The following is a 132,598-nucleotide window of genomic DNA, read 5'->3' as shown; positions in this document are numbered from 1 at the left end:
ATGAAGAAGCATATTGCTGCAAGAAAAAATAGAATTTACACTGAGATATTTATAAAGCTTATTATGTTGCACAAGTCTGTAACAAGCTCACTCTCAGTTAAGGTTTTCGTAAACTGAGTTATTAAAATATGTCCATTGTATGTCTATATGTGCATCTGTCCCTCTCTGTATGTATGTATGTATGTATGTATGTATGTATGTATGTATGTATGTATGTATGTATGTATGTATGTATGTATGTATGTATGTATGTATGTATGTATGTATGTATGTATGTATGTATGTGTGTGTGTGTGTGTGTGTGTGATGTGTGTGTGTGTGTATGTATGTATGTATGTATGTATGTATGTATGTATGTATGTATGTATGTATGTCTGTGTATATGCGCTTGAGAGAGAGAGAGAGAGAGAAAAAGAGAGAGAGAGAGAGAGAGAGAGAGAGAGAGAGAGAGAGAGAGAGAGAGTAGTTTGATTGATGGATTGATGAATGAATGAGTGAATGGATGAAAAGATGAATGCTTACTTGTTGTTCGATTGTACTGAGGTAAATAATGCAAAACTTAGGTTCGTTGGAATATCCTATATATGGCATACTAACTACGAGTGCCCTCTTGAATGATTTCCTGTTCAGGAGAATGCTAAAATGAAATCTTTCAAATAGTGTTAATCAGAATATTAATAGTAATTAGGCTAAGTTGTAAAAGGCATTTACGGGCTTCATTGTCAACAATATGCACTGTTTATGGATTCATACAACGGATCTTTGTTTGAAGCTTTCGTATGAAATTTGTACGACATGTAACTACACTATAAAGTATATACAACAGTTTCGAGTAAAACGTTTGGTTCCCTTTATGTCGTCAAATGACTCTATTTAATTTCTTGTGTGTCGAGCATGCGTGAAAGGAACCATAAAGTTTACCTCCCGCGGTTGAGTTCGACCCCGCTTTATGTACGGTAGGGTATAATTACTTCATGCAGGATTTTTATGGTCGAAATATCAATATTCGAGTAAAAAGTCAGGTGTCACAGACGCATACAAATATACTTTATTTAATTTCCCCCTGGGATTTTCCTCAGAACTATGTAACCACACAAAAACTGATTTTTGGGGAAAATCAGCCAACAGGGATCTAAGTTGAAATTTTTTTACAACTCATTTTCTAGGTGTGTGCATCTGTCCCTCTGTCTTCTTGTCCGTCCATTCGTCCGCCCGTCCGTCAGTCAGTCAGTCAGTCAGTCTGTCTGTCTGTCTGTCTGTTTGTATGTCTATCTGTCTGTGTCTGTCTGTCTATCTGTCTGTCTGTCTGTCTGTCTGTCTGTCCGTCTGTCTCTCTGTATGCGCGTGTTTAACGCGTTTATGCGCGTTAACGTGTGTACTTGTTTAACAAGCAAAAGTCTAGGTGTACTGACTTGCTTATTACTATTATATCCCTACTATCATCACTAAATATTTTTGGGACAGGAGATTTTAATGATTTCCAATTCAAGAATATCGATTATCATTTTTTTGCAGAAATGAATTAAGAACAAAAATCATCTGTTTGTCGATCTCCTACAAGACCAAGCTCTGCAACTTCTCGCCCAGTTCGAGAAGAGTAAAAAGTTGCGAGATTTGGAAGAGTCATTAGTTAGTCTTTATCGGTGCTGGGTACGGAACTGGCTTTTGAACATCATGTCACAACATCATATACGTCACAAAGACAAATCCTATTGTCAAGTTGGTATGGACAGCATATATTATGACAACCTACCGTAGTTAGTGTACTAATTTAAAAGTGGCTAAGTACCTTGAATTCGTGCTATTTTCGTACAAAATTGGGAGTCCGGTTGACCTATGTATACGTAGCTCACAGCGTGCCATCACGAGTTTCAAATTCATCTAAACGCGACACTTCATTTTGTCGGCGCCTGTTATCCTCAATCACGGCCAAGGGCGGTACAATGTGTGACGTGAGCAAATTAAACACATGTGCGCATGCGCATTTGCTATATGACTTTCCGCCATTTTTTGGAGTTTGAGTTAGCTCCGTATTTACTTTTTTATCTGAGCAATCTATCATGGTCAGATGTCATCAGAGTTCAATCGATATGCAAATATCTTTGGTAAGGTGTTGAGCTTTTATCTGATATGATTTTGTCAGTTATTTCCAAGTTATTTCTGAGATAATTACAATTCTATGTACTGTACTATTTCCCTCAGTGAACTGCCATAGAAATACATAGCGTGTTCCGAACCATGTGACTTTGCATACATCGCTGCTACGAAACTTCTTCAAACTTTTCATTGTTTGAGGGTATTTCAGAATTCAGGTTTATCGATTCGAGAAGTTCTTATTGACTCAGAGTACTTGCCGATTCCAGTTTTTATCATGTTTGATGGATTTGAAGAGTTCTATGCAAACACTGTATAGTTTGCGTGTTATCGCTAGTGCCATAGCTTTACACTGCATTTACCATTTACTTTAGGGAAGACAGTCGATTGATTCAGACCACAGTTGTTGTCACTCAAAGCCTTACCTGTCACAGTCAGGGTGAGTGTTCGTGAAATGTATTTTTGTATTACAATTTTACGATTATTTAGCAGTGAAGTTTATTCGTCTGTACACCTATAGAGGTTATGCTATACATTTCCATATATGACGTGACTCGCCACTGAGGACGCACAGTCCTTTGCTTGTCCGTATAGTGCATCTACCTGGTGTTTGACTTGTATTGTAAATTTCCTATATGAGACTGATATCGCTGTTGTGCTAGTGTTTCAAAAGCTATATAATGTAATGAAGTGAAATTTATGCAGAGTTTCTTTCTGTTTTTTTCCTTCAGGTTTCTTTTTCTATTCTTATGTCATAAACTACCATGTTTGTAAACAAACCAATGCTTTGCCTTAGTTTCTGTGGCGTCGGAAATAAAAGAACGTGTTGGATTCAGTTATCGTGTCTGTGTCCAATAAATGGGCGTTACAACTGATTCAAGGCAAAGAACAACAATGATATCGCCATACCGTTCTATTCAGACTGGTAACTTTGAAAAGTTGCCTGCCAATGCAAATAGTGCCTTTCCCGTTTGAAGTTATCATTCGGACATTTTTATGCGGTTTATCTCACCGCTGATCTCAGCAATTGAAAATTACAAAAATAATTCCACCTGCCCATCGAGTAGGTCACAATCAAATCTCGCCAGCAGTGCTAACATATTCCTGACCTGGACACGTGGTTAGTTTCAACTTTTGTTAGAGTGGCCGCCACGTACGTCGTAGCGAGACTTTTCTTTCGTTTCATAATTATTTACAGCGGGTCAATGTTAATGGTCGTCGTTTGACTCGTTGTGTACACTCTAGAAATATATAAATTTCTGTAATACCCAAACATCTCTCAGGTAGTGTGTATCATGTTTGTATTTGTTTTGCGTCCTAACTGAACTTTGAGTGCAGTGCCAGAGATGACGACCTTACCCTTTAGTTATGAGGATTTCACATCAAAATGTTATAAGGTGCAATATCTTTCACATGTTTAGTGTAAATTTTAGGTAAAGATACAGTAATTATAACTCGTTAAATAAAAAATCTTCAGCTTTCTTTGCTGTCTTCTGACAGTTACATTACTTTTCATAAGGGATCGTCTGTGTCGTAATAATACTCAAAGATGTAATGGTGAATATTCTCGTGTTGTAGTGCAGTCACCTCAGCACCTGACAGAAGTTGTTTTCACTATACAGATCCGACACATTGTAGTAATCTACCGGAATCAACTCCTTTACGATGCTAAAATGCTAGTGTTACTGTTCAAGGGACTCCACCAAAAGTGTTCTCTATGGCAAAGTATGAGGCTAACAGAATATTTAATAGCCAGAAACACAGAGAAACATAGATAGAGTCGCAACGGGTATTGTTTAAGGCGTGAAGCGGTTACGTAACCAATCAATGTTCGCCTCGCCTCAGGTGCTCTCGCCTCTCTTTTCCGAAGAGTGCCGACGATGCATCTTCGGTAATTTTCGGATTTTCGCCAATTGTTAAGTGAAAGTATGTTCGGCAAAGTTTGTGTTGTTGTTGTCCTGTGGTGCTGAGCGGAATTGACGTGCTGGCGAAAGGGGGAGTGTTTTGAGCTTCAGGAAAGTGAGTTTTACCGTTTTAAAAATTCCTCTCATATTTTTATGAAAATATAATGAGTGTGTTTGAACCAAATTTGAAAGTCTTTTATCGATACTGTCTGGTTTTACTCAATGGTTTACGGTCAGTCATACCGCCTTTTACACGTTCGTCAAGGAAGGACATGTTTATGAAACTGCTGGCGTGTTATGTTTTGATTGGCGTGAAGCAGTGTTTCTGGCCTGAGAGCTCACAAAGTAACTATGGTTGCTACGCGACTGGCAGTACGATGCCATCTCGTCGTATTTTTCGCATAATCTCGTGCAATTATCAACCACAAACAAAGTCTCCAAAAAGTTTAACACCTTTGAAGGTCATTTTAATATGAAAAGCCAATAGTCTACCGAGACGACCATGGAACAAAAGGCATGCCGCGTTTCCAGTCTGTCTATATTTGTCTGTGCCAGAAACAAACAAGTCAAGAAGAAAGTCCTAAAGTAAATCCTGAAGTAAAGAAATATTCAAATTTTGCAAGAAACAGAGAAGTGGTGTGTAGAAATTAAATTCAATGAAATTCCACGTAAATTGCTCAGTCAGAAGACTGGAACATTTCCAGAGTCAATTCGTCTGGAAAAAAAAGAAATAAATGTCATAAATAAATGACAGAACAACAATAAAGTCCACCCAACGATATGTACGGTAAATTATAGTTACTCCGTGAAGGACATTTATGTGCGAAATGTCAACATTCGAGTAAAAAGTCAGGTGTCACAGACATGCATAGAAACACACTTTATTGAATTTTCCCCTGGGATTTTCCTCAGGACTCTGTAACCAAACAGGCACTTATTCAGGAAAAATCAGTCAATAGGGGTCTAAATTGTTGTGTTTTTTGCTACTCATGCACCATAAATATTATATCGTTATGGTAGCCGTATTTACATTTTGCTGAGAATATTTCTATGGAGTTGGAGGTTGATTGTAAGACATCACTTGGTATCAGTCACTCTATTGCTCTGACCTTTATGACATATGACCGAACACCATCAGATGTGAATAACAGCGGATGCGGAAAGGGAAGTGAATACAGATATATCTTAAACACTTATTCGTCTACCCTAAAAGTAACTACCTAAACTGTTCCACGCGCTTGGTAGTTACGACTCACACTACATCAGATTTCGTTCGAGGTCAACTTCACTTTTTATTAGAAGGGATAAGGGCTTTTCAGTTGTCAAATGGTTTTTCTTTATAGGTACTGGAGCGAATTTATTGTGCAACTGATTTTGGTAGCTCTGTATCTGCCAAGACAATTAGTGCATGTCATAATTATACTAATGGAGAAAGAGAAAGACGTCAGAGATATTTTCAGTTTGAATGTTACATGCCTATGTCACGTTCATCCAACTAAACCATTTTCATGCAAGGAAACTACTGAAATCCCGTACTTTACAACTTCTGTTCCTACGGAGAAAATATGTTGTATTTCGTTACGATTTGTTCTTTTTCAAGATATCAGAATCACTTAGAAAATATTTAAAGTGGTGTAGAACACCTGGAACAACGTCACAAACAGAATCATGCTCCTATTGTCTCTTAAATATGATAATGATATTCATGGCTTGACGACCTATTTGTTTTCTACCTTTTAGTGTTCAATGTAATTTTTTATCTCGCCTAAAGTCGTGAATTGGTCTGTTGCAGTTCCGTTTTTTACAGGCTGCCATGCTCACAATTAATTTCAATCAATAAAAGTTAGTAAAATGTGTGTATCCCGAGCCATTTCCATGAACATTGTTCTTAGAATGCTGTTGTAGGGGATTTCCCCAGACATTTTCAATGCTATGCAGACAAAAAATCCGTCAACACTAACAATTATAACTCGCAATGCATGTAATGTCGATTACTATTTCAGCAATTGTTCAGGCAAATTTTGTACAGAATACTGTTCGTCATGAATACGTATACTACTGTATAGAGAAATTAGATTAACAATGAGACATTTTAAAAAGCCTTTCCCCTACCCCGAAAGCTTATGAACTAAACATCTCTTCAAAATACTTGGTATTTATTTGGTCATCTCATCACCAGATTTCATTCATGGCCAACTACACTTGTTATAAACATAGATAAGGGCTTCTCAGACATCAATGGATATTGCTACGTATAATTCTGCTACGAGTGCCAATGCTACTGGAACAATGATACAGCTATCTCACGAAAACCATCATTTATGATGCATCCTACAATATTATCATATACTCATTATCCTGACATTATTACCACCTTTCGCGTGAAAATTTGCATGATATTCAAGCGCACAATAAAGCACTTGTATATACTGATTAGTATAGAGACATCCTTTGGTTTCCATTTTTACCTAAAAGGACAATAGTGACATCACTGCTTTTCTCTACGGTAGCCATATTTACTGTTTGCTTGCTTGCAATGATTTGACTGAATTTGTGTGTGTTTGTAAGACACGTATCGGTATCAGCCACTGTTTTGGTGACGCCATGGAATCTATGGTGTGTCGAGCATGCGTGAAAATAACCATAAAGTCTACCTCCAATAGCTGAGTTCCATTTCAAGATATATACAGCATGGTAATATTACTTCATGCAGGACATTTATGAGCGAAATGTCAATATTCGAGTAAAAAGTCAGATGTCACAGACATTCATACAAACATATTTTATTTGATTTCCCCCTGAAATTTACCTCAGAACTCTGTACTCAAACAAACACTTGTTCAGGGAAAAACTAGCCAACAGGGATCTAAACTGTAGTTTTTTTTGCTACTCATGTTCCAGAAATATTGTATCTTGATGGTAGTCGTATTTACGTTTAGTTGGAACGTTTTTGATTGCGTTGGAGTCTGGTGGTAAGACATCACTTGGTATCAGTCACTGTATTGCTCTGACCTTTATGGCGCGTGACTGAATACCGCCACACGGATGCGTAAAGGGAAGTGTTTACACAGATATCTTAAACGCTTATTCTCCTGCCCTAAAAGTAACTACCCTATCTGTTCTACGTGTTTGGTAGTTATGACTATCATTACCTCAGATTTTGTTGTGGGCAACTTCCACTTTTTTCTTAGAACGTATAAGGGCTTTCTGTTTTCAAATGGTTTTACCTTAGGTACTGGAGCGAACCTATGGTGCATCTGATTTTGGTAGTTCTGTATCTGCCGAGACACTTTGTGCATATTATAATTATTAGAACCTAATTGGAATAGTTCTGGTATATAACGTTCGCTTCCCCTGACATTTTTACGAGTAAAACGATCACAAATACTCAAGGTAATATCATAAATCACTTTTGTACCATCACCACAACTTTGTACAAAAACTGTCTTGTTGTATTCATTATAATTTTCTTACTTGAGAATGCCGGTTTCACTTAAAGCTTGCTCATTGCTGGAGAAGGCAGACGCGACAACATTAACCAATCAGATGTGTCTTTTATTGCTCAGCGTGGGGTGTCAGTGGGATGGAATTGTGTATTTTTCGATTCTAGTTCCGTCTTGTAAAGGCCGTGGCGCCCACTATTGAAATACAATAAAGGTTTAGTACATGTTTACGTTCAAAACAACATTCAGGAAAATTGTTCCTGTTCACGGAATATTGGCTCGAAGCTTTTTCAAACGCGTTGTTCATGCCGTACTGGCAAATGATACAGTTTTGAAATCGCTTCACTCGTAAAACCTTGATCACTGAATAGTCCATGCATGAAATTTTCATGTAATTTATGGAGACTGTTAAACACGTGTCAATTTTGAACTCGTCACTTATGTAATTTCATAAATCGATGAAATTTTTAATGATTTTCGATGTTTGTGTAGCAGAAATCAAGCAAGGACGTCGCAGACTCTCCAGAGATATTAAGTGGAGTTCCTGGAGCTTCATATCGTACAATATCCGGTGTCTTTGCGGAGACAGCAATCTGACAACTTTTTCAAGCTTTCGAAGTTTCTTAGAATACTATTGGATTGCACATTTTATAGTATCGATTACTTTGCAGAAAACGATTGGGTTCACTTACAGTATTTCTGTTTTGTACGATGGCACCTTGACCTTTGACTGGTTGGGGAACGTGTCTGGAGCAATAGGCTGTGCCTCTTTTAGTTGAAATCTATGCCAAAATATGTGCCAAGCTCAGTAGAACTACGTTATGATTGGACTTTATGGACATAATGTCAACATTGGAGGGAAAGGTCAAGTGTCCGGAATATGTGTGTAACACATGCTTCATATAATTTCGTCTTTTGCTTTTCCTGACAATCCAGGTCAGCTATGAAGATCGTTCACCAAGAAAAGCAACATGATTGATTGTATCCTTTTGATATTCACATTCAGAATATACTACATGTTTGCTGGTCGTATTTACTGTTAGCTGGAATTATTTGAATTGACGGAGGATCTGGCACTCTTTGGTATCAGCAACCGTATTGCCTCTGACTTTATGACACGTGATTCAACACTGTCTGATATGAATAAGCACATCGCCTGATGTGGAACTGGAGCTCACTACTGAGACATCATCGAAGCCCATTCTCACCACTCAAAGATGGTAACACCCAGAAGTCAACCCCTTGCACGGTTTGTTCTTCCGTTGCAACTGAATTTGCTGGCGGTCAACTGTACTAATACTACGATTTAAGGGGTTTAGCGGGTCATGTGGTCACATGTGTTCGGTGTTGATGTCTCTACAGCGCTGATCGCAAATGACGTCATTTTCTCTCTCATTAATATCCATAGATAAATATTTGTCCGCACTTTCCGCATAAACGACGAAAATAAAACCTACTAGTATTAAAATGGTTACTTAAAGTCGCACTAATCCATATGAATTTATGGCTTAGACTACAAGCTGCATCAACAGCCGCGCGTGCAACAACAAAATTTGTCCAAATTTTAGGCAGCGTAGTCCGATGTCGTGCGCGTGCAGCTCTATCTAGTAATTAACCTGAAATCGAGTTCAACGCTATTGTAGACAAGAGTAAAGTCAGGGAATAATATATATCGTTTCTCTCTGGTATCCCTCTTGTTATGCAAAATAAGATTGCAGTGAATATAAACTATTAGAACCAGCTCCGAATAGTTCCCGTATATAACGTTCGCTTCCCCTGACATTAGTAAGAATGAAACGATCACAGCAATATCATAAATCTTTTTTTGTACCATCACCGTAACTTTGTATTTCATTATGATTTTTCTTACTTGAGAATGCCGTTTCGCTTAAAACTTGCTGTTTGTGGCGAAAACAGACGCCACAACATCAACCAATCAGATATGTCCTTTTTGCTCAGCGTGGGGTGGTAATTTATGTCGGATAGAGTCGTGTATTTTTCGATTCTAGTTCCGTCTTGTACAGACCATGACGCTCACTATTGAAATCCAATAAAAGTTTCGTACATGTGTACGCTCAAAACAACATTCAGGAAGCTTTTTCCAACGCATTGTCCATGCTGTACCGGCAAATAATACATTTTTGGAATCTCTTTACACGTAAAACTTTCGATCACTAAACAGTTCATGCACGGCATTTAATTTATAGATACCGTTGAACAAATGTAAATTTTGAACTAATGTAAATTTTGAACTCTCCACTTATGTAATGTCATATACCGATGAATATTTAACTACTTTTCGCCCGATGAATTTCGATATTTCGAAGACTGGTATTCTTTATAAGTGAAGAGATATTGTTTCACCCTGTATAATTGTACTTTTGTACAACTGTTTTATCCACCCCATATTTCCTATGCAATAGAAACTTGGGGGAATACTTATTCATCTTTTTGGACACCAATATTACTTATGCAAAAAAGGATTGTACGTATACTGGCCGGATCAGACCGTCTGGCACATACCTCACCACTGTTTAGAAAATTGCATATTTTGAATGTCTATAAACAACGTGACTTGCAACTCTCTTTGTTTGTACATGATGCTTTAAATGGCAAGTTACCATCTGGAACTTCACAGTTTTTCTCTTCATTGCAGCATTCTTATCGTACCAGATCGAAAGAAAAGGGTAACCTTCTTATTCCAAAATACAATACAAATGCGGGGATTCCGAAGCATTCTTTAAGATATGCTGGAGTAAAGCTCTGGAACAATCTTCCTGAAAATATACGTGTTTTAAGTTCTAGAATTTCATTTAAAAAGCAAATGAAGTATTTTTTAGAGAATGATTGAATTGAGTTCTTATTGATTGGTAATAATAAGTGCCCAACTACTATAATGTAATTTTTCTCCAACTAGAGAAGGGGGTGGGACTTGACTAGTGTTTTTACACTATTTTCCAGCCTCCTATTCGCTTTGTCATTATATTTTCTGTTGTATTTTGTATTTTGTTTTCTAACAATTTAGTGTAAAGTGAATAAAGTAAGAATGAATGAATGAATATTTACTTTGCAGAAATCAAGAGTATATCTTTTCAGAACCTTTTATACCTGAATATAAGTGGTAATTCAATAAAAAATTGACCGACTAGCGGGAAATACAGTACTCGTTAAATTAAAGAGCAAAGTTAAAACAAATATAGTAAAATACTAACCGACCAGCGGAAATAAAACAATTGCAAAGCAGAGACTAAAATGCGCAGCGACGTAAAAAACCGGGAATGGATGAGCGAAAACAGACTGAGACCGTAGTGACGTGGATACTGAAGCACGAGACGAATAAAGCACACACAATCATGAAAGGTTAAAAGCGAAAGGTAACGGAAAGATAAAAAGCGAGACGCAGTGGCAATGAACTATAAAAATGAAGTGGTAATTGTCAGCCAACCTTTCAGGATGCATGCTCACGAAAAAAACGTATGAGATAACAAGTACGTTAAATAATGGTAGTCGATAGACAGTAGATTTAGACAGTAGATTTGATTAAAGTACAAAAAAACCTTCAAAATAAACATTATGAACATGTTGTCTGTGCAGGAAATTTGAGGCAAATTACAATCAGACGACCTGGCAGGTGACTTTGGAATCTTTCATGCTGAGCAAAACAGTGTCTGCCCTGATTATTATGTGATTCACGTACTTGATACATCAAACAGAATTCCGCAATTATTTCAAGCTACCCATTGACCCTGTCTCTTTGAAATTAGACCTTCCGTACTAACAATCGACCTGCACAAGGCAGGTGGTAATTTCCAACTCTGAAGTTGTTATAGCGGCCACCGCGCAAGCTGATATGCGACATTTCTTTCGTTTTACTGTTATTTTTAATACTTTGCAGGCTTTCAAATAGACTGAAAGATCCGTCGCTCGGGGGCGCTCTCTACACTCCCCCTCTAAGCGACGAATCTGGGTATCAATTTATTGTGCTGCCATTTAAACTATGATTATATACAACGCGAAACGCCTGTAACGCCAAAGCCTTTCTCACGTATTCCTAGACAGGCGTACATAACCATAAGATAACATGTCCTCGACGAGTTTAAGGGTATGTTCTTTCTGTGTCTTGGAAAAGATACGGTATTGATTCACAAGTTGAAATGGTTTACGGTACTGGCGTGTGACAGATATTGTTGTTACTATACATGTGCGCCATGCGCAATAAAGTAAATGAAACAAAACCGAAATAGCGTCCGATACAAAAATACCTCAGGCATAATCCAACTGCATGAATTCTGCTCATGGAAACCACTTGCAAAAAAGTTTCCTATTTTACGCAGTGTAAAAATATAGTGTATAGTCCGTTTTATTTTGCAGGTTATGCACACATAACGAAGAACATCCCACAGTACAACCAAACATAAATAAGCGTTCTATCTTAGAAAGGAAAAAAGGAAATCCAAAGGAAACATTGCGAGTAGTTTGTCGACATTAATGTCAATCAGATATGTGTACTGGTTAGTCAGACGATTAGAACCTTTGCCGGGTCAATTCATCTGAAACAAACAAACACAGAAACAATTATGATTATGATTATTAACAACAACAACAACAACAACAACAACAATAATAATAATAATAATAATAATAATAATAATAATAATAATAATAATAAAATAACACTTTTGATGTTCGAAAACTTAAGACCATGAAATGTTTTCGTACTCCAAAAGCTTTAAAATGAGCCCCCTTAAGAGGTAGATCAGAAAAGAATTGTAAAAGTTTGACAGCCCGAATATGTGTCCCCGGGGTGCATCTTTCTGTTTCTTTCAGTATGATTTGAATTAGAGCAACCAATAAACTCAGCATAAAATACAGCAAGATATTCCCTTTCGCTTTCTTCAAATGGAGCAACGACGCTCACATTTGTCCCTAGGGAATTTGCAAACGCCATCATACATTTGTAAAGATCACATCACAGTCAACACCTACAGACTTTGAAGATTTACCAGAAGTTTTACCTGAAGACTTTACTTTTTATTGTCATCCAAAAATGTTAAAATTTTAAGCAAATATGCATGAATATCAACAAATGCATGACACAGCGCAAAAATTGACTAACAGCAAAACAACGTCTCACTTCATAGCTTGACAGCAAAAATGTGAGAATAAGGAAATTATAATATTGAGATTGCGTCCTTACACTTATAAAAATAAAATTCGAATGAAACCCTAATCATTATAACAAGACAAGTAAATTAGCTGGACAATCAGAATCTCCTTAAATATTGTCTAATTTTTGGTCTCAGGGGTATGGATGTTTTCCAGAGTATAGAACAGTAGGAATAGTGTATTCAAGATTATTCAACAATGCTGTTTGTAGCTTTCAATCATCTTCGTTAACCTGTTCAGCATTAATTCTTTGTAATTTATATTCTTTACAAGATATGATGTTCATTTGATTATTTGTCACATTCTTTCAGATACTCAATTGCTCATCCATCCCCAAATCATGTATATAATTTGGTCGATCTCTTGTTATCCTGTGATCATATTGATAAACACAAATGACGGAATAAGGTCTACTTGCCTGATATATAAGGTTTTGGAGAGTGTAACCCTTATTTTACACAGATATACCCCATTTTGTTTTGGCAGTTCACATCATTCCCCAGACCATTGCTTTGTCTTGGTATTTCTACACAGTACTCATTGCGGTAATGGTTGTTAGGTTCCCCTGGTTTCCAGTTGTAGTAAACTACCTGGGATACAGTTGATAGATATCAATATGTGTTAATATACATAGCAACAGTTATAACAGATAAAATGCGAAATATAATATGAGGGTATTTTTATCACCAGATATTTAAATGGTCTAGCCCACGATGATTTTTTGTAACTACTAAAGCTGACATTGATCTAACTCCCGTCAACAGGGTTTGTTGCATTTAAAGTTGTAAAGTTACAATATTTATTTCAACTCTAGTTTGGTTGCCTACTTGAAATATATCACAGGTCATACGCAATATCGGGTCATATTGATAAGCAAAAGGATATCGATTTGGATATAATAGTATATTGCCATTGGAGCAAATATGAATGGAAAGATATTAGAGAAAATGTAACAAATTGCCTGCTGACGGCCATTTAGGAGAGCTGCTAAAACCTATCACGCATATGATATCTGACTTGATTTTAATAATCACTTGTTTTTGATATATGCACTCACACACACATACACACACTCACACACACTCACATTCGCACACAAACAGATACACTTCGCTATGCTGTGGGCTTCCTTTCTGAAAAGCGAAGAAGATGAAATACGTTTAGAGGGGCAAAATGTACAGTAGGTTTTGCAGCCTTCAAAATTGCAAAGAGACCTTGTCAGAAACAGGTTTTTCGGTCTAACGAATGTATAAAAATGATGTACATATTTGACGAGATGTTCTTTGTCGGTTTGGTGAAATCTTAAGCAGACGGATGAGTGAGTTTGACAAGTTGAACTTGTCAAATTTGGTAAGCCATTTAAAACGTATATCAAAACGATAGTTAAATAAAGTTTACTTTTATAATACAACACTAAAATGGAAGGACAGATGTTCAAAGGCTGGGGAAGGAAGATTATGTCTCGATGAAGAAAAAAATGAACTTCCTGTTAAAAGTTGTAAACACAGATTACCTTTTCACCGCTGTCCTATTGCCACACGCCTTTCTTCGGCCTATCATTTAAACCAATCCATATGTTTGACCCCTTTCGAACTGCAATATCTGGAATAGAATTCAAACAGAAGAGATTTGAGGCTAAGTGCTTGTAATCTAAATGACACTTTACATACAAAATTAGAATTGATTTAGATTTTAATGTCATAGGATATAAATAGTTAATGATATGGAACGATGGCAAAATTGACCTGGAGGAGAAAATCTGCCTATTTGCCGCCAATTCTGTTTTATGTTCACAAAAGTATGGCGTTTTTTATACGTTGCGGTCAGACGGAAACGTTCGTATCTGGCAAGTGTGGTTCAATGTAATTCTATGATTAGACTTCGGAACTTTCAGCGAAACATATAGGTAATCATTTGTGCAAAGCGTTCTCACTCAAAATAATTACATCAGCAACAATGAAGATAGTATGCTTCGAAAGTGAAACACTTAAACTGTTGCTCAAACGTCCCTCAATGTAACTTTCAATCATTCTCTTACAAACTCAATAATAAAAAGCAGGGGTCATCGTGCAAATTTTGGTACCAGAGAAACAAATACCTGACATTTACCGATATTTGAAATTAAAAGTGGCCGTCACCCTTGTGTTAATAAAATTTTCTTATTCGTATTTTGCGAGCTGTGAGGGGGAAAATTCTTCACAACTCAAAGAGCTTTAAAATGAGCTTTCACAAATCGTACATCAGGAGCCGATTGTAAAAATTTGAGAGTCGAATATCTGTCTCGAGGTGCATCCCACCTTAATATTCATTAATTACGCATCGTATGCAGTGATCATGCTCACACTTTTCTGGTAACACCTGGAGTTCTTGATTATCATTAGGAAACATATCCTCCTTTACCTCGAATAAATGCATCTTCCATAGCATCACTGATGATTGAGAGACTCCCGCCGTGTGCAAGACATTTGGCTCTAGCTTCTTCCCATGTGTAATGTGGCTTTTGTAGAAGAAGTAAAACGTCTCCTTACAACTGGAGTTTCCGTGGTTGAAGCAAAGCCATTCGGAACCTGTTAGTGCAATAGAGATAAAAACATGTTTCGTTCTTCAAAACACAAAGTCTGTTAGTAAGAATAAATTAAAAACAGGGAGTACATGCAATCTTAAATGTCCTTTGTCGCTAAATAAACTAGGGAAAAGTTGTAAAAATGAAAATCTTAGTGTTACATTTATTTTCATATTGATATCACAGAAGATCAAGATGTCGGTAAAGGATATTTGGGAAGCACAAGAACAGAAATTGGAACCAGCAAATACCATCGTATGAACTTGAGATTTTACTATAACTGTACCATATATTATGAATATCAACAGTTTTCTCCACACAACAATCACGTTTACTCTTACAGAGCAAGTGTATGAATCGTGATATGTTAACATATTTTGCTTGAGAGCGAGCACAGAGAGAATTACCACTGACAGGACTTGTTAGAGGTTCTGAAATACTACTAACTTTGCACGATGGTTAACTTTGCCGTAAGGAGAGTTTTGTAAATTGTATTGGTCAGTTTTTACATTGTCGATGCTTGTCTTTCAATTGCATTTTGAAGTAAATGTAAGCTATAGCAATTTGGAACACTTGATTGTCTTATACAATACACGATCGCTTGACTAATCCGAATACCGTTTAAGTTGTCCAGTGGTTTGACGTTCACGTCTGTATTAGAGTGATTGCTCATTAGGGCTCCAGAGCGGGCGTACAATGTACCAGTGTTTTTCTCTTATTTACTGCAAAGGAATGAGTGCAACGCTACTGTAAATAAACAGGTAGTTTTCAACCAAATCTGAAAAAATCCCAAAGCTCAATTAACCGATTTAAAATATCTCAAACTGCACGACTTACCGTCGACAGCATCCGGTGTATTAAACTTTGCTTCTTCTCCACCAAGTGCACCGACTCCGTCTACGTCCAGGGTTTCGTCGAAGACTTGTTCTCCATCGTCGTAGTAATCGTCTCCAGCTCGCGTGGATTCAGCTCCGCCGACAAGGCTGACAGGTAGACAGAAGAAAGTTAAAAGAATAACGAACATGCTTTTCTTTTCCCGTTGTCGTACCATCGTATATTTGAATCCCATTGATGTATAATGCTTTAAGATTAGGCTTATATACATTTAAGACAGCCAGTAATCTACACCAGAAGTTAATTAGAATTAATGACACGTTATTAATTTTGCTAAATTATTTTCCTTCGCTGTTATTTGTTTTTAATTTCTGAATCAGGAATTTTCATTAAATGCTAGAAATTACTGAAAAAGTAATCAGCATGACATTCATATCTATCTGTCTCTTAACTATTTATTAGTAGACGCATCAGCTAAGCCGAATGTGTGAAATATTAAATATTATTCGAATGTGTTTTGCTAATTTTTTATCGAATCATTGGTAGACTTGCTTTGCCCATGACAAGCTTCGAAACTGCATTCACGTCACTCTGTTGGTCCATTAAAATGTATGACCTCGCCTAAAATGTTTTTGCCATCTCGTTCTTGACCAAGTGTCGTTAGGAAACCAATAGGAAAGTGCGATAGGTTTACTTCATTTTCAAAAAGTGATCGTGTACTATGGTTGACACGTTCGGTGATGGATACGCAACAATTGTATTCCCTTCATAATTAACTATTTTAATGCCATGCGTATATCCATACTTTCTTGAGTGATGTGAAATGGCGTCCTTCACGGTTTGGTTTTTTCCAGATCTCCACAAAAACGGGAAGTTACAGGGCCGAGGGCGCACAATAGGGGGATTACTGATGACGCAGCCATTTGCATACACTGGGTGGGAGATTTTGATTTCTCATAGCATCGCTTTGACAGTGTGATAAAATTTGAATAATGATGGTGGGCACTTTTGTGACATATGCAAAGAAGGGTCTAATGGTCGAACAGGGTACATATTTGAAACATATGCGTTCTCCGACCGATAAAAGGGAACATTTCATTCTGATAATTTTTGACTCAAGTTTATTCACTATATATTCACAGACATATGCAAGATTTAATGACTATTAACGCCTGAAACATGGCAAAAATAATGAGATTCTCGGACTAAACACGGCGCGTCCGATCAGTGAGTGGCTTTTTTACATTTGCATAGATTTACGATTATCCGGCTTTTATAGGGGAATTTCCTGTTTATTAACCCATCTTGTGCCAAAACGTTTCCCAGGCATAATCATGTCAACGTGTAAATGAAGGGCATGTTAATCAGTGAATTTTCCATCAGTTACCTACATTCTTGCAATTTCTTGGCGTGCAATTGTTATCTTTCTCTGTAAAGTGTATCTGATATGGCTCTAAGTCAACACGAAAGGTTAGTAAATACCGACCTATCTGCTTACATCTGTACATATATACATCTATACTACCTACCTACCTACCTACCTACCTACCTACCTACAGACAGACAGACAGACAGACAGACAGACAGACATACAAAAACAGACACACAGACAGACGTACGAAGATTACTTTAAAGGTACATGCTGAGGACTAAATTAGTCAAATGACTCGTTACGAATTCGGCAATCGGAGTGTTTTTTACGGTCGAAAGATTTCATCAAAATTACTGTTTGTTCACAAGGCATGATCACATGCCTAGAGAAACCCATCACGGCAAGATTCCGTAAATTGATTTAATTGAATTTATAAATTTTATTAATCTTTATCAGATTTTTCTCATCATTATCATACGTGCTCAAAATACGGAACCAGAATGGAAAAATCCGAAACTCCACTGAAGACGAACAATGTTCACCAGACACAATACACAGTACAAACCATCTTGGTTCAAATCAGGAATTGACTGGAAAGTTCAGTGAGACTGAAGAAATTATCTTAAGTTATTAATTAAATTATCTTTTACCTTTCACTTGATATCTTCTTATTTCTTTAACCGAGGTATATTTTAATAGCAACGTATAAGCCTTGCAAACACAATTCAATGTGTACAATATACAATTTTACCTCATATAAGTTAACTCTAGTCTGATTTAAATTCAGTTGTTTACGATAACTTTGAACATTACGTATACACATGCATTCCTTACGAAGTTAATAATACTTCTTTATTCCTTGGAGAGCACCGAGTCCTGCTATTCGTACAAGTGTACTGCGGACACTTTTAACTAAAAAGACATTGACTCTGCACTTTTTCTGTTAATTTGAGTGTTCAAAAGGGAATATTTCGGACTAAAATATTTAAATTCTACATTTTGAACAAAAAGGGAAGTCAAAAGTATTTGAAAGTACTTCAAAAGTTACGGCTAATAGAGCCATAATAAGACACTTGTCCATCACAGATTTCACACGATACGGTACTAATGACTCTTTAGACGCAAAGAAAATGCGCTGTGAGTTTGAATTAGTGATAGCCTTGTCGACAGATAGATAGATAGATAGATAGATAGATAGATAGATAGATAGATAGATAGATAGATGGATAGATAGATAGATAGATAGATAGATAGATAGATAGATACAGAGAGAGAGAGAGAGAGAGAGAGAGAGAGAGAGAGAGAGAGAGAGAGAGAGAGAGAGAGAGAGAGAGAGAGAGATGGTCTTCCTTTAAACCAGAGTACACTTTTGATATATAATACCTTCGCTTCCTTCTTGTTGCAGCTAAAACGAATTTTCACTGGTCTTTAAATTCGTCCCAAATAAGCCTGATAATTAAATACAATTTTTCATGGAGTTTTCTGGTGTCTGTGCCAAATTTTATGTTTGATTTTTGTATATTTTACGAATGTCACTCCATGGTTGTCCCTGAGAAACTGTTTGTACAAACATGACTTTAATTTACTGATTGAATTTTAAAACGCGACGCTGATGACGATTTCTCCGTGCCGAGAGGAAGATGACACACGTTGTATACATGGTGTAATTAATACACGTCAATTATCTAATTTACAGAATATGTGGCTGATAGTGTCTGTTTACATAGCTCTGTGTATGACAGTACCATCTAACTAAACGGACTCCAGCAGACTCTGCAGATGAAATAAAAGAACAGCATCTTCCCATAGAATGCATATACCTGCACTTCTGTACCAATCTATCCGAGAAGCAACTCGCCCAGATTCGTTCACGACAATGCAGCGACTGACGGTCATCGCTCTACTGGGCCTAGCCCTGGCTGTTCCTTTTGGTAGGACGGTTGAAAGTTTATCGGGTGAGAAAGCTGAGGATCACGAATGGGTCGGCGCTGACAACTTCGGCATAGAGGCAAGTGTTGAAGATTTGGATGGAGAAGTTGATACCGAGCCCGGTTCTGATCAAGATATCGAAGAGGACGAAACACAAAGTAGTAAGAGGCTTTTACTGTCATTATTCTTCAGTATACATCATTGGCTAAACGCAAAAATTATAGTATTTTGAACTCCTTGGTATCCAATACTTGAGTTTCTGTCTCTGTATTAAGTTATGCCATTAGCTGAACTGGAAATATGAAAAACGTGGAAATTTCCTCGAAAACGATGTGCGTCCTAGTCGAGAAATAATCATTAGAAACTTGCCGTAATTGAAATAGTTTTTCATTCTTTACAATAATCAACACGCCTACATATATCAATGAAGATACAATTACAGTGGAATTTGATTGAGTGTCCGGTTTGCCTTGCAGAGCTCGACGAGTCTACATGTTGCTTATCATTAGAAAAGTAAACATTTGCAACAAAGTGAGTCTTCGTCTTTGGTTGGTTTTAGATTACAGCGCGCGGCAAACGTTTCCCATACACTGTCTCGTCGCGATCACTGCAGTCGTTTCAGCATGTCACTCACAACAAGCATAACACTGCACTACATGCACATCACCAGTTTTCTTTTAGGTGTTTACTTTTAAATTGGAACTTTATGAAGAAACAAGTAAATTCTTTTTAAAAAAAAAACTTTTCTTCTCCTCTCGATGTCAGCAATCACGACAACAGTTCATTCAGCATGCAGTCTGTAGCATTGCCAGTGCAGTCTACTCAATCAACAAGTTTGACACGATAAAACACTGAATATTGTCAACCAGAAAATGTTAAACACTCCTGCATGAAACTTTAATCCCGCTTTCTCTTTTGTCTCAGCTAAATGAAACTTTCTCAATTGACACTTCTCTGAGCTACAAAAAGACTTGAAGATAAATGTTGATTTTGCACATGCAAGTGCAATTCAATCAACACGGTACATTTTGTGCCATTGAATAACACACCCAGTGTTTCTGGAATAATTCACTGTATTTTGGCACTTAATTTTTCGGACGGCATCATGCACGGCAACGGGTTCGCATCATAGGGTCCTCGAGCTCCGATGATGATGATTAAACATTTAAAAATGAAGAAAAATAAAAATGTGTTTGGACATAGTAAAGTTGTTGGTGTTGTTGTTATTGTGTTGTTGTTGTAGTTGATAGTATTTGCAGAAAAGGACGAATTATGCGCTGCAAAATTCAATACAGCCTCACTGTACACATGGAGGTAACACATGGAGGTAAGCTACCTCCATGCTATACACATGCGCTGCAAAATTCAATACAGCGATATTGATGATGATGATGATTAAATATTTAAAAATGGAGAAAAATAAAAATATATTGGACTCTGTAAATTTGTTGTTGTTGTTTTTATTATTATTGTTGTTGTTGTTGATAGTATTTGCAGAAAAGAACAAAGTATGCGCTGCGAAATTCAATACAGCTTTACTATACTATGCGCTGCAAAATTCAATACAGCCTAACTATACATATCCCCACATGTGCGTTGCAGCCTAACTATACTATGCGTTGCAAATTCAATACAGCCTAACTATACATGTGCGTTGTAGCCTAACTATACATGTGCGTTGCAAATTCAATACAGCCTAACATTACCCAAGGGTTGTCACTTCATTGCCACACACTTTTTTTCAATCGCCAAAAATGCACCTAGCAAGCATCGAGAGTGGTGAAATTCGACGTAGGGTCAAAGCACATTAGTCCTTCTCAATCATACTCAAACATTTTTACCTCTTACCGATGAAAAGTCGACAAATCGGCAGGTTTTTCAATGCATCTTGCCGTCTCTTATATTCCAGATTTAAAAGGCCCGGCGGTTGTGTAAGTCACGTGGGCGCATTTCAATTCGAACCAATAGCAGAGCCTGTACTGAACGAATGGGCCCAACGTGACAGTGGAAGACCTTTCAAAAACTAGAATTGTTAAACTTACCAGAATTTAGTGTGCCGACGCACGCAGACAGCATCACTCATAGCGAGAGAAAGTTTTTTTCCAAAGACGTGAGAAACTTACGTTACTTCCGGGTTTTCCTGGGGAGTTTGAATTTCGTACCTGTTTCAGTAGCCTCTGTCGGTGTATAGCGGCAAGCGAAATTATCTTTATTAATCGCTAAATCACCAATTTTCAGGCCCCATTTGTAGCATGAAATATGTTAAGTAAGAGTTAGCTGTGATATCGCAGCGGTACTTGTGGTGTGCATCGAACGCGCTCGGGTCATTGAAGTCATCGCCATAGTCCCGCTGCTAGCCAAACCATAGGCTTCATTGGTAGTTTACGACGAGACCGACCAGTGTCGTAGATTTAGCTTGCAAAATAATGAACTATATTAGCCTTTGAATAAATAAACTTGTATCATCTTTATCATTGACTATCTGAGACTCATTCTGTACGCCTGCTAACTTCCTTGAAGATAAGAACACGTATTTTCGACCATTTTCCCGTGAGCCGTCGACGGTTTCTACGATGTTTGCTCGATCGCGCGTACAACGCACTGAAACGTTGGAGGTCAAAAGTTCAAATTCAAGCAGGAACCATCGACGACTCACCGAAAAACGGTCGAAAATACATGTTGTCACAGTCGGGTGTGTTCAATACACACCACAAGTACCGCTGCGATATCACAGCTAGGTAAGAGTATAATATTGGATGTAGAATGGTATTTTCCTTAAATATCGGCAGAAAATGTCGAAACAGTTTGCTGAAATACAGTTCCACACTTTGATTGTGGGGCGAGCCTGGCAAGTGTTTTTATAGATGTTTACGTCACGTTGGGCCCATTCATTCAGTACAGGCTCTGCTATTGGTTCGAATTGAAATGCGCCCACGTGACTTACACAACCGCCGGGCCTTTTAAATCTGGAATATAAGAGACGGCAAGATGCATTGAAAAACCTGCCGATTTGTGGACTTTTCATCGGTAAGAGGTAAAAATGTCTGAGTATGATTGAGAAGGACTAATGTGCTTTGACCCTACGTCGAATTTCACCACTCTCGATGCTTGCTAGGTGCATTTTTGACGATTGAAAAAAAGTGTGTGGCAATGAAGTGACACCCCTTGGGTAATGTTAGGCTGTATTGAATTTGCAACGCACATGTATAGTTAGGCTACAACGCACATGTATAGTTAGGCTGTAATGAATTTGCAACACATAGTATAGTTAGGCTGCAACGCACATGTATATTTAGGCTGTATTGAATTTTGCAGCGCATGTGTATAGTATACTATGAAGGCTGTATTGATTTTTGCAGTGCATGTGTAGTTTCGCTGTATTGAATTTGCAACCCACACTTTGTTCTTTTCATCAAATACTATCAACAACAACAATAATAACAACAACAACTTAACTGACTTCGATTATATTTTTATTTTCTTCATTTTTAATGTTTAATCATCATCATCGTCACCATCTGATCATCATCATCGGAGCCTGAATTCCCTATGGTTCGCATGGAGGGGACGGTGATATCTCTCTGCCTTCAAAATATTCTTTACCTTGCTGAAGAAATACAATGTCCTACTATAATAAAACGCCCAGAGTCAGTCCGGTTGATGTTGAGGACTTTCCTCGAGATATAGATCCGACACTCGAAAAATATGCCAGTGAGTTTTGTCTGAGTTGTATTTCCCAAATCAAAGTACACAAATAGCTGAAAGAAAACTTTGATGATGTGCTATATAGCTATAGTGCGGTGTCAAGCTTGTTGTGCATGAGTGGCATGCTGAAACGACTCTCATGATTGTAGACTAGACAGTGTATGGGAAACGTTCGCCGAGCGCCGTAAAATCCAACATCAAAGACTCAATTTGTTGCAAATGTTTATTTTTCTAATGATAAGCAACATGTAGACTTGTCGAGCTCTGCAAGGCAAAACGGACACTCGATCAAATTCCACTGTACTTTCAGCTAACAGATACCTGGCATTTTCGGCAAAGCAACTGGTGCAACGCGATTGTGCAATCATAAAAAAAACAAACAAATTCAAATTTTTCTTTAATTTCCCTCGGGTAAACATTAAACCATTCTCATTCACAATTAGGAACGAAATAGGTAGGGCTCATGTTGCAAAGCTATGAATCAAAGAAACGAATTACCTGGAATTTTCGAAGTTTGATGTTCAAAATGGCTGTTTAAGGTGAACTATCTATCATCTGCCATCAGGTTCAGATCATGGTTACAAATTTATCAACGGAGAGAAGTCAACGAAATTTTTCAGACAAGTTGTCAAATCAACATGGTATATATCTAAAAGAATTAATGCTATATTCTCGAATCTATAGTCCTTAAAAAAAATAACCTTAAAGAGGAAAATTACAAGAAACAATATATTGTAATTTTGGCGACCTATTTCAGCCAGCCGAACTTGTCTATAAAGACAAGCAATATTTACAACTGTCTATTTTGTCATGTATTATCGATGTTTTGAAGTACGTTTGCATTTAATTCGTAAATTTGCCGTACAATTTGTAATATGTGGCCAAATTTGGTCAAAAAATTATCAAGTTCCTCGCCTTTTGAATTACTTGTAACTTGAGAACGTAAAACTCTACAAGAAACGGAAGCCAAAGATTGCTAGCTCCGTCAATGGGAAATCCATATTGTTGATACTTGCATATCCGGGCCTTTGACATGTACGAGAAAAATAGGACAAGAACGAGACCTGATTGGCTATATATTAGTTTCTGGTCTCGTTTGCATATAGCTAGCTTTCACCATCTTCTTTTGTGAAAATCGAAAATTTAATATTTTCGTTATGCACAAAAAAGATAAATGAAAATATTTGCTTGCTCCATGCGCTTGAAAACAAGTCATCACAAACAGCGGACTACAGTGTTACAAGAATTTAAGAATCTACTAATCTGAATTCACAAATCTGTCCCGAAGGCATATTGTACCTGAAAGCCCAAATAGCTGCTAATTTTATGCATTTTTTATTTTCATGATTTTATTTTCAAACCAAAGTTGATTCGTGTAAATGTGCTAACAGAAGGACGTGTATTGAAGTATCACTGCTTGCTGATTTGGACCATGCCTACACGTTTTAACAGGCTTAATAATAAATGGGTGTCGCACCCATAAAATGGCGCCCCACGGGAAAATACAAAAAGGGTATTTCCAACACATACACATACACATCGTAATCATACCAGAAACAAGCATGATGCCATTTACTTGAATGCACAACACACGATGGCCAACATTTTGTTGTTTTAATCTTTATTTTCTCTGTCATACGATTAGTTTTTGAAAATGGCGGGAAATCTAAAATGACGTTAAAACATTTGAATTTACATGCCACTTTTGACACTCATGACAGCGTTATAATTTTTTTCGGTCTCTAATGGGTCTTATTCAAAGAAAACTCTGGAAAACAAAGGATATTTTGAGATCGGTTAATCAAATATTCGCAGCTATTCGGGCTTTAATGAACGTTATACCTCAGATGGAGAAGCTTTGTCAAGGTTATATCCATCAAAGATGTTGTTTCACATTTATGACACTGACACGTTTCCTGTCACTCTGTGTCCTTTATTTAACGTATAAGTAACAGCTGTTAAGGCAGCCAAATACTTAAAATTCCGTCACTCTGTGTCCTTTATTTAACGTATAAGTAACAGCTGTTAAGGCAGCCAAATACTTAAAATTCCCTGTCGAGTTTAAAAACAGTTGTATTAAACATTCCCTTGAAGTATCGAAATCAACAGTGGTGCGCTGACAAAAATACTTAAGATTTTTACCAATATCGTTGTTTTTTTATACAGATTTAATATTCATATGCGATCCAGGCACAGGAGGGAGTTGTTACTTTTATTACAAACGCCGCCATTATAAATGGAATGAAGCCAGACAACAGTGCCGACATTTCCATGCCACGCTTGCAACAATTGACGACATCCATGAAGATAAATTTTTGAGAGGTTGTAGTCGCTAATTTAAATCCTCTTTGCCCTATTGGCTGTCCGTCTGTCAGTATCTGTCTGTAAGCCTGTGTGCCTGCTTGTTTGTTTGTTTGTGCGTGCACATGCGTTTATGTGTGTGTATCTCTCTGTGTCTGTATGTCTGTATATGTGTCTGTGTGTCTGTGTGTCTGTGTGTCTGTAAATGTGTCTGTGTGTCTTTCTGTGTGTCTGTGTGTCCGTCTGTCGAGGATGTTTTGCATGTGACTTTTACATGTCCTCATCTCTCCTTACATCCGCCTCTGTCTCTGACCTCACGCAAAATAAAGTTCTATGTAAACTATATCGAGCATCTCACTTAAGGTTGCGTAAAATGAACTTTGTCAGTTGTTTTTTCAGTGCATTTTATACACATTATATCTACCTTTCTTTGTTATCCAAATACTTGATCTCTATTAAAAATGTTTAGAGAGCAAACGCTTATTTGATAAAATTTTCATCTCGACACAGACATAATCGATCGTGAAGGCGGACAGGTATGGATTGGACTAAATGACAAACGTATTGAAGGAATTTGGGAATGGGATGGAGGCGCTACGGTGAGTTGTACACCAGATCATAAACTATTTACTAATTAATGATACAATTTTTGAGCATTTACAAAATGCTCAATCTTCCCCGTATAGAACTGTACGGTAGTATATAGTTGAGCGGTATAATTATCCCAGTTTATAAAAAAACAAAAACAAACAAATTAAAGAAAGTAACAGTTTTGCTTATCAGAGCTTATAGTGCATCACAGCAAGAATTCGTATTATGTACATCGAAAATCATCAAATACAATGTCAAAATTTCTGTACTTGACAATCTTAATGTAATTTACTATATGAAAGAACACAACACTTTAAAACCTTTATCTTTCCTGATAGAGTCGGTATAGGAACTGGGATAACAATGAACCGAATGGTGGTACAAAGGAGAACTGTGTGGAAATGCGAGATCATCGTGATGGCAAATGGAATGATGAATCCTGCGAGAAGGATCGAGGATACATCTGTGAACAAAAGAGGTAATTGTTTAACAGGCTGGCATAGAGGGCGCTCAGTATATCATTTTAAAATCATGGTAGCAATATGACGCGAAGGACTGGTACAATAATCTTTCTAGATCATAAAATGTACAGTAGCCGATAACTTCATTTTTGTGAATGAAAGTTTTTCCACATTAATCTCACTCATTTCTTTCCAAATCTACCGAACAGAAAGAACAGAACAGAACCAAGCAAATCTGAAGGCATCCTTGCTTAATCGGACGACTTAAAATAGCTCTTTTTGACCTTTTTTGATATCAAAAATATAATGATGTCGACGCATAACTTTAAAAGTGTAAAAAATTGCCGCCGCTGAATGCAAAACGATGATTTTGATTGTGACCATTGAACAAAATGAACTACTCCCATTCCAGCTTAATTTTTGGATGACAGATAAGCATCGCCATAACAAGCCGTAGCTATATAAATGGCGCCGCCAATCAATATCTCATTTTGATGGGCTTATGATTGACGGGTCAAACTTTACGTAACATGTTTATTTCGCCATTTATGGTAGGAGACTTACACTGGACTCGATTTCAAGCTACCGGACCTAGAATATTTCACTAAATGTTTAATCTTGTCCGGCCACAAGCAGAAGAGAGGTTGTGTACAGCTGACCATAACTTCAGCATGTTTCATTGTTTAAAACAGTGAAGACCTTTTCTTGTCAAACAAAACTAAAGGAAAAAAAGCTAAAATTTTTTACCTTGATCCTCTTATTGTTGTATAAGTCATGGAACGCGTAAAAACATCACGAAGTTTTCTTTTCTTTCTATTTTATAAATTGAGACTATGTCAAGAACAATTTAATATTTTTTCACTTCCAGATCAACCGATGAATACTCAGAATCGTAGGCGAATGATGGCGATGGTACTTGAGAACGCTAACAGGACAGAGCAGCCGCAATGAATAAAAGAAAGACTATTCATAATACTGTCATTCATCTTTCAGTGAATAAATATATTTAAAATGTATCGCAATATTTTTTGTGTTGCTGTGTTAATTTCACATGTTTTTACATTTATCGATTGAGTTTGAGCCATACTTGAATGAGAGAAATTTTGAACGAAAGTGAAATTTTAATACACGCTACATTTTCTGATGTGGACACGGTGCAGTCACATGGCAATATTTGTAGGTAACTGATAGTAACGTTACTAGACCTTCCCCTGTCGCCTACACTAATCACTCATCCAATTGGTATCTCTAGTATCATCTGAAGTGAAACTTGATTTGATTTATGGAATATGACTTGATTTGATTCATAGACTAGTTCGAGTCAACAGTAAGTACAACACTTGAGTTCCAAAATCCAAAGTTTTCATCGCTTTCCAAGACGAAGGTTCCGCGATTTTGACGACATTTGCATATGATACTTTTCCTTGAAGTCTTGACCGAAGGCTAAGTTCGTATATTCTCGATAGAAGCGCATTAATTGCCACGACCACTAAACCTTTGATAGTTATACTTCTATTCGTGCAATCCAAACAATAAGGAAAAATATTAGAAGACTTACTTTAACTCTACAGGACCCAACCTGTTATACGCAAATTATATCCTTACAGCAGCAAAGGTATTGCCGGCTTGCATGCATTTTTTGTTAACTCTGTCTTCTGATGAGTCATCTGCTGAGCTTGATTTTTAACATAACCTGGCTTATTAGATATCTATAGAAAGGTAATTTCCGAGTCTTTAAAATGACATATTGTAATATGCAATATCTTGTTTAGGTTTCATGAAATAGGACCAAAGCTTACCCCTTACCCTAAGGTGTACACAGCATATTACAGCGAATCTGAAACTCTACCATTATTTACAATTTATTAACTTTTTATACAAGTGGCAATGCTTGTATGCAATCTATGAAATCTGTGTTTTTGTTACAAAAGTACGTCACACGTTATCTTATTTAATCCTAAGAGACAATCAAAGACAGTCGGGAAAATTACAACGTGAGAAACATAGTAGTTATATAAGTTTAGAGACGTATTTAAAGTTGTAGAGAATTTACACTAGAGACATTACAGATCAGAATTGAAGACCAAGCGTGTTTCGCTTGCCATCTTAAATAAAGATATAAAGTTGTGCTACGATCTATATTCTGGTGTGTCAGCTTCAGTTACTGAAAGCATTACGATCCAGACTGGTACCTCAACTCGTAATTCCCCTGACTACGAGCGCGACAGTCCTGTTTATTGAATCTCAGGACAATATTTCGCGTCGCAGTCTTTCTCACATGTGATCAGCATGTTGTTTCTCCGTCCAAGCTCTGTGTACAGTACTCTTCTTAAATGATTTAGACAAGCTGCAGGGTGTTTTGAACATAAAACAAAGTTGACATCATAATTACATGCTGACATCCATAAATATATCATACCAGTATATTGGTGGTGCAAATACAGCGATCTGATTGGTCAGGACGCGAAATTATATTGGCGATATACCACGGCTGGCATACGCGCGAGCTCTCAGCTTGAGCAAAAATTTGTTTTTGACATTCCACGCCAGAATTTTAATATACTTTTATGATATAATAGCAATAAATCACACCCAGTGAGGTTAAACCACACGATTTTGACCAGTTCACTTCATATATGCACTCGCTATCGCTCGTACATATATGTCACGGACTGGTCAAAATTTCCTGGTATACCATCAATGGGTGTGCTTTATTGCTTAAATATTGGATCTCTGAAGGAACTACTCGTCCAACACATTTTCTCGATAAAGCTTGCCGATGACAGTCATGGATAGAATTGGCAAACCATAAGTCATTCACGGTCAATTTTAATATTACAACAAAGGATGACCATAATAAGTTGCCTAGCTTATACTGGATACCAAAGCTCCACAAAACACCTTACAAAGCTAGGTTTATCACAGGATCTTCAAAAATGTTCAACAACAGAGTTATCGAAGATACTGACTTCTGTTCTTTGTACTGTTAAACGGGGACTTCAAGCATACTGTGATGTTGTCTTTTCTCGGAGTGGTATAAATCAAATGTGGATATTAAAAAAATCGAAGAAGGAACTCTTGGAATATTTGAAATCAAGATCTGTTCCAAAAATAGCATCTATTAAAACTTTCGATTTTTCCACATTGTATACCACAATACCACATGATAAATTGAAAGAACGCTTGAAAAACGTCATCAACCAAGCATTTTTCTAGAAAAACGGTTCACGCCGTTACAAATATGTAGTATTAGCGTATAATTCTACATATTTTGTTAAAAATGTTACTAACACTAAAGTGTTTTATACCGAGAAAGACATTATCAGTATGCTTGATTTTCTCATTGACAACATAATTGTAGAATTTGGAGGACACATTTTTCAACAGTGTATTGGAATTTCTATGGGCACTAACTATGCTCCCTTGCTTGCCGACTTATTTCTGTTCTCATACGAGGCAGAATTTATCCAGAACCTAATCAAACAGAAAAAGGTCTCTGTAGCTAGAACTTTCAATCTAACATATTGATACATAGACGATGTTATTTCAATGAATAACTCTGAATTCAGTAAATATATCTCGCTATAATTTATCCTCCAGAATTGGAAATTAAGGAAACTACAGAAATGACCTCTTCTGCTTCATATCTGGACATTTTTCTTGAATTTGACTCTGATGGTCACCTTTCTACTAGGCTATATGACAAGAGAGATGATTTCAACTTTAGTATAATCAATTTTCCACACCTCATAAGTAATATTTAAATCTCACCAGCTTATAATTATGGGGTATACATTTCCCAGCTTATTCGATGTGCTAGAGCATGCAGTTCATATGGTGATTTTGTAGAGAGACATGGCCATCTCTCTTACAAACTGTTACATCAGGGTTACACCAGAGCAAGACTTGTCTCTACATTCAAACGCTTTTTGGCAGGTATCGCAAGCTGGTAGAAAAATACAACATCTCTCTTCGACAAATGATTGCTGATGGCATCGGAGACATTGGGCCTTAGTTAGTGACCACTATCTATCTTACTTACAGATTGATATATGGCGGGTGCCACATGTGGGCAGGATGCGCTTACTACTTTCAAAACACCTGACATTACTTTTTGGTCTTCTGGCCAGAGGTCCGTATATCTTTCTTTCATGAATATGACTTTGTTTGTGTACCGTCTATTTACTGTCTGTTCTGTGCTGTTTTGTGTCTATGTTTACAACTATTGTCTTACGAATTCTGACCTAATGTCATTGGATTATGGATTGGTATGATTGCGATTATTGCACATACCAGACTCTTTTCATGAGCACAGCGCAGGTGCGTAAAGGAATCAAATATGTCTGCAGTGACAAAAATACAGCTAATAGTCGTCCGGTGTTTTATCGTGATACATGACTTGATCACAGTTCTATGCCACTGAGGGTGCTAAAGTTAGTGCTAACAAAGGGCAGTGTGCTTTATGTACAAGAAATGCTAACGTTGATTGGCATATTTTGCATAAAAACCACTTTAAAATCTTGTAGTCGCGACCTGCGAATCGTTGCAAACGTCAGAAAATGTGCCGTGGTATGAAGTCATCGGCTAAAAATATAATTCGACAATTAACATTTCCCGAGAAAAATTACCACAAATATATTCTTTTTATACAAAGAACGCAAAATTTAAGAAAACCCTTCCTTCTGCAGATTATACTATAGGCCCATTTCATTTCATCATACCACAGGGCTATTCACAAACTACGTACATGTATGGATGAGGATCTGAACAAGGCCGAGTTCTATGCTCACATAGAGCGAAGGGCAGTTCAGAGCGGAGTAAACATGTGCACAACATTCAATGACGTCACTGCACTATGCACCATGCAATGATGTGCAAGGATAGGAACTGTATATCTGCCCTGAGGACAGCTCAGATATATTGCTTCCTTAAGGGCAGATTGGCAGATAGGATAGGAAATGTATGTCTGCCCTAAGGGCAGCTCTGATTATTATACTGCCCTCAGGGCAGATTTGTAGATATACAATTATGCAATGATGTGTGAGCTTAGAAAATGTATGTCCGCCCTGAGGGCAGTTCACATACATTGGCTAGGAAGATTGGTCATGAATAAAACATGTTTCTGTGGACATATTCTATTCTCCTGAGTGACATTTTAATTTTAAATCTCTAAAAAGCCCTAAAACTAGTACAACTAGTAAAACCGGTACAACAAGAATGAAAATTCAACGGAAACGTGAATATAATTCAGGTTAATGAATACAGTCCTGAAGCATCTAATTATGTGACTTGTACACACATCTGTCTACGATGTTAAAATACGATGGCTTAAATGTCAAAAATTGTGTCTTTCTTCTTATGTCATTTGTTTTTGTACACGTTAAACTGAGTGAAGACAAATTTCGATGACAAAGCGGTATTTCGCAATTCTTTTTTTCGCCGCATCACCTAGTCACGCAGTAAACGTTTGCATACTGTGAAGTGCTATAATTCTTGAAATAAAAACTATTCAGCGATTGTTAATTACAGTTTACAATTCACGTGATCGAAATCGTTGGAGACGTTTGTTTTACAATCACACTGCTAAAATAAAGTCAACACCGACTGATATTTATGACTGTAAGAGAGGTTGAAAATGTTTTAGCATTGCTAATATTTAACTGTTCGTTAACCGTCCCTGAGGCGCACTCTGTGTTCTAAATAAAGCCGACCTCTTTGACAAATAGGTCAACATGCAGTTTAAATTAGAGGATGACTAAATAAGAATGTTGTCCTTTTCGCAAGAATTTTGTATTTTTTAGCAAATGGTGTGTGAAGAAGAAACAATTGTTTTACCATCATACTCTTTGTGGTAAAATCTCAAGGAAAAACAGCATACCCTGTGATTTTTGTGTAAGTCACATTGCTTTATGACAAATTTCAACCTTAAAAGATATTGATTAAGATCGTTTAGGCGTTCACGGAACTGTTTCTTCAAAAATCACTGGATGTATCACTGAAAGAAATAACAATAAAGATGAACGATGCTGCATTTATCACAGTCACTGAGAAAAGCTGCTTAGTAGTCATTTCTGCAGGCTCTTTAGCATTGAGAGAAATAATGTTGCTTGTTATCTTGGAATCTATCGTAATGACATCAGCTCCTGAATATTTTTTCTTAATGACTTCTTGTACCGAGTCATTTGTGAAATATTGAAAAAGCAATGACCTGATAGCTTGTGTTTCTACATCAAAGCCAAAGGAGTTGGGCGACACTGCACTAAACACACATAACAATATTCACAAACTTATTAGAAAATTGTTAAATTAAAATGCACAGTGTATGCATTTTAATATTCAAATAATAGTTAATCACCAACACGATGGAAAAGTTGACTCGATTGGTGTCGTATTTGTCACTTGTCACAAACCGCTGGCACCAAATATTAGGTAAACTATATAAACGACCAAACCATCTTTCCATTGCTAGGTAACTTCAAGATTTTTACTATGTCACAAATATGAGTAGAGTTTGGCTGAAATATCGCCACAATAAATATATACGAATTAAAGCTATCATGCCGATTTATGTCATTTTCATTCCATTTTCAAAGAATCTTACCCGCTGAAACAAACATTTACATGCACCTTAATTCAATTGCGAAATTAATTATGCTCCATTGGAGCGATTCAAACGGGAACATACGGTGACTTCTCACAATACATATAAGCCTACACGGCGTCAGTGTTGAAGCAGGAATATTACACCATTGAACAATCTATGTTCCTCCAGGTCTTCAAAATGGTGCAACGTCTGTTCTTAAATGTAAGAAAGTCTCTTGCTCTTGTAACTTTTTTCTGTGTCGTCAGCTGTCTTCTCGGCGGAGTAAAATCTTTCGCAGATGACAACGGCCATTCCGGCAATGGGGATCAAATCTACGTGAAAACCCCTGACAGAGAAGAGGTTGATGTACTTAGTGAGGGTAAAGCGGCTTTTGAGACGATGGCGTCTATGAAGAGTGAGTTTTATTCTGTCATATTTTAATGGAGGAAACTTAGGATCACTGTACGAAAATGCATATATAACAAAAGCTAAATTACTTTTAGAAATATTTGTTTGCTTGAAGAAAAGCTCCAACGGAAATTGGATGTATTTCATGATTGTCGGACGATTTTCACTGAAACATCGATTTTGTCGCATTTTCCCGTCATAAAACACAAACACATTATTTCTGGCTAAAACTCTCTTATTAACGAGAGGAATGAAGTAAAAGACGAACCTTCTTCTTGGTGTCCAACTCTTACTCAAGGTTCCCAGTGGCGATGCATCTACCATGGAACTTCCACTTGTCGGAGAAATTGTTACTTCTTCTACTCCAGCCACAGGTATACGTGGTATGAAGCTAGAACAAAATGCCGAACTCACGGAGGACAGCTCGCTACCATTAATGATGCCTTAGAAGACGCATTCGTTCGAGGTAAGGAGAACCCTAAGCTCATTTGGGTAATTGTAATTTTAAGTAAAATTCTATGCAAGTGATGCGTATAAGAGAAAAGTAGGGGAATTTTCGTTTTCGTGTTCGGCTTTTGACATGGAAAAATGTTGTGTACTGTATTTTAAGTGTTACTGTCATTATTGTTCTAATGAAACGTGGAAAAACATTAATTCAAATTTAGCCCTCGAACAATACATACAGATGTATCATCTTAGAGCCATCAATATATTAGCTTGTATTGTTCTTGATTAGTCGTGAGCGATGTTTGATAACAGTGTTATCTCTTAACTGTACCTCTATTGAGTTTCCCGTATCTCCCTACGTGTTGCTTGTGTTTTTTTACGATCTGTTGATTTGAGCTTTTTTCAGATGCCGTAGGTGAGCATTCGCGAATGTGGATTGGCTTAAATGACAGGACGACCGAAGGCATCTGGAAATGGGACAGCGGTGCAAAGGTAATGTGCTTTTATAAAAGAGAGACATCAGCTCATCGATTCGAGGGTTTGCCTCTTTACAACTTACCGTCTAACTATTATGTGTTGGAGGTCAAGTTTTGTAATGATAATGCGATGCTTTAAGTCGAAGTAGTATGTCTATGGTAACTATAATCATGCAGTAAAATGGCGTTTAACTAAATCGCGCATTCAATAGCTTGTGTCGTCTATCATGTTAAAAGTAGGAGAGAAATTTAAGTTTGGTTTGTGACATTCTATGACATATAATACTTCAATGCATAATACAGAAACAGCCACCGAACATTTTACAAATCAAAGGCAACGTTTCAAAAAGGAATCAATTTAACACTTGGATGACAATATCTTGAATGCATTGATGTAGTAGCTATTTGTGACGTCTACCGTAGCCGAAAATGACCCGATCCCTCTTCAAATTGCAATTTCAATGTTCAGATTTGAGCTACGCTCTGCAAATTTGACCGTCGCTCTCCAGAATTTCGGACCACCCACAAGCGTAAAGTAAAGGTCATCATCTTTATCTTTATCATCATCATCATCTTCATCCCCAGCTTCAGGAGTCAGGCGAAAATGATTCTGAGTTTGACGCTGCAGCGTTAGATTCACCACTTCAGATCCGACTATTCCCGACTGTGTCCGATGAAGTGATAAGTAAAAATGCGAATGTAAAAATGATATCACTTTAAATATTAATCAAACTATGGCTTTTGTATTTTATAATGTTTGATAACTTCTTACATGAATTCTGTTTACAGAACATTCTTAGCTATAGGTTCGACTGTCGCATTTTTGTTGTTAACCTTGAAATCCAAATTACATCGACTATTCAAGTCGTGAATAATAGTTATTCAGGTACATGGTTTCTTCATGGTTTCTGAAGTTGTCTAATGTATATAATTAGCGCTTGCATATCCCCTTTCATATGGTGGCGACTTTGACACATTTTTACTTTCTTATCGCATTAGGTACGCAGACACCAACAAACACTGCCACGGCTCATAAGCTAGAAATTACAAGCACTACCAAAAGTTAGGCTCTATGAGATATTATACTTATGTTACATAACTTGCAAACCTATTTCATAAATCAACAAGAAAATTCTGAAAGAAAGGTTTAGATGAATTTTATAATTCATCCCTCAACTTGTAGATTCTCATCGGCATTCTTAAAGTTTGGATACGACGCTGAAGCTGACGCTGAGTGGTTTCATTTTCATTGTCAGCTACAAGTTTACTTGAAGCTGGGAATGAGGATGAGCATGAACCAAGTTTACGCCCGTTCAAAACTGAAGATTATAGGTTTATTCTGCGGAGTGTAAGTCAAATAGAAGAGTGTAGCCCAAAAGCTTAAGAGCGTAGCTCAAATCTTGGGTGCGTAACTCCAAATCTTGAGAGCGTAGATTAAATATGGATAGCTTAGCTGAAATATGGAGAGCTTAGCTCAAATCTATAAGAAAAAAGCCATCTGTAGAGCATAGGTCAAATCTGAATGGCGTAGGTCAAACCTGGAGAGCGTAGGTCAGATCTGGAAAGTATAGGTCAAATCTGCCAAGTCTAGTTCAAATCTGCAGAGCGTAGCTGAAATCGGAAGAAGAAAATTACAATTTTGAAAGCGTAGGCCAAATCTTGAGAACAAAGCTCAAAGCTGGGGTGCTTTGGTCAAATTTGTTGGTCAAATCTAAAATCTGAAGAAGAAATTACAATCTGAAGAGGGACAGCGTCGTTTTCGGCAGCGGTAGATTTTTGTATGAATATCAAGTATATCACATCTCAGATTCCCATTTCGAACGTATCAGCCAAATCCTGAATACGCAATGCAGTTTAAAAAGAAAAGAATCAGATGATTGTCTCATAATTTGAACAAAAGATGATGTGTCAAAAAAATTCGTAAAGGGATTCTTACCGCTAACATGAATGCTGTTCAGGAAGATCTACTTTACAAATCCATATCAACCCTGAAGTCTTTACGAAAAAATTCTTCTAGATGCTCAAATCAAAGGGAAAATGAATTCAATTTGATAAACACTGCGCGCGATCTGCTCATTTTGCCTTACATTGGAAAAGACAATAGTGAGAAAATCCTTGCTAATCTACCAACCGAATTTCAAGACCAGCCAATGGCTCGTTGTTTGTAGTTGATCGGGCCAGCACGTTTAATATCATCCTTCCTTACTGTTGCAGGCATTTGATACTCATTGCCTGCAAAGGCAAAATGTCCTTTGTCCAACAGGATAAACTCTATTAATACCAGTCATATTTCTCTCAGGTGACGTACTACAACTGGATGCCCGGCGAACCTAACAACGAGGGCAACGAGGACTGTGTAGAGATGTGGGGTAAACATAGAGGGCAATGGAATGATGTCGGCTGCGGTGAAAGGTTCGGTTATGTCTGTAAAAAGTGAAATATATGACGACCATAGCGATGACTTGTCAGGTAAATAAATCTAGGTGGACCCTCTTTTAAATGATATAGATCAACGTAAATGCCCGTCTTTAAATTGTCCATCCAGCCAATCTTTGGTCGGTCCTGGACTTTTATACCAAAATTCGTTTATTTGAATGCCTCTCTGTACACAATGGAATGAAATTGCATCTTGCAGTATATGCAAGCGTTGTCTGTCTTGTAGCTAATGAAATTAATGTCTATTACTTCTAAACTGTCTACTATAGTCGAGTGAGCAGGTGATCATCAAAACTTAATTTTGAGCTATGAGTATTCGTACGTCTGCAATTTGTCCCGCAGGTGTGGCTCCAATCGAATATCGTCGTCTGTAGGTGTGAGCTTGTAATGATACCAGTCTTTCTCACAAAAAGGCACGACCTAAAATTGATCAATTCTTTACCGAAAATGGCAACCGCAAATATACGTTTAAGCGCCTAAATTTAATCGACCAAATCAATTTCCAGGGATTGGAATAACGACATTTTAATAGGCAGTTTAGTTTAAGAAAGGGATCCAAAACATCTCTGCGAAGATTGTAGTTGTTTTTAACATCTCTTCCTTTGTAAAGCGCCATTGAACACTACTGCGGTTTAAAGTTTGGCACTATAGAAATCCATATGATTAGTTGGTTTGTGAGAAAAATGCAAAAACACACATTACAGACCTGGAGTATCACTAATTGCCCATGCCTAGACTAGTAGTCGGGTTACAAATGATGAAAGTTATGACAAAGAAAGTTGATTGTTATACATTAAAAAGGTGTGAAGATACGACATTTATATAATGGCCACCGGAAAGTGTACACACTTCCTCTAACATGATGCAAGGATTCTGTAGCTACGATAGTCCCTTTGTGAGGGGCTTTGAAAATCGAAACATCCAAGGCTTTCTTTTAGGATTTGTCCACAGCTTGCAGTTTTAGAACATTAAGCTAGTGAATGTAGTTATACATGGCAGGATCCAGGTTCGTGTTAGTTATTTTGAAAACTATACACTTATTGTTGCCTTAACACTGAGCTTGAAAGCATCGATGCCATTATGATATATACCGGTATACAGAAGTAAAACTGTTAACTCTAATTTCACGAATTCAACACGATTTTTTCAGCAAACGTGTAGTCGAAATGATGAACTATGTATCTGAAAAAAATGTCTCATTTTCTCGAATTTGATTTGCTGTGTGTACCACTTCTTTGCTGTCTGTTCTGTGGTGTTTTGTTTCTATGTTTTAGGACCATTGACTATGTACTAGAAATTTTGACCCAGTGTTGATGGATAATGGATGGGTATGATTGTGATTATCAACGTCAGAACCAACAAGGAATTGAATGATTAGCCATGTCTACGGCGTTGTCATTAGAAGCATAAGATGTTGCAGTACCTAGGTTGTCTAATCCAATTGTATTGTCTCTCGTTGTGTGCATACGTGGCGGCCATTGAACCTATACAAACATCAGACATCCCAAATGGAGAGGGTTATTTCTGTCTACCAGTGACAGCTGTAGTCGATGACGCTCAGTAATTCGTTTACACATTGTCATGACTCAGTGCACAGTGTTCTTAGATGTTACTTACTTCTATGAGAGCCTAGGACAGGTTGGACTTCCTCGCTACAGGTGCATTGCCTGTGGGGATAAGTAAATGAATGCCAATTATTTTTGTTAGCACAGTTACCTGTTGAGGAAACTGTTCATCAAATAATGATGACCTTTGTAAAATGTTGGAGGCTGCTTTCCGGCGTGTCCGCATGGGGTACATTGCACCAAATGTCATTCTAATGTATCCATGACAGGCGTGGATGTCTACGTGTGACCTTAGAGGTGTGCAGTCGATCATAATCGACATTTGGCTTGTTGTACAAATTTGCATTCATTTGATATTGGTATATTCATTGCATCATGCACAGTGGTCCTGGAACTCACCAATGTGGCCTGTCTGTCCCCTTATTCTGCATTGCTGACAACGCTGTTATTTTTTCATCCAAAGATACTTTATTGTTAAGTTTTGTAAGCGATTTCAAATGTTTTGAATGCGATATATGGAGAACTCATATTTCAGCCCAAAATGTATTGCCATGGAAACGTGACGTGGGAGTTGGCATCAAATTTGTTCTTCTATCGAAACATATATTGTAGATAACCCAATGTGTTTAAATGGCACATGAGAAAACATGATATTTCAAACCCTCAAAAATAGAGACATGAGACATGACAACATATCAATTTTGTTCATTGCGAGCAAAACGCCTGCAGAGATCCAAGCTGTTTACATGGGATTTGGAAAAAAATAATAACTTCCAACCCCAAAATGGTTACCAAGGAAACTTCGGGCATCAAAACAGATACAATTTTTCTTAGCTTTAACAAAAACACGATTGGAACTAATTTGGGATAATTGGATCTTTATTTTTTCAAATTTCTCAAAAGTCTTAGGTGCCGTATAGCTGAAAATTGCGATATTACCAATTACTCATAAAAACAAGTGTGTAACTTAAAAAGAAAAGCAGATGAGGCTATATTTGCAGATTAAATCGACATTACTTCACCATCCAATTATCCCAAATTAGTTCCAATCGTGTTCAAAGAATACTATTATGCTGAAGCTGTGTATAAATCGAACAATAACAATTGGTATTTTGAGTATGACTGCTACACAATTCTCTAATTTATCATTATTATTATTCTTATTATTCTTATTCTCATTCTTCTTCTTATTATTATTACAGATAAATCTGGAAAATTCCTGCTCGACGAAAAATTGTCATCGTGGACATCGACGATCCAAAGTCCTCGCACATTATCCACAAATTAGACGTTGTATTCTTTTCTTCTTTTCTTGTAGCTGTAAAAGTATAGACAACTTCGTTAGTTTGGTATAGCCGTACTATTTTGTTCATTTCAAAATAATAAACGTGGTAATGCACTATGCCCTTTTCATGGTGTTGATATTTCTGGCCTGTAACTTAATTAGTTACTACAGAGACAATCTATCTGTTACAAAATCAACAACTTACATGGAACTATTAAAAGGGCTCCTTGAATAACCATACGCATATTATTCTAGCCTACAGTGACGGTAGCTTCTGCCGGCATGTTTTTTTTCTACCTCACCGTTTTAGGTATTTCTCGCATTGGTATCCGAATGTATTCTTTATAACATGGGGATCTGCGTACCTCAATATTTAAACACTCGACGAACAACAAATGTCAAACTTTGGTCAAAGTACAGATTAGACCATGGAGACGAACATTTCCTACTTAGTGCGCTTTGAGAAGCATAGTGAGAAGTAACAACCCCTTTTACTACTGCCTATGAAAAACTGGTTGGTTGTATGGAAAAAGCACAGTCCCTCAAAACTGTTTGAAATTTTACCCGTGGACTGAGATGTCTGCAGCCATCTGCAAAGCTGATTCACTTTCTGTAGTGTTTGTGGAAGCATCTGTGACTCCGTGACTTGGCTAAAAGAAAAACTCATGCAGATTCGGATAGGACACATTCTGCACACTTTTTGGACAGTTCCATATACCAGATGATCATCTCATATATGGCCCACAAATGCTCGTACAGTTACCAGGATAGTCGATCTAAAGCTAAAGTCCGAAGGCCGAACCTTGGAAGTAGTATAAAAAATGGAAGGTTTGACACCAAAAATCCATAAATTTGGCAAAAATCTTAAACAACAAAATATGCATCCATCCTCTAAAGGTAATATCGGACTAAAATAAAGGTTCATAACTTAACTCTCGTAACTGCATTTGACTGATAAATGCCGAATTTAGGTGAACATTCATAATCCCCCGCATTCACGTTGCCAGTCCGCCATTGGGGATCATTCAAGTGCAAGTATTATAGGAGTGAAAGTACACATCCAAATGGCCGACTGGCAATGTGAATGCGGAGAATTGCAAAACAGTGAATTCTCCCCTGAATTTTGCATGTACCCGTCAAATCAAGTTACCAGGGTAAAGATATCTTTTATTGGAGTAAATGTTTTATTTGATTGCTTTTTGACTTCTCACTGCTTTTTAGTCTTTCCTTTCCTCTCGATAAAGCAACGTAATCAAATGAATATAGACTCTGCCTGTATACATCACAGTCCTCGGAGGGACTGAATATGTATCTTTGAAATAAACAAGACCGAATCAAAGTTCCCCCACATTTGCCACAACGGAGGTAGTTCTAGGCTCATGGCGCTACTACCTAGGAAGGAGCTACATGTATTATTGTTCCATCACAAAACTTACGCTAGAAAGACAAGTATCGAGCATCCTACTTCAGAACGACCGTGTCTCTTTTACTCCCGGTGCTATTGTAGCGTAATGAATCTACATCCCTTGTTTTTCCCATACTTACTCTCTGTTTAAAGATAATTTATGGGAGCCAACGCTTATCTAATAACATTTCCATCTCGAGCTAGACATAATCAATCGCGCAGGCGGACAGGGATGCATTGGACTGAATGAAAATCGCATTGAAGGCATTTGGGAAATAAGATTTGGGTGCTACGGTGAGTTCTACAATAAATTATTAACTTATTAACTCATGAGTGATTCAGTTTTTGAATATTTACAAAATTTTAGCTCTTCCACATGCTTGAGTGGTATCAACTACCCAAAGTTTATAAAAAACACAGCCATTTAAATAACATGATTGTAATTATTCCCCATCTTAGCTTTTAGTGATCATAGCAAGGATATATAAAACATCATAGTGTCCAAATTCCTGCACTTGACAATTTAATGGTAATTTACTACATGAAAGAACAAAATAGTTTAAAAACTGCGTCTTTCCTTCTGGAGTTGGTATAGGAACTAGAATAACAATGAACCAAATGGTGGTACTGAGGAGAACTGTGTGGAAATGCGAGATCACCGCAATGGCAAATGGAATGATGAATCCTGCGATAAAGAACGAGGATACATCTGTGAACAAAAGGGGTAATGTTTTACAAGCTTCCATATGCGGCACTCTGTATACCCTTTTACAACAATGGAAGCATTATGATGCGCTTGTAAGCTAAAACCACTGTGACTTTCGGGGTAATAAAAACGCACAGTAGTCGATAGCTTCACATATGCCAACGAAAGACAGTTTAGCCACACTAATCTCACTGATTACTTTTCAAAGCCAGAAAAGAGAGCAGAATAAACCAGCAAATATGAATGTATTATTACTTAACTAAAAAACTAAAACTCCCTCTTTTGACCATGTTTTGATTGAAGAATACATGAGGTACCTGCATAACGGCACTCAGTATATAAAATGATGTCGACGCAATACCGCCGCTGAATGAAAACGATCATTTTACTTGTGACCCATAGGCACAAATGAACTACTCCCATTCCAACTTGGTTTACTATGACAGGTAAACACTGCCATAACATAAATGAAAACCGTTATACTTATTTATATGTATTGCACTGCCAATTGATATCTCATTTTGATGAGCTTTTGATTGGTGGTCCAAAACATTACGTAGCAATGTATATTCAGCCGTGTGGTAACAGGTGTACAGTACTGAACTCAATTTTACAACACCGAATCTAAACGTTTTAATCTTGTCTAGCTTCACGCATAGTAGGGCTTACCTTGACCAGAGTGTCAGAACGTTTCAAGTTGTAAAACAGCAGGAATAAATTTTCATATTTTCATGTTAAACAAACTTCAAGGATTAAGCTAAAATAAGATTTACTCTGTCCCTTTATTTGTTGTATGATATAGAGAATGCGTCAATACAGCACTTGTTTTTATTTTCTTTCGATTCTATTATTTTATAATATGTCGACAATAGTTTTGCACTTGTAGATCAACCGATGAAGACTTCTAAGCGTAGAAACTAGACGGTCAATGAAAATAGTACTAGAGAGCGATAGAGCAACCTCAATGAATAAAAAAGAGATAAATATACTTAGCAATTCGTCGCAATATTTTTGCGTCATTGTGTTAATTTTTAGCAGTTATCGATTGCGTTAGAACTATTAAATAAGCATTTTGAGTGAATGGCGGGAGATTTTAAAACACGCCATATTTCCTGATTTAGACGCGGTGCAATCATACAGAAACTTATATAGGCAGCTGATAGGAACGTTACGAGAACTTCACATGTCGCCTACAGTAGTCATTGATCAAATTGGTATCTCTAGTATCGCTTGAAGTGAAAATTCGATTTTGTTCATAAAATGTGGCGAAGCATATTTTTAGTCCCCAAAAGTGGTATAATGCTCATGTCCCACGTTCTGAAAATTGAATTTTTTATTGTTTGCCTGGAAGATGGTTCGGGACTTTGACAACGCCTTCATAAGAGACGCTTGCTTAAAGTAATTCGTACATTCGCAATGCAAGCACAAGATTTGCCAAGACCATTAAAACTTTGCCAGTTATAATTTTATTTCTGCAACCCATATGATACGAAAAATACTAGACGCCTTATTATTACTATACAGGACCTAACCAGCTTTATCATATCCTTTAAGGAACTTTGGAATACTTCAGGACCATCATGTATTAAAAGAGGAAATAAGTCTATGGTTGCCAAACTCCTGGAAAAGGAACATCTATTAAATGTCAGATCAATTGGCTAGTTAGTTGACCTGATGGTCGTTAGTACACTACTCATACATCTAGGCTCGACATAACTGGATGCACACTGGAGTAGTCGATGCTATCTTAGTGCATGCAGATGTTAAGACAAATGTTCATGATTAATATGCTACTGCGATTAACATTGGCGACTCTATCACGAATTAACATAAGAGTTTCGCCAAAAAATAGAATTCGAACCCCTCTCAACTTGTGAGTGTGTGAGTAGTTTACTGCAGTTATCATCCTTATCTGGCCTCATAATACAGACTTCTGATCATGTATCTCCTAATAAAATTTTGATCTTAACCCCTGTGACTCTCTCGGGATTTTTCACGTAAGTGTTTCGCCAAAAATTTAGAATTTCAAACCCCTCAATTTTAGAGTTTGTACGTAATTTAATTTGCCGTACTCGGAGCCCAGTGACACCTCGGGACTACCAATGGTCCTACAATTAAACCGATAAAAACACGATAAAACATTAAACAAACCTAAAATTACCATACTCTACCAAAGAACGAATGCAAAGTAAGAAACTTGCGTGTGATGATGAGGAGGATTATTCGGAAAATATTATTGATAAAGTACAACGTCGTAACTGTGCACACACCGGGAAGCCGTTGCTTGTTTATCCACAGGAAAACAAGCCTGGACCCATCTATCCTCCCCTGAAATGTGATGGGGCAAATTTAAAGAAACCCCTGCATGTTCGAATCTTACGCAAATTTAGGCAATAAAATATATACAAGTTTTCAAGGAAAAAATCGTTAAACGGGTCCAACGGACCAAGAATTGGCTGATTTAACTTTGTTTCTTCTTTCATTGTTTTTGTTCCAATCTCTGCGTATGCAATACGGCCAGATTTGTTTAACAATACAATTGACAACAGCAGTGCGCCGCCAAAGGTCAGGTGTACGTAAGCCTGATGTTCGCCTTCATTTGAAATTTACAATTAATCTATCTGGTCCCGTGCTCTATTTATTTCTGCTGTTCCCACGAAAAGGGTCCTGTATGTGGCAGCCATTTGCCAAGATTCCGACACTGTCTATATTGAATCACGGACAATATTTTCCATGCCTTGAAGACGTTCTCACGAGATCGGCATGGTACATCGCTTGTCTGATTCCCTGTCCCATCTATTTATACAGTACGATTCCTGGACAATTTTGAACGCACAACAAAGTTTACATCACCATTGAATGCTACCATCTATGATCTCTCAAGAAGCCACTGACCCATCAGATTGCTCAATTAAGTTGGAAAAATGACAGTAATGGATAGAATAGAGCATACCAGTCCCTTTTCGTGAGCACAGCGCAGCCAGCGGTAGTAATGGGGCCAGTGATCAAATTGGTCTGCAGTGCCAGAAATACGACTAACAGTCGTCAGGTGTTTACATGATACATGACTTGATCACAATTAAATGGAGGATACTAAATTTAGTCCTAACAAAGGGCACTGTGCTGTATAAACATGAATTATTGATTGCCATAGTCATGCATATAAAGCCCCCTCGAAGGATTCTTGTCGCCACCTGCGAATCATTTCAAATGTTAGAACATGGTATAGGGTCAATGGCGGAAATATGGTAAGATAAATTACCACGAGGGGCTGTACGTGAAGGGAAATAGCAAGTGTCTTGTTGGTAACACACGACCAAGAGATAATACAAAGAACGCTAAAGCCGAATGATAGACATGTAACTCTCCACATTTTGTCCAATCGTATTGTTTTTAATTTGACTAGCGACTGTATAGCACGGGAAGTGAACCAGAGGAGCTTACCAGTCACAGCGGTGTAATTTGTTCTCAACAAAATAGATGCAAAAATATCTATAGCATATTGTAAAGTGTCTGTCGGGGGGGGGGGGTAATCTAAAATCCAGACAAATCCAGACGTGCATATAGAATCATCAACTTCCCAAATTTTACTCGAGGTCCCTTCATGTCCCACCGTTAATAGCGCTCTTTCTTGTAGTTTCCTTCGACAACTCTCAAACCCACATTTGACGACATTTGAAGTTGCATTTTGATATTCTACCTTGCATTTTTTTGACAGAAATCACAGTCATGTTCCTCTTCACTCTTCCCCTATTTGTTATTTAGGCACCCCTAAGTTACCTCACCGTAGTCCACCTCTTCTAATCTGCTGACTCAGAGTCACTCTACGTCCGAATGCGTCATACGTACATCAAATGATTTCACAAAGTTGTTCTGTTTGGTCTAGCGTGTTGTTCTAGATTGTCCGCCTGAATATGAACCAGAAACGCGCGTGATGTGATGTGATTTTAGTTGTATCACGCGTGCAGATAACATGAACACACAGTGCCATAAGAGTAATTAATCAGGCGCAATCATGATTTGTGTAATTGAGGGTCGTTATGTCGTTATGTGAATTTTCCAAACAGTATAAAAGAAGACTGTTCATGATTAAACAGTTTACTGTGGACGATACTGTCTTCTCCTGAATGACAGTTTATTTTCAAATATTGAAAAAACAAAACAAAGAAAAAACAAAAAAAAACAAACCAAACCAAACAAACAAACAAACACATGACACAACATGTTAATGAATGCAGTCATGACGCATGAAAATATATGACGTGTACACACACCTGCTTACGATGTTAAACTCTCACAGATGTCATTATGTATTTTCTTTCTCGCATGAAATCGTATGTAAGGGAGAATATAAATACCTAACAAAGTGACGTGTGAATGAACGATTGTCTAACATCAGATTTGAAACTTTTCAAAATAATCTTTCTCCTCAAAGTTAAGGTTAAACTGAGGAAATCAATATGAACAACTATGGCACTATTGCCATGTAGGTTTTTGGCATAGCATTCTCACATTTTTCAGAAAGGATCTCCATAATCTGTAACGTCATGTCAAGTCACGTGACACGTTGTAGCAAATAGCGGTAAAGAATGAGCATGTGGCGTGTTATGACACTTAATATTTGCACCAGACGAGTGGGTCACGTCAAGGCTTGTCACTGACGAAGGTAATTTCAGTGAAAAAATATCTCCGACCTTTGAGTTTTGATTCATGACGATGCTAAGATTAAAACTCATCGCTTTATTGGGCCTAACCTTGGCTGTCCCTTTTGGCGGAACGGTTGAAAATGTTCCCGTCGAGAAAGCTGAAGATCACGAAAGGGTTGGTGCTGACGACTTCCGTATAGAGGCAGGTGTAGAAGATTTTGATGAAGAAGTTGATACCGAGCCGGGTTCTGATCAAGATAGCGAAGAAGATGAAACGCAAAGTAGTAAGGCTTTTGATTTTCCTCTGAATGATATCAACGTATAGCGTGTGTCTTGATTAACAGTATTCGGTTTAACAGCAAATTGACGGTATTTTTTAACCATTTCGTACATAACGTTTTGATTTCTGTCTCGGTATTAAGTCATGGTATTAGAGAATTTGAAAATGTGAAAATGTAGAGAATGATGTTCAAAGACGATGTTCAAACTAGTCAAGAAATACAGATCAGTAATTTGCTGTAATTGAAATACATTTCATCTTTTACAATATTCAACACGTCTACATGTATCAATAAAAGTACATTTACTTAAGCGAACAGATACCTAACATTTTCTGCAAAGTAACTGGTGCCAACGGAATGGTGCAATCGTCGAAAAATAGACGCACAATGAAACATTTTCCTGAAATAAACGTTAAACCTTTCTTTTTCACGACCAAGAATTAAATTTTAGGGATCAAGTTGCAAAACTTGGGATTAAAGAAAGATAATTATCTGAAAAAGATGAAGTTTGATATTCAAAATGGCCGCTTCATTAAAATTTCGGTTCTTTTTACAAAGCAGATGGGTAAATTTTCGTTTACTCCATATGCTTAACATGAATACTAACATCAGTAGATCAGGAAAGTATTGAAAGAATTTAGGAATCCGAAAATTTGTCTTGAAGGCCCATTTTATCGTAATGAATGTCATACCTCTGATGGAGAAGCTTTGTCATGGTAATAACTTTCATCGATGTTGTTTCACATCCATGGCACATGCATGTTTCCTGTCCATCTGTGTCCTTAATAAACGTGAAAGCAACAGACTAATTATGGCAACCAAATAACTCCGATTTCGGGTGTAGTTTAAAACTGTTGTATTAGACATTTCCCCGAAGTATCGAAATCAACAGTGCTTAAATGTAAGGATGCATAGACAACAATAGTCTAGATTTTTACCTATTTTGTTATTTTTAATGCAGATATCATATTCAGATGCGACCAAAACGTTGGAGGGAGTTGTTACTTTTATTATAAAGAACGCCACTATAGATGGAATGAAGCTAGAGAACAGTGTCAAAACTTCAATGCTACCCTGGCAGCAATTGACGACTACCAAGAGGATCAATTTTTGATAGGTACTTGCCGATGTAAATCCTCTTTGATAGTGTGGTTGTCCGTCTGTCTGTCAGTATCTGTTTGTGTGTCTGTGTCTATCTGTCAGTGTGTGTTGTATGTGCGAGTGTTTGTGTGTGTGAGTGTTTGTCCTTTCATAATAAGTAGCCAGAACATAGCGGATGATTTGCGTATGACTTTTTACATGTACTCGTACCTCGGTACACGTTCCTATGTCCCTTGCCTCATGCAAAATAAAGTTTATCTGCACTTGACAAACATCTTACTTCAGGATGTGTAAATGGTACAATCCATTTTTGTCACAGTGAAATTGATACGTGTGGCACGTACATTCCATTGTCTCCCAATACTTGATCTCAGTTAAAAGCTTGTTTACGAGAGCAAACCCTTATTTGATCAAAAGTTTCTGCTTCGAAACAGACATTATTGATCTCGAAGGTGGACAGGTGTGGATTGGACTGAATGACAATCGTATTGAAGGCTATTGGGAATGGGATGGAAATGCTACGGTGAGTTCTCATACACTATGTCATTAACTCATTGACCTAGTAATGTTACAACTTTTGAATATTTACAAAATTATACTCTTCCCTGTAAAGCTGTACAGTAATATGGAGATGAACTTGTATGGGTGGTGTCGATTACCCATAGTTAATGAAAACAAAGATAATTAAATAACATTGAAATCATTGCCCCCCCAAGGCTTATGATTGCGCTAGAAAAATGACATATTACCACAGAAAGGATTGTGTACACCAAGAATCAACATCGAATGTGTCAAACTACTGCACTTGTCAATGCAACGGTAATTTACTACAACAAAGAACTAAATAGCTTGAAACCTTCATCTTTCCTGATAGAGTCGGTACAGGAACTGGGATGACAATGAACCAAATGGTGGTACTGAGGAGAACTGTGTGGAAATGCGAGATCACCGCAATGGCAAATGGAATGATGAATCCTGCGATAAAGAACGAGGATACATCTGTGAACAAAAGGGGTAATGTTTTACAAGCTTCCATATGTGGCACTCTGTTTACCCGTTTACAACAATGGAAGCATTATGACGCGCTTGTATCGGACAATAATTATTTCCATCACGCTAAAACCTCTGTGACTATCGGGATCATAAAAACGCACAGTAGTCGATAACTTCATGTATGTCAACTGATGACAATTTAGCCACACTAATTTTACTAACTACTTTTTATAGTCACAAAAGAGAAACCAAACAAATCTGGATGTATTCTTGCTTGACGGGACAAGTTAAAGTCCCTCTTTTGACCATATTTCGCTTGAAGAATACATAAAATACTTGCATAACGTCACTCAGTGTACAAAATGATGTCGACGCATTACCGCCACTGAATGCAAAATGATCATGTAACTTGTGACCCACGGATACAAATTATCTACACCCATTCCAACTTGGCTTCCTATGACAGATAAACATTGCCAAAACAAAAATGAAAGCTGTTATACTTATCTATCTGAATTATGCCACCAATCAATTTGTCATTTTGACGAGCTTTTGATTGATGGTCCAAACTTTACTTAACAATGTATATTCAGTCATGTATGGTAGCAGATGTACAGTCCGGACCTCGATTTTAACGGCTGGGAATCTAAAGTGTTTTAATCTTGTCTGGCTGCACGAAGTTGGCCAGAAAGCTCAGCTCGTTTTGAGTTGTAAAGCAACTTGAATAACATTTAATGTGAAACAAAAGTCAAGGATGAAGCTGAAAAAGAAATACTTTATCCCTTTAATTGCTGTATACAAGTGAATACCGCACGGATTTTTAATTTTTCTTTGATTCCATAAATTGTGAATATGTCAACATTAATTTAATGTCTATATTTCCACTTCCAGGTCACCGATGAAAACACAGAATCGTAGAAATTAGGCGATCAACGAAAATAGTACCAGAGAACGTAGAGGAACCGTAATGAATAAAAAGACAGTCTATGTATGATGATATCATTCATATCACAGTGATAAATATACCTAAAAATTCATCGCAATACTTGTGTGTCATTTTTAATTTTTGGCAGTTATCGATTGCGTTAAAGAACATTTTGAGTGAATGCCGAGAGATTTAAATACACGCCATATCTTCTGGTTTGCATGGGAACATATGTTTGCAGCTGATAGGAACATTACGAGAACTTTACAAAAACCGAATTCGTATATTCGCAATACAAGCACAATATATACCAAGACCAAATTTCATTTTTCTGCATTGAGTGAACACAAGGAAGGAGGCCATTTTGAATTTCAAATATTGGTAAATGATAGTTAGCATGTTGAACATATGTTAGTATTTTTATGTTTAGCTACCCAACTTAAGAAACCCCCTCCAAGTGACTGTATGGCCATATCAGACTTGTCTAATATGTTTTACATATTTATTTGGGTAATCTTTGATGGTGGTTATTTAAGTTTGATATCGAATGCTCGCTAGGCATTGTCCAGGCCGTCACACTAAGATAACTTAACTCGGTATCTTATCAATTCTATAATTTTACCGTTTCTGAAACTTTGTATTCAGAAAATGACAGTTTGTGGAATACTCCGACGAGTGTGTAGCTTATGTTCTTCTACTGCCGGTTTAGTATTATAAGCGTGACGGCAACCCTACAATTGGATTTACGTTTGTAAATAATGGCAATATACATGCTAATCACTTTTCTAACTATGCGATGACAAACAAGCCTATCCTATTGTTAAGATCATCAGTTGTACGCTTTCGTCCTTCGGTTCATTCTCCTTGTCTTGGTTTCTATCCATCGATGAGCCGTGATCTTTACATCTGTTAGCTATCACTCCTCTGAGCAAAATAGGAAACAGAACCAGGCAAGCCCCAGCGATGGCACTACCCAAAGCAATTCCCACCACGGCGCCGACATGAAGACTCAGGTAATCGGCATTTTCCTGCTGGATGGTAACAGCGCCCGCAGTGATATTCGGAGACGATGCCACATCGACCACTGTCGTGATCACGGCGTCGGTTGGTTCGGCCGGACAGTCAATCGGTCCGATACCAGATTCACCAAAAGAAAGACACACTATGTTGTTGGTTTCGTCGGCATCAGGTACATTTCCAACTGCAATAATGACAAATTACGGGCTATAGTAACGTCAGTGCAAGTTTTGGTAATGTTACTTTGGAGATGATAAAGATCAACTCTGTCCGACCAATGGTTTACATTATTGTAATCATTCCTCCATGTGGATAAAAGTATAATTAAAAAATAATCCGCTAAATTCCGAGCTCCATTGGCGGTAATGTTTACTTATTTCCTAGTATCTTTGTTCTATTTGAAAAACACAATTGTTGTTTTAATCCGAAAATCATGTCAAAATTATCAGTGATCTATGTATAAAGTCTGAAGTGGTGGCCAGAAGCTGTCACTTTTGATGATTTGTGTCACTTTTTTTTTTGAACATGAATTGCAAGTTCTTGTTCTGCTCCCGTAAAATACACTGATGCTACTGTTAAAGTTTGAATTCTGGTCCGGACCAATCCATTTACAAACAATAACAATACAGGCTGAACCGACTACGTTGACGAGCTCATCACTACGCATCTCGTTATCCTTTGGGAAGTAGAATGAGAAAATTAAAGATAACATGGCAAACAAAACAGAGGTAAACTAATCAAAAGTTGCAACTTCTGGCCCTGTAAGTCTTGACTTTAATTAATTCATCTACACCAACGTTGCCTATTGCAAACAGTACCCTGTGTCTTCATGACAAACATTTTGTATTAATTACAGCCATTACATAGAGAATAATATCAAAATTAGTTGGTTTTCTGGAAAACTGATGAACTTTATCGAATTCTACAGCTACAGTTTTTTAACAGGTAATACCCGCCTCAGAAATAGATGTTTGAACTCTCATATTTACGTAGTATTATTCCAACTTGCTGCCTGTGTAGACTACAGTCCTGCACGTTGCAGAACAAATGAAGTTTGCACTATCTTATCTTTTGTGAACATCGACAACTTATTCTCTTCAATCATAGTTCACACAGAGTACGGCAGCTGTTTTGAATTTCTAATACCGGTCTAGTTTTTGATAATTTGCATCTCTTGTACCAAGATGTGCAAATTGAACTTTGATTTGACAATAGTTTGAAATTTACTGTGTAAAGTTTCAGTGAAAGTTTGACATCATATGCACCCTTTTGTTACTCTACTCAGCTATACCCACCGTTCTGGAATACCACACAGAAGTGTGTGTATGACTGACAATTTTTTTCAGGAATCTGGATGCTAACTTGGTGTCCAGAGTACGTTGTCAAGTCCCATTCATCAATGCCTGCGTCGAGATTCCCTAGCATTAGTGTGCCATCAAGGTCGAATTGAATGGTGGCAGACTCGCTGTCGGAGTTCCCAATAAACGCTGAGAATCCTATGTTAGATGCCCCACCAGGTACTTTGGTACCACCCATGTTCTTGAGATCGATGTCAAATGTGATGTTGACTGGACAGTTGGTGATGAATTTTGCATATGTTGGGATCAACACCAAATTAGACGTCTCCACCTCTGAAAGACACAATTAACCCAAGCTTGAATAAATTATTCGTTTATAATGTTTTCTATCATTATGTTTAAATGGATTCCTTTTGAATGTTCCCTTAATGTCAACCAGTATAATTCACCTGAAATTAACCACGATAATTTTTCGCAAACGTTCATATTTTTACATCTTTACGGCCACCAGAAGACTATACTTCCCTTTTCTCATGCTCGGTATATAACGATAAATTTAATCTAATAATACAACAGGATTTTGTGTGTCGGTGAATATATACAAGTCATTTTCTTAACTAGAATTTTTTCTTTCCAACTTTTCTTTCTGCAAAACCCTACACACTAAGTCGAACACGCAGAAACATATTGTATTACATCAATGATAAAAATCGAAAGTAATTTAGTATTTTAGGTTAGTTTGTATAAAGTAGACTGCTGACTCCGTGGTTCTCCAGGGGATAAAGACAATCAATGTCATCTTCCTCGAAAAGATCTTTGCAATCATAGAGAAATCGTAAGCGCATTCATGCACACTAACCTGATCGACAATCGGTCAAACCGGCATTTCCAAATCCTTGTATGAACTTTACACAATTAAAGTCATTCGTGGATTTGTTGTCAACATAGGTTGCTCCAAGGTCCTTCTCTATAACCATGCATAGATGACTGTGGGTAAGACACTTATCGCCAGGGTACGTTACACTGTAACCAAAAGTCAGATAATAATGTTCGTCGCCAGCAACAGAGTATATTTGCAATGAATCACTACGTCTATCTGTGCTGTCTTGGAGAAAGTATCCTATAACCTCAATGGGATCGTCCATATTTCCGTGGACATCAAGACCAGAAATGTACATCTTCACATCGTAATTCCTTGTCGGTGGCGTCACAGCTGTTAGGTCGTCTGGCCCATCGTTCCTCACGTACATCGCAGATGTATAGACCGCCTTTGGGATATCTCTTTCGAACACCAGGTTTGCGGATACTGGATCTGGATTTGTTATCGTGAAACTTTCAATTTTTAAATCTGAAAGGAACAAAAACTGAAGTTCGTAGGTAATTCTGTCTTTGACAGAATCGACGAGATACTAATCCTTTCCTCATAATTGTGAAATCATACTGCGAAGAAACGCAGAGGCATAACATTCATTTCTAGTGTATGAAATGTCTTTGAAAAAGTTTGTAACATATAGAAGTACATTCGAGACGATAATAGGTTTAATGGCATGTACAGAGAACTCACTTTCCGGGCTTAAATATGTCAGTCCACGACCAGCTAAATAAGAAAGAATGTGACAAATGCTACATGGTCCAAAAATGTAGTTAAATGTATTTGCAGGTGCGAAACTCAGAACAAACGCCCCTTTTAAAGGCCACCAAACACGACAGGAGAACTAACAACCATGATTTCGAAGTTTTTTTCTATTCCCCAGCCAAAGCAATAAGCAGCAAACAAAACACATGATAATCGGAATTGATGCTTGCCTGAATATGCCCGTGATTAAGAATTTGATCTAAAGGTGAAGATAGACGCTTACCAGGGCATCTAGGTGCTGAGGCGGAGATTTACCGTCGTTGCACATTTGGAAGGTCTGAATTTCAGTCCACAACAACGACAAGCCGCGACTTTGATAGAAATCAAAACTTTTATATTTAGGTAGAGAAATGTATTAAAGGTACGTTTTTAAACCAATTCAAGTCGCAGCTGCTTTTGACTGATTTAATATACAAGATAAAAATAATGGGTATTTCAGCGATAATAAAAAATAACATATGAGCTTCTGCCGATACTTACCACAATTCTGTGCCGAATATTGTGAAAGCAAACGAAGAACTAGCAATATACTTTGGATTGATTTTAACCGGCTCGGAGCCATCTGAAAGATCAACAAAAGGTCGTATTCTTACAACTTGAGAAGTACAGCATACTTTGATGTCTTTCTATCTGCCTTTCTGTCTTCTTGTCTTCGAATCCATGTTATAAGGCTTTGCGACAACACTTGTATCCGATTTGGGCGACGAGAAACATGAAAATTACTATTTGTTTCTTGTGCGTGTCATAATTTTAACACAAAAGCTCTTGCATTAAGGAAACTGCCTGGTTGATTCAAATTGTCGACTCAAAAAAGTAATTATCAAATTTGTTGTAAGGCACTCAAATACCATAAAATTCTCATGGCAATCTGTTATTTAACCCGTTGTATTTTAGCGATTTCCTCAAATGTTTGGGGTACCTGAGCGACTCCGTTGGTGACTGATATATATGCACGGAAACATCTTGACAATTACCATCACATATCTGGCATTGCCTAAGAGTCAGAAACCACATTTGGATTACAATCGACAGGTTTTATCTTCTTCAGTTTCACTATTACTATACAGCATCAACACTCGAAGAAGTATCCACAGCTATATTACTGCTCTCATTTTAAAAAGGTATCACGTTGTCGGGAGGTCAACTAAATCTTTAGTATTTGATTAAATTCTTAATTTGCCCTATCATGAAGTTCCATCCTTTCCTTAAGATATTTAATAATGAGTTTCTTATAACGTACAACATCGGGCTTTGCTCACGAGCTTCTTAGAATGCGATTGGCAGTACCTGAGAATTTACTTATATAACAAAAGCAAGACGTTCAAAGGACAATTGCAATTTTAGAGATGCCTTTCACGCCTTGTCATCTATTGATCACACAAAATCTCCCACCTTAAACCAAAGTTTGCTGCCAAGCAATCATATGGAACTTTCCTTCAGCATGCCTCTGTTGAAACTCAGAACGAGCATGCTTATGACTATTTCCTTCCCGAAACACAATCAGTCTCCTTCAGATTGTCCGGTTGTTCTGATGATAATGCTATATCAAACAGACTTGACTTCTTTTGTGTTTCCCACCGCAGAAGACCTACGGAATGATGGTATTGGGAGGCATCATGGCCCGATGGCTAGAGCAGTGGAAGCACGATCACAGGATGGTGAGTTCGGGCCCCGGCATAGCTATGGTGCAGTGTCCTTGAGTAAGGCACTTTATTCCTCATTGCTTCTCCAAACCCAGGAGTGATGTACTTGGTAGGACATTGGTTGTAAAATATGCCTTTAGCTCTGCTGCGCTTATTGGCTGCACATTTGAGCTGTTGTTTGCTCCCCAGAGAGTTGAGTGGTATCATATTATCTCCAGTGACCAGGGGTAATAATAATTGTAAAGCGCCTTGATCACATGTACTTGTGGATTTGCCGATATGTGCGCTATATAAGAACCCATGACGGTTCGTTGTTAAATTTAATTTCAAGGCCTAATCTGACTGGACTGCAAGTGCTGTGTCAAAATGTTGAACCTGTCCATCGTTCGGAGGAAATCAAACTGTGGTGTAAGTTGTGGATGTCAAAGGTTACATACCCCTGGGAAACCTTTTGTTTAAAGTGTCTGCCTAGTAATCGCCTTGACATTCAAGTTGCCTGCCAAAACAATTCAAAACATTGTCAAACAAAACCCCAGGGACAGTACAAGCCTATTCATTCGACTCAACGTAAGCTTCCATTAATTTTTGAGAAATAAACTCAACGATTAATCTCATATTTCCAGCAATTTATTCAGGAAACGGACTCAATACATCAATAGAAATTCTATCCATCGGAGAACCATTAAAAAAAAGAAATACGCCAGCAAGGGTGCACACATAAGCACACACATCAACAGAAATGCTAAACTAGTAATACCTTAACCATATTTTTCTCAGTGTACGACCAATTCCCGTATTTGCACAAACCGCAGAATCATAAAAATGCTGTATGATGAAAGCTACAGATATCCGTGGAGGTGAGAATAAACCTTCATGATAAGCCATAGGAAACGTAACATGCCACTAAACTATTTTATCATTTGTTGACGCCCATAACCTGTACGAAATACCAGTGTGAACATGCAACGGCCGATACATTGACCATTATAATTTCAACGTAGAACCAAACATGACGACACCTTGACACCTCAGACAACTATGGTTTATCTACTCGCCACACTTTTCAGAGCATAGCTTCCAATGTTCTCGTGGCTAACCTGCACGCTTATCTATCGATCATTCATGGGGTCTATTGACTAAACTTTCTTTATTGAGCAAGCGTATTTCATTGGAATATCCCGAATTAGCACTCCCTTTGGACACGGTCCTTTGTTGAATCAAAAGCCCTATTATCACCAAATGTCTCACCTTTGGTTGCTGACAGTCGACTGTCCTTATTGTCTGACAGAGTGCTGTCTTCAACCCCTTCACTTTCCGTATTCTAAGGGTGAACCATTTGATTTCTGGGGGGGGATGGAGGAAATGGGTGGGGCATCCATCATCAAATCATTTTTTCTGTATGCAGTGGCAAAGCAAATTTTTTTTTCTCGCTTGCCAATTTTTAATACAATATGCTATACATACACGTTATTTGTTCACAACCGGATGTTTTAATAACTTGTTGTGTTCATGGTTCTGCTATTAAATTTTATGTACAACAAATAACTAGTAAAAAACCAGACTTACAAACTTGACCAGCTGTACTCAAGCTGTGTAGCAGACGTGGAAAAACTCAACAAGAATCTGCGTCATACCAAGAAAGTATGGTTTACTACCACTCTCTACAAGCCAAGGTCAAGGCAGTTGTGCAAATGTCAAATGAGAAAATGGCCACCATATCAGCTGTGCATGAGAAATACAAAGAACTGTACGGAGCTAGCCAGCAGGCAGCAGCCAATAACAGGAGAGCTGCTAACGAAAAAGAAAGAAGAAGAAAAGAGCTGCGATATCAGCATCATTCAATACCAATCCACATGTCAAGGCAAAGTGCCGAAGAGAGATGGCAAAGGACATCCACTCAACTGACATTGTCACATTATTCAACAGACAAGAAAGGGGAGACAAAGGTAGTCATATCAGCATATTATTTGAGTGATGACTTTGTTTATGTTGGAGTAATATAAAAATGCATATAAAAATCACCAATATTAATGCTTTTGTCCCTTTCCAAAGTGAGAAACCTTTTAATCAAACACAAAACTACTGCAGACAATTTTAATAAAAATAACAATTTTCCTTTCTTTCAATTTTCCTTTCTTACAGGTGCTCAGCAGGTACCTGCATGTACCGAACCAAAAAGATATGGGATCTGCCTACTGTCATCCATGAAGCCACTGCCATAGTCTCCAGTAGAGTAATAGTAGCCTGGTTAAACCAGACGGCTGATCTGTTCCATCCACTGAACAGATCAGCCGTCTGGTTAAACCAGGCTGATAGTGACTAGGATAGAAGTGTAGTGATCATGCAGTTGTGAAAGTCAGTACTATAGCTGTGTTTTATATAAAATCAGTACTGTCAACTTCTCAGGAAAGAAGTCATGTTTTACAAAAGTTGTGTTTGTATTTCATTATTTGTTGTTGTATTTTCATTGCAAGGAAAGACATATATTTTGAGAATAATATATTGCTTTTAAAAGTAGTTCATTGAATCGTGTCGTTTGTTTTAAATTTTCAGTAGATACAGATCACAGCAAGTCCAACGGTTCCCCTTTTAATACTGACTGTGTCAATGCTTTATTGCAACATATTTAAAACACTGTCATCACAATGAAACTTTGAACATTGTGTAGTATTGAAGTTTATTTATATGCCACATTTTTTACATCAGGATTCACTCTAAAATATTGAAAATATTAGTGCCGCCGTAGGCGGCCGCCCTCCAGCGTTTTTTTTTTTAAATCAGTCCCAAACTTTGGTGATTTAGCACATGGCGTCAAATTTTTTTTTCTCTCCTGTCTGTTGGAACAATTTTTTTTCTCAAGCAATGTTGGATCAATTTTTTTTTTTCTGTCCTTCACCTGCCGACAATTTTTTTTCCCCAGATCCTCCATCCCCCCAGAAATCAAATGGTTCTCCCCTAAGCGTCGACCTTATTGAAAGACAAATATCACCATATCGTCCCCACATTGTTTTCATTGACGTCACGAACTAAATGCAACGTATCCGTGTTCACAAGTTTACGATGTATAACTCAGCATGCCCTTATTTACATGTTACTTATGTGACACCGGACATGTTTTCTTGTTTTTAAGGTAATATAGTTAGCGCCTCGAAAATGACAGATGTAAAGCTTTGCTCATACTTCCCTCAAGTAAATTTTCAACCTTTCTCTTTCATGGACGGTCACCGTGAAAAGTGTGGTACAAGAGAAACAAATTACCTAACATTTACAGACATTTCAAATTCAAAATGGCCGCCATCCATGTGTTTTCTCTATTGGGAAAATACAAATCCCGATTTTCACAAACCTAAGCAGAAGAAACTTTATTTACTCCATAAGTTTCAAAATAAACCCCAACAAGTGGTAGGCCAAAAGAAAATTGTAAAAGTTTGAGATTTTGAATGTCTGTCCCCGAGGCGCATCCTACCTTCACGTCTATGTTGAATGCACGGTGTAATGCCAGATGAGTCAGAAGTATTACATTCCCTCCGCGTGACACGTTTATGATCGACAGTTTTTGACGTCTTCGAGGGTCTAGCGCATTTCAACTGTTAAAACTGCAATATTTAAATGACTGAACTATCCCCATTTGTGAAATAACTCCCTGTTTGTATCGATATATCGATTCTGTTTGAGACGTCAGAAATATTTTTTGGAGGAAGATTCATGTATCAATCAATCTTTGTCGAAAGCTTAATACATCTAACTACTCGGACGCTTAAGGTAGTGTACACCTCGAAAGTGAAACATCCAAAATTTTGCATAAACTGTCCCATTCTCTCACCAAATGAATAAAAAAATCGGGGATCACCGTGCAGAGTTTGCTACTAGATAAACAAATTACCGATATTTGAAATTCAAAATTGCTGCCATCCCTTTTTAAACTTTAGTGGGAGAAATACAATTTTCGATTTTCGAAACACTAAGACGACTAAAAGTTTTCTCACTCCAAAGTAGATCAGAAAAGAATGGTAAAAATTTGAGAGTCCGAATATCTATACCCGACGTGCATTCTACCTCAAGTATGTCTGTTTCTTTCTGAAAGGTCTGATTGATGAGCCTAGCAAACAAAAGGAAATCACACGATTTCACAAAATTCAGTAAACGAACACATGGAACAAAGCCTGAAAGTGCGAGTCACAATTTGCAATGTACTAGTTTAACGGACCGGAACAAGCTTGCTCCTTCATGTAATATTTGTCTACACAATACAAGCTCGCCATTTACATTAAAATGAGAACCGAAAAAAACCAAAACACCGTGCCGCAAGTCCTCAATTCATTTGAAAATGTCAGACGTGCGTTGCATCGCATTGTCAAGCATATGTCTCATTCTCAACGAGCAATACAGCGTCTTTTGAGACGACATACAATCTGGTAGAAGTACACTATCCATATCTGGAGAAGTGGCCGTTTTTATCGGTGTTACTGAATTCAAAGTTTACTATCAATGTTTCTCCTTACAGCGACCACAATTAGATATCTGTCGGATTAGTATCTGCAGCAGATTTCATCATATTTGGTGCAGTTATATCGGAGTTATATGACTAATTACAAACCTTCATAAAATATGCAAATGAGCTATTCATTAACTTTACACTGCCAAATGCTTCTCTGTACAATTAGATATTTATTAAAACAATATCTGTACCCGATTTCACTGACTTGGGTGCCGTAATTTCCGAGTTATATACCTAATTACAAAGTTCATTAAATGTACAAATGAACCCTTAATTAATTTCACACTACTGAATGCTTTACACTACAGTTTTATATCAGTCTGATCAGTATCCGCAGCAGATTTCATCACATTTGGTGAAGTTATATCGGAGTTATATGACTAATTACAAACCTTCATAAATATGCAAATGAGCTATTTATTAACTTTACACTGCCTAATGCTTCTAATTATAATTAGATATATCAGATCAATATTTGTTGCAAGTATCATCAAGTTTGGTGCGGGAGTTGAGGGGTATTATATTATGCCCAGTGACCAAGGTTAATAATAATTGTAAAGCCCTTGATCACATGTACTTGTGGATTTGCCGATATGTGCGCTATATAAGAACCCATGACGGTTTGTTTTTGAACTTAAGTTCAAGGCCTAATCTGACTGGACTGCAAGTGTTGTGTCGAAGTATTCAACCTGTCCGTCGTTCGGAGGAAATCAAACTGTGGTGTAAGTTGTGGATGTCAAAGGTTACATACCCTCTGAGAAACCTTTTGTATAAAGTTTCTGCCTTAGTAATCGCCTTGACATTCGAGTTGCCTGTCAAAACATTCAAAACGTTGTCAAACAAAACCTCAGCAACAGTACAAGCGTATTCATTCGACTCAACGTAAGCTTCCATTAATTTTTGAGAAATAAACTCAACGATTAATCTCATATTTCCGGCAATTTATTCAGGAAACGGACTCAATACATCAATAGAAATTCTATCCATCGGAGAACCATTAAAAATAAATACGCCTGCAAGGGTGCACACATAAGCACACACATCAACAGAAATGCTAAACTAGTCATACCTAACCATATTTTTCTCAGTGTACGACCCATTCCCGTATTTGCACAAACTGTAGAATCATAAAAATGCTGTAAGATGAAAGCTACAGATACCCATGGAGGTGAGAATAAACCTTCATGATAAGCCATAGGAAACGTAACATGCCACTAAACTATTTTATCATTTGTTGACGCCCATAACCTGTACGAAATACCAGTGTGAACATGCAACGGCCGATACATTGACCATTATAATTTCAACGTAGAACCAAACATGACGACACCTTGACACCTCAGACAACTATGGTTTATCTACTCGCCACACTTTTCAGAGCATAGCTTCCAATGTTCTCGTGGCTAACCTGCACGCTTATCTATCGATCATTCATGGGGTCTATTGACTAAACTTTCTTTATTGAGCAAGCGTATTTCATTGGAATATCCCGAATTAGCACTCCTTTGGACACGGTCCTTTGTTGAATCAAAAGCCCTATTATCACCAAATGTCTCACCTTTGGTTGCTGACAGTCGACTGTCCTTATTGTCTGACAGAGTGCTGTCTTCAACCCCTTCACTTTCCGTATTCTAAGGGGTGAACCATTTGATTTCTGGGGGGGGGATGGAGGAAATGGGTGGGGCATCCATCATCAAATCATTTTTTCTGTATGCAGTGGCAAAGCAAATTTTTTTTTCTCGCTTGCCAATTTTAATACAATATGCTATACATACACGTTATTTGTTCACAACCGGATGTTTTAATAACTTGTTGTGTTCATGGTTCTGCTATTAAAATTTTATGTACAACAAATAACTAGTAAAAAACCAGACTTACAAACTTGACCAGCTGTACTCAAGCTGTGTAGCAGACGTGGAAAAACTCAACAAGAAATCTGCGTCATACCAAGAAAGTATGGTTTACTACCACTCTCTACAAGCCAAGGTCAAGGCAGTTGTGCAAATGTCAAATGAGAAAATGGCCACCATATCAGCTGTGCATGAGAAATACAAAGAACTGTACGGAGCTAGCCAGCAGGCAGCAGCCAATAACAGGAGAGCTGCTAACGAAAAAAGAAAGAAGAAGAAAAGAGCTGCGATATCAGCATCATTCAATACCAATCCACATGTCAAGGCAAAGTGCCGAAGAGAGATGGCAAAGGACATCCACTCAACTGACATTGTCACATTATTCAACAGACAAGAAAGGGGAGACAAAGGTAGTCATATCAGCATATTATTTTGAGTGATGACTTTGTTTATGTTGGAGTAATATAAAAATGCATATAAAAATCACCAATATTAACGCTTTTGTCCCTTTCCAAAGTGAGAAACCTTTTAATCAAACACAAAACTACTGCAGACAATTTTTAATAAAAATAACAATTTTCCTTTCTTTCAATTTTCCTTTCTTACAGGTGCTCAGCAGGTACCTGCATGTACCGAACCAAAAAGATATGGGATCTGCCTACTGTCATCCATGAAGCCACTGCCATAGTCTCCAGTAGAGTAATAGTAGCCTGGTTAAACCAGACGGCTGATCTGTTCCATCCACTGAACAGATCAGCCGTCTGGTTAAACCAGGCTGATAGTGACTAGGATAGAAGTGTAGTGATCATGCAGTTGTGAAAGTCAGTACTATAGCTGTGTTTTATATAAAATCAGTACTGTCAACTTCTCAGGAAAGAAGTCATGTTTACAAAAGTTGTGTTTGTATTTCATTATTTGTTGTTGTATTTTCATTGCAAGGAAAGACATATATTTTGAGAATAATATATTGCTTTTAAAAGTAGTTCATTGAATCGTGTCGTTTGTTTTAATTTTCAGTAGATACAGATCACAGCAAGTCCAACGGTTCCCTTTTAATACTGACTGTGTCAATGCTTTATTGCAACATATTTAAAACACTGTCATCACAATGAAACTTTGAACATTGTGTAGTATTGAAGTTTATTTATATGCCACATTTTTTACATCAGGATTCACTCTAAAATATTGAAAATATTAGTGCCGCCGTAGGCGGCCGCCCTCCAGCGTTTTTTTTTTTTAAATCAGTCCCAAACTTTGGTGATTTTAGCACATGGCGTCAAATTTTTTTTTCTCTCCTGTCTGTTGGAACAATTTTTTTCTCAAGCAATGTTGGATCAATTTTTTTTTTCTGTCCTTCACCTGCCGACAATTTTTTTCCCCAGATCCTCCATCCCCCCAGAAATCAAATGGTTCTCCCCTAAGCGTCGACCTTATTGAAAGACAAATATCACCATTTCGTCCCCAACATTGTTTTCATTGACGTCACGAACTAAATGCAACGTATCCGTGTTCACAAGTTTACGATGTATAACCTCAGCATGCCCTTATTTACATGTTACTTATGTGACACCGGACATGTTTTCGTTTTTTTTAAGGTAATATAGTTAGCGCCTCGAAAATGACAGATGTAAACCTTTGCTCAAACTTCCCTCAAGCAAATTTTCAACCATTCTTTTTCATGGGGGTCACCGTGAAAATTGGGGTACAAGAGAGACACATTACCCAACGTCTACAACCTCGGACATTTCAAATTCAAAATGGCCGCCATCCATGTGTTTTCTCTATTGGGAAAATACAAATCCCGATTTTCACAAACCTAAGCAGAAGAAACTTTATTTACTCCATAAGTTTCAAAATAAACCCCAACAAGTGGTAGGCCAAAAGAAAATTGTAAAAGTTTGAGATTTTGAATGTCTGTCCCCGAGGCGCATCCTACCTTCACGTCTATGTTGAATGCACGGTGTAATGCCAGATGAGTCAGAAGTATTACATTCCCTCCGCGTGACACGTTTATGATCGACAGTTTTTGACGTCTTCGAGGGTCTAGCGCATTTCAACTGTTAAAACGGCAATATTTAAATGACTGAACTATCCCCATTTGTGAAATAACTCCCTGTTTGTATCGATATATCGATTCTGTTTGAGACGTCAGAAATATTTTTTGGAGGAAGATTCATGTATCAATCAATCTTTGTCGAAAGCTTAATACATCTAACTACTCGGACGCTTAAGGTAGTGTACACCTCGAAAGTGAAACATCCAAAATTTTGCATAAACTGTCCCATTCTCTCACCAAATGAATAAAAAAATCGGGGATCACCGTGCAGAGTTTGCTACTAGATAAACAAATTACCGATATTTGAAATTCAAAATTGCTGCCATCCCTTTGTAAACTTTAGTGGGAGAAATACAATTTTCGATTTTCGAAACACTAAGACGACTAAAAGTTTTCTCACTCCAAAGTAGATCAGAAAAGAATGGTAAAAATTTGAGAGTCCGAATATCTATACCCGACGTGCATTCTACCTCAAGTATGTCTGTTTCTTTCTGAAAGGTCTGATCGATGAGCCTAGCAAACAAAAGGAAATCACACGATTTCACAAAATTCAGAAAACGAATACATGGAACAAAAGCCTGAAAGTGCGAGTCACACTCTGCACTGTACTAGTTTAACGGACCGGAACAAGCTTGCTCCTTCATGTAATATTTGTCTACACAATACAAGCTCGCCATTTACATTAAAATGAGAACCGAAAAAAACCAAAACACCGTGCCGCAAGTCCTCAATTCATTTGAAAATGTCAGACGTGCGTTGCATCGCATTGTCAAGCATATGTCTCATTCTCAACGAGCAATACAGCGTCTTTTGAGACGACATACAATCTGGTAGAAGTACACTATCCATATCTGGAGAAGTGGCCGTTTTTATCGGTGTTACTGAATTCCAAAGTTTACTATCAATGTTTCTCCTTACAGCGACCACAATTAGATATCTGTCGGATCAGTATCTGCAGCAGATTTCATCATATTTGGTGCAGTTATATCGGAGTTATATGACTAATTACAAACCTTCATAAAATATGCAAATGAGCTATTCATTAACTTTACACTGCCAAATGCTTCTCTGTACAATTAGATATTTATTAAAACAATATCTGTACCCGATTTCACTGACTTGGGTGCCGTAATTTCCGAGTTATATACCTAATTACAAAGTTCATTAAATGTACAAATGAACCCTTAATTAATTTCACACTACTGAATGCTTTACACTACAGTTTTATATCAGTCTGATCAGTATCCGCAGCAGATTTCATCACATTTGGTGAAGTTATATCGGAGTTATATGACTAATTACAAACCTTCATAAATATGCAAATGAGCTATTTATTAACTTTACACTGCCTAATGCTTCTAATTATAATTAGATATATATCAGATCAATATTTGTTGCAAGTATCATCAAGTTTGGTGCGGGAGTTGAGGGGTATTATATTATGCCCAGTGACCAAGGTTAATAATAATTGTAAAGCGCCTTGATCACATGTACTTGTGGATTTGCCGATATGTGCGCTATATAAGAACCCATGACGGTTTGTTTTTGAACTTAAGTTCAAGGCCTAATCTGACTGGACTGCAAGTGTTGTGTCGAAGTATTCAACCTGTCCGTCGTTCGGAGGAAATCAAACTGTGGTGTAAGTTGTGCATGTCAAAGGTTACATACCCTCTGAGCAACCTTTTGTTTAAAGTGTCTGCCTAGTAATCGCCTTGACATTCGAGTTGCCTGTCAAAACAATTCAAACGTTGTCAAACAAAACCTCAGCAACAGTACAAGCGTATTCATTCGACTCAACGTAAGCTTCCATTAATTTTTGAGAAATAAACTCAACGATTAATCTCATATTTCCGGCAATTTATTCAGGAAACGGACTCAATACATCAATAGCAATTCTATGCATCGGAGAACCATTAAAAATAAATACGCCTGCAAGGGTGCACACATAAGCACACACATCAACAGAAATGCTAAACTAGTCATACCTTAACCATATTTTTCTCAGTGTACGACCCATTCCCGTATTTGCACAAACTGTAGAATCATAAAAATGCTGTAAGATGAAAGCTACAGATACCCATGGAGGTGAGAATAAACCTTCATGATATGCCATAGGAAACGTAACATGCCACCAAACTATGTTATCATTTGTTGACGCACATACCTGTACGAAATACCAGTGTGAACATGCAACGGCCGATACATTGACCATTATAATTTCAACGTAGAACCAAACATGACGACACCTCGACACCTCAGACAACTATGGTTTATCTACTCGCCACACTTTTCAGAGCATAGCTTCCAATGTTCTCGTGGCTAACCTGCACGCTTATCTATCGATCATTCATGGGGTCTATTGACTAAACTTTCTTCATTGAGCAAGCGTATTTCATTGGAATATCCCGAATTAGCACTCCCTTGGACACGGTCCTTTGTTGAATCAAAAGCCCTATTATCACCAAATGTCTCACCTTTGGTTGCTGACAGTCGACTGTCCTTATTGTCTGACAGAGTGCTGTCTTCAACCCCTTCACTTTCCGTATTCTAAGGGGTGAACCATTTGATTTCTGGGGGGGGGGATGGAGAAATGGGTGGGGCAACAATTTTTTTTTCCCATGACTGTGACAGCAAATTTTTTTTTCTATTGTCAGTCCTGCATCAAATTATTTTTTCTGTATGCAGTGGCAAAGCAAATTTTTTTTTCTCGCTTGCCAATTTTTAATACAATATGCTATACATACACGTTATTGGTTCACAACCGGATGTTTTAATAACTTGTTGTGTTCATGGTTCTGCTATTAAAATTTTATGTACAACAAATAACTAGTAAAAAACCAGACTTACAAACTTGACCAGCTGTACTCAAGCTGTGTAGCAGACGTGGAAAACTCAACAAGAAATCTGCGTCATACCAAGAAAGTATGGTTTACTACCACTCTCTACAAGCCAAGGTCAAGGCAGTTGTGCAAATGGTAAATGAGAAAATGGTCACCATATCAGCTGTGCATGAGAAATACAAAGAACTGTACGGAGCTAGCCAGCAGGCAGCAGCCAATAACAGGAGAGCTTCTAACGAAAAAAGAAAGAAGAAGAAAAGAGCTGCGATATCAGCATCACTCAATACCAATCCACATGTCAAGGCAAAGTGCCGAAGAGAGATGGCAAAGGACATCCACTCAACTGACATTGTCATATTATTCAACAGACAAGAAAGGGGAGACAAAGGTAGTCATATCAGCATATTATTTTGAGTGATGACTTTGTTTATGTTGGAGTAATATAAAAATGCATATAAAAATCACCAATATTAACGCTTGTGTCCCTTTCCAAAGTGAGAAACCTTTTAATCAAACACAAAACTACTGCAGACAATTTTTAATAAAAATAACAATTTTTCTTTCTTTCAATTTTCCTTTCTTACAGGTGCTCAGCAGGTACCTGCATGTACCGAACCAAAAAGATATGGGATCTGCCTACTGTCATCCATGAAGCCACTGCCATAGTCTCCAGTAGAGTAATAGTAGCCTGGTTAAACCAGACGGCTGATCTGTTCCATCCACTGAACAGATCAGCCGTCTGGTTAAACCAGGCTGATAGTGACTAGGATAGAAGTGTAGTGATCATGCAGTTGTGAAAGTCAGTACTATAGCTGTGTTTTATATAAAATCAGTACTGTCAACTTCTCAGGAAAGAAGTCATGTTTTACAAAAGTTGTGTTTGTATTTCATTATTTGTTGTTGTATTTTCATTGCAAGGAAAGACATATATTTTGAGAATAATATATTGCTTTTAAAAGTAGTTCATTGAATCGTGTCGTTTGTTTAAATTTTCAGTAGATACAGATCACAGCAAGTCCAACGGTTCCCCTTTTAATACTGACTGTGTCAATGCTTTATTGCAACATATTTAAAACACTGTCATCACAATGAAACTTTGAACATTGTGTAGTATTGAAGTTTATTTATATGCCACATTTTTTACATCAGGATTCACTCTAAAATATTGAAAATATTAGTGCCGCCGTAGGCGGCTGCCCTCCAGCGTTTTTTTCTTTTTAAATCAGTCCCAAACTTTGGTGATTTTAGCACATGGCGTCAAATTTTTTTTTCTCTCCTGTCTGTTGGAACAATTTTTTTTCTCAAGCAATGTTGGATCAATTTTTTTTTTCTGTCCTTCACCTGCCGACAATTTTTTTCCCCAGATCCTCCATCCCCCCAGAAATCAAATGGTTCTCCCCTAAGCGTCGACCTTATTGAAAGACAAATATCACCATTTCGTCCCCAACATTGTTTTCATTGACGTCACGAACTAAATGCAACGTATCCGTGTTCACAAGTTTACGATGTATAACCTCAGCATGCCCTTATTTACATGTTACTTATGTGACACCGGACATGTTTTCGTTTTTTTTAAGGTAATATAGTTAGCGCCTCGAAAATGACAGATGTAAACCTTTGCTCAAACTTCCCTCAAGCAAATTTTCAACCTTTCTCTTTCATGGACGGTCACCGTGAAAAGTGTGGTACAAGAGAAACAAATTACCTAACATTTACAGACATTTCAAATTCAAAATGGCGCAATCCGTGTGTTTTCTCTTTCGGGAAAATACAAATCCCGATTTTCACAAACCTAAGCAGAAGAAACTTTATTTACTCCATAAGTTTCAAAATAAACCCCAACAAGTGGTAGGCCAAAAGAAAATTGTAAAAGTTCGAGATTTCGAATGTCTGTCCCCGAGGCGCATCCTACCTTCACGTCTATGTTGAATGCACGGTGTAATGCCAGATGAGTCAGAAGTATCACATTCCCTCCGCGTGACACATTTATGATCGACAGTTTTTGACGTCTTCGAGGGTCTAGCGCATTTCAACTGTTAAAACGGCAATATTTAAATGACTGAACTATCCCCATTTGTGAAATAACTCCCTGTTTGTATCGATATATCGATTCTGTTTGAGACGTCAGAAATATTTTTTGGAGGAAGATTCATGTATCAATCAATCTTTGTCGAAAGCTTAATACATCTAACTACTCGGACGCTTAAGGTAGTGTACACCTCGAAAGTGAAACATCCAAAATTTTGCATAAACTGTCCCATTCTCTCACCAAATGAATAAAAAAATCGGGGATCACCGTGCAGAGTTTGCTACTAGATAAACAAATTACCGATATTTGAAATTCAAAATTGCTGCCATCCCTTTGTAAACTTTAGTGGGAGAAATACAATTTTCGATTTTCGAAACACTAAGACGACTAAAAGTTTTCTCACTCCAAAGTAGATCAGAAAAGAATGGTAAAAATTTGAGAGTCCGAATATCTATACCCGACGTGCATTCTACCTCAAGTATGTCTGTTTCTTTCTGAAAGGTCTGATCGATGAGCCTGGCAAACAAAAGGAAATCACACGATTTCACAAAATTCAGTAAACGAACACATGGAACAAAAGCCTGAAAGTGCGAGTCACAATTTGCAATGTACTAGTTTAACGGACCGGAACAAGCTTGCTCCTTCATGTAATATTTGTCTACACAATACAAGCTCGCCATTTACATTAAAATGAGCTCCGAAAAAAACCAAAACACCGTACCGCAAGTCCTCAATTCACTTGAAAATGTCAGACGTGCGTTGCATCGCATTGTCAAGCATATGTCTCATTCTCAACGAGCAATACAGCGTCTTTTGAGACGACATACAATCTGGTAGAAGTACACTATCCATATCTGGAGAAGTGGCGTTTTTATCGGTGTTACTGAATTCCAAAGTTTACTATCAATGTTTCTCCTTACAGCGACCACAATTAGATATCTGTCGGATCAGTATCTGCAGCAGATTTCATCATATTTGGTGCAGTTATATCGGAGTTATATGACTAATTACAAACCTTCATAAAATATGCAAATGAGCTATTCATTAACTTTACACTGCCAAATGCTTCTCTGTACAATTAGATATTTATTAAAACAATATCTGTACCCGATTTCACTGACTTGGGTGCCGTAATTTCCGAGTTATATACCTAATTACAAAGTTCTTAAATGTACAAATGAACCCTTAATTAATTTCACACTACTGAATGCTTTACACTACAGTTTTATATCAGTCTGATCAGTATCCGCAGCAGATTTCATCACATTTGGTGAAGTTATATCGGAGTTATATGACTAATTACAAACCTTCATAAAATATGCAAATGAGCTATTTATTAACTTTACACTGCCTAATGCTTCTAATTATAATTAGATATATATCAGATCAATATTTGTTGCAAGTATCATCAAGTTTGGTGCGGGAGTTGAGGGGTATTATATTATGCCCAGTGACCAAGGTTAATAATAATTGTAAAGCGCCTTGATCACATGTACTTGTGGATTTGCCGATATGTGCGCTATATAAGAACCCATGACGGTTTGTTTTTGAACTTAAGTTCAAGGCCTAATCTGACTGGACTGCAAGTGTTGTGTCGAAGTATTCAACCTGTCCGTCGTTCGGAGGAAATCAAACTGTGGTGTAAGTTGTGGATGTCAAAGGTTACATACCCTCTGAGCAACCTTTTGTATAAAGTTTCTGCCTTAGTAATCGCCTTGACATTCGAGTTGCCTGTCAAAACAATTCAAAACGTTGTCAAACAAAACCTCAGCAACAGTACAAGCGTATTCATTCGACTCAACGTAAGCTTCCATTAATTTTTGAGAAATAAACTCAACGATTAATCTCATATTTCCGGCAATTTATTCAGGAAACGGACTCAATACATCAATAGCAATTCTATGCATCGGAGAACCATTAAAAATAAATACGCCTGCAAGGGTGCACACATAAGCACACACATCAACAGAAATGCTAAACTAGTCATACCTTAACCATATTTTTCTCAGTGTACGACCCATTCCCGTATTTGCACAAACTGTAGAATCATAAAAATGCTGTAAGATGAAAGCTACAGATACCCATGGAGGTGAGAATAAACCTTCATGATATGCCATAGGAAACGTAACATGCCACCAAACTATGTTATCATTTGTTGACGCACACCTGTACGAAATACCAGTGTGAACATGCAACGGCCGATACATTGACCATTATAATTTCAACGTAGAACCAAACATGACGACACCTCGACACCTCAGACAACTATGGTTTATCTACTCGCCACACTTTTCAGAGCATAGCTTCCAATGTTCTCGTGGCTAACCTGCACGCTTATCTATCGATCATTCATGGGGTCTATTGACTAAACTTTCTTTATTGAGCAAGCGTATTTCATTGGAATATCCCGAATTAGCACTCCCTTTGGACACGGTCCTTTGTTGAATCAAAAGCCCTATTATCACCAAATGTCTCACCTTTGGTTGCTGACAGTCGACTGTCCTTATTGTCTGACAGAGTGCTGTCTTCAACCCCTTCACTTTCCGTATTCTAAGGGGTGAACCATTTGATTTCTGGGGGGGGGATGGAGGAAATGGGTGGGGCAACAATTTTTTTTTCCCATGACTGTGACAGCAAATTTTTTTTTCTATTGTCAGTCCTGCATCAAATTATTTTTTCTGTATGCAGTGGCAAAGCAAATTTTTTTTTCTCGCTTGCCAATTTTTAATACAATATGCTATACATACACGTTATTTGTTCACAACCGGATGTTTTAATAACTTGTTGTGTTCATGGTTCTGCTATTAAAATTTTATGTACAACAAATAACTAGTAAAAAACCAGACTTACAAACTTGACCAGCTGTACTCAAGCTGTGTAGCAGACGTGGAAAAACTCAACAAGAAATCTGCGTCATACCAAGAAAGTATGGTTTTCTACCACTCTCTACAAGCCAAGGTCAAGGCAGTTGTGCAAATGGTAAATGAGAAAATGGCCACCATATCAGCTGTGCATGAGAAATACAAAGAACTGTACGGAGCTAGCCAGCAGGCAGCAGCCAATAACAGGAGAGCTGCTAACGAAAAAAGAAAGAGGAAGAAAAGAGCTGCGATATCAGCATCACTCAATACCAATCCACATGTCAAGGCAAAGTGCCGAAGAGAGATGGCAAAGGACATCCACTCAACTGACATTGTCACATTATTCAACAGACAAGAAAGGGGAGACAAAGGTAGTCATATCAGCATATTATTTTGAGTGATGACTTTGTTTATGTTGGAGTAATATAAAAATGCATATAAAAATCACCAATATTAACGCTTGTGTCCCTTTCCAAAGTGAGAAACCTTTTAATCAAACACAAACTACTGCAGACAATTTTTAATAAAAATAACAATTTTTCTTTCTTTCAATTTTCCTTTCTTACAGGTGCTCAGCAGGTACCTGCATGTACGAACCAAAAAGATATGGGATCTGCCTACTGTCATCCATGAAGCCACTGCCATAGTCTCCAGTAGAGTAATAGTAGCCTGGTTAAACCAGACGGCTGATCTGTTCCATCCACTGAACAGATCAGCCGTCTGGTTAAACCAGGCTGATAGTGACTAGGATAGAAGTGTAGTGATCATGCAGTTGTGAAAGTCAGTACTATAGCTGTGTTTTATATAAAATCAGTACTGTCAACTTCTCAGGAAGAAGTCATGTTTTACAAAAGTTGTGTTTGTATTTCATTATTTGTTGTTGTATTTTCATTGCAAGGAAAGACATATATTTTGAGAATAATATATTGCTTTTAAAAGTAGTTCATTGAATCGTGTCGTTTGTTTTAAATTTTCAGTAGATACAGATCACAGCAAGTCCAACGGTTCCCCTTTTAATACTGACTGTGTCAATGCTTTATTGCAACATATTTAAAACACTGTCATCACAATGAAACTTTGAACATTGTGTAGTATTGAAGTTTATTTATATGCCACATTTTTTACATCAGGATTCACTCTAAAATATTGAAAATATTAGTGCCGCCGTAGGCGGCCGCCCTCCAGCGTTTTTTTTTTTAAATCAGTCCCAAACTTTGGTGATTTTAGCACATGGCGTCAAATTTTTTTTCTCTCCTGTCTGTTGGAACAATTTTTTTTCTCAAGCAATGTTGGATCAAATTTTTTTTTCTGTCCTTCACCTGCCGACAATTTTTTTCCCCAGATCCTCCACCCCCCGAGAAATCAAATGGTTCTCCCTAAGCGTCGACCTTATTGTTAGACAAATATCACCATATCGTCCCCCACATTGTTTTCATTGACGTCACGAACTAAATGCAACGTATCCGTGTCACAAGTTTACGATGTATAACCTCAGCATGCCCTTATTTACATGTTACTTATGTGACACCGGACATGTTTTCTTGTTTTTAAGGTAATATAGTTAGCGCCTCGAAAATGACAGATGTAAAGCTTTGCTCATACTTCCCTCAAGTAAATTTTCAACCTTTCTCTTTCATGGACGGTCACCGTGAAAAGTGTGGTACAAGAGAAACAAATTACCTAACATTTACAGACATTTCAAATTCAAAATGGCCGCAATCCGTGTGTTTTCTCTTTCGGGAAAATACAAATCCCGATTTTCACAACCTTAGCAGAAGAAACTTTATTTACTCCATAAGTTTCAAAATAAAACCCAACAAGTGGTAGGCCAAAAGAAAATTGTAAAAGTTCGAGATTTCGAATGTCTGTCCCCGAGGCGCATCCTACCTTCACGTCTATGTTGAATGCACGGTGTAATGCCAGATGAGTCAGAAGTATCACATTCCCTCCGCGTGACACATTTATGATCGACAGTTTTTGACGTCTTCGAGGGTCTAGCGCATTTCAACTGTTAAAACGGCAATATTTAAATGACTGAACTATCCCCATTTGTGAAATAACTCCCTGTTTGTATCGATATATCGATTCTGTATGAGACGTCAGAAATATTTTTTGGAGGAAGATTCATGTATCAATCAATCTTTGTCGAAAGCTTAATACATCTAACTACTCGGACGCTTAAGGTAGTGTACACCTCGAAAGTGAAACATCCAAAATTTTGCATAAACTGTCCCATTCTCTCACCAAATGAATAAAAAAATCGGGGATCACCGTGCAGAGTTTGCTACTAGATAAACAAATTACCGATATTTGAAATTCAAAATTGCTGCCATCCCTTTTTAAACTTTAGTGGGAGAAATACAATTTTCGATTTTCGAAACACTAAGACGACTAAAAGTTTTCTCACTCCAAAGTAGATCAGAAAAGAATGGTAAAAATTTGAGAGTCCGAATATCTATACCCGACGTGCATTCTACCTCAAGTATGTCTGTTTCTTTCTGAAAGGTCTGAGCCTTGCAAACAAAAGGAAATCACAAGATTTCACAACATTCAGAAAACGAATACATGGAACAAAAGCCTGAAAGTGCGAGTCACACTCTGCACTGTACTAGTTTAACGGACCGGAACAAGCTTGCTCCTTCATGTAATATTGTCTACACAATACAAGCTCGCCGTTTACGTTAAAATGACAACCGATAAAAACCAAAACACCGTGCCGCAAGTCCTCAATTCACTTGAAAATGTCAGACGTGCGTTCCACGCATTGTCAAGCATATTTATCATTATCAACGAGCAATACAGCGTCTTTTGAGACGACATACAATCTGGTAGAAGTACACTATCCATATCTGGAGAAGTGGCCATTTTATCGGTGTTACTGAATTCCAAAGTTTACTATCAATGTTTCTCCTTACAGCGACCACAATTAGATATCTGTCGGATCAGTATCTGCAGCAGATTTCATCATATTTGGTGCAGTTATATCGGAGTTATATGACTAATTACAAACCTTCATAAAATATGCAAATGAGCTATTCATTAACTTTACACTGCCAATGCTTCTCTGTACAATTAGATATTTATTAAAACAATATCTGTACCCGATTTCACTGACTTGGGTGCCGTAATTTCCGAGTTATATACCTAATTACAAAGTTCATTAAATGTACAAATGAACCCTTAATTAATTTCACACTACTGAATGCTTTACACTACAGTTTTATATCAGTCTGATCAGTATCCGCAGCAGATTTCATCACATTTGGTGAAGTTATATCGGAGTTATATGACTAATTACAAACCTTCATAAAATATGCAAATGAGCTATTTATTAACTTTACACTGCCTAATGCTTCTAATTATAATTAGATATATATCAGATCAATATTTGTTGCAAGTATCATCAAGTTTGGTGCGGGAGTTGAGGGGTATTATATTATGCCCAGTGACCAAAGTTAATAATAATTGTAAAGCGCCTTGATCACATGTACTTGTGGATTTGCCGATATGTGCGCTATATAAGAACCCATGACGGTTTGTTTTTGAACTTAAGTTCAAGGCCTAATCTGACTGGACTGCAAGTGTTGTGTCGAAGTATTCAACCTGTCCGTCGTTCGGAGGAAATCAAACTGTGGTGTAAGTTGTGGATGTCAAAGGTTACATACCCTCTGAGAAACCTTTTGTATAAAGTTTCTGCCTTAGTAATCGCCTTGACATTCGAGTTGCCTGTCAAAACAATTCAAAACGTTGTCAAACAAAACCTCAGCAACAGTACAAGCGTATTCATTCGACTCAACGTAAGCTTCCATTAATTTTTGAGAAATAAACTCAACGATTAATCTCATATTTCCGGCAATTTATTCAGGAAACGGACTCAATACATCAATAGCAATTCTATGCATCGGAGAACCATTAAAAATAAATACGCCTGCAAGGGTGCACACATAAGCACACACATCAACAGAAATGCTAAACTAGTCATACCTTAACCATATTTTTCTCAGTGTACGACCCATTCCCGTATTTGCACAAACTGTAGAATCATAAAAATGCTGTAAGATGAAAGCTACAGATACCCATGGAGGTGAGAATAAACCTTCATGATATGCCATAGGAAACGTAACATGCCACTAAACTATTTTATCATTTGTTGACGCCCATAACCTGTACGAAATACCAGTGTGAACATGCAACGGCCGATACATTGACCATTATAATTTCAACGTAGAACCAAACATGACGACACCTTGACACCTCAGACAACTATGGTTTATCTACTCGCCACACTTTTCAGAGCATAGCTTCCAATGTTCTCGTGGCTAACCTGCACGCTAAGCCATCAATCATGGGCCTATTAACTAAACCTTCTTTATTGAGGCGCCCTCCGATCTCACAAGCGTATTTCATTGGAATATCCCGAATTAGCACTCCCTTTGGACACGGTCCTTTGTTGAATCAAAAGCCCTATTATCACCAAATGTCTCACCTTTGGTTGCTGACAGCCCACTGTCCTTATTGTCTGACAGAGTGCTGTCTTCAACCCCTTCACTTTCCGTATTCTAAGCGTCGACCTTATTGAAAGACAAATATCACCATTTCGTCCCCAACATTGTTTTCATTGACGTCACGAACTAAATGCAACGTATCCGTGTTCACAAGTTTACGATGTATAACCTCAGCATGCCCTTATTTACATGTTACTTATGTGACACCGGACATGTTTTCGTTTTTTTTAAGGTAATATAGTTAGCGCCTCGAAAATGACAGATGTAAACCTTTGCTCAAACTTCCCTCAAGCAAATTTTCAACCTTTCTCTTTCATGGACGGTCACCGTGAAAAGTGTGTTACAAGAGAAACAAATTACCCAACATTTACAGACAATTCAAATTCAAAATGGCCGCCATCCATGTGTTTTCTCTATTGGGAAAATACAAATCCCGATTTTCACAAACCTAAGCAGAAGAAACTTTATTTACTCCATAAGTTTCAAAATAAACCCAACAAGTGGTAGGCCAGAAAAAAATTGTAAAAGTTTGAGATTTCGAATGTCTGTCCCCGAGGCGCATCCTACCTTCACGTCTATGTTGAATGCACGGTGTAATGCCAGCTGAGTCAGAAGTATTACATTCCCTCCGCGTGAGACGGTGACACATTTATGATCGACAGTTTTTGACGTCTTCGAGGGTCTAGCGCATTTCAATTGTTAAAACTGCAATATTTAAATGACTGAACTATCCCCATTTGTGAAATAACTCCCTGTTTGTATCGATATATCGATTCTGTTTGAGACGTCAGAAATATTTTTGGGAGGAAGATTCATGTATCAACCAATCTTTGTCGAAAGCTGAATACAACTACTCGGACGTTCAAGGTAGTGTACACCTCGAAAGTGAAACATCTAAAATTTTGCATAAACTGTCCCATTCTCTCACCAAATGAATAAAAAATTCGGGGATTACCGTGCAGAGTTTTCTACTAGATAAACAAATTACCGATATTTGAAATTCAAAATTGCTGCCATCCTTCGTAAACTTTAGTGGGAGAAATACAATTTTCGATTTTCGAAACACTAAGACGACTGAAAGTTTTCTCACTCCAAAGTAGATCAGAAAAGAATGGTAAAAATTTGAGAGTCCGAATATCTATACCCGACGTGCATTCTACCTCAAGTATGTCTGTTTCTTTCTGAAAGGTCTGAGCCTGGCAAACAAAAGGAAATCACACGATTTCACAACATTCAGAAAACGAATACATGGAACAAAAGCCTGAAAGTGCGAGTCACACTCTGCACTGTACTAGTTTAACGGACCGGAACAAGCTTGCTCCTTCATGTAATATTGTCTACACAATACAAGCTCGCCGTTTACGTTAAAATGACAACCGATAAAAAACCAAACACCGTGCCGCAAGTCCTCAATTCACTTGAAAATGTCAGACGTGCGTTCCACGCATTGTCAAGCATATTTATCATTATCAACGAGCAATACAGCGTCTTTTGAGACGACATACAATCTGGTAGAAGTACACTATCCATATCTGGAGAAGTGGCCATTTTATCGGTGTTACTGAATTCCAAAGTTTACTATCAATGTTTCTCCTTACAGCGACTTTTGCCATGCGCCTCGACATTTTTACTTTGTTATATCTGTTCTCGGATGGCTAAGGAGTTATGTAGAATGTTATACAAGTACAAATATAGTGAAATCCTATTTGTTGTAAAATATTTAAAACATAATCGTCTAGAAATATACGGTTCTCAAGTATTTGGAAAGAATGTAACTCACCTTTTCATGTATGATCTCATTTGGCTTGAAGTGCTCTCTTTACAGACTGGTCATTGCAGAAGAAAGCCTGATAAAGATAAAATCCTGTAGGCGTCGACTTGTATGATCTGTTATCCTTAAACTTAAGACGAAGAATTGTCCGTTTGACCTGTTACCTGTAATAATCGCCCCAATTCAAAACTTCTTGCTCAAAACCACCACAGCATTTCTTCTGAAGGTAACACTATTGACTGCCATTATGAAACATTTCCAGTCCCCTCGTGTGACAAAGGAAAGATTGGCTGATCACCAACGGATTATTTGCCTGCCGTCAAATGTCAGATATGGTGAAGAAGCTGCACCCGAAAGGTTTGTTTTGCGACCTTTTGTGAGGTCACGGAAAGCCAAAAGTTCTGAAGAATTATAGAGGCACGCTGTAACTGTTAAAGCGACGACATGGTATGCTCTGTGTAGATAAATACCTTCTGTTCTGATAATCTGAAACAGGTCAAATGTCAACGACATTGTTGACCTTCGAGCTCTTGGAAACAAACAAAAACTATGACAAAGTGGAAAAATACCGAGACAAAACGCTGTTGGTAACAATACGGGCAGTTAAATATACATAAAAATTCTCGCAGCGCCCTCTAGGTTTTGCAATGTCTTCAATATATATTATAATTGTGTGAATGGCGTCAATATTTGAGTTTATTTTAGTCAGTGGAATACGCCGGAGTTGTCCGAAATGATGGAGAATTACGTCCAGGGTTAATATATGGGCATATAATTTCAAGTGGTAAGGTACGGTTTTTTCTTCTCTTGTAATGCGAGCGGCAAGAAAATTAGTGAAAATTGTTAAATAGAGTTTCCTTGTTTAGGCGAAATAAAAAAAATTGTGATTCCGGCTAACACGACCTATTTTCTACCCACCGACCATAAGCTTTTAAAAGCCCGAATTAAACACATATGTGGAAGAACCACGCGGACTTACGCGAGAAGTACAAATCCTCGTGAGCTTTAGTAAGATTGATTACACGAGCAACGCTGATTGCGGCCAGGGATATCCACGATAAACTTATACTTGATTTTCATTCAGCAAATGCCATCAAGGAGAAGAACTTTACAAAACCTAACCACAAGTAGACCTTTAAAAACTGTTCAAAGGAACATCATCCACATTTATATCATCGTAGAAACCACTCTGTTGGTGTTAAATGTGTTGGCGATGTTGCTAAGCCGAGCACTAAATGGGACGTGGGGATCACACTGTCCCAATATATTGCACTAACCAGTCGATTCACTGGTGCCCAAACAATCGAGTTGTGCATGAAAACTTTCATTGCAAAGTCTGAATGTGTGAAAAACAATTATTTCTTAGTAAATTACTACTCTTTTAAATGGATATTTATAGTTCAATCTTTTCAAAGTTGTTTTTATTGATGAGTTCATCGCTACTCAGTATTCTTTTTATGATCTCATTTTTTTGATAACTCATTAAGTGTAACTGTAACAGTTGTTTTTAGAAATCTTAATGTTTAATAGTCTGTCCTAGCTCTGACAGATCGTTAATACAAATGCAATAAGTATAATGGGTAATCAATATTGCCATTTTTCAGAGCCATATCTATAAGTACATTATAAACACATTATTAAGCACATTAAGCACATTATTTTGTCAGCTTTCAGCGGAAAAACTTTGTCCTGGGGTTTTGAATATATATAAAAAAGGCAAATACGAGCTACAATTAGTTGAAATTATACAGATTTGATATCCAGGTATTCATATGAATGTTTGAAGTGGCATACAATTTTATACCAGTTTGACATTCTTCCGGTCACAAATGTTCACCATTCGATTATTCGCCTTATCCACATCTATTAAACTGTCAATCATGTCCTTTGTAATAAAAAAGAGTTGCATGACAGCATCTGTACAGTTAATGGAAATCACGTGCACGTAAATACATTTTATTGATAGAGCGACACATGAGTACAAGGTTTATAGATTTTGTTTGACTTTTACATACTGTGAAATGTTGTTATGTAATTAACTTGATGAACATTACCCCTGAAATCGACGTTGTAATGAATGTCATACAGATAAATATGAAAGGTCAGGATGTAGTATTCTAAAAATAGGATTTCCTGAATATATTGTAAAACAAGTCTTTCTTGAAAGCAGTCCATTAAAGGTTATTTGATATTGTCGGTGGTTGCAGGCTGTAGGGGAATCATAATACCAACATATTAATTTGCATTTGATCGGATCTTTCGACCCATGCCTTCGTCACAGTCTTATTAATGGTATTGTCTATACAAACGATGGCTCTTCTTGCCACCTACAAGAAATTGGTCGATGTGTAACCAGGAAACGGCCTCTTTACTGATTATCGTAAGCTTTACTGTGGTTTTACGACTTATCCGGACACCAAACTTGCTAATTACCCAGCAACTTCGCTGATGATATTGAGACTTTGATCAGTAATTACCAAAGCACTTTGGTAATTCACCTCAAACTTGATACTTGATCTGGCTGCAGTAACTCCATGGGTGGCAAAGTGTAAACACAGACGCTGACAGCCACAGTGCATACAGTGATAGCATAAACCAATTTGAGACATGAGTTTGCACTCGAAGTATTCAACAGTGTACCCATACAAAAAATTGCTGAACAAAGTGATGAAAATGGCACAGGACAAATACAACTTGCAATGCAGTAAACCTGCCCACTGCACCAAAATATTTCTGTAACTTCAATGGACATCATATCTGATTGAACAGTCCTACTTAAATACTTTTTCTGCTCAATTCGTGCTGATTTAGGCACAATTATTGAACACCACTCAAACTTTCAATCACTTTCCTAAATCGACTTACACCTGAAGAAATTGTAAAGGAAGCTAGAATACAGAAAAGATTTTCAATCTCTCTATCTCCATGAACAGGCATACCTCGATCACATGTATGCTGATAGACAACCATTGCCAAGAGGCAGCAAAACTCCACAATGATTTCGAGCTAAACTGACACAGTATTTCATATCCCTGCATCAAATGAAATTGAAAACACAATCCCATCAGTGACATTTGGTAAAATTTTCACATGAATCATATCTTAAAATAAAAAAAGTGAAACAAAGACGTCTTGTACTTTGCCGATCAACAGCACAGTGTGAACTGTGAAGTGGCATCTGCATTGCCTGCACATAAAAGCAACTCAGCGTACCCAGTATCAAATGGTCTGCATCTTATGAAAACAACAACTGGCAGTGAAAGTTGTAATAGTCACCGGTAAAAACTCTTCACAGATGAAAGGATAATTGCTTCAAACGAATGAAACTGCAGGTTTTAGAGGAGGAAAACCAATGGGGGATGCGCGGAGTGGAATATTCTATTTAGGTGACGGAGACAGAGGGTCATACGATTATAAATAAACTGGATAACGTAGGATTTTCCTCACAATACTGAAATAGGAATTCCAATGTCCCCTTGTTTTAACATAGGTAATAGTTTTGCTGCTCTGAAAAGTAATTTAACAAACTCTAATGACCCATTATACTCTTCTAACCTCTCCATAGTTGAGTTTTACATGTAACACGGATGAACAGTACACATGCATGTACATATGTTGGTTTTACTGAGGAATGCTGTTCAGTGGAATGCCAACCCCTGGTCACAAATTAGTTTATGGCACTAGTATGATACTTATCAGTGACTTTGTATACACATTGTGTACCCCATGGAGCACTCATGCAGCCAGATCAAGTATCAAGTTTGAGGTGAATTACCAAAGTGCTTTGGTAATTACCGATCAAAGTCTCAATATCATCAGCGAAGTTGCTGGGTAATTAGCAAGTTTGGTGTCCGGATAAGTCGTAAAACCACAGTAGAACCTTTCCTGCAAAACATTTGATGAATCGGGTACAATTCAAGTTTCGCTTCGGCTTTATCCGTATAGAGCGATAGAGGGCGCAAATGGTATTACACAGTGACATTTGAAACCAAAGAGCGGTATACAGATAAGATCATGGCTCTTTTGACAAAATAAATGAGACCCTTGAAGCACCGACCGTTCACTTTCACTGATTCCTTGCCGATACTTATCAAATGACTTTTTCGCATAAAAACTTGTTATTGATAAGACCCTTGATGATTGATGACTTTTTCTGAAATCTAGGCTCGGCAGTTCTTGTGTAAATCTTTTGTTGTACAAAATAGTTTTTGGGGACTTGGCACTGAGCATAGACAGTCATTACGTCAGTCCCCAACAAAATAGCATTGGATGGCCATTGCCATCGAGACAACGGCAAATGGAATTGACATTTTGCAGGAAATGCCCTGAAGTATGGAAATGTATGAAACAAAAACACACTTATTCACTCATGGTTATGAAAAGATTTTTCATAAATAATTTTGCTGTAGCTTTTCAATCCACAACTGAGTTTGGAAACTTATTTTCATTACGTCTTGAGATACTGAGTTTTTGCCGTAAACATTGAGAGATATTTACAGGTAAAGCTACGAATACAAAAAGAAATTAGTATGAAGTGGTAATCTGAAAATGGAATAATTATTCCTTTAGTACCACATAACCTCCCAATGGAAGTATCATTCTATAATGTGGCTTAATTATCTTTTCTCATGGAGGCTTTCAGTTATGAAAAAGTCACAGAAAGACGAGACTATAGACTGTTGTTCTTAATGTTTAAGTTGCATGGTCATGTGATACCTTTCTTCCATCACTTTAATTTCACCAATCGTTTTAAACATAAATATAGCATAATATTCCGAACCAGAAGCTGCCTACGTAACACTGCAACAAGTATTTGCTCCGTCCAGGATGTCTCTGGAGTGTGTGAAAAGTGCACTTATAAAAAGAAATTATTGTAAGAGTACTGAATACGATTCTCATCTTGTGATCTTCAACCATAGGTTTTTTACAGCACCTGCAGGTTATTTGGATCCATCCTACCGATTGAGTGGTCAATATGAAAAGACGATGTTGATGTACTGAACTATAACTAGTGTACATGCATGTATCAAAATATATACTGCAAGAAAAATAACCACATTTATAGTATTCAACATCGATTTCTTTTCAGAAGAAGCTGTCTTGCGGTGACTGTCTCTTCCGCCAGCTGCAGAGTGAAGTTGGTCAAAGATCGTTCGCTATAATCTTAACGTAATCAGATTTATTTAATGATGAAGTAGCGAACATTACTTGACCTTTACATATTTAATAAAACGAACATTACTTGACCTTCACATATTTAATAAAAATTGCAGAAAGCCTTCGGATCCACTGTTAATTGTAACAAGACTATGCACTATTTTATTTCTTATTATTGAATATCGACATGGTAATTGTATCGTGCCATATTTGATACACTTTACTTGAAGCAATATGTTTGTAAAACCTACATTAAAGATGTCCGGTCTTTAAGATGGCGGGTAAAAGAAAATATAAATTATCATCATATTGTAAGGCAACAGAAGAGCGTGATTTTGTTCAGGCATTGAATCCTGCTTACACATACCTGCGAGTATATATAGCATTCATTTAATTAAAATAAACAATTACAAATATCCAGTATAAATATTTCGTAGATGAGCACACCTAGTTTTAAAAAGTAAAGGCCCTTTTAAAGTTTTCTCGGTATTTTTCACTGACCATTTTATACAACCAAGGATTTACGGCGGAATTAACGACAAGTAATGTAGATGATATCCTTTCAAATACAAACAACGCTTCATTTTCAGTATCTCGCAATATTCCCCACGGATAGAGAATTCTCAACGCCAGGAGGACAGATGTGGGCAGTGTGCAAACGTAGAAAACAATTGTATTCGCCATGGTAACTCTTACGACTTGGATGCTTTCTTTTCGAATAGTCTGGTCAATTGTTGCCGGGGAAACCGACTTGGCTCTTCTTGACATTTCTCTCATGAGTTTTGTATACATGATGGTAGTGATACCTAAACCGAAGGTTACTGGTATGTTGAACAATATGTAACACACAGTTTGTGTGATCAACGTCTTTGTAGGATGAAAAGGCATTGCAATACAAAATACTGCAGTTTGAGACGCAAAGCAAACACTTATAATCCACGATAGAAGGATCATTTTCAAACACCTAGTGGTCGTGTTGATTGCATGAGATTTCAATGGATGACATATTGCAAGGTAGCGTTCAATGCTAATGACAGTTATAGTGATGCCAGATTCAATCCCACTCAGGATCTCTGGAGTTAAGGTGAGAAAACACGTGAATGCGGCGACAGTGATACCTTTATATTCTAGCGTCGTGTTGACTATTCGCATGGACAGATACAGCGTATCAGCAATACAGAGGTTCATAAGATAATAGTTTGTGATCGTTCTCATTTCTGCCACCCGCACCATCACAAACATGAAGCTTGCATTGCCAAATAATCCCATCAGAGATATTGCAAGTATGACGGAGAGGTATAATTGGTCACCGAGCGATACCTTCACGCCCGTGACTCCGGTAACATGATCAGTAAAGGAGTCGTTGAAGTATGTCTCGCTCGAATCATTTGTAGTGTTAAGGTTCGGTATTGCGTCCATGTTTTCATTCACGCGGTCTGCAGAAATCGGCGTGAGCGCAATTCAGATCTGTAAAGCATAAACAAATTGATATAATGGCTGGTAAAACACCGAGTAAAAAAGAAAAAAAAATGAAAGAATGTGAAATTGCAAAAGAGTTTTTTTTCAATTGTTTATTCTAGTGTAATACAGTTGAAACAAATGGATGGCATTTCAGAATGTTCTGATACGACGGGTTTAATTTTTACCATTGGAAGAGCTTCATTCTATTCAATACGGTAGAAATTGCACTTTGAATATGTGTAACTCTTCATGTTTGTGCTATTTCAAATGCAGATTGGGACTTTCCAGTCAAAAACATATTCGAGAATATTGTTTAAAGTAGATTTCGGGAGTCCCTTCTCACTGAGCAAAGGTAAATCTTCCTACACACTACAGAAAATTTAATAGAAAAAAAAGGCTAACGATATTGCTAAATCATGAAACTTAAAAAAGATTGGCAGCTTAAACGTTTACATACCTTCAAGTTGACAGAACAGGTTAAAACGTAAGGGAAAGTGAGCTCAACGTAAGCCAGATATTGTAACACCCAAGCATTTTGGACAAGCTGCGTTTACTAACAGGTCCTGGAGACGGCGCTGGAGCCCGCGACATTTACAAGATTAATAATAAAATAATGTGGAACCATGACATGCCTATTTTATCGATCGATTCGTATCTAATATGAACCTTTATATTTGCATGCTGTTTCTTTCTGTATATTAGTCATTCGACCTTATATCGGACTTTTGACAAATTACACCTCCGATGGCAATATTGAGTCCCTGCATGTGTCCTGTGTAACTTCAAGCAAACAGAATTGTGGTTAATAGTTCAACCTCGAAGAATGAATTATTACATGTCTTGAAGGACGGAACACTTTGTAAAGGGTGTAGAAGTGATCAATAACACACATTTACTCAATCTCCGTTTAAGTCTGACATCATTTACAAGTGATATTTAGTTGACGTGAACACACAATATGCTTGTTTTATACACATAACTGTACTGCGAAGAGATATAAAAGCATTAAAACGAGAGTAAGGTTTTAATATAAACCAGTCATTTGTGTTACTTCTTTTACGTACTGCGTGTTATTGAGGATCTGATCGAAATATCATTTGACTCTATTGTGTGTGAGTTTAGCGTATACAAACCCATTCCACATACATCATAACAATTAAAGCATTATCGCCTCACCATTATATTAGAAAAACATGACAGTCAGTTCTTATAAAAATATGACATTCCAATTTTTCGAATTGAATTTAATCTCGCATTTTCGCCGACGGTGAGAGGTTAATATGTCAAAGCAAGTTGACAAATATATGAATCCAATTACACAATTTTAATAAACCTTTCGTGCCAGATGGACATCAAGCTCCAACTGAAATGAAGTGATATCTACAATAAGTATAACAAAATCAATGTGTCCTTTGTAAGTTGTGTCAATTCACCTTATGTATCATAGAACTTAGAGCTCAAGGGCAGGCACTGTAATCACGTGCTCTGCCAACTTTTTGTATATCTGTGTTTTCAGGCCTTATACGGAATATGACGCTCTGTTAAAAGGTGTACTATAACATAGACTCTAGAGAAAAACAAGGGTCCATGATTATAATATATAATTCAATTCTTGCAATAGATGTGCTAAAAATTGAACGAAAACATATTTCACTTTGTTGGTGAACAGCATTTAATCTTTACCGTAATAGTTTATACAATATTGGGCAAAACAGGCATCTACGTTTAAGTGACATGTGGTTTCCGATGATTGATGTGCAAGAACGTTAGCACCCTCTATCGCTCTATGTGAAGAAAGCTGAACTGAGATATGGCTTGAACCATTATCCTTTGCTTCACTCTAAATGTTCTCAAACTTTTTCTGGTAGGATAAGAATTCATCTAACACGACTGTTTGCATCTATGTGGCTAGAATTCCAAAGTTGGTTGAGAAATTCTCAAAACATCATTAAGAATACGTGTTGGGCATAAGTTAAAAGAATCATTTTAAAACCGCCTTAGTTTGCTGTGTGATTTAGTTGTAGCTTCAAAGAACTATGATATCAAAGAAAACTTTGATTGCACTGCCTTAATAAACGTTTTTTACCCGCAACTCGTACAGAAACCACTGTAAAATGTTGCAATACCACACCCCGTTCTTTCGCACGCTTGTCGATTAGTTATTTATAAGTCCCTGCAGACAGAGTCGGTGGACTTATGGATTGGTCTCCGTGCGTCCAATCTCAGACATGCCTTAGCCAATTCATTTCAAACTTTCTACAAGGATAATACACTATGGCATACATGTGCACGTCAATTGACATCCATAATTAGTGCTAATTCGCGTAATTAATGATTTGAAAGAGTTATATTTCCAAAGAGACTGTACTATATGTCGACGAAACGTTGTACAGATGTTGGTCACGCAGAGCTCTAAAAGCATGCAAAGACATATGGCAGTTTTGTGTCAATTAATTGATAATTTGCATATTGAATAAATTTTTGTAATTAAGGTGATGTCAAGAAATATTAGCTCAAGTTTTATTGAAACTTAGTACAAATGTTGATCTCTAGGTGATGTTAAGGTGTGCAAAGACATTCAGCAGTATCATATCAATTAATGACTAATTTGCATGTTTGATGAATTTTCGTATTTGGGGTGATATGTCCAGAAACACTGCATCAACTTCGATGAAGCTTGATATAGTTGTTAAGCTCACAGTCCTGACATGGTGTAAAAGGATGTTTATCAGTAGCATGTCAATTAATTGCCATTTGCCTATGTAATCAACTTTCATAATTAGTGTGCTAGGTCCAGAAATACTCCATCAATTTTGATGAAACGTGGTACAGATTTTGAAATATTTAGCATCATCCCATTAGTTAACTACTAATTGAAATATTTTATGACCTTTTGTAACTAGGTTGGCAGGCAAGATTTGCTTTACATTTTTATCACCATGGTTTGGTCCAATTCCATTTTTTCCGTAGTAAAGTTGGGCCTCTAGATAGTGTATGAATGTTTGTAATTAGCGATCTATATCCTGAATGACTGCACTAAATAAATCTAATGACACTTCCTGCAGATGTTGATTATACAAGGGTAGCACTATCAATAGCTAATTATAGTAAATCTATTCTGCAATGAACACAAACAGGAGCATTCTTGGTTTGTATCTGGCGTTCTGACTCTCTCATGTCAAGAGTAATTTCTCAGACATGCCTGGACCTGTTTCTTGCAGATTAGTTTTATTTTGAAATTTCAATTTCAAGATCCAGTACATGAAATACCTAATTTTGTCCCGTTTGGTGAAAGGACGTAACCCTTTGCCATTCATGCTAATGTCTACTACAGTCACAGACAGGTCTTGATACCATTAAATGTCTTCATGTGCATCATGCTGATTTCAATTTATTTACTTCCACTGACAAATTCCCAATTACAAGCGGGGACTATGTCAAAGTCAATGTCTTGTTTATGACAACGTGGACATGACAGATGCAATTCCTTCCAGTTGAGTACCTTCACATCATTAAAAAGTCTGTTAACAGTGAACGCCCTAAAAAATAATGACTTCCGTTGGTCCGTATTAGTAGATATACTTCTTTCTAACTATACAACCACTGTCATGAAAATTCTTTTACAGACTTTGTAATTGACATTTCTTGTCTGTCATAATATTTTTAAGGAATTCGGTTTTTTTCCAAATCATTAATGCAATATTGCATAACAAATTCACAATTGTTCTAGGTACTGTGACATTAACTTCTTCCGCTCTATAAATTAAAATGGCTGAATAAATACTTCAAGGATTATTGTCATTAACATGACAATTACTACACGTCAATGATACACAAACTGTCTTTGTGGTCAGCTGGATGAGTACTATCTCCACTTTGTAATTTTATTACCCCTGTTCAGTGAAACCCATTTACTTTAATCCAGACCGAAACACGCGCCTACATGTAGGTTAATACTGGTTCATGAATACACACCACCGCTTAATTGAGGTCAGAGTGAGATGTTGATTATACAAGGGTAACACTATCAATAGCTAATTATAGTAAATCTCTTCTGCAATGAACACAGACAGGGGCATTCTTAGTTTGTATCTGACGTTCTGATTCTCTCATGTCAGAGCAATTTCTCAGACATGGCTGGGAAAGAGGTACAAATTGAACAAACGGTAAAGCTCAAGAAATAAGAGGCTTAGTACTCACTAGCATGAATGGCAAAGGGTTACGTCCTTTTACCAAGTGGGACAGAATTAGGTATGTCATGTACTGGATCTTGAAATTTCAAGTTTATTGCATGAGAAACAGAAATGGCAAGGGAAAGTGGTGCAAAATTGAACAAAATGAAATCGGTAAAGGTCAAGAAATAAAAGGCTTAGTACTATCAAAGTACGATGGTAAAAAAATTGCACATTGTGATATCCGCAAGTCTCAAGCAATAAAAGGCTTAATTCTATCAAAGTTACTATACTTAAGCAATCCAAAATATAGTATAAAAAACTAATAACAAAAATATTAAGCTAATATATGGGAGGGGCCCCTTCGGTCAAGCAGCCAAGCAAGAGGTCGTTGTGACCAAGCAAAAGGTCGTTGTGGGATCGAGATCTGCAACGACCTTGAGGGTGAATCCATCCTGCGAGGCCAACATGTGAGCTAAGGAGTGGAATTCTCGAGAAATGGAGGTCAAGATGGAGTCAGTAGTAGTAGTAGTAGTAGTAGTAGTAGTAGTAGTAGTAGTAGTAGTAGTAGTAGTTTATTATAGTGACTAGTGATCAACACCTAGCGACAACGGGCTTATTAGTAACTTTAAAATAAAGTTTAATACATATGTGAAAGACTGTTCCTAGAAAATCTAAATGAAAACAGTTACACTTTCACAGTAAAAATCAGGTAAGTAATTTGAAAACCAAGATAAACGGCTGAAAATTAACGTGTTACACATGTTAGCGATTGTCGTCTTTTATTGCCTGTACAAATAAATTTTTAAAAATTCCGCAAAAGAATGACCATGTTAATTAACATATGTATCAATCACCTGTCTAGATAAAATGCCATCGTCAACGCCAGCTATTGTTTCTTGTAACGCGCCAATACGCGCATTAAAATCGCCACAGATAATTATCGTGTCAACGATAATTATATGTGAAAAAGGCCGATATGATTGAAAATTAGTTAAAATTATGCAGAGATTAACATTCAAATATTTGTGCGCGTGTTTGAAAGGGCATACAGTTTTACGTCATTTTTACGTTCTTCCGATCACAAATTTTGGCCCTATCCATATCTACATAAGCAGTCAATCATCCTTTGTCAGAAAGCAGCTGCTTGACACCGGTTGTAGAATTAATGGAAAATAAGTAAATGTATCTTACCGATGTTTACATGTTATGAAATGATATAATGTAAGTTAACTAACTTAAAGAACGTACCATATAATGTCTATATTGCCATGAATGTGATACCTATCAATACGAAAGGACGGGATGTAGTATTGTAAAGGTAGCATTTCCTGAATATTTTATTGAAAAAGTCGTTATTTAAATCATTGGAATAAAGGATATTTGATATCATCGGTAGTTGCAGGCTATAGGGAATTCATAATGCAAACTTATATGGATTTGATTGGTTCTTTCGACCCATGCCTTCGTAACAGTCTCATTGGTATTGTCTACACAAGCGATGCACTTCCTGCCATTAACAAGAAATTGGTCAAGGTGTTACCAGGAAACGGCTTCTTTACCGATTATCGTTAGCTTGAAAACCTTTCCTGCAAAACAGTTGATGAACAGGATGTAATTCAAGTTTCGCTTCGGCTTTCTCCGTATAGAGCGATAGAGGGCGCAAATGGTATAACACAGTGACCTTTGAAACCGAAGAGCTGTACACACGGCTCTTTTGACAAAATATGAAATGAGACCTTTTAAAGCATCGGCTGCTTTCCTGTAGTCAACACCGATTTCTGTTTAGAAGAAGCCTTCGTGCGGTGACTGTCTCTTCCGCCAGCTGCAGAGTGAAATTGGTCAAAGAGCGTTTGTTATAGTTTTAAACGCAATGAGATTTCTTAAATAATGAAATACGGAACATTACATGACCTTGCATATTTAATAAACAATGGCAAAACGACTACGGAACAACAATTAATTGAAACAAGAGTACGCACTATCTTTTTATTGAACATCAACATTGTAAATTGTACTGTGTCGTATTTGATACTTTTTACATGAAACAAAGAGACGATATATTTACAAAACTACACTATAATATCCTTTCTTAAAAATGGCAAGTAAACCTAGGTTAAAATTATCATCAATAAGTAAGATAACAGAAGAGTGTAATTTTGTTCAGGCATTGCATCTTGCCTATATTTGCCTGCAGGGCAAGGCTTCCAGTGTGATAATACATAACATTCGTTTCATTTTAAATAAACAGTTACAAATATCCCGTTCAAATCTTTCGTCAATCATCACACCTGGTTTTAAAAAGTAAAGGCCCTTTTAAAGTTTTCTCGGTATTTTTCACTGACCATTTTATACAACCAAGGGTTTACGGCAGAATTAACGACAATTAATGTAGATGATATTCTGTCAAATACAAACAACGCTTCATTTTCAGTATATCTTAATATTCCCCACAGATAGAGAATTCTCCAGGCCAAGAGGACAGATGTCGGCAGAATGCAGACGTAGAAAACAATTGTATTCGCAATGGTAACTCGTACGACTTGGATACTTTCTTTTCGGATTGTTTGGTCAATAGTTGCCGGGGAAACCGACTTGGCTCTCCTTGACATTTCTCTCATGATTTTTGTATACATAATAGCAGTGACACCTAAACCGAAGATTAGCGGTATGTTGAACAATATGTAACATACAGTTTGTATGACCAAGGTCTTTGTGTGATGAAGAGGCAGTCTAATGCAAAATACGACACTTTGAGACGCAAAGCAAATACTTATAATCCACGATAGAAGGATCGTTTTCAAACACCTACTGGTCGTGTTGATTGCATGAGATTTCAATGGATGACATATTGCAAGGTAGCGTTCAATGCTAATGACAGTTATCATTGTGCCAGATTCAACCTCACTCAGGATCTCTGGAGTTAAGGTGAGGAAACACGTGAATGCCGCGACGACAGTGATGCCTCCATATTCTATCGTCGTGTTGACTAGTCGCACGATAAGGTGCAGGGTATCAGCGATACAGAGGTTCATAAGATAATAGTTAGTGATCGTTCTCATTTCTGCCACTCGCACCATCACAAACATGAAGCTTGCGTTGCCAAATAAACCCATCAGAGATATTGTAACGATGACGGAGAGGTACAATTGGTCACCGACCGATAGCTTCACACCCGTGACTCCGGTAAGATGATCAGTAAAGGAATCGTTGAAGAATGTCTCGCTTGAATTATTTGTTGTGTGATGGTTCGGTACTGCGTCCATGTTTTCATTCATGTAGTCGGCAGAAATTGGACGGGAGTGCAATTCAGATCTGTAAAGCATAGACAAATTGCTATACCAACTGGTAAAACGCTATGTATGAAGAAATAAATTGAAAGAATGTGCAATTGCAAAGTAGCTATAACAATTGCTTATGTTAGTGTAATACAGTTGACACATCTGAATGACATTTCAGATTGTTCTAAAGAATACAGAGGGTTTAAAGAATACCCCTGGAAGATGTTCATTCCATTCATTACAGTAGACTTTGCACTTTGAATATATGTAACTCTTCATGTTTGTGCTATTTCAACCGCAGATTGGGACTTTCAAGTAAAAGACATATTCGAGAATATTGTTTAGAGTAGATTTCCGGAGTCTCTTCTCACTGAGCAAAGGTAAATCTTCCCACACACTAAAGAATTTTAATAGAAAACTAAAGGTTGACAGTACTGCTACATCATGAAACTAAAATAGATTGGCAGCTTAAATGTTTTACATACCTTGACGGAACTGGTTAATACGTTAGGGGAAAGTGAACTCAACGTAAGACAGATATTTTAACACTCGAGCACTTTGGACAAGCTGCGTTTACTAACAGGTCCTGCAGACGGCGCTCAAGATAAATCCCGGATTTAACTTTTAAGGCGAAATTTACATGACTAATAATAAAATGATGTTGAAGCATGATATGCCGATTCCAGTGGTCGATACGTATCTAATATGAACCTTAATATTGACATACTGTTTACTTCGTAATTCGACCTTTTATCAGATTTTTGAGTAAATACACCTCCTAGGGCAATATGGAATCCCCGCATGTTATCTTTGTAAACCTTCACGCAAACAGAGTTTTTGCAAACAATTCAACCTCAAAGAATGACATTATCATTGAATCATAAATTTATAGGGTTTAGAAATTATCAACGACAGCACCATTACCTGGTCTCGGTAAAGGGTCTGGCATCATTTACAAGTAGTTTTAATATAAATCAGTCATATGTATTATTTCATTTACGTATTGCGTATTATTGATCTGATCGAAATATCATTTGACGCTATTGTGAGTGTTTATGCATATAAACCTATTCCAGATATATCGCAACATTCAAAGCATTATTGCTTCAGCAATACATAAGGAAACATAACAGTCAGTTCCTATAAAAATATGATACTTAAATTTCGAATTAAATTTAAAAGCTCGCATTTTTCGCCGACGGTGAGAGGTTAATATTACAAAACAAGTTGATAAATCTATGAATCCAACTACAGAATTTTTATAAACCTTTTGTGTCAGATGGACATGAAGCTCCAACTGGAATGAAGTGATATCTACAATGAGTGTAACGAAATGAATGTGTCCTTTGTAAGTTGTGTAAATTCACCTTATATATCATAGAACTTAGAGCTCCAGGGCATGAACTGTAATCACGTACTTTGCCAACATTTTGTACACCAGTGTTACTAAATGGACACAAACGTTTGAATATGACACTCTGTTAAGGCCATCGTCTGGGCTAATGTCGGTCAAAATGCTCAAAAAATCTAATTTTATTTTTTTCCTTCATTGTCACCCTCGACATGTATACTTTCAAATAAGCTATATCATTCTTCAAAAAATATTAACTAAAATCGAGAAAAATCGCGTTTTTTTCCCACTGACCCCTGGTCAAATTTTATTTAGTCTAATTATATATTCAAAACAGGTAAATCGCTATTTTTGGTTGCCTAAAAACTTTGTTGAGTTATGGCATCATGTATGAAGTAGTGACCATTTGCTTGCTTATTGAAGCAGCTTTTTCAGAGGTAAAAATATGGCGTTGTGGAAATTGTGAATTTGAGACTAATTGCAGTCTTAAAAAGCCAGATCAATGAGTAATCGGGAAGAAATTTGCAACAAATGATTCTGTTTTATATTTTGTGTGGATATTACTGTAAGGCATATGAAGATTTTCATTCAGGTATAGCAATTAAACCAGAAAACAAACCATATTAGACGTTATGGTGTCCATATACATAACAAGTAAAGAATCTCACATGAATTTCATTATCATGCTGATTATAAAATCAATGTTTTTTTGATAATTAACAGTTCATTTTTCACTTAGAAAGCAATTACAATCAGGCTTTTGTAAATAGAATTCTAACTGACAATTTAAACTTGTCCAATACCCTATTTTGAGGTCGTAAACTTTGCATGAAGTATGAGTATCACCTTTATGTTGTAAACATTTCAATCCAATACTCCTAACAATTGTGTTTTGTACTGCATTCGTTTCTTGTGGCAGTAATAACTCTTGAAAGAATGGTTGGAATGCAATGAAAATCAGCCAACATATGTGAAATTAAATACTTTACAAAACAAACTTCAAAAAACAAGGTCATCCAATCATGTCATAGTAGAAACTTGACGGAGAGTTGTGAAATTTATTAATTTTTCAATCTTACCGAGATGACTATGATTTAATTTATATTGACATCTTATACAGTCATAGATTTAGGTTCATATTGTAATACATATACATCTGAATGCTACAGAAAAAATTCGGTTGTTGTATGACTTTTCGTTCAATAGATATCTTTGCCACAAATTTCCTCATATTTTTAACCCTGAAATTGTCGCCACGGCAACCGAATATCCGGTTTTCCCCCTGCACTGCATTTTACCATCTACTGCAACAAAAAGATGACAAACTCTGAAAACAAGGTACTACACGGTTAGTGTTTAAAAATAGCCCCTACAATAGCCTTAAAAGGTCGGATAAAAGGTGCCTTATAATAAATAATGCAATGATTGGGTCCCCCAAAATGAACGAAAATGTATATCACTTTGTTGGACAACAAAATTTAGTAAGATGAAACGAACAGAAGCATGAGTCTTTAGCGCGCGTAGTGTCTGCCGAATGTTTTATTCTGCAAAATCCTATCATTATGTCATGTAATTTCCTGCATGTATTATGTTAAGGTTTGGTGCGCCTTTTATTTCTCACCAATAGATTTCAATTAAAATTTCTGGAAGTACCAGGAACCCCATTCAGATTAATATTGTCAACAAAAAATTAAGGTGTCACCATGAAAATTTTTGAGATATCCAATGATTAAAATTTATGATTTTTCATGTTTATGCATAGGAAAAACAATGGACTGAATAATTAAGAAATAAACATGGCAGAATTTAGTATTTCCTGCCAATAGAATTTGATGAAACTTACTCAATCGAGGGATAAGTGACCAAAAAGTATATCAATAGAAAAAAATGGGGGTCACCACCTTAGTTCTTTAGATGTAGCCAAAAGTTCTAAACCCCGGAGACTTTGTTGTTGAAGTGCGCCCTCTGAGGGCAAAGATGAGAAATTATGTTTCATAATTTATGGCAATATTTACATGATATACCCTTACATTGTGAAATTCTTGACAACTCACAACGATAAAATATGTGACATAACAAGTAATTGCATCAATAATGCCTTTAAATGAAGTTTACTTCAGCTTTTGAATGTTACTATACCGTGACAATCATGCATACAATGTTTTTTTCTGTATCAGTGCTAGCGCTGTGAAATTGCTGTTAAATTATTTGGACTGAATAATGATGAGATGTAGGTATCACTTTGCTTGAATATGCTGAATGGAAACATGATTAAATACAATGGAACATTAGTAATAGTCAGGGTGTTTTCCTATCTTGAACTCAAAAACTCCTAGACAACATTGTAAGACTGAATTACCATCAGTGTATTGGTGAATGAATGAAATTTTATTCATTTTGAAAACAAAACTACCTGTAATGTTTAAGAAAAGCTCTCTTTATTCAAAATACACTGTTATCATATTAGGTACCACTGAAGTGATCAAACAATGAATCAATATTTTTATTTATTTTTTTTTTGGCAGGGCCATGGCTACTGACTGTTGCGAGCACGCAACGTCGTAGTTGTATTCGCGGTATATGTTTACATTTTTTCAAATGGATTAGAATTGGATAATGTTTCTTGAATACACGAAACAGGTCAGCTACGAGGCATATCGAACTTCTTAAATTCACTTACATTATTTGGGAATCAATATTATTCGTGGGATTTTAGATTGGGCATCAAATTTCTAGCCAGAAATATCAAATCACCTTCAAAATCATTTACTGATTTCCTGCAGAATCCCCAAGATAATTCCTTCTTCTTACAACCAACCTCTGTTTTTGAAGTTGCAAATTTATTGAGAAGTCTTGATATTAAGAAGGCATGTGGCTATGACAATCTACCGGCTAAACTTCTTGTACTTGGTGCTGATCACATTGCCAAGCCTTTAGCTTACATATTTAACCTGTCGTTTACACTGTTCAAATTTCCAAGTTCTTTAAAAATAGCAAGAGTTATTCCTATTTTTAAGAAAGGCTCAAAAGATATCCCTGGTAATTATCGTCCAATTTCGATCTTACCCCTTCTCAGCAAAATTCTTGAAAAATTGTAAATAATAGATTAATGAATTTTCTAAATAAGCATAATTTACTTTACATCACCAGTATGGTTTTTGGGAAAACTATAGTGCAAAGTTGTCTCTGATTAATTTAGTGAATAATTTATTGCAACAAATTGACCAGGGTAACTCAACTATTGGCATCTTCATTGATTTCACAAAAGCATTTGATACCATAAATCACAGTATTTTACTTTCAAAACTTCAACATTATGGTGTCAGAGGAGATCCACTCTCCTGGTTCTCAGACTATTTAAGCCACAGATCACAGTTCGTTGCTGCTGGCAACGCTAGATCCGATAAGAAGTCTGTCACTTGTGGGGTCCCCCAGGGGTCAACACTTGGTCCCACACTATTTTTACTTTATATTAATGATCTTCCGAACTCCTCAAAGTTTTTCGATTTTCGTCTATTTGCAGACGACTCGAACCTTTTTCATACTTTTCCTGACAAAAAGAGCAGTATAGATCTTTCTATTGTAAATAATCATTTCAAAAATGTAATTGATTGGTGTGATGCAAACAGATTAACCATTAATGTTAACAAGACCAATTACATTGTATTTCATGGCAAACGTAAGCCTATCTCTCTTTTTGGTTCTCTCTGTGTTAAAGATCATACAATGAATGTGGCTGATAAAGCGTCTTTTGTAGGAGTTTTGATTGACAAACACCTGACATGGAAAGATCAAATCAAAGATGTAAATAATTGTATTCGAAAAAAAGCAGGACTTTTATTTAAAGTAAGAAACTGTGTACCTCAACATATTCTAGTTTTATTGTACAAGGCATTTATCCAACCGATTATTACGTATGGTTTGGAAATATGGGGAAGCACATTCCCATCTTACTTAAATTCTATACTGATCACCCAGAAAATGTGTGTTCGTTGCATCACATTCTCTGATTTTCGAGAACCATCATATCATTTATTCATAGAGTTGGGTCTTCTTGACATTTACAAACTGTATAAATTAGGTGTCAGCAATTTTATTTTTGATTTGTACAATGGCAAGCTTCCTCACCATCTGAATGATTATTTCCAGACTGTGGATCACAGCCGAGATACTAGGTTCAAGCTTGGTCCAAATTCATCCATTCCTAAAATTTATACAGCAGCGGGACAGTTTTCTATTTCATTTGCCGGTGCTAAACTTTGGAACAGTTTACCAGCCGATACCAAGTATCTCACATCAAAACATATGTTTACCACGGCTATACGAAAATATCTCCTTGATTGTTAATGTCAACATTACAATTCATGAAACTGTAATACTTTCTCACAACAATTATTATGTTTGATGATTTTTTTTTTTTGCAAAGTTCATAAGAGCCCTTTTTTCGATTCTGTCTTATGTACTCTGAGCTGGAGTCGAACTCGATTAGCGAGAAGCTATTTTTTTGACTCCTTTTGCCAATTTTATTTTCTACTTTCCACACACTGTACCATTTACGCTTATATTGGCAATAAATGAATGAATGAATGAATGAATGAATGAATGAATGTCGTCATGTTTATACATAACATACGTACCCTACGTAAATCTCAAACTGTAATAAACGATGTTGTGCTGCTATGCTACTGACAAGAAACAAAGTACCTGTACGCCATTGAATTCGTAACAAAAAAGAAACATGAACGGGATAAAGTTCATTATGTACCTTGTTCAATTCTTCCATTTTTTTTTGAGCTTGACTTCGCCTTATTATATTATTGATTTTCTGGAAACAAATTTTCCCTGCCGTCGCGGACGCGGACTGTTGCATAACGCTGCCATCTTGACTGGCCTCTATAGTGCGCAGTACATTGCGCACTATAAAGGGCGCACCAAACCTTAACATGCAAATTTACCGCGGCGGTCTGCGCACTCAACTTTTACATGACAGATTTTCCATACAGATCTAGGCGTGGTCCAAGGTACTGATATAGGCAAGATCGATGCAACGGGCAACGTTTATGAATATATAAGGATTTACTTTGCAAGTTTTCCAATACATTGATGACAGGTGATAAATGCCATCATTGACTCAAATGTCATTTTAGAACAATACATCCATTTAAAAGAAGAGTAAGTTGTCATGTTATTTTACATAAACGCAATCAAACAACTATAGGGTAAGGTTTTTTTAATGAAAAGTTGTATGAAAACGGGAAAGAATGATTGCATCGAATTCATAATTTTTTTTATATTTTTAAAACTGACAAATGATACATTCATCGCCAGTGATCTCATTCGCTCAGCCCATTCGATGCTGCTCTGTTGCGGATTAATGACCTAATTATCGTCGCTCATAGGTCAAGTCGCCGATAACCATTTTGCACAAATGGTGATTTCAAGCAGAACAACAACAGAAATGAAAAAATAATGAAGGATTCGATTGTTATCAATTCCGCATGCAACATGTAATTTCATAGGCTCGATTAAACGACCCGCGCATATGTGCGCCCAATCCTTCAAACGCTCTTTAGTGATAGATTAAAAAATATCGGTCAAAATAGCCGTCTACCTTTAAAGAACATGTAGTTTCCGATGATTGTCGTTCGCGCCCTCTATCGCTCTACGTAAGAAAGCGGAAGCGAGATCAAGAATTCATCTAACACGACTATTTGCATCTAGGTGGTTAGAAAATCCAAAGTTGGCTCAGACAATTCTCACAATAACATTAAAGCGCAGTGGTCGTCGCGCTGTGCTTGCTCCTGAGGCCCCCTCCTGTTGACAACATATTCAAGAATGCCGCACTAGGTTACGGGTTGATTATTATGTTTGCGATATTGCCGCTTGTGAAAATGGCGGCTGATCTGTCACAAGCATACCAACTTACCGAATCTAAGTGACTGGACGTAAATTAGCAGGGGGGGGGGAGGGCCGGGGGCATTTCGTAGGAGAGTGGCCAAAAATTTATGACCCTCCCCCAAAGCAAGGCTGAAAATTTATGACCCTCCCCCAAAGCAAGGCTGAAAATTTGTGACCCTCCCCCAGTTTCAAAAAAATAGAATATTACAAATTGATCGAATCTTCAACGTTCAAAAATTGAGGTGGGGATTTACAACACAGGGCAATATAGATGGATGCAAGGGATGTCTGCAATTTTTTATTTGCTTCTGCTTGTGACAAGAACAAGTCTAGATATGGATGTCAGCCTTACCTAAGAATACTTTCGATGGCATAGTGTCAGTCACATTTGACCAGCATGGCACTAATCTTGTAGAAAAAATCTGGATAATTCTAAGCTATAGATTTTTCAGTACTTTTAATAAAAGGGAAACCCCTGATTTCTCTGCCTACACATATGCATTTCAATTGTTATGATAATGGTTTAATATACTGTTTAACTCTTATACTGTTTAAACTTAGTAAACAATCACCAGATAAAGGAGTACTGTCACTGGTATTCTTGTTCCAGTTTGGTATGGTTGGATAGTTCTGGAGAACACTATAGGATAAACTCTATGATTAAATTAATTCATTGTTCGATTTTCTGCACAAGTTTGATGAAATGCTCTATTTTCCACTTTGTCAGCACACTTGTAAATGTGGAACAAAACCACAAAAAACAGTTTAAGACTTCACTAGACACAAAAAATGACACCACTGCTCAAGTGTCATCAGGCTATGCTGACAAACTGAATCAATACTGAGCATATCATGCTAAAATACAGCAGCTAATACTGAAAAATTCTGAAATCTTATGAATTTATGTAACTCTGACCTGCAAAGTAAACAACAAAACCAACATCTTGTCCATACACCATTGTTTCAAATTACAGTGACTGACAGGCAAAACTAACAAAACAGCAAACATGGAATTTAGCCATTTTCATTGGCCATTAAAGGGACAAAGTCACTCATTTTTGACAAAATTTTGGTCATTTTAATTTCCGTTGAACATATGCTTTTCTGCTGCTCACTGAAATGGGCTCAATTGCAATCTCTGGTTGTCACAGCTCAACTCATATGCATGCATGGATATAACATGTGGTCACTTAATAATTTAATTTAAGGTATGTACCAAAAATTGTCACAGTAAATTTCACATGTTAATGTGCCTTATAAAAAGTGAGAATTGAATTGCAATAACCAGAGAGTGAGCATATTTCAGTGAGAATAATCTATCAAAAGAAATTTTAAATGGCAAAATAATGAGCAATTTTGTCCCTTTAACTTGGTACATATCTAGTACAGATTCTTTTAATTCAAGTGTCAAGCAGCATGACCATTGCACTGTTGAAGTATTAAAATGGTGGCAATGAATATTTTTATAATTGGTGCATTGACAAGATAGTACTGTAAAATGTTGACAAAAATAGCTTTGTCCAAAGTATCATAATATTAGCCATTTCTGAACAGGGATGTAAGATTACACCACCATGTAAACTCACAAATGTTTCCAATATGAAAGTGCAGTCCTCTGCTGAGTGCCGAATCATGTACCGCCGGTATGTTGTATACCAATTGGAGGCAGACACCAAGCATAGCATTATGTGAAAAAAGTTAAAGTCTTGGTACTAGATGACCACTAAACAAGATTGGCAGTCCGCTTGTTTCAAAGCTATTTAAAAACTTTCTTCTGGGCCTATTTCACATCATACTTGACCCTCTACACTTGACCCTCTACACTTGACCTACAAGCTTGGTACGCACATTGTATTCTGGAAAATGACAGTAACTTCAACGTCATTTTAAGTCAGAGATTCGTCATGTAAGTCATTAATTTCACTCAATTATTTCTGTCCGTTCTTCCTGACTGTCAAAATTTATTGAGGTCTAAGTATTGAAAGTACTTAATTTAATGATGATTTTCACAAATATGTTTCACTTACAACTTGACTAAATTGTCACTACTTACAAGTGTGACTGTGAACATCATTCTAAAAATATTAAAATACCTTCAACGCATACAAGTTTGTTTACAAGTTTCGCGCTGTACCAAGAAGTTCTCTGGACGTACACTGTACATTTTAGCCTATCATTTTCAGGAATAAAGGTCTGTATGTTTAAATGATTGACTTATTGGCTTATGAAAAATATATTAAGGATCAGAAGGATGTTGATATTGCAATTTGCAAGTCTTGGTGTTGTATTCCCACGCAGGAGCTACCAAGCTCTGCACGGCAGGGCTGTGTGTAATTACCAGCGTTATATGGCCTCCTACCACAGGCCGTATAACGCTTGAAAACACACAGCCCTGCCATGCAAAGCTAGGAGCTACCACACTCTTTTGGTAGTACCTTGGTATCATCCCGGGGGTATCATATATTGCTTTATGTAGCTGCAGTTCCGAAACTGAAGGGTTTGCCCTTTTCGAGTTTAAGCTTTTAAATTTTAGGGTTTGATCAAGTTGACGTCCTACCTAAACAGCAGTCCAAATATTGAGGTACAACGGCAATATTGCCCTACGCTAGGAGGATATGTGTACCACCGTCACTACGCAAAGACTACTTACCCCAAAGAGCTTTCTCTCTCTACCGGGTGCATAGCCTCAGCGTTGCGATTGTGGTTGCACCTGTGTATGAGTATGCCGTTGTTGGAGGCAATCAAAGCAGCCAATAGCTGAATACTCTTACCATTCTCGTAGGGCTTAGACTACTACACCAAGTCAATGGCATATATCATGTAAAGTAGGCAGTAAATATGTACCCTTTCACTTTGGCTTTGAACTGCAGATGTGGAATGTTATGATTCAACAGACTGTCCAATAATTCCAATAATGAATGCCCAAATTGGCTCATAATGGAATAGAGCACACTTATACTCCATTAAGAATGATTTTGTTAAATAATGCTCTTCAAATGTTTTCTTTTATATTAATGCACATGCATGTGCCTGCCATTTTTTCTTAGGAATTATAATTTAACATTTATCAAAATATCAGTGAAATTCATAATTTTGGAATGTATCACATTGACAATTGAGGGAATACTAGAAACACAATGTGACACTGATCTCCACAACAATGATATATGGTCATATTCAATGTATTGAGCAGTTCAATCTCTACATGGGGAGGAAATATGGGAAAGTACAATGTATGTTTAAAATGTGTTCCTGGTACAGATATAGAACTACATGTGTGCATGACCCCAATTCACTGAATTTTATAATATTCCTGATAGACCTGTGTAGTCAGAGAACTGAAAATACCTGTACATGTGCTCATTGCACTCATATCAAATCCAGTTTTACAAAATGTACTATGTGTTCCAGTAGACAATGAGAAGTTTTAGTCATGTTGCCCTGTTTGTGGGGAAAGGTCAACAGAAATGTTATGCCTATTCAAGCAATAATTTAAGCAAACAATTCAAAGCCAGGTGTTTTAACATTGACAATACTTTGCCAATTTTTTGTGCTTCATTTCTTTGCATTTTAAACATATCACAGAAAGCAGCCTAGATAATAGAGGATAGATTGATCCTGGTTTGATATAGAGGTGGCAAACACTATTTCATGGCCAATCAAGTCTTCATATTCTGAAATGACATTGAACTTGATTAAATATGGTGAAATCCCAATCTGAATACGTGATCAACATGGCTGATTCACTGTATAAATTACCCAAATTAAATTTCAATAAATGTCATATATCCTGCCATCACAACACAAATGAACATTACCCATTCCAAAGATAGTACCCACGTGGTAAAGCCAATATAAACTTGAAAATGCCACAAGTAGCCATACCAAGGTACCGTTCAGTTTTTACGGCCGGGGGGGCCGGCAAAATCCGGGGGTCATCAAAATTTTGGAATCCGCAAAGGGGGGGTCATCGCTTTTTCACTGGTAAGAAAGGGGGGGTCACCACATTTTCATAAACATAATACCAACAATAAAGTTCACTTTATGCCATTGCCATGATCGACCCTCTTTACCGGCGGGCCGCCTTCGGTGGCCCACTACAATAAATATACATTATGTATTACCCATGACCCTCTTAACAGGCAGACGCCTTTGGCGGCCCACTCCAATTAGGTTTACTTCATGCAATGGCCATGATCACCCTCTTTACCGGCGGGCCGCCTGCGGCGGCCCACTCCAATAAATTGACTTTATGTAATACCCCACGGCAATCTTAATGGCCGTGCGCCTTCAGCAGCCCTGTCCAGTAAAGTCTACTTTATGCAATAGCCATGATCGACCCTCTTTACCGGTGGCCCACTAGAATAAAGTTGACTTTACGTAATGGCCCATGACCCTCTTAACCGGAGGGCTGCCTTTGGCGAACCACTCCAATAAGGTTTACTTTATACAATGTCCATGGACATGAGTTGTCTATTGAAATGAAGTTAAAAATTGCCTTACAGTCGTCCTAATTAACAGACGTTTCAATGGATGTGGCTGAGAAGTTTGTGCACTGGCATCTCTGCTACACGAATAAAGTGCGCGGCGTACCGGAGTTCAAATCCAAACCATGCGGGTAAATTTGACGTATGGTTTTAGTTATTTTTAAGCGGGGGAGGGGGGGTCATCAATTTTTTTTCGTCTGACAAAGGGGGGGGTCATCTTTTTTCACGAAAATGCAGGGGGGGTCTATATTTTTTTGAACACCGGCGACAGATTTTGCCGCCCCCCCCCCCCCAGCTGTAAAAACTGAACGCTCCCCGAATGACTGTACCTAAATATTTAAGTATACTAAAATCACTTTTCTGGAATCAAAAGTATTAATTATCACACCAAAGCTTGCTCTTAATTTCAAACAATAGTATCTCTAAAAACTAAAATTCATGTACCTATAAAGTGACTGATGCAGGGTGGAGCTTGGCCTTAAACTTTAAAGGGAAGTAGCTTATGAAGAGAGGGAACTTTTGTTGATCAAAAAAGTGGAATGAGAAATAATATTGTCAAATAATTATAGGTTCAAGATTGACTACATCAGTGGAACAGTGTAAGATATTGTGGTAATATCCAGCAGTGTTTTTGTTAAGGGCGGTACCTAGGTACCTAGGTAAATGTTACCGGGGTTCCCCAGTCATTTTACCAGGGTTACCCTTGGTATATCAGTGCAGTTATACTAGCGGACAACAAAAATTTTACCAGGGTTCCCAATGTTCCCCAATAGCAAAAACACTGTCCAATGTTTATTTATGAAACAAACTACATGTACACTGGGCAGCCAGAGTGCCACGGGTTAGCTGAGGAACAATAGAGTGGATTTGCTATAAACTTAATGGCGATAAGAATAGCAACAAGAGAGACAATCCTATTTAAGATAATGGTGGGGAAGAGATACACAGAGAGTTGGGAATGAGCACTTAATAGAAAGTAAGAGGCAGTGTGCGAGTGATGTCATGTGAGCATAATTGTCTATACAAACAATTTTCTTTCTACTTTTAGTGCACCGAGAACAATCCCAAAAATTTGTGACCCTCCCCCTTAGAGGAGCTCAAAAAATTGTGACCCTCCCCCAAACAGAGGCTCAAAAATTTGTGACCCTCCCCCAAATCCCCCCGGCCCTCCCCCCCTGCTAATTTACGTCCAGTCCCTAAGTTAAATATATGTTGAATATTGAACAGTAATAACACGCTGGATTGAGGTCACATTTGATCATTATTTTCTTGAATCAGTTGAATGGGGCTCGGCTACTGTTATCGCTCAAGCCATGGAGCTAAGCACTTGTAAACCCGTACGCGTGTATATGCCAACAGACTATAAATGACCGGGCTCTAGTCTACAACATCGCTAGCAAGGACGAGAGCTTCCATTTCAAGAGGCCAAACAGGAGTACAATTGACAATAACGCAAGCTACAGAAATCTACAGCTCGCAGGGCAATGCCCACTGCAGCAAGAAACATCTGCTGTTCCGTGGTCTGCATGAACGTCCTGCCAAGAGAACCGGGTATATGGCGCGCTACACTCGGCTGTGGAGAATCCAACTCCACTACGAACTTTACCCCGTTTTGGGGTGCAAACGAGAATTCCGAGTACAGGTATCAAGTCAAGCGAAGGACCTTCTATAGGTCTTCTTGTTATGTGGGGTTATCTGATTTGAAAGAGGATTCAGACCTATTTGGCAATCAGGAGGTACAATAACGAAGTTTGCGCGCGTAGCACCGGGAGGCCTACAGTATCTAGCCGTTGGATCACTGCCATGACCGTGCACAAGATCTCTCGATACGTCCCTATGTGTAGCCGTGCAATTTTCCTGCCAAATGCCGCGAAAACCCGCTCGTTTTGTCTATTATTTCCTGTCATTTGACTATTTCTTGCCACGTAATACTAGATAAGAAATGGTGATCAACAGTGGGTCGTTGGCCAAGTCGTCGCGGAGCCGGTACGTTGTGGGACCGGATTCTCTTATATTCGTGTACGTCAACGCGGGGACCATCTCCCTTTTCGAAGCAACAGCATCTCCGGTGTCCTGCTCTGGCTTGCCGATCGTGGTCTTGAATGTAATTTTTGTATTAGGCATTGTGGTTGTTGCTGGTCTACATAAATATACAATTGATCATTTTAGTGATGTATTTTTACTGTACTGTACATAGCATTGTGTACAACCAGCGTGACCGAGCGCGATCAGACCAATTTGTTCACTGTGACTGCGTGCAGTAAACTCAGCGACATAATTTCCCGAGTGTAGTGTCTCAATGTTCGTAGCCTTACATGAGTTTATAGATAGAAATACACCACTGAAGTTCGTTTCCGATCTTAATATTTTACTATTGCATGAGGTTGAGTCTTGCAAAGGCGTTAACAAAGTGAGGGACCGCTCCCATCTCACTCCGATTGAAGTTGAGAAGATTTATGTTTACAAAAAATTATGTTTATCAACAAAAGAACTGCGCACGCCCAGCGCGACGACCACTGCGCTTTAAGAACACGAATAGGGTATAAGTCAAAAGAATCATTTTAACCCACGTAAAGGTTTCAGTGTGATTGACATGATGAAAGTTGAGAAAACTTGCGATTTGCATATGTAACAAACTTTCCCAGTCACAGATATAAGACTTGTAGGACCCTGAAATTTTATGAAACTTGCTATGTATATTGATATATTAGTTGACAATTATGTCTTATACGTGAATGGTATTTTTCATTTTCATATCAGCTAATTTATAATTTATATATCTAATGATCTTCAGGCAGCATATCGTTCACACTCATTTTTGATTGGCAGTAAAGAACTTATCAATAACAGTATTAAGCATCAACACAAAACCTGCTGACGGTAGGCAATATACAGTTATACTCCTTTAATATTGACCAAAGTTGATGAAACGTGCTATGTACATGGAAAATACTACGAGACATAAACGTCGAGCCATTGCCGAGATACTCTGCTATTTCCGATCGTTTCGTCTACAGAACTAGGGACTTGATACCCGGGATCATGTTAATCCCGTTCACCTTTGTCATTCACGGGCGGGATCGAATGTCTATGTCTTTGTAAATTACGGTCATGATTAGTGTGCACAGGAGGTTGTAAACAGGCCAATGTGTTGACATGCAAACAACAGATTATACGTAACTGAATATAACGGCGAGACCAGTACACTGAGCAGACTGAGAAACGTTTCATGAAGCAGCCCGCGATGCTGGTAGCAATAACAGGTGTACTTCAACAGTAATGACAAAGGTACAGCACGACGCCACTGCAACTGACGGCTTTATTACGTTCCGAATTAGGCCTACCCGGGGCCCGGGCGCGGGCTGCAACTATACAATCGCTGAAGCTAAACGATAGCATAGACGTCGTGCCATTGCCGAGATACTCTGCTATTTCCGATCGTTTCGTCTACAGAACTACTAAAAGCCCTCTCACTAAAAAAATAATTACGGTTTGAAATCGTTGAATTAATCGGAAATTAACACCGTGGTGCATTAATCTATAAAAGATTATTAACAGAAATAATAATATGTAACATCACCGATCATAAGAAACGTGGTGTTGAAGAACATATTTCTTTGAACAGAAGACTATAGCGACTATTTTCTGTAAGTATCATATAACTTTAGCAAACTTGCGAATCAAGCATCTGAAGAATATCTTCAACATTTTTTGTTTTGTTCTACTCTTGTTACAAACTAAGTCAAATTTCGGGAAAGTATCTGTACATTTTCGATATCTGTGCAGCGCAAATGTGTAAACCGACACACCATCCATCCATACTATTGACCATGATCAGTTCGCGACATTTGTTTAACGCTTCACGATCGTTACGAAGTTTGCCGGATAAACTTCGTAACTTGAGACATGTCACGACATGGAGCTAGTTATAACCATCGAAAGTCAGTAAACATTTCTGCTTCCGAATGGACGTATTTAAATGCACAGGTGACTCCGTGGGTAAAATATTGAATTGCAATATAAATTTCACCGTTGAGAAAGTCTATGACTTTCAAACTGAGTCGTACAAACAACACTAAGGGACCTTTCAGTTTTTACGGCCTGGGGGGGGGGGGCAAAATCTTGTCGCCGGTGTTCAAAAAAATATAGACCCCCTGCATTTTTCGCGAAAAAATGATGACCCCCCTTTGTCAGACGAAAATAAATTGATGACCCCCCGCTGAAAAATAACCAAAACCCATATGTCAAATTTACCCGCACGGTTTGGATTTGAACTCCGGTACGCGGCACACTTTATTCGTGTAGCAGAGATGCCAGTGCACAAACTTCTCAGCCACATCCATGCAAACGTCTGTTAATTAGGACGCCTGTAAGGTAATTTTTAACTTCATTTCCATAGACAGCTTATGTCCATGGACATTGTATAAAGTAAACTTTATATGAGTGGTTCGCCAAAGGCAGCCCTCCGGTTAAGAGGGTCATGGGCCATTACGTAAAGTCAACTTTATCCTAGTGGGCAACCAAAGGTGGCCCGCTGGTAAAAAGAGGGTCGATCATGGCCATTGCACGAAGTAAACTTTACTGAACAGGGCCGCTGAAGGCGTCCGGCCGTTAAGATGGTCATGGGGTATAACAATAAAGTCAATTTATTGTAGTAGGCCGCCGAAGGCGGCCCGCCGGTAAAGAGGGTCGATCATGGCCATTGCATGAAGTAAACCTGATTGGAGTTGGCCGCCAAAGGCGTCTGCCCGTTAGGAGGGTCATGGGTAATACATAAAGTATATTTATTGTAGCGGGCCGCCCAAGGCGGCCCGCCGGTAAAGAGAGTCGATCATGGCCATGGCATAAAGTGAACTTTATTGTAGGTATTATGTTTATGAAAATGTGGTGAACTCCCCCTTTCCTACCAGTGAAAAAGTGATGACCCCCCCCCCTTCGCGGATTCCAAAATTATGATGAACCCCCCTGGATTTTGCCGGCCCCCGGCCGTAAAAACTGAACGGTCCCTAAACATGGCGGATCAATTATATCGGCGTATTTTTTCCTCGCGACCGCTGGTGAGAGCGACTCGCTGAAATTTTCCAACCTGGTAAGTAAATTTAGCTATGCCCAGTGTGCTGGGTTATGTACATGTAAACTAATAACAAGAGTTTAGTATTTTCTGTAAATCGATAAGCCTTTCGAACACGAAAGATTCGGATATCTGAACCTCAACAGTAGCTACGCAGCTTGAAAGTTATCCTACGACAGGACAGGAACATTGGCCAAAGCCGGATTTCGCATGGTAGCTATGGAAACACGCTGTTCATTCTTAGAAAACATGCAATGTATCTGCGTACTGCTGATACTCCCATGGTCCGTGGACTGTTGCCTAACATTCATAGGATTCAATCACGTGTGTCTTCAAATTTTGATACATGAATTCTATACCCGTCATCAACCACGGAACACACAAAAAACAATGGTCGCGGGTATGGGTTCAAGGACGTTCACGAAGAGACACCATCATTGTCGCAGAATTGTTTTGACTGGTTTTAGGAGAATATGGGTGATCTGCGTACGGTCGCACATCAAACCGACAAGTGTACGCTTAGATAAAAATATGATGTCCGATTTTTTTTATTCAACTATATACTGAGTCATCGCCTTTGTTATCGCCTAAACATCCCCTTTTTTTCGGAGAGACTGCTTAATGAATAGCCCCTAATGCATAGAGTAAGGCTGTTCATCCAATATATTTATTCACTGTTTCGCAAAACATCTCGTCAGATGTGTGCTTGGCGAACGGACCAAGTTTTTGGACGTTGGTCGAAAATAAATGACAATATAGGTTTGGATATTACATCTGTCAAATTAGGACAGTGTATTGAAGATAAAATCAGAGAAAGAATGAGTCAGTGAATATCGAATCATAGACGGGAGAATCGAGACAGTCCACTGTCTATAGTTTACTCAATTGTGAACAAAAGTATGTCGATGAATTGACTAATGCAAACAGAAAGGAAATTTTATTCAACTTGAAAAAAGTCACCGCTTTTCCTTGACATGGGATTCCATGGCAATAGAGCAACATACGATGTCGTTAAGGTCCTCAAAAATCTTTTAAAACGGCAAGACGATAATAATAATACTTTTCACGACAACAAAATCTAAAAGAACTTGAATCTTAACTTTACATGACAGTTCTGTGGAAGAAACGATCGGAAATAGCGGCGTGTCGTGGTACGGCGTCTACGCCAGAACGCGCTATGGCTTGAGTGACATACTAGCGGGCAAAGGCGCTAGAGCTGGGTAGTCTGCTAAATACATCGCTTTTCGGCTCGGTTTATCGATCCCGTAGACGACATGCCCGCACTGCAACCTAAATGAGTGTTTAGGTTGCAGTTATGGGCATATCGACCACGGGAACGATAGTCGATCGAGCCGAAAATCGATCTATTGGCAGACTTCCAAGCTACAGAGCGCCTGTGCTTGCGGGTCTGCACTGCGGTCGCTCCATCTAATTACAATGCTGCCGTATCTAACATGTTGACATCGCAAACGTTTACCGCTTCACACCTGTATCGCGTCCTTTTTTGAGTGACAGCTTGCAGACCTTCGTTATGGCCGCTTGCCACGCCAGTTGAAGACAAAGAGAAATACCTTCATCGATCAAAATCAGTCTTATTTATGCTCAAATCATAAAATTTTATCGATACATTTAATCACTAGACATTCATAGTTAGGTATAGGTGCATAGACGCCTAAGTTTCTTCGCCTGTGACCATTTTGGCATGGTTTTTACGGAGCGATCGAGCGTGACGTCACCAAAGCCACGCTTTGCATGAACTAACTCCAACGGGGGCAGCTAGCTATTTATACCCGGCCCTGGCCTTTAAGATGTCTGCTTGAGAGAGCGTATTCATTGTACAGTAACATGAGAGAGACATCACGTTATTTAACGTCATCAAGTTTGAAGTTTGAGACTGAGGAGAATCTACTGTACCGAAACAAAACGTGCATGTCCGGTTCAAGTTTACCGATTAAGTCACGTCATAAGGAATACCACGGTCCCTCGCATGCCACTTTTTCAGCTACATGTTGGTTACGACGAGATTTCATCTGGAACAGAATTTCCCTAGAAGGTGTTCTCTTTTCAAGATATGACTTAAGATCCCTTTGCAAAACTCCTCGCAACGGAAAAGGTTGAACTCATGGGTGATAGTATGCATTTTTCAATGTCAATATGACGTAAGATATTTATGACTAATTAGACAAGCAGGACTCGGAAATCCTCAAACGAAAATAGAGAAAGACTGTCAACTTACTAGTAACGTATTGGTACAGTGGGACTCGGATGTCAGGAATTCTAAATAGAGATAGCATTATCGTTCCTGGTCACGACAGGAAGCGTTCTTACGCTGTTACAAAATTGCCTATGTGTAAACTTTTAAAACTCTATAACTCTAAAACTGAAAGCCGACTTGAGAATGGTCCTCACACTTCACAGGCGGGCGGATGTCGTTCATCAACATCCAAATATCTGCTCTGAAGGGGCATTTTACTTTGAATAACCCTCTTATTGCATGAATGAGTGTAACACACAATGTCAAATTCTGTAGGCAAAGTTGTAGTAAGGCCACTATTAAAAATAATAATACCAGTTTAAAAACATTTAAAATATTGCAACGGAGCAATTCCTTACATGTAATAAGACCAAAATATTTAACTATCAATGTTTTAAGGATCCCTTAAGGTTTTTGTGTAAATGTAGAAAAACATGCCTTTAGTGATTAAAGCTCGCTTTTCCAATAAACGGAAGTTCAAAAGTTCAAATGTTGATGCAATGCCGACAGAAGGAACTTATAATTATGATATATCCGTTGGACTAAATTTGATAAGACACAGACCGTTTACCCCAAATAAAACATCGTGCATTTTATAACGCCATGTTTCCTGTTTGCATTTGTTGTGGCGTTCCCTATAAATGCAAAAAGTGTACTTTTTTCTGGCGGTGAAGAACATTTCTACCTTTCGACAGTATTGTCTTTTTTACTGGAAAACAATATGTCTGTAGGTTAGAAATGTGTCTCAAGGTTACTCTCAGGCGTGTGAACTACGTACATATAATTTGTAAGATTTAACTCAAAAAATTATTCAATAAAAAACATGACGCAAATGGAGGTTTTGACACTTCTGACAGCCTGTGAACATCTTCCCTCGTCCTCCCTCACCTCTCACTCTATCCCCAATCTTTCATTCTATAATATGAAATAAAGGCAGCTAGACCTGTTAGTACTACACACGTATTGATCTTATGAATGTGAAATTATGACAAAGGTGGCAACAGAGCGATATCTTAATAAGACCACAGTATTGAACTATGAACATTTTAAGTACTAAATGAGGATGTTGTATGGGCTTAGAAAAGAAATTTGTAGTTGTTATTGCAATTGATAAACCTCATCATTCTTACCGTTAGGCCATATAAAGAAAATTCTTCGTTTGCCGTCCTAGGAGTTTTGAAAAACCTACCAGCCACCTTTGGAAAAACAAACACAGACAAATACAGAAGCGTATTTTGCTTTTCTTATGGGAAAATGATGTTTTATGTGTACTAGTGTTAATATTGTGTTTGTTTTCTGAATTTTCTCTGAAAAACCTACCAGCACCCGGACGGCAAATAAAGAATTTTATTTAAAGCCACTAAGGAAAGTTTAAAAGTTCAAACGTTCATGCCCAACTGATAGTAAAAAGTAGTAATTTTGATATAAATGTTGCATTAAATTCAAATATAAACTCGCGACGTCGCCAAGTCAAACAACATACAACATATGAAGCTAGATAAAAGATGACTTTTACCCTGAATGACAAATCGAAGCATTTTACAACGCCACGTTTCCTTTTTGCACAATGTCTTCTTTTTCGGGCGGTGAGCAAACCTTTCAAACTAAAGAGAGTATCGTCGTGCTTTTATCGAAAAACCATGTGTCTCTAGGCTACACATGTCTCTGCAGGTCACGCTACGGCATGTAGACTACATGCCTCCCGTCTCTCTCTCTCTCTCTCTCTCTCTCTCTCTCTCTCTCTCTCTCTCTCTCTCTCTCTCGCTGTCTTATGTATTTTCACCATTTCCTTGTATGAGAGAGAACAGGTAAAAACATCTATTTCAGTCTAATATTAATTTTATTTATTTTGAACTTCATGACTTTGAGATTAGAAAATAATAAAATTAGACATTTTACATAGGAAATACTGTTTTCACTAAATTTTGCGAATAAATTCGACAAACGATCGACATAACAGCGATTTAAATATATCAATGCGTCATTCGATGATGAACATCATTATATTGTTTGAACAGATTTTCGTATAACATGGAAATAAAGAATATAATTGTCATTTGTATGTAAACCAAAAAATCTGGAGTGAAATTATGTGGCCAAAACAAGGGACTATGTACCCTCGAGTCGTCTGGTATAGGTTGCGACCAACGGGGACTTTACACAGCGGACACACTTTAGACATTTTGTTCGTTTACGTCGTTATAGAGTGTAAATTTTGAGATCCAGTAGAATCAACAGGACCGGAACAAAACGTAAACATCTGGTTTAAGTTAACTAATAAAACCTTATCTTTAGAACTACTGTGTTATCTGTGCCATTTTTAGCCACACATTGGTCTAATTGAGATTTCATCAAGAACAACTATTTGTCACAAAAGGAAGCTACCTTTCGGTGACCGAGCTGAATGAATACCTTTCCAATAAATATTTCTCTTCTGAACAATCTTGGAGTCATTTGTAAATTGCTATGTCAAAGAGCAGTTTTTGGACTTACGGGGCAAATGAGACTCGGACATCCGGAACCGAAAATAGAGAAAACATGTTTTTTCCTGATGATGCAAGGAAGCGTTCCCCCGCTGATACAATAACCTGCCATTCATAAACCTTTTAATACAGTTAAAATAAGACAACGATATTACGAGGAGGCGGAGATACTTTACCAAGCGGATCCAAATGATCCAAAATTTTGCGATATTTGAAATTCAGAATGGCCGCAATTCCTCTGTTGACTCTATTGGGAAAAATAAAAGTTTGGATTTTCGAATAACTAAGCCAGTGAAAGTTTTTCTTTTTCCAAGAGCTTTAAAAATGAGCTCACACAAGTGGTAGATCAGAAAAGAATTGTAGAAATTTGAGTGTCCGATTACCTTTCCCCGAGGCGCGTTCTACTTTATGCAAACCACCCAATCTCTCTGTCCCCGTGTCTGTCGTTCTTTTTAGCATTTTATATCATTAACACGATTGGAACTAATTTGGGATAATTGGATAGTGAAGTAATGTTGATTTAATCAACAAATGTTATCTCATCTGCTTTTCTTTTTATATTACACACTTGTTTAATGATTAATTTGCGATATTGCAACATTCAGCTATATGGCACCTACTACTTTTGAGAAATTTGCAAAATTTGAAAAGTCCAATTATCCACAATTAGTTCCAATCGTGTTCATTGAGGAAAGGCAAATTAACACATAGCTATTTGAATCTATAGTTACTTCTATTGATATGGTATTTTGAGTAATTTCGGCAGTATGTTTGCTGTTTCTTTGGGATTAGTTTCATCTATGATGACTATTTTGTTGAATGCACCACAGAGGTAAAATGGCATGATGTGCAGGTCTTGAAGTGATGTGGCCTATGACCTAATTTTCCTTCTCGGGTGTTTCGTTATGTTGTGTTGTGTTGCGTTGGGACGTATGAAATTAATCTGTAACCCGGCGAAATGTTTAAGTAAGTAACAGACTTTTCAGATTCTGATTCTGAATCTATTTATTTCATTTCATAAATCAATCTCGCATTACATACTTTTTGTAGGCCGCGACTAGCGTGGACTTCACATGACAAATACAAACAGTATTGTCTTTCACGTTGAGATCCAGCTGAATCAATTGGAATGAAACAAACGAACACTTCAAATCGAGATTTACTAATAAAGTCACACCGTGGGTTAAAGCGAGGCTCTTTGGTTGGTTTCTTGTGATGACATTTCATCCGGAATAATTATTTGCCCAAAAAAGGTGTTCTCGTCACATGAGTAGGCTGAATGAATACCGTTATCGAAATCTTTTCACGGCTTAAGCTTCCGAAGATGTCGTAATCGGCAACAAATAGCTCAAAAGCAAGTATAAATTGAAGGGCCAAATGGTAAATGACATGAATGTTGGTAAGAAACTTTCAAAGAATATAAGTATCGATTTTATTAGCATAAATACGGACTTCGAAATATTCGTGCACTCAATTATCAAGAGATGGACAACTTAGGTAAGTAAAATCGACCCTTAGTATATGATAACAGCTGTCATCAGTTCGGAAAATGCGACGAACGTTAAGCAGTTTTGCATTGCTCTTTCAAAGAACACTTGTGCAATTCACTCAAAGTTGTACTGTAAATGAATGGAATGTTAAAATTATGGGGACCCGTTCTGGTCAAAATTATTTTTATTAATTTTAGTATGTTAGAATTAATTTTATGTTGGCTGGAATTAATTTACTAGCATCTCGAATTAATCGTATGTTTCTTTTAACTAATTTTTATATGCTTTAATTAATTTTGTGTAGTCATGCCGAATTAATTTTATGTGTTCAAATTAATTATTTCTGCTTATCTTTGCTGTAATAAATTTCTTGTAGTCTAGAATTAATTTTGCTAACATTTCAAATAATTTACATGTTTTTTTTTGTGCCAGAATTAATTTTATGTAGTCTAGATTTAATATATTAATTCTTATTAATTCCTTCAATTTTGGGTTCAAAATTTTTTCACGTGCTGCAATTAATTTAATGTGTGCCAGAATTAATTTCTACTAGTGTCTTGAATTAATTTTGTGTTCGGTCGAAGTAATTATGTGTGTTCGCTCGAATTAATTATGTGTTTGAGCGAAATAATTATATGTGTTCGCTCGAATTAATTATATGTGTTTGGGCGAATTAATTATATATCTTTGCTCGAATTATTTTCGGCCGATCCCACAGTCCTTTGCGCACGCTTTCTTAAATCAATATGGCGGCCCTCGACCGGAGTGTTATTATTCACAGGCGCTCGAACCGTGATATGTGAAAATGGAAATCAATAAACTGATCACAAAAACTTTTGTAGTGTCTCCTGTCTGAGGGATCGTGTATGTGATTGCCCAAAGAGCGAAGCCCTACCAATTTTGTGTTTGCGTCAGACACGAACGTTCACCCTTTCTATATCGGGCTCTGCCAATCATCGAGTGTACTGTAGTGCAGTGTACCGTTAGCGTACGCAGTATTCAAAAATGAAATCTGCCGAACAGATATCTACGAATATGAAAACCAATGAAGAACTTAACAATAACCACAAGGAATCGCCTCCAAGCTTGATTACTGTCAAATGTCCCTAATTACAAATATGGCATTCGGCAGTTTCACCTCTATCTGCCATATATATACAGATAGACCTCCATCTGCACAGGCGCCTAAATCGTCGCTACGCAAAGCCGGCCTGTATATCGGAGGAGAAAACAGGCCGGCTTCGCGTTGCGACGGTTTAAGCGCCTGTGTCTATCTGTACACGATGATTGGCAAAGCCCGATAGAAAAGGTGAACGTTCGCGTCTGACGTAAACACAAAAATTGGTCGCGCTTCGCTCTATGGGCAATCACATATACGATCCCTCAGACAGGAGACACTACAAAAGTTTTTGTGATCAGTTTATTGATTTCCATTTTCACAGATCACGGTTCGAGCGCCTGAATAATACCACTCCGATCGAGAGCCGCCATAGTATTATATAGGGCTCAGCCCTTGATGTCGCGCCAGGCGTTGAGATTAAAAATGTTATTTGTATCGATTCATGATTCGTAATCATAAAGGATAAAATAGAATTAATTGTTACTTTCTATATACGTTTGTACAAGTATGACCGGTTTACCCTCTGATGACAGTTCACGTACACGATGTCAGACCCTGTAGGTATAGATTTTCTGTTATCTGTAAAAAAGTTTGATATAAATTTGCAATTTTTACCATGATTACTTTCTATTGTGTTTAACAAGGGACGTATTTTGCCATCATTAACTTTGCAATAGTAACTGTACCGCCCAACTTCCGATATTGTAAGCTGAAAACCAGCGTTACTTCTAAAAACGGGTAAATTTTGCACATAGTTATTGACACAGAGGGCGCCTTTCTAAGATTCAATCCCAGCATTCTTTGCGAATGTTCTCGTTCATATACACGACAGTTTTCTCGCTTCTTTTAATTTTTAGGCGTGATAAGAAATTTTGTATCAGCGACAGGGTGGATGATATTAATTACTCGCTAATAAAAAGATATAATTTATTAATGGCAAGTTATAAAATAATAGCGAGCACGTTTCGAATTTGTTTATTTACGAGCACTCAAAAAAACATGGCGGCGCCCACGAAAATAGGGTACACTTCCGGTTACTTGCATAGTATATTATGAATACGCGCATGCGTAGTCAGTAAGCCGCTGGCGCGACTATTAATTTAAGAAAGCGTGCGCAAAGGACTGTGGGATGGGCAGAAAATAATTCGAGCAAACACATATGATTAATTCGGCCAAACACATATAATCATGGATGTAAAAAATCGAAGGATACAGGACACTCCTTTGATCCTTTGTTCAAGGGATAGTTGCCGCTGATTCGTTTTCTCGTAATCCCGTAACGGGATTGGCGTGCTATTTTATTCATAGCGCCTTCGGATTTTCATCGGTAAACGTCGAGTCTTTCCATGCATTACGACAGACAGCGTCAAAAATAGCGTCTTTCGTGCCAGTAATGTTGTAATCGCAATACTACGACCTTTTTCTATCTTAACGATGATATGCGGCTCATCGAGGAGGAAACAATCGACTACATAGCTCGTGGCTCACTTTCTGTTTCACGTAAACACGGTATAACAAGAACTGTGCAAGTGTAATAATCTTTCCCCTTCTTGAATAATGTTTCAACAAGAGCAGAATGGTGACGCGATGCAATGAACTTCGGCGAAAAAATCACCGGGGAATTTTCGGCCTGGTACTCAGATCGCCAAACATGACCAGACAGGAAAGTCTTTATACTATACGACTTAAGTTTTGGCGTAACAGTTCTATCAGCAGTGTCTGTGAACGTCTGGAAACGTGACTTCAAACGGGTGAACCATGGCATGAACGATGAACGCATATGCTCGCAATCCTTTGGGAACGAACTATCGGCGTAGCGCAAATATAGCCCAACTTTAGAATACGATAACTTCAACGGCCAGGCGAACCAGCACTTAGGACAAACATTTTTTAAGAGTTCATACCTTGAACCTCCTTATTATTAAGAAAAAATCAGACTCCCCGGTTAGATACTTTGTAAGTGAGAGTAATTTTACAATCAGGAGACTTTATCCAAGTCGCTTCAAAAGAATAGTCATAACTTGGTCAAATATGTGTCGATTTTCGCAGTCTTAGGTTTGTGTGAGCTTTGTTCAGTCTGGGCATTCAACACAAGCAATTTCACAAGTTTGAAAGGTTTTTTTATGAATTTGGCAGCAATAATTTGATGTACACGATATTATGAGTGAAGTGGGTGTGTCTGAGCCGTCCTGATCACGGCAACCATGCCACAGCTTCAAAGACCACATTAGGGGACGACTGCATTAGCTGAAACCCGAGTCCTTGCCTGAGCAACTCGGGTGACAAACAGAAGACTTTTAATCCCAAAGGTTTGAATGTTCCATTGTTATGTTTATCTAATCCAGCTGGGTGCCATTGTAGTGCCATTGTAGGAAAGGTAGGTCTATGAAATTGATACTCTAGGGAAGTAGGGTATTCCTAAGTTAATGGAGCCTTCCCGTAATGAGCATAGACAAAGTGATAACAATGGGTGTGAAAGGGATTATAGGGCTGTCTTGTATCCTTCTATTTTTTACATCCATGATGTAATTAATTCGAGCAACCACAAATAATTAATTCGCTCAAACACATAATTAATTCGAGCGAACACACATAATTACTTCGACCGAACACAAAATTAATTCAAGACACTAGTAGAAATTAATTCTAGCACACATTAAATTAATTGCAGCACGTGAAATCATTTGAACCCAAAATTAATTGAAGGAGTTAATATACGTAATCTAGACTATATAAAATTAATTCTGGCACATAAAAAACATATTAAATAATTTGAAATGTTAGCAAAGTTAATTCTAGACTACATAAAATTAATTACAGCAAAGATAAGCAGAAACAATCAATTGGAACACATAAAATTAATTCGGCATGACTACACAAAATTAATTAAAGCATATAAAAAATAATTAAAAGAAACATACAATTAATTCGAGGTGCTAGTAAATTAATTCCAGTCTACATAAAATTAATTCTAACATACTAAAATTAATAAAACATAATTTTGACCAGAACGGGCCCCCATATTAAAATGCCGTTACCATATTTTATTCAACAGCTTTCAAAGTTACCTTGTTTATGCATATCCTCCATGCAATGATGCTGTTCTCGAGAGCAAAGCCAACGCCGAGCACAAGCTTTATAAACAAATGCGACGATTACTATCTGCTGGCAGCTGAGGGAGCTGCTACTCGAAACTTTACGGAAAACATATTGAAAGAATACGTAAGTTATGTCTCCACGAGGTTTTATCAATTTTCAGAAATGTAGATCGTTGCAAAGGTCTTGAGAATTATGATGGATTTCGAAGGAGCCACGGTAGCTAGGGCTTTGTGTTGAGTTCATAAATTTGGTCAGTGGCAATGTGCTCAATATCGTGGGTTCCACGAAGCTATACAATGTCAGGTTTCGTGTTGATATCATCAAGGAAAGGCGTCAGTGTATGTAGGGGTATATAGAGGTATTGGTTTGAGTTAAAGCATTGGCATTAGGCGAACTAGACATATTGTCTAAATCGAGGTGTTGCCAACACTATCGGGTGCAATTAACAGCTAAGCGGTAACATGAGTCGATCATAAAAAAATCAACTCTGCAAAAGTTGATACATTGTCTAGCAGGAGGTCAGACGTAGTCTAAACAACATCACCACATATGTCCAAGCACCGTCAAAGTCCTATCACTTGCTATAAGGTGTAGTTGTTTTGACTACATCTGACCTACTGTAAGACAATGTTTCAACTTTGATTTAACTGTGGTCGACTTGAATTACTGCTTAGCTAATAGTTACACCTGACAGTGTTGGCAACACCTCAATTTAGACAATATGTTTCCTTCGCGTAATGCCAATGCTTCAAAGCAAACCACTGTAAGATGTAGGAGATTTATCTGATCATACAGAAGGCGGGTCGCATGTAGGCACATGTGTGTGGGAATGCGGATGGGTGGCTTCGAATTTCACTAAGGCGGGCACAGGGCTCTAGATGCAAGCAAATCAGGGCGCTCACTGACTTCCGACTACAACGTTTCGGTAAGAGGTGTTTAAATGGAGCAGTAGTAAGTTAAATTGACAATTTACATTATTTTGGTAGACGAAGTATTGACACAAAGTTAATACTGATTTCATAAAATTTCATAGAAAGGCACCACGTCGAAGTTAATTTTTGTTACGATTCAATCTTGTTTTAATGGCATGGATTAAGTCTTATCGTATTTCCTTGACAGAATCAAGAGAGACTGGATTCTGAAGTTAATTTTTGTTACGATTCAATCTTGTTTTAATGGCATGGATTAAGTCTTATCGTATTTCCTTGACAGAATCAAGAGAGACTTGATTCTGAAGTCTGGCCTTCCTACGATCTTTCAAAGCTTCCTCTGCCAACCATGAAAAGTGTGAGCAAGAGATGGAAAATGCCGGTGAGTGTAACTTGCGATATCATACCATCTTCCCCTGTTCTAATTATAGAAACCAGTATGCGTCATAGTGAACTATAGTAACTCTGCAACCTGCTTGCATGGAAATCTCCGCATGATGTCATAGGTTACCAGTAGGTCAGAGTTCAAAGGGTTAACCTTTTCGGACTATTGCCGGATGTGTGTTGCTAGCACTTTCTAATTATAGTGTGCTTGTAACATGTAAATGATGGTTTCCACTTTATTCACCTATTTCACTAGCCGTGTTACCTTTCGATGGAAATCTCATGAAAATAAACTGACGGATACAGTCATATATACAGCAACAAAGCTAATTTCGATAATTTAAAGTCATTTAAAAAACTAATATAGCCAGTAATTCCTGAATCTAACGACACAGCATAAAAGGGGGAAGGCAACGTCATAGTGATAAAATAAGCGTTTTGTGTCGCGATCAGGTCATTGACATAATCTAAGTAGGTTACGCAAGGCAATACGAAGATGGATGCTTTCAAGATGTGATGATCACGAATAATTGTTCTGTGGCCAGATATTATTCCACCTTTGTTGGCCTGCTAGCATGTCCAATAAAAGCAATTAGAATTACGCCGTCTTCCTTAGAAATCCTGTAAATAGCAAAGTTTTGCGAAAATGTATTAAGGAAAGCGAGAAAGTCCTACATGTATCAAATGTCTACTTATTCATTGTGTATGGCCTGTGTATGGTCATAATCTACTTTATCATTGTGTATGGCCTGTGTATGGTCATAATCTACTTTGTCATTTTGTATGGCCTGTGTATGGTCATAATCTACTTTATGACTGTGTATGCCCTGTGTATGGTCAAACTCTATTTTATCGTTGTGCGTGGCCTGTTTATGGTCATAATCTACTGTATAACAGTGTATGGCGTGTGTGTGGTAACAATCACGTCCCTTGTCTTCTTTTGATGGCAGGAAATCGAATTGATGTGCTACCATAACAAAAGCTTGTATTGCTACAAAGAAATCTTTAAAATGTTGATGAATGAAGAAGAACAGTATGCAGAAACACCCAGTTTCAAAAGTGACTTCTCCACCATAAAATGGCGTTGCGAACGCGTAATTACAAAAATAAATGCCATGGTAAGTACATCACTTAGGCGCCCCCAAATTTCATCATAGAAATGCGAACCCGGAGAAGTGTCTGACAGAGACGTGTTCTTGGGACAGTTGACATTACTCGCGCAGAGGAGGAGAGACTATGTGATCCATATATACGAGTGAATTCGAATAAACCAGGTATATTAAGGTAGAATTTTGTGCGAATCGATGATTTTATTTTCCCCCAATACAGATAACACTGGGATGACAGAATTTGAATTTCAAATATTGGTAAATATCAATTAATTTTCTGCTCTACTTCTAAACTTTGCACGGTGACCCTTGATTTTTATTCTTCATTTGGTAAAATAATGTTTGAAAGTTCCATTGACGAAAGTTTGAGCAAACGTTTATGTCTTTCACTATGCCTTCGAGGCGTGTACTACCCTAAATGCAAATCACTGCCACTTATGCATGGTAAATTGCAACATGAAATCCCCGGAACGCACAACCCATTTCCACTTAAGGTACTTCGTACCTAGAAAATGGAAAACTTAAACATTTGCTCAAACATTTCTCGGACAAACTTTCAACCGCCGTCTTTTAAAATCAAAAATAAAAATAAGGGGTCATGCAAATTTGGTACTAGGGAAAAATTACCCAATCTTTACCGATATTTGCAATTCAAAGTCTATCGGGGAAAATATTCGATTTTCGAAATACTAAAAAAGTGAAGATGTTTCTCACTCCAAGAGCTTTAAAATGAAACCTAACAAGTGTTAGATTAGTAAAGAATAGTAAAGATTTGACAGTCCGAATATCTGTCCCCGAGGCGCAATTCACCTCAGTGGCGTAGCCTGTTTCGAAAATAATTTGACACGCGTTCGTATTATACTTTACGCTATCATGTTAAGATGTTCAGACTCAGTAGGTTATACTTTCGACTTCTTTCAAAAAAAAATTGCCTGATTGCAAAGAATTCAATCTTCATATGTCCGTTCTTTAAATGGTGAAATAATGTTAATTGTCGTGGCGGAGGTGATGGTTTCGATATTTTCTGATAAACTCATTAGGATGATAATGAAACAAATCAGAGAAAGGGGAAAACGTTTCTAAATTTAAAAGGATTCCCTATTGCAAGGGGTCTTAATATATACTGAATAAATCTGTCAAAATAACTGCAACATGAAAAAACAAAACCTTCCACAGTTGTTCTTTTAACATTGTTGAATCTACAAGTGTTTTCACCAGAACTTACACCGAGAAAACTCCTCCTTTGCACAGCTACCTAAGGACATCTGCGAAAGTTGTAACCCCGGAGAATTGGAAACGATTCAAGATTCCGGCAAAAGGCACTCCAGACAGCGGCAAATCTTGCAAGAATTTTTCGACTACTCGGTTTCTATACCCAGCGATGCCGAACATATTGGAGAGAAACACCACCGATGCCAACAACGCAAAGAACGGTGACTCTTGTGATAGACTGATTGTAGGCATACTTTTTAATTGTCAATGTATTACACATTGAGTGAGCATTTGAAAGTAGCGTGACTAGATTTTGTAACCAGATTTTGTCGATTTCGAAAAATCAAAGCATAAGACATATGTCAAATATAGACCGTTGCGAAGGTATCAAAACAACATGTGTTAAAGATTTAACAAAAAAGTAAAACAAAAAATAAAACTAAAAATATAAAAACAATGCAAATTCAAAACTTTGTAAGATATGCATTCTGTATTTTCTAATTTTATTTAATTATCTAGTTATTGAAAGATTTTATATTGAGGTAGATTTACAGAGAGTTATACACTGGGCAAAATGCTTGATATACAACAATATATATACATATGCTGATTCTGTACATGTGTCAAATACGTTCAGTATACAGTACGTATGCTAACAAAATGCAAAACTACAGTGTACACTTAGTGTGTAAAGATCTGCATTACGTATACTCATGATCTGCATAGAAATGCGCTACGCATATCAACGCATTGAAATGTTCCATATACAAAGATATACGCTGCATATGCAATTAGTATTCTGTTCCATATACATCAATATACGTAAATATGCTAAACGCATATCAAGCATTTTGTCCAGTTATATTTATTTATTTATTTACTTAATACTTATTCCTCTATTCAATAATGATGTCCAAACCTTTGACTTTTCAAGGAGGACTGTTAGTAAAGATACAAATACAAGAGACAAGAAACATAGAAAAAACTTTCTCGAAACCAAATACTAACAAATTTGTATAGAGAATATAAAATATTTTTATTATTACTTAAAGTTGCTAAAAGATATTAATGGCGCTATTTCAATCAGGGACAGCAGTTGTGACTTTTGATGACTTTTCGCTATTTTTGTTCTTAATGTCAACTAGTTTCTTGTCCTATTCCCCAAAGTACGCTGAAAAAACCGTGCGAAGGAGTATTGTCGCATCAAACCTACAACCTTGCTTCAGTAACTTACAGAATCCAATTTAAAATCCTGTTGATCGCTTATAAAGTGCTATATGGTATGACTTCACTATACATTTCTGACCTTATCATACAAAGTAAATCCAGCTGACATATTTGTTCCTGCAATAAACGATTATATAGAGTACATAAGACCAGACGTAGGTCATTAGAGCTGAATAGTGAGTTTTTAAGCATGCTCAGGGAAGTAGATTATGAACTTTCCATTGACATACAAAATAACTGCAGTGACAAAGAAGATCATGATCAAAGGTTAAATCCTTATGACTCAGCGTAGACGCCAGCTTATAGAGGCTGTTGCTTCGATGTTTGCCAAAAAAGTCGCTAAATCGATCGGCTTCTTTGATCAAGACAAGGATCTGTTCAAATTCTACAAGTGCTCAATTTGTCATACACCAACTGTTACTTTGTATTTTTGATTTATCAATCTACCTTCATGTTGACAAAATAATAAATATAAGTGGTTAATCACATTTTCCGTACCAGGTATATTGTGAATGATTTCCGCAGAACGGCCGCATGTTTTAACGGACTGTGTGAAGTAAATCACAAATTACAGGACCCTAAGAAAATTGTAATGTTGATAAATTATCGACATTTTTTTATCATACATATTTTGTGACTTGGTTGCTATATCCCGTGAAGCTATGTTTTGGGTATTTTCACCTATTCAGGGACAATCGTTAAAAATAAAATCTATAATTCTGCATTTGATAATGTTTAGAGAATTTTTAGTTCACGTCATAAACTATAACCTCTGTATTGACCTGCACAAGACTATTTAATCCACTGAAGAATAAGCTTATCACTGGGACATATGTCCCTGGCACATTCTTGATTTTGGTTAGAGCTAGTAGTTAAGGTTAGCGTTAGAGGGAAAGGGTTATAGGTTTAAGCTTCCGTGTGCTCTTGAAAATACCTCTACGCGATCCTGGAACTTTATTCTTACCCTCAAATGCTAACTCTAAGGCCTAACGCTAACGCGAAATCAAGAACGAACCAGAGACATATGATCCTGGCTGACTGTTGGAAAGCGTCAAGAATTATCAGATAGAATGAAGTAGCTGCCACACTAGGGGGCAGCGGACAATTAATCCGGGGGATTCCGTGAACACTTGTACTGTAAAATGTGACCCTCCCCCGTGTCCGACTTTCTAAAACATGATCCTGCCACAACCACTGTAGTATCCTTCCCAGGAATAACTGAAACAGTATTAGTTAACTTACATAACAATCGGTTTAATTGATATGTATCTTAGGGACAGAAATTACAGGGGGCTGGCATCTAGTTAGGGAAGGTCGCATTTTATCAAGCAAACATTTTTGAAGGGACATGATATTCATACATTTACATGAGGGTTACCATATTTTTGTAACTATAACAACGCAAGATGTGACTGAATTAGTGCTGCACCCTAAAATATATCGTAATACATGGAGTCTATTCAGGCAGACTATTGACAATCTTCCTACCACATAACAAGCTATATCTGTACATTATGTTTGAGAATATGTTTCAATGTACTTTGCTTGAAATGGGAAGTAAAAGGTGCATATGTGTACAAGAAATTAGATTTTTGTATTTCATCGAAAATGTTGATTCACTATACATTTTAGTCAATGAGAGAACTATGTATACTTTTTTCAAACATAAAACTAGCAATATCGGTGCATTTATGAGCGTTTGATAATTGATATAAATGTTCTTGACTAGACCTGGGTGGTTACAAGTCCATGCGTGTACAATGAATTTGAGTTTGGAATGTCACTGGACCTCTATCAACAAGATATATGTCAAGCCTAAGATCTAATTCAGTCGGAAAGTAATGGGATAAATCGTTCAAACTAATTGATTTAACAACCTACGTACTTGACTCTAACATCTAAATGCCTGTTTAAAGCTGTTACGGTATTTATCGCTGACCATTTTTACAACCTTGGATTTGCTGTTGAATTAATTACGAAAAGGATGAGAGACACAAATTCACAGATAAAAAGCGTTTCAAAAAAGCTTGCCATAAACACAAACGATATACAATGTTGCCGATAGTATTGATAATCGTTGGTAACATACGTGAAGAAATCCATGGCGTTAGTAATGGTTACTCGCACGACTTGCATACTTTCCTTTCGAATGGTTTGGTCAGTTGTTGTAAGAGAAACCGACTTTGCTCTTGCCATTTCTCTCATGATTTTAGTATCTATAAAAAACGGGATAACTAAGCCAAAGACGAACGGTACGTTTAAAGAGGCACTCCCACTTGGTAACATTTTTAAAACACATTTTTTTAATGCCAACGGTCGATATTTGACATGGCGAGTACGCGCGGATCACGAGATATCGATATAAATATATCCTTAAAAAAGTTAAAGTTTAAATTCCGGTGGACCACCTGAATTCAGCTTCCGAACATAGAACGTTCGGCACTGGGGCCATTGTCAACTAAGTTATGGAGTACAAGTCTACGCTGACGCTGCTGTACGCCACAGCAGTACCACTCGCGTCGGTGATCGGTCATGTCCCGCGGGAGAAAGCCGAGTCTTACTGGCTTAGCAAAAAACCAAAAACAAAGTTTGCTGATTCCACCAGAATTCACATAGGTGACTAGCACAGATAGCTGCGATTGATACATAGCATGCATAGTGGCCGCCGCGTGGTATGGGAGCATACACACTCGGCGGCCGCTATGTATCGAACCACGCGTAGCTGTGTGGCAGACGACAAAATGTAGTCATCAGAGGCAACTAATATTTTACACGTAAAAACTGATATCTATGTGATATTGTTTAAAAATCTAATACAACTCATTGAGAATAATGAAAACGACAAAAACTAAGGAGAAGTTTTAAAAAAGAATGACCAGAGGGAAGGACATTGATAATGATGTATATAAAGTCATCGCAGTAGGAGGTAAATTAATTGCATCATTCGAACGTTTTTGGACTCCCTAGAATATCGCCAATCAGCACAACAACACACTTTCGGGGGATTTCGGGTCATAACCAGAAACAATCGTTAAACTTCGGGATGTGAAAAATACGCTCGGCAAATGACATGTTTTTATCGATATCTCGCGATCCGCGCGGATTCACCACGTCAAATATCGAGTGTTGGCATTAAAAAATGCGTTTTAAAAATGTTACCAAGTGGTAGTGCCTCTTTAAGAAGCTGTAGCATATTGCTTGTATGGAAGACGTCTCAGTGTCTTTAGGTGTTTTTATGCATACCACAACGGCGGCTGAGGCGCCTGCAGTTTTGTGTAAAATTCTGCTACTAAAATTCACCGATGCTTTTCTGAAGAAAAATGTATTTTTGTTGGGCTTCGAATAACTTATATCTTTACCGCAAATTTGCTTGTCGTCAGGATGCTGTATCGTTCGATGTACAGCAGACATTATCTCATCTCGTGAGATATGCTGAAAGAAGCATCGTAATTATAAAATAAAGGCAGGATGGTGCGGCTGCGTAGTGATACGGTGACAACGGGAGTACGGTGAGGAACTTGACCAGGTTTATTGACTGTGGTGCCGTGCGGGAACGGCCTATCACGGCCGACCCTAGGCCGAGGTGAAAGTGTCTCTCTTGAGGCCGTAGGCCTCCATGAGAGATGAGACTCTGTAAATCAGAATCTCTAGTGCATCCCCCTTAGTAATCTCAATTTATACATTTACAGTTCTTTGTCGGCTCAATCGTCTTAGAAAGTGCAATAAATATAACTTTGAGTTCTACCGACTTTTGAAAAGAAACAATGTACAAGTTATCAGTTTGCCCACATAACACTATTGTTTAAGATCCAAACCATGAAAGTATGAAAAGCACCCTACCAGCGTCTTTTTATTGTCCAACTTTGTACACAAGGCCATCTATGAATAATCTCAACAATTCATGCTATACGGGTTCCTGAATGGCGCCACCATTAATTTAGAACAAATAATTGTAAAAATTCATCTTCGCGCCAATTTTGAAGGATATGCGGGATATAATCTCAAGCCCATGTGATTTTTAAGAAGGTAAATTTACAGCAAATGAGAAAATTATATAAAATATTACAGAAGGCTCAGAGCTTTGCAAACGCAGTATGATGACCGTTTCAGTAATAAACGATGTTGCAACCCTTTGCATTCTGCTTTAGGAAGTAATGACACGGCCCCTTGCTGGCTTGTCAGATTCTCTCACCGTTTCATATTACCATTGTTGCAATTAATTCGGCAATGTTTGTGTAGCTGCAACCACCGTCCAGCATTGTCATTTCTCCACCTCTGAATTGACCTGTCCAAAATAGTTGTTGATTTCGAAGGTTGAAGAAGATGTCCACTTCCTTTGCGGGCTTGATCCATCCTTGGGTAAGTTCTACAGCTTGGTATTGCCTTTTTCAACTGAGAGCTTGCCCTATATATATATATATATATATATATATTATATATATATATATATATATATATATATATATATATATATATATATATATATATATATATATATATATCAAGATTCTTTCTACGTGAATAACTGTTTTCACTATTTCGCCCTTCGGGGAATAGCTCTACTAGAGATCGTCGGGATACACGAAAAATGTAGAGGCTCTCAGGCCTCATAGTTAACTTAATTTTATTTTTACGTGTAGAAATTACATATCGACAACGTTTAACACAGTAGTGCCCGGTAATGATAACAGACTGCTCTATGCAAAGGGCCCCATTATCTAACTCTGTAAAAAGCGCTCCTTTTTCAAAATTATATCTCTACTTTATACTATCGTAGTATTACATATTCAATTTATGCCATTTTAATAAATCACGTTGAAACAAATCACACGAACAACAGAACAAGCAGTAATTTACATATGTTAATAAATGAGAGTATTCATTAAGTTACACTTCAGAGCACTTCCAGACTTCCAGTCGATGTTCACAGTGTAGTTAACATATAACTGTACCCAATAGAGCGATTAAAGTTCCGCAGGTGTGAGTCATCTGCGTAAAAATGTCGCAATTCAGGCATTACTAAAGGCTCTGAGCGAAACGTCAAACTTTGAGTGAGGTTAACATGAATTGATGAGCATTTTCGGATACACAATAAGGAATTCAACATTGAGCTTCAGCTGTTCCGGATGTGTTCAGGTGCTACGAAGACTGTTTGTGCAGAGAAGAGATCCGCCGGATATGACAATACAATCGCACTTAATACCTTTTCGGTTCAGAAGTGTTCAATACACAGAGAATTTATAGTGGATTATTATATATATATATATATAATATATATATATATATATATATATATATATATATATATATATATATATATATATATATATATATATATATATATATATATATATATATATCTATTTGTAACTTGAGCTTCTCCAGTATATGTTAACCTTCAACTAAGTATGATAAACTCCGTGTCATGTAAACAAAAAAAAATAATGTCAAATAATTTATGCTATAATTCGCCGACGTATCATACCAAGATATCACCTTAGCAAAACATTTTTGATGTATAATTGCGTCATACGTTCCTAACCTAAATTCGAGTGAAATTTTTTATAAATCTTAATTAAGTCGTTCTACAAATCGAAATCTGTAACGAAATACAATGTTTTAAGTAATTTCAGAATTGGTGCAACAATCACAATTTGTTTTTTTGTTCAGGAGTGTTGAAAGTACAAATGGAATTTACAGTTCTGCTCCGCTGCCCGTTCGTTTCGACGAAAGAAGTCCTGGAACAGTTTTGTGAGTTACCGGATGAAAATTCAAGTGGAGTAGACAACATTTAAACAGAAAATCTGAAGTTTTCTTCCTCAAATATCCTTCCAATGCTTCCCCGATGATCTAATACGGTACTTTCCCATGGTTACTTGCCTTTTCGTTTGAGGGATTTCATTTTGGTTATTGTTATCAAGGATGTATATATAAACTGACAAGTATTGTTTCCAACTACCGTCCAATAGGGTTGGCTACTACACTTTCAAAAAGTAATAGGCACATTACACCTAAGAGATGTCAGTATCATATGATACCCCATTATCTACATTTTTGTTTTGAAGAGCAATTATTCTATAATTGACCTTTGTTTGTTTGCCTGAAAGAAAGTCTTTAATATTAAACAAACAATTCAGGCCCGTTGTCCTTTTAATTCAGAATATTTTTAATACTAATATAGGCTGTAATATTTGTAATGCCATTGATAATAATTAAAGTAAATTTATGCACATGATATGACTCTCCTCGCTCCCAATGTTAGGGGGTTATAGTATCTTCATCATGCATGTGAAGACTATGGTGAAGCATATGACATAATTTATAAAACTGCGAAAAAACGGAATGTATGACTTTTCACGTAAAGAAAATGGTTCAAGGGTCACATGATGAAAGATGTTATACTGCACACTAACGTAGGAAAGATTATCAGAAATGACATGGAGGATGATGGCGATATTGAAAGACAGCGACTCGAGGTGCTTTCTATGTTAGGACAAGTATGCTACTCATACGATGTAAACATTGTTCTGTTAATATTATTGATAAAAAGTTTTGGCTTTTGCCTAGTGTAAAGTATTTAAAACTTTCCAATATGTGTCGATTTCAAATCTAAAGACTTGGAAAAACTCAAGGTTATATATAACAACGTTCGGTTGAGACTTCTAAGCGTATCTATCGGCATCAGTGCTTTAAATGTGTTTGTGTCTTACAGTATCATATCAATTGGGGAAGTATCCAATATGATATAAATGTTGAACTGAAAAATCTACAAACGCTCTTATTTCTGTCCTATCTCATTCTAAGTGGAATCACAACAGTATATTTCCATTTACGGGGGAAATAGTTGGAAAGAACTAAGGACTTATTAAAAAGGGTTTATTTATTCCCTTTCTTTATCATCTCATTGTTGCTTTTCAATTTGTTCTTCGTATTACTGCTGTGGACACATTGTTTGAAATAAACTTCCATATAATGGATAAATAGCCCAATTTCCGCCGGCTATTGAGACTAAGACTTACAAAATTCTAAAAAGCTTCTAATTTATACAAAAACGATTACCAAAAGTGCAGCTGGGAAGCGCATACTACAACTTCCCACCCTATGCATATAATCTGAATTAAATGAAGCTTTTAAGAAAAAAGGTCTTAGGCAATACGACGGTGTTATAATGTTTATGAGGTAATTGGAATATCACTACTACATCTATTTAACAACTAATGGACCTCTATCAAGTAGTTACATGTCAAGCCTGTGATCTTGTTCATTCGCATAGTAATACACATATGAGATAAGCTGTTTCAACTAATTGATTTAAGAACCTCGAGTATGTACTTGATTCTAACATCTAAAGGCCTGTTTAAAGCTGTTGCGGTATTTCCCGCTCACCATTTTGTATAGCCAAGGATTTGCTGTAGAATTAATTACTAAAAGGATGAGAGACACACTTTCAGAGATAAAACGCGTTTCAGAAAAAGCTGTCCACAAACCCAAACGATATAGAATGCTGCCAATATTATTAATAAGCAATGGCAATATGCATGTGAAGAAAACTATTGAATTGGCGATGGTCACTCGCACGATTTGTATGCTTTCCTTTCGAATACTTTGATCAGTTGTTGTAGGAGAAACCGAATTTGCTCTTCTTGCCATTTCTCTCATGATTTTAGTATACATAATAACTGTGATAATTAAGCCGAGGCAAAATGGTACGTTGAATAAACTGTAGCATATTGATTGCATGACCGACGTCTTAGAGTCTTTAGGCGTTTGTATGCATACCACGATGGCGGGTGAGGCGAAAACAACACTTACGATCCATGACACAAAAATTGATTTTGCACATCTGCTTACGGTGTTGATGGCATGAGATTTCAGTGGATGACATATTGCAAGATAACGCTCGACGCTGATGACAGTTATCATGATGCACGATTCTTCTGCAGTGACAGATATCGGTATGAATGCAATGAAGCAAATAAGAGTGTCATTGATCGCGAAGCCTCCATAGAGAAACACAATGTACACCAGCTCTGAACTTAGGAAGATGGTATCAGCAACGCTCAAGTTCAGTAAATAATAGTTAGTGATGGTTCTCATTTCAGCCACTCGGGCCATAACGAACAAGTAACAGATATTGCCAAATATGCCGAACAGAATAATGGTAATGATGACGGCATGGTATGCGTGTTCACCAACTGAAAAACCCTCATTCTTTCCTGTTATGTTGACAGATATGCTGTCATCAAAGTATGTGTCACTCGAACCATCAGGGATTGGCGTTGATATGGCGTTCATGATTCCGTTGGATTAATGGGGTGAAATATGATACCAGCCCTTGCCTGTCAAGCAACAAGAAAATTGAATAAAAACCTTAAGAAACTCTCAAGCTAGGCTGATGAGTGGTTTTAAACACGAAGTACAATGAACAATAAATATATTTGCATAGAAATGGCTTTCGTGTATTATTTGCCCCTTGAAACAATTCCCGTACTTCCTTTACTAGATATGTAGCAGTAGTTGAATATAGAGCCTCGATATCGCAGGTGATAGATTTAATATTTAGATACGAGAAAGTGTTCGATTGAAAAAGGCGTGAGAGCTTTATGATTTGTGGGCAGTCAGGTTTTCTGCATCAAACTTAAATTTCAATGTATTCTATCACATATTAAAAAGTCGAAAGTTAAAATCTACCCTACAAAGAACAGCAATATATACATTGGTAAATACCTGCGTTACCTTTGAAGAACGTCTTCGATGCTAATATATTAAAGGTACAGTGTGCCAACTAC

General features: G+C 37.4%; 3 protein-coding genes and 2 long non-coding RNA genes across 5 annotated transcripts; 4 read left to right on the top strand and 1 right to left on the bottom strand.

Moving 5' to 3' along the window:
- The first annotated feature begins 19,102 nt into the window (after positions 1–19,102).
- Positions 19,103–27,310, top strand: LOC139118263 (lithostathine-like). Its single transcript, XM_070681536.1, has 5 exons — positions 19,103–19,466; positions 25,177–25,332; positions 25,822–25,910; positions 26,241–26,380; positions 27,232–27,310. Exons 1-5 carry the CDS (start codon positions 19,187–19,189, stop codon positions 27,257–27,259), a joined length of 693 nt encoding a protein of 230 aa, XP_070537637.1. The 5' UTR covers positions 19,103–19,186; the 3' UTR covers positions 27,260–27,310.
- Positions 27,311–33,061: 5,751 nt separating this feature from the next.
- Positions 33,062–34,297, top strand: LOC139118262 (uncharacterized). The gene is made up of 3 exons (XR_011548655.1): positions 33,062–33,361; positions 33,653–33,820; positions 34,208–34,297. It is a non-coding gene; the product is annotated as an uncharacterized lncRNA (long non-coding RNA).
- A 2,076-nt stretch (positions 34,298–36,373) lies between these two features.
- LOC139118261 (uncharacterized) lies at positions 36,374–39,680 on the top strand. Its single transcript, XR_011548654.1, has 2 exons — positions 36,374–36,746; positions 39,481–39,680. It is a non-coding gene; the product is annotated as an uncharacterized lncRNA (long non-coding RNA).
- A 6,585-nt stretch (positions 39,681–46,265) lies between these two features.
- LOC139118814 (lithostathine-like) lies at positions 46,266–49,738 on the top strand. The gene is made up of 5 exons (XM_070682292.1): positions 46,266–46,604; positions 47,563–47,718; positions 48,137–48,225; positions 48,577–48,716; positions 49,587–49,738. Exons 1-5 carry the CDS (start codon positions 46,385–46,387, stop codon positions 49,618–49,620), a joined length of 639 nt encoding a protein of 212 aa, XP_070538393.1. The 5' UTR covers positions 46,266–46,384; the 3' UTR covers positions 49,621–49,738.
- Positions 48,242–78,128, bottom strand: LOC139118813 (uncharacterized). Its single transcript, XM_070682290.1, has 5 exons — positions 77,634–78,128; positions 54,052–54,133; positions 52,795–53,283; positions 51,933–52,268; positions 48,242–50,821 (listed from the first exon to the last, which is right to left on the bottom strand). The coding sequence occupies exons 2-5, from the start codon at positions 54,131–54,133 to the stop codon at positions 50,430–50,432; spliced, it is 1,299 nt and encodes a 432-aa protein (XP_070538391.1). The 5' UTR covers positions 77,634–78,128; the 3' UTR covers positions 48,242–50,429.
- Positions 78,129–132,598: the final 54,470 nt, after the last annotated feature.

This window comes from Ptychodera flava, chromosome 19 (genome assembly GCF_041260155.1).
Source record: "Ptychodera flava strain L36383 chromosome 19, AS_Pfla_20210202, whole genome shotgun sequence".
Classification (NCBI taxonomy): Eukaryota; Metazoa; Hemichordata; class Enteropneusta; family Ptychoderidae; genus Ptychodera; species Ptychodera flava.
The sequence above is the reverse complement of the archived record's forward strand: the minus strand, read 5'-3'. Positions and strand labels throughout refer to the sequence as shown.

Bases quoted from the DNA above. Each gene is read 5' to 3' on its own strand.
- LOC139118263 (XM_070681536.1), top strand. From the start codon at position 19,187: ATGCATATACCTGCACTTCTGTACCAATCTATCCGAGAAGCAACTCGC. The intron at 19,467-25,176 runs GTAAGAGGCTTT...TTTTTTATACAG, and splicing joins AGAGGACGAAACACAAAGTA to ATTTAATATTCATATGCGAT. The intron at 25,333-25,821 runs GTTGTAGTCGCT...ATCTCGACACAG, and splicing joins TGAAGATAAATTTTTGAGAG to ACATAATCGATCGTGAAGGC.
- LOC139118814 (XM_070682292.1), top strand. From the start codon at position 46,385: ATGACGATGCTAAGATTAAAACTCATCGCTTTATTGGGCCTAACCTTG. The intron at 46,605-47,562 runs GTAAGGCTTTTG...TTTTTAATGCAG, and splicing joins AGAAGATGAAACGCAAAGTA to ATATCATATTCAGATGCGAC. The intron at 47,719-48,136 runs GTACTTGCCGAT...GCTTCGAAACAG, and splicing joins AGAGGATCAATTTTTGATAG to ACATTATTGATCTCGAAGGT.
- LOC139118813 (XM_070682290.1), bottom strand. From the start codon at position 54,133: ATGGCTCCGAGCCGGTTAAAATCAATCCAAAGTATATTGCTAGTTCTT. The intron at 53,284-54,051 runs GTAAGTATCGGC...TGTTCCTTTCAG, and splicing joins ATATTCGGCACAGAATTGTG to ATTTAAAAATTGAAAGTTTC. The intron at 50,822-51,932 runs GTGGGTATAGCT...TCATTATTGCAG, and splicing joins CTGTGTGGTATTCCAGAACG to TTGGAAATGTACCTGATGCC.